General features: G+C 36.2%; 4 protein-coding genes and 1 non-coding gene across 7 annotated transcripts; 2 read left to right on the top strand and 3 right to left on the bottom strand.

Moving 5' to 3' along the window:
- Window positions 1-5,358: 5,358 nt before the first annotated feature.
- Window positions 5,359-27,389, bottom strand: LOC121430195 (centrosomal protein of 295 kDa-like). 2 transcript variants are annotated; one of them, XM_041627473.1, is made up of 17 exons: window positions 27,314-27,389; window positions 25,370-25,528; window positions 24,326-24,526; window positions 23,856-24,019; window positions 22,579-22,744; window positions 21,093-21,317; window positions 19,128-19,227; window positions 17,585-17,830; window positions 16,921-17,052; window positions 16,208-16,473; window positions 11,169-15,383; window positions 10,509-10,640; window positions 9,926-10,150; window positions 8,445-8,817; window positions 7,496-7,699; window positions 6,857-6,950; window positions 5,359-5,687 (listed from the first exon to the last, which is right to left on the bottom strand). In XM_041627473.1, exons 2-17 carry the CDS (start codon window positions 25,490-25,492, stop codon window positions 5,525-5,527), a joined length of 7,029 nt encoding a protein of 2,342 aa, XP_041483407.1. In that variant the 5' UTR covers window positions 25,493-25,528; window positions 27,314-27,389; the 3' UTR covers window positions 5,359-5,524. The 2 variants fall into 2 exon arrangements, with proteins under 2 accessions (XP_041483407.1, XP_041483408.1); XM_041627474.1 differs by having other exon boundaries at window positions 27,310-27,365.
- Window positions 27,390-38,620: 11,231 nt separating this feature from the next.
- LOC121429820 (calcium-binding protein 39-like) lies at window positions 38,621-63,697 on the bottom strand. Of its 2 annotated transcripts, none has more exons than XM_041627060.1 (9): window positions 63,580-63,697; window positions 48,941-49,054; window positions 48,247-48,365; window positions 46,483-46,647; window positions 44,316-44,437; window positions 42,824-42,992; window positions 42,222-42,347; window positions 40,955-41,098; window positions 38,621-39,632 (listed from the first exon to the last, which is right to left on the bottom strand). In XM_041627060.1, exons 3-9 carry the CDS (start codon window positions 48,352-48,354, stop codon window positions 39,441-39,443), a joined length of 1,026 nt encoding a protein of 341 aa, XP_041482994.1. In that variant the 5' UTR covers window positions 48,355-48,365; window positions 48,941-49,054; window positions 63,580-63,697; the 3' UTR covers window positions 38,621-39,440. The 2 variants fall into 2 exon arrangements, with proteins under 2 accessions (XP_041482994.1, XP_041482995.1); XM_041627061.1 differs by having other exon boundaries at window positions 48,247-48,359.
- Window positions 63,698-68,533: 4,836 nt separating this feature from the next.
- On the bottom strand, window positions 68,534-68,653 carry LOC121430422. Its single transcript, XR_005972035.1, has one exon. It is a non-coding gene; the product is annotated as a U5 spliceosomal RNA (small nuclear RNA).
- A 300-nt stretch (window positions 68,654-68,953) lies between these two features.
- LOC121430362 (probable RNA-binding protein 18) lies at window positions 68,954-77,276 on the top strand. Its single transcript, XM_041627647.1, has 5 exons — window positions 68,954-69,146; window positions 70,900-71,026; window positions 72,572-72,658; window positions 75,440-75,573; window positions 76,540-77,276. The coding sequence occupies exons 1-5, from the start codon at window positions 69,088-69,090 to the stop codon at window positions 76,955-76,957; spliced, it is 825 nt and encodes a 274-aa protein (XP_041483581.1). The 5' UTR covers window positions 68,954-69,087; the 3' UTR covers window positions 76,958-77,276.
- Window positions 77,277-85,639: 8,363 nt separating this feature from the next.
- LOC121429631 lies at window positions 85,640-104,555 on the top strand. The gene is made up of 9 exons (XM_041626768.1): window positions 85,640-85,823; window positions 92,503-92,708; window positions 94,450-94,634; window positions 95,061-95,161; window positions 95,667-95,706; window positions 97,609-97,674; window positions 100,076-100,203; window positions 101,099-101,689; window positions 102,358-104,555. Exons 1-9 carry the CDS (start codon window positions 85,709-85,711, stop codon window positions 103,227-103,229), a joined length of 2,304 nt encoding a protein of 767 aa, XP_041482702.1. The 5' UTR covers window positions 85,640-85,708; the 3' UTR covers window positions 103,230-104,555.
- Window positions 104,556-119,078: the final 14,523 nt, after the last annotated feature.

The raw sequence follows: 119,078 nt of genomic DNA, 5'->3' as shown, positions 1-119,078 counted from the left end.
TTGTAAACAGAGGGTTGTGTGTTCGAATCCCACCGCGGTCTGGCGTCCTTTGGCAAGGCGTTAATCCACACTTTGCCACTCTCGACCCAGGTGCTAAATGGGTACCAGGTAGGATGTGAAAGTCATTGTAGCTTGTCCAGTACTGTGCGCGCCTCACCAGCGACTGACTGGAATACTCCCCAGGGAGTGGAGGATGTGCACACATTGTGTGCGGGGAATGACTGATTGAATCCAATGACCGGGGTAATAATATATCTGTAAAGCACTTAGACACATCGTTCAGATGTATTAAGTGCTATATAAAAGCGGATTATTATTAAAGCCAAAGACACAAGAACAGTTTGTGCTTATGGGAATTACATAATTAAAAAAGAACATGTTTATTAAATCCAAGAGCTAAAGGGCTATTCCAGATATTGTAATATCAAGGTGTTGGAACAAATCTTAACAAGCAGACTGACTAATGTTCAACCAAATATGATGAAAATGTGAAATCATGCATCTTTTTCTGTTTGGATTATTTTCCAAATTGGTGATGTCAATTGTTCATCTTATCTTTTGTGTTTTATCATATGAAATAATTATTTCATGAAGATATGCTTATTGAATATCCACCATGCATGAAAATAAGTTCAGGTGATTTTACATATTTTATTCAATGAATGAGCGTAATTTGAAATATGTTATATCACAAATACTAGTATATAAGACACCATCATTTCAACCATACATGCATGAGGAATCATCCCACTTCTTTTTAGAGTCTCTACCTTTTTTCTTTATCGGTACATACTTCAATTGCAACGATTTTCATCGAAATTTTATGTAAAATTTTCACAGTACTTTTCTTCATCTTTTAAAATCAGAATGATTCCATGTTGAAAAGCCCTTGTGATTATCATCGTCACCACCACCATTTCTCACTGTCATCATCATCACCATCATCAATATCATAATCATCATCGCCATCATCACCACCATCACCTATTTTCATCATCCATAAGTGGGCACGCAGTGGTCTAGTGGTTCTGACTCACCTTTCAAACAGAGGGTCCTGGGTTCGAATCCAAGCCATGGCATGTTTTCCTTCAGCAAGAAATTTATAATGGTAGCTCGAGCTAAAGCCAGGGTAATAATAGCGGCGCTTTGTATCCTCGGGCAAAAAGCACCTTAGAAATCCAGCTATCATTATTATCCTTATCATCGTTGACACCATCGTCACATTATCTTTAAAATGAAGATGATATCCCTTTATCACTGATGATATAATTATGTAGAAGCCTATGTACCCCAGACCCATGTTGGGAGTTACTGTTATCTTTCCTTGTTAAAGTAGGTTCATTGCAGATTCCCAGTGTTAAGGTCCATTTGTGCAAGTCCTGTAGGGGCTCTTTAAAGGTCAAGTCCACCTCATAAAAATGTTGGTTTGAATCAATAGAGAAAAATCAGACAAGCACAATGCTGAAAATTTCATCAAAATCGGATGTAAAATAAGAAAGTTATGACATTTCAAAGTTTCGCTTATTTTTTAACAAAATAGTTATGAACGAGCCAGTTACATCCAAATGAGAGAGTCGATGATGTCACTATTTCTTTTGTTTTTTTATTGTTTCAATTATACAATATTTGATGATCAGGACCTACTTGTCGGAAGCACAAATATTAAAATAATGGAATTCCACGTGTTCAGGGAGGAATGAAACTTCATTTCACATGACGACAAGAAAATAAAAATATTTCATATAATAAAATAAAATACAAAAAAATAGTGAGTGATGTCATCAGTTCCTCATTTGCATACCGATCGAGATGTGCATATATCTGTTTTGCGAAATGAAGCGAAACTTTAAAATGCTATAACTTTCTTATTTTACATCCGATTTTGATGAAATTTTCAGTGTTATGCTTGTTGAATTTTTCTCTTTATATTCAAATCAAGTTTTTGGTGGGGTGAACTTGTCCTTTAAACTTGCACATAATTTATACAGATTTCTTGGTGTATGTACACTTGATTTTGCATGTAAAACTAACCAATATATCATTTTGTAGCTATTTATTTTTTATTCATTCTCTAAATAAGATGAGAAAATATTTTGTTCCCCTCCAAGTATAAAATGGATGATAGAAAGGAAACAGTTTGTATTTATCAGTTGGAATGTTACACACCATGGTTTGTTTGAATAATTTCAATAAATCAGGAGTGATTTGAAATCTGCTGTTTTAAACAGTCATCATGAATATTCATTAGGTGGGCTGATGATGTCATATCTCCACTTTCCGTTTTCACATGTTATTAAATAAAATATTTTTTTTCATTATTTCATACTTGTGTGAATAATATGTCTCCCTTATAAGGAAATAAGGTGCAGCAATAAATATCTAATGCACTTAATCAGTTTTCAATCCAATATTTCAAGTTCTTGGAGGAAAAAAATTGAATAAACCTAATTTCATATAATAAAATACAAAAGAACAAGTGGGGATGTGACATCATCAGCCCACCTAATGAATATTCATGACTGTTTTCACAAAATATTGCTAAACTTTAAAATTCAATAACTTTATTTGTTATCCGATTTTGATGAAATTTTCGGCAGTTTGCTCAGTGAATTCTACTCCATTTATTAAGCTATAAATACTTCCAGCCTTGACCATCCCTCTAAGTTGTTTCTACCATGATATCTGCATAAACCATGGTGTGTACTAGAACCCAGCCTTTGTATAAATTCAACCTTTTCTTGTTCACACATTTCCCCCCTCGGTCTTGAATATGGAATTGATTTTCTTTTTCCTGCATTTCAAAAAAACCCTTGTAAGACTAAAAGAAAGTTATTGCTCCACGTGAAATTAATGTTTGCATTCTTTATTTCAAAACAGTAGTGCAACTATGGTCAATTGCATCAAAATTCAAGGTGTTGACTTTTACATTAACTGTACATGTATATTACAGCATATAATAATTCAACAATCCACACAGATATTATTTATACAGATATGTACTGGCAACTTATAGAAACATGAAGCTGGATTACATTCAACTGCAAATGTAATTGTCACTATCGCTGACATTGGTGGTCAAGTAAATTACAGGAGAGATTTCTGATTTGGCAGTGATATGGGAAGCTATTATGAAGAGGCACATGGATGATTTGTATCGACTTTCTGTAATCGAACTTATAGAAGTGTATACAGTGGAAGCTCAATATGTACATGGCTTTTAAAAATTGTTAAATTATCTTATAACTAGTAATATATTATACATATATTGTTCACTCAAAGAAAACTAATTGAAAATATTGCCACAGTGTATATTAGGAAGATCTAAATTTCAGTGGAAAAGGTTTATTTACAGTGGAACTATGTAATTGAAATCATCCTGATTCCTGATAATATGTCCTATATAATATACAGCGCGTCCCAAAAAAAATGTCCCTCTGACATATGGCTGAATTAATTCTAAAATGTGGTAGTATTCTCAAATAAATGTTCATGGGTAGAAAGCTCACTTCATGATCTAACTTCTATGAAAATTTCATTGGTCGCGCTTCAGTGGTTTTGAATACACACTCTGTTATGTAACAGTGGTGCATTTTAGCCCATTCCAAGTTTGCAGCATTGATGCATTTCTGCATTGTCTATGGCATGTTAACCCCCATTTTTACATCCTGGATCTGAGCAGAGACATTTCCCTAATCATATCAAGGCTCATGACAAATCATAAACTTGGGCGTGTTCAGAAGGACAAGAAACATTAAAAAATTAAGTTTGTTGATTGATAAGGGGAATCAGTGCACCAACTTGAAAGAAAATGTGACTGATGGATGAGTAAAATAAGCTGAAAAATAAAGGGGAATCCACAAGTTGATCACCCTTTGCGAAAAGGAACTTTACCAGAGAAAAAAATTGTTTTTTTTTCGTTTAAAAAGTTACATTGAATTAACTTGACCTCAGTAGCTTATTACATGTAACTAACAAAAAAGTAATGAAAACAAAAATGCAGTATTGTTGGAATTAGGCATGTAACAGACATGACCTGTTGTCTCAATCACTGTGCATCCCAATTGTCAAACATGAAATGAACTGCCAAATACTGATTTTGCCCTTCTGAACTTGCTCAAGTGTGTGATTTGATGAGCTCGCATGGTTAGATCATGGAGGTTTCCCTGGTGAGATCAGGGAATTTCCTTGGTCAGAATGGTCAAAGGGGGTTTAAAAGCTAGAAAGTGCAGAACACACAGCAGTGCTGCATGCATGCAAACTTGGAATGGGCTGAAAAGCACCACTGTTACATAATAGACTTTTTATACAAGTTAGAATATGAGATGACCTTTCTAGATTTATACATTTCCTTGAGAATAATTTTCATTTTTGGAAGTACTTTAGCCGCAAATCAGAGGGACATTTTTTTGGGGACGCGCTGTATATGTGTGATTATCATGTTTATCAACAGTTTATCTCATCTATGAGACTTTAAGCTGCAAAGCCCTTTGAAGATCACTGAAGAAGAATAATTAAACTCTCTGAGTTCATTTAAATTTTGACTCTCGCATGTCACATATATGTTTTTCATATGACAATAATGAATTACTGTGAGAGCTTCTTTCCCAATGGGCTATAAATATATATAAGTACTACAGTAGACCAGAGTTGAAACTATTCAGGAGTTTTCAGAATACGGGCCAATAACTCTGACAATGTTGTCTATGAAACCATGGATCCTTGTCCATGATGAAACGTAACAACTAGATACTCGTTGTCAAACCTATAAAGTCAAAGTGCAATAGATTTTGCAAGGTGGACAGCATAAAACTAAATTGAAATCTTCTTGACTTCTGGATATTTCTACATTATTACGTTTATCGTCATCTCATTGCATAGTTTGTAATAAATAAATATAAATATAAACCATATACTTAGTGTCGTTTTTATTTGTGGTGGTAGAAATTGTAACATTGGTGGCACTGGAGTGTAAGTATTGATGATGGTGATTATGATGGTGATGATGATGATGATGGTGATGATGATGATAATGATGGTGATGATAATGATGGTGATGATGATGATGATGATGATGATTATAATAATGGTGATGATGGTGATAATGATGGTGATGATGATGGTGATGATGATGATTATAATAATGGTGATAGTGATGGTGATGATGATGACAATGATGATGGTGATGATGATGATGGTGATGATGATTATAATAATAGTGATGATGGTGATAATGATGATGATGGTGATGATGATGACAATGATGATGGTGATGATTATGATGATGATGATAATGATGATGAGGAGGAGGATGAAGATTATGATGATGATGGTGATGACAATGATGATGGTGATGATGATGATAATGATGCTGGTGATGAGGAGTATGATGATGATTATGATAATGTTGATAAGGATGATGATGACGATATTGATGGTGTTGAATTATAATCCATAATGAATCATAACAATGCATCCACATCTTAACATAGAACACTTTTACAAGACAAGAAATAGCTGTGCCATCTTATTTGTCCTTTTTTGTTTTCTCAAGAGAAGAAGTCCGCTTCAGTCTTTTGGCTTGCAGTTTCTGCTCATATTCTTTCTTCTTCTGTCTATTTGCAGCATACGAATCTTGACGTTCCTTCTCAGCTTTCTGCTTCTTAACCTCTTCAAGTTGGTTGTAAAGCCTACAATCAAAGATCAAATCGTATAGTTAAGCCTCTTAAAATCCATGTTGCTTAGGTCAAATCCAAGTTACAGGGCAGCTCTCAATTACATAAAATGTCAAACAACATGAATTAATTTGACTTGGGGGAAAACATTTTATCCACAATCTTATGAGTCTGCCTATAAACAGTATTTGGACATAAAATTTGGACACGAAATCCTACATTTTGAGCAAATTTGGTTCTGACATGCTCTTACAGGATGTTACATAACTTAAGAATGGCATCCACAGGTGTTGCAAATTCATTCTCTAAAGTTGTGCAAGACTCAAGAAAGTCATGACACACTGTAGCACATGCTTTTCACATTATGGATCTATTGCACAATACATGAAGACGGAACTGTGCCTCCCTTCCCCCTATAGTATTAGGATTAAATGGATTGGGAATCTGATTTAGCATCCAAGAGCAATGAAAAGTGTTCTAAGAGTAACAATATAATGACTACTATTCCAGCGATTTTTAAGGTTCACAAGGTAGTTCAAGTTCACGAACGAGTCTCGCTCGTATCGCAAGTAAGAAAATATGCAATATGATCTTTTACCCAATGATTATTTGTACCAAGTGTAAACACAACTGATGCAAAAATAAAGAAATGAGAGCAATTGAACAAGAACTTGACCTTTTGACCCCTAGATGACCTTTGACCCCATCACCCTCATGGAAGGCCTCCTGGTATCTAAAGGCCACCGCCCATCTTACAACTAGTCTACGATCCAATTTTCAAACAAATCATAATTTACTTATTTTCTGAAAATATGAATGAATACTAGCTATTATTTGAGGTTCAAATGATATAGGAATTAGTCATGGCAAATTTTTTTTTGAGAATTCAAAACCTTTAGATTTAGATTTTAGACTTAGATTTATTCATTTTCCGTTCACAAAGCACAACAAAATCAAACAATACATAGTCAAATTTAAAGTACAACATCAATCAAAATAAGGTATAAACAATGAGAACTAATGCAAACTAAAGTAACTTTGACTATAATAACTATATAAAACAGAACGGAGGGGCTTGCCAAGATGATTTATTTCAGATGATACAACTTTGATTTTAAAATTTGGGTCACACACCAATCGTTGAGGTGTGCGGTGACCTTAGCAGACATAACAGTGGTAATTACCTGAGATTCCTTTCTTTCATTTCTTTCTGAACTGTATTTCTGTCTGTTCTTGTTTTCAATGTTGAGCTCAAGCTACTGGCAGTGGATGACTGGTCTAAATGGGTATAAAATGAATCAGAGGAAAACAAACGTATAACAATTACATTAGATATTAGTAATGTAATCTACCAAGTACGATTAGACCTGTCTACAAAATCCACTCAAAGGAAGCAATAAAGATGGTCTTATGAGCATGATAAAAACATTCTTTCTTACCTAATCACAGAAATTAACCTGACTTTGTTAGGTTTTCACTTGCAAGGCTGCAAGCTTCGTCCGACCTTTGTCGTAGCCGATGCTTTGGATGATGCAGCAAATGACGTCAAGGAGGGTGCGTATTGTCCTAAGTCTCTATTCATAGGGGGATGCCATTCTGCATCAGAATCAGCAATGACAAAAGTCTGATGAAGCTTGCAGCCTAGCAAGCGAAAGCTTACCAAAATCAGGTAAATTTCCACGACTGTGTAACAAAGAACGTTTTATCTCCAAATAACATCAGGAATATCAAAGTACCGATACATTAAAGTATAGAATGCAATTTATAAAATCAAATCAAACGGCTTTCATACATCAATGATTCAATTTCTAAAATGTTCATACCAGTTTTGCTCTTTATTGCTTTCTTCACTGTAGCTTGCTTCCTCTGTTCTTTGACCTTTGACCTCTTCCAGTCCTGGATCGTCTTGGCAAAGGCAGTGGATTCTTGGCTCCTAGTCTGAGCATGATCTTTGATTTCTTTCTTACGGGATTCTGATGATTGGATGAAAGCTTTCTTACGTTGCTGGAAAGCCTCTTGGAGTGAGACTGAAAAAGAGATATTGTCATTTTAATTTCTTATAAACCACTATAAGAGACTGTACACTATCACCATTACTGCCCTCTCCTCCAATACTGATTTGATCATCATCACTATTACTATCACTAGTCTATCAAAATCATTATACTAGTAATCCTCATCATCATCACCACCACCACCACTACTACCACCGCTGCCATCATCATCATCATCACCATCGCCATCATCATCATCATCATCACCATCACCATCATCATCATCACCATCACCATCATCATTGTCATCATCACCATCACCATCATCATTGTCATCATCATTTTCATCATCATCATCATCATCATCATAATCATCATCATCATCATCACCATCACCATCGCCATCATCATTGTCATCATCATTATCGTAGTCATTATCACCAGCATCAGCGACATCCTCATCCATATCGCTGTCACCATTATAACACGTCTTACCACCAACATCAAGTTGCAGCATCACCATCATCATCATCATCATCATCATTGCAATTACAGTGAGTTTTTTTTGTAAATCAATTGCAGGGAATAATTTTGCTTTACAAATTTGAATAGCATTTTGGTCATAAGAGAAAACCTCTCAACTAAGTAATGCACAGTCCTATGTAAAAATATGCTATACAAAAGACTAATATGCATAGCAGTCTTTCAAAAATGGGCAGCAAACTGCTATGCATACCAGGAAAATTATTCCCTGAATTGTGATGTATTTATGAATTACCTGGACCAGACCCAGAGGCTGCTACACTGGTGTGCCTGTCATGACTTCCAGATGGCTCCCCTAATGAAATCGGCCCATCACTGTCAGATTGCCGAGTGACACCAAATTCACCTGCAGATTCTGTCACGCTTGCCTGCTGGCTGGTTGACTGGTGGATGCCCTTCACTTGACCTTCAGAATGGGTCACCCTCACATGAGTGGTGCTGGTCAGACTCTGTGTGACCTTGAGATGACTTTCTGACCTGGTGACCCTGGATGATGCTAGAGGACTGGATTCAAGAAGTTCTTGTTCATGCTGCTGGAAGGACAGTAGAGACCTTGAGACACTCGCTTGTGATGATTGTGACAAGTCCAGTGTCGAAGGTTCCTGATGCTGATCAGTAAAAAGACAATAAGAAAGGATAGATCACTCTTAGGAGGTGTTACAAAAAATACCTGCAATCAATTGCAAATTTTTACAATCGATAGATCAATTTTAGTTGTAAAAATGAAACACTCCATGTTGTAAGAAGCAGACAGGCAATCAATTGCCAATTTGCAATTACAATTGAAATCTATTGTGACAACAGAAATCTGTTTGACCTACATGAGGCTTATTACACATGCTTCACAAAATCTGGTCTTACACAATTTCTTCATCTTGGGTGAATATTTGCCTTTCGGAAGGTTGACACACAAGTTTACTTGTAACTGCATAACAAGGGATTGATTTGGGGGCCACAAATAGATCTACACCTCATCAATGATTCACTTCTACCCACTGAAGCCGCTCTTCCTAAAGATCCTCCTTCTAGTCCTCTTCCTCCTTTTTCATAACCAAGCCCTCCTCCTATTTCTACTCCTAATTATTATCATCCTCATTTTACTCCTCATCTCTTGAGAATCCAAACCCAATGGAGGTAATCATAATAATTCAACAAGAAATATTCAACAAGAAATGCCCTAAATATCCATATTCCACAGTGCAGTACTTCCATCTTCAAAAACAGTATATTTGATCAAGGACCAGTTATTTGGAACTCAATCCCTTCTGACATTCAATCAAGCCCTTTGGTATCTGTTTTTAAAAGGAAATGCAAAACATTTTTATTGTCTGTGTCTTATATTTATTTTGGTTCCCCCATTCACATTTGGTTAAGGTTTAGTAGGTGTTTATGTTTTTTTCTCATTGAATTTGTGATTATATGATCCTGTTAATATTATGAGTACAATTTTTGTAATGGGTTGGCCTCACACAAGGTTTCTTCCTTTTTGGCCATTACCTTCCTCACTTTCTTTAAACTTGATGTTCATTGTATTTACATTGTCTATATTTTTATGTACTTTTATCTTGATCTCTTGAGGAGAAATAAATGAAATTTGAAACTTGAGTAATCATCCACCTCATCCTTTTACTCAACCTCTCCTATTCATCATCAGCATATCAGTTTCCTCTTCTTCTCCTCCTTCTACGCTTCCATTTGTCAAATCCCTCTCCTAACCTCTTGAGGCTCCAAACCAGCTGGAGCTGCTATCCTAGAAGCCTGGAGAATGGAGTCGGCAGTGGTGTTCAGGGATGAAGCAAAGGTAAGCTCCGGCTCCTCCAGGATCCCCGTCTCCATCTGAATGTCATCTAGAGAAGGGAAGGTCTGGTCTTCAGGGTACGATGCTCCAGCTAAGGTTAGCTGCCGGTGGACCTGTTCCTGAGCACTGGTCCCCAGGTTTGGCTAAATGAAAAAAAAAAGAAAAGAAACCTGATGTTTAAAGACAGAGTTTACTTCAGGGAAGTGTTTCATGCAGATTTTTGTCAGTGATTTTCAGACATAAGTGATAAGCTGCTGGAAATCTTTGAATCTGATTGCCTTAGAGCATGCCCCCCCCCCTCTTCTCTCACCCGTCCTTTCAGCACGACATTTTAGGCAGGGCCTCAGCAGAGAAATCTGTTGATAATAAGAGACATTGGAACTAGAGGAGGTAAAGTACATAACACATACTTTGCATAATATGGTCATACATTTTTTTTTGCAAACTCTCAACTTATATGGAATACCGACTTATGCAAGTTTACCTTTATATCATTATTACCTGAAGTGATGTCATATCCCTGCCTTTGACCGGTGACCTCATCTCTGAGACTGAGCCATCTTGAGACATGCTGTAACCACTCAGTGAGACGTCAGAGAAAAGGGGCATTGTTATACCTCTCTGTCTCCCATGCTGGGTTGCAAGGAGTTAAAAACAAGACAGATTTTTTTTTAGGATTTAGCAATCAACAGTATGTTCTGAGAATTAAAAAAAAGATTCTCAGAATAGAATGTTTTGACTTTTGAATCTAATTGATTAATTTATGTATCTAATTCAAATGATTTTCTTAATGGTATGATATTCAATTTGTCATCTAATTAAGCATTAATGTAAGTAATCTATAAAGTAAAACAAAATACCATCAGGTATGGATATTTTGGCCAGGACAAAGATGAAGTTGAAAGAGGGTGTAAAAATTACAAAGATGGCAGTGAAGATTAAGATGATGAGGGTGATGATCAAGATGGTGGAAAAATGATGACAATAATCATGCTGAAGATGATGATGGTGGTGGTGATGATGATGGCGATGGTGACGATGATGAAAATGATGATGATGTTGCTGGGGAAAAAGGAGACATGTTTGATGTATATGCTAGTAGAAGCAGAAAAGTGTTTCTTAAAGGTTCTAACAAACCAGACAAAAATTTATATAACTTACTGGCAAAGAAGCTAGCAAATCCTTAATATACTCCTCCTGTGAAGCAGCTGTTCTTACATCTCGATCTCTAAGAGATCCCTGTCTCCAGCCTATAGCTGAATGATCTTTTGTCTCATATGGTCTCAGGACTTCAGTGGATGGTTCAGATTGCATCTGTCCTGGTGAGGTTGATCTACTAGATTCCACTGAGTCCTGTGAATGTAAAACTCTATCATCATGGGTATCAATGATTACTTGTTCCTTTCTTTCTGTATGAGCACTCCTTTGGGTACCTAGACCATGGAAATGAAACTGCTCGAGGTGCTGAGATGATTTTGGAACAAACAAAGGTGAGTCATTGTCATCACTAGGTGGACCGGATGAATCCTCTCCCATTGCTGCGCCTATGACGGTGCTAAGTTTGGAACTACTGGATGGAGTGAACTCCTCCTGTGATGGCAGCCTTGGAGTGGAACCATTGTTCTGACCATTGGAACTGGAACTGGAAGCTAGATTCAGGCCAGCAGCTAGATGCTTCTGCATCTGAATGTTTCCCAATTCACTTTCAGCATGAGATTGAAAACCAGTGCCATCTTTGGCTTCACTGGAGTGATCATGAATGGAATCTTGAGTTGCCATTGTGGTATTTTCTAATTCCAGCATAGGTAAAAATTCATTAGTGTCTTCACCTACAGGAACTGACTGTTGGAGAGTATCCATTCCACCTCTATCTAATCCATCACTACTACTTGATGCTGCTGATTCATCAGATAACAAGTCCTTCCATCGCATGCTTTGTCCTGCCGGTTCACCTCTATGCACACCCAGGAATCTTACATTTAAATCTGTACCATATGATCCATGCAATTCCCCTGTCAAGGTTCTTCTTTGTCTGTCACTATGGTGATCAACATCACTGGCATCTGCAATACTTTCATCCTCCAGGGTGTGTTCTGAGAGAGTGGTAGCAGTTACACTCACATCTCTTGCTTGCAAATCTGATGTCAAGTGAGGTATCCTTGTTTCAGGAGTAGTAAAGAGTTCATTTTCCATACCTGCCACAAATGGTTGTGAAATCTGAATGACAGAGCTAGCAGCATCACCCCTGCTTTTATCTGGAGTCTGCATCCCTGGTTGTATCTCAATGCCACTTCTGTCCATGACAATCTCCTGACTTGCCTGCGAGCTTTCTCCAACTGTTGCAGGACCACCAAATGTGGGCAACCTCTCTCCCAGGTTACCTTCCGTTCCAGACAGATAATTGGGATGGGGTGCTTTTTCATCTGATCTGGATACCACATTCCGAGGAGTTGCACTTACTCCAAGCATATGCATTCTCTCATCTGCGGATGTCTCCATTTCTATAATAGTGCTCAGTTCATGAGGTCCCATGTTTTCAGGGAGCATGGCAACCTGGTGAAGATTGGCAGGAGGAGGGCGTCTGGACCTTGTTACTTGCAAACCTTGAGCAGGATGCGTTCCCACAGCCATAGGTAAGAACATAGGAACTGGAGGCTGGTCATTTTGGATAGGAACTCTATCATCAAGATCTGGAGAGGCAGCATGAATTGTGTCATCATCATAGGTCAGGCTCAACTGTCCAAAGGTTTGTGGCAGTTGTTCACTGCCACTTCCATCTCCTTCAGGCCGCTGCACATAAGAATATTCATGAGTGTCAGCATGTTGAAGAGTAGATGATAAATGGGGTTCTGGCAGTGATGAACCATCTAGACTTTGTAAAGAAGGGTTCTGTAGATGAGGGAGTAGATCATCTGGTCTAAATACATGACCTTGCAGAAGTTCCTTGTAGACTCCCTTTGGACCTTTTCTAGCACCACTAAACTCACTGGTTTCTTGTGAACCTTCACTGAAGACTCCTGTAGATAGCCGACCTACAGTAGTTTGACCATGGAAGGATCCTGAAAGCTGATACAGTCCAGACCTTGTATCAAACTCTTCTGATGCACTCAATGTACCACTTTGAATTGTTGGTCTCCACTCCCTGGACTTTGACTGTGTGAAGTCAGTAGGGCCTTCAAATGAGTCCTGTCTTCCAACTTGTTGGTTTATGGCTTTTAGTTCTGCCATAAGATCTGCAGGCCTAAACACTTGTCCAAAGAGGTTACCACCCACAGACCCTGTATGCTGTAGGCTGTGTGATGCTGTTGAGTCCATATCAAGAGTACCCTCACTCAAACCTGAAGTTTGCATATATTCAGTGTGGGAATGGCCTCCACTGAATGTTTGAATATTCTGTCCAACAGAATTTGTTCCTCTTAAAGACTGTTCTTGAAGGCCAGAAGAGGATGATGGGCTATTATCTTGTAGTGAACCTTCAGAATCTGTGAAGTGGGTCTGGAGGTGGGGGAGCAATTCATGTGGTTTCAGCACACCCATCATCATGTTACCACGTTCCATGGTGCCTCCCGGTGTTCTTGAAGAAGATTGCTGGCTAACATCAGACTCGTCCTCTGGTTCTGAAACTCCAAAGCTCTGTGATGCTTGAAGGTGATGCAGGAGATCTTGAGGTTTGAAAACCTGACCCTGTAGCATTCTTCTCATATCAATATGTTGACTTTCAGTCCCTTCAAATTCAACTCCAGATGATGATTGGAACTGTCCTGTGCTGGACTCAGGATGAGATCCAACACCACTCTTTCTAAGAATACCCTGTGGAATGGATGGAGAATGCTGCAAAGGTGGTCCTTTTGAAGGAGGACTAACCTTGGCTGCTTTCATTCTTTCCTGGTACCTCCTCTGCTGTTGTTCAATCTGATCTGCAAGTTCTTTCTGCTTCTGTAGCAGCCTCAATTGCTGAGCATGCTGTCTCTCTTCAAGGATTCTCTTCTCCTCCAACAATTGCTGATGACGAATTCTAAGGGCCTTGTCAGCTTCAGTCTCTTTTCTGGTGTCCTTTCTCTCTTCAGACGTATCGTGCACATAAGACACATTAATATCCTCCAAGCCACTTTTCCTCACAATGCCAAGGTTCTCACTTTCTTCAGCAGAAGTCTGAGAAACAGCTTCCTCGGTCATTGGAGCAAACTGAGAGCCTTCTGTATATTGGTCAGGTTCCTGATTAAAGTCTAATCTCCTTTTTGAAGGAGACTCCATTCTGCTTTCCATATGTTGAATAGTTTCTCCATAACCCACTTGATGACCATTAACTCTATGACTTGCACCTTCTTCAGAGCTCATGAATGGAGACTCATGAGCAGATAGTGTCTGTTGGCCTCTACTACTACTTGGTTGAATAGTGAATCCTGTATCATACCTGTTCGCTGCACCGTCTCTATTAAGTGTCCTTGTGTCTTGGTGTTCTCCAACTGAAGGTGTCAAAGTTTCTGTGAAATGGCCAGTAGGTAGCCAGTCTGTTTTGCTAATTTCATTTTGAAAGGTGTAAGGCACATAGTCTGGAAGTTTAACATCAGGGTAATTCTGTATTAGTCTCTCCCTACGCTCATGCAGCTTCATCTGGGCATGAAGCAGCGAGTCTTGGCTTTCTTTCTGCCTTTCTAGTAGTCTCTGTTGGTATTCTCTTGCTCTCTTTAGCCAGTCTATTGCAGAATCTTCTTCAGGGATAGTCCCTGAGACATCATGAACTACTTCATCTAGTAGTTGGCGATCAATGGACTGATCAGAACTGACATGACTCTCAGAAGATGAATTCTGGACTGCCATTCTCTCTTCTGCAACCTTTGGTCTATGTTGCATGAGAAGCATGCCATCAGTATCATCAACAGGAAGCTGGCCTGTCCCAATTTGATCACTAAATGGTTGATGTTCTATAGGTTTGTCCCCCTGTGTTTCGTATTGTAACTCTACTGCTCCATGAGTTTGAACAGAGTCCATTTTCCTCTCTGTCAACAAGTGCCTTGCAGAAGTCTGGGGCAGATTACCTGCAGGTGCACCACGATGCGCGAGTGTGGTTGGTATAGTGTCAGGAGTGGGATGCACAAGTACTCCAGGAACAAAATTTGCCTCCGTAACATGTTGCATTCTGTCACCGACGAAACCCTCTAACTGTGGCCCTTGATCTGTGTTCGCCATCTGATGGTGCCATTGCTCATGTGGGACTGCTGGTTGTTGATTTCGTTCAAGTGGCATCGAAGAAAAGTTAAATGGTCTAGAGTTGTCCCAAGGCATCTGTACAGTGTGCTTCAGATCATCAAGTCTCTTCTGTTGCTCCTCGCCAATGGCTCTGATATCTTCCTGAGTCCTTGCTTGATGAGCAATCTGTAAAAGAGTGAGATAAAATATACATTTAAATGTACAAGATTGGCAAATAAAAAGGTTAAACATTTGATATATTCTACAAAGTAAAATATTAGCTGCACAGAGGAAGCATGTCTTTAATGTGGTTGACTTGCTTGTTAGAAGCTTGTGATGATTAGCTTGCCTTCCTAAATTCAGTCTCCCATATTAACAAATATGATCATATACGCAAGCAAATAGCCAACATTGGATTAACAGTATTAAATCTTAACTATTTCTTTTTTAATACATTGCACATGCAAGTGCTGTTGATACTGTTATTTCATATATTGTAGTTTCCATATAATAGGAAAAGCATGCATCGTTGCTCAGAACTGAGAAGCATCAGTGACTCATGTGCATTTCTGAGATGCTTTGAATTAAAATAAAATTATCACCATGCTACTATTTTCCTTGTCAGCATGAACAAATTCCCTCAAAGAGTTTGACAATTAATCAGCTAACTCCTTCTAATCATCTCTTCATTTGTCTTCCTCTTTGTCTACCCTTTACTTTCCTGATCACAATTTTCTGCTCTAAAAGTCAGCATTACCTGGTGGGTGTTTCATAAAGCTGTTTGTACGATACAAATGACTTTTCGCGAGACTGGTGACCCCTTCTTGTGCAAGCAGATACATCCCTATGTCATTCATTTAGGACATAAGAACATGTTCCGGTCGTTCGAAAGTTGTGCGTAACTTTACGAGCAGCTTTATGAAACACCTACCTGATAAATTTCTCTAACATGACATTTGGTGTACATCCCTCAAGACATGATGGTAGGATCCACCTTCCTACTAACTTACCTGTTCACCCCTCAGCCTAGCGGCACGTTCCATTGGATGGAGGAGGGTAGATCCTGTTTCAGAGGATACTTCAGACAGTGTCCCTGTCTCAAGGGATCTAGGCATGCTAGAGATAGTGCTACCGGTCTCTCCACTCTCAATGGGATGTTCAGATAGCTCAGTGGGTGTGGTCAAGGGCTGGGTAGGTGTGGTCAAGGCCTGGGTGGGTGTGGTCTCAGTGGTCGTCTGACTCTCAGTTTCTCCAGACTCTGGAGAGGTAGTGATTTCTGGATTGAGGAAATCAAATAACACTCATAAGTTTCAAACATATAACCATCCCAACAAAGGGATTGTGAGGAAAGCATTTTCTCAATGAAACATTTGAAATAAACAACAAAAATGGAATGGAGACAGGAAGGTTGGCATCTCTCTATGCCTCATCAATAGATATGGTCTATGAAGAAATTCAACAGTGAGTATAAAAATCCCTTCCTTATTATAATGCAGACCTATGGGGATCAGTAGAAGAGTAGTGTTTCAGAGAGCAGTGATAGAATTATTCTTTTAATAGTTACTTTAAATTTGAAATCCTAAAAGACATCAAAAGGAAAGCAAATAGTCATATTTGGGAGGAGTAGAAAAGAGGATGGTAATAAAATTCTAATTCTAAAAAAATGGATGTTTTTTTTTTTTGCAATTTGAATCTTGTTAAGATAAAATTTTGTGTGAGTTACCTTCATCCTCCTCTTGTGATTCTGGTATGACCCTAGAATGACCTGAGGCCACTGGAGTTTGAAGTTTGGTTTGCTGTTTCTTCCAGTCATCCTGTTGACCTCTGACCCTGCCCATCAGCCTTTTCAGCATCTCTGTGATTTTGAAGAAATATGAAAATAAATCTCACTTACAGGGGCTGTTCAACAAAGCTGCTAGCAAAGAGACTCACATTCATTCTAAAGACTTGAATACTGTAAATGGCATTCTGAACATGTTAAGAGGAATCCCACAAAAGTGAAAAGTTGTTTTAAAAGAAAAAAGAAGAAAAGAAAAATCCTATTCTAATAGGATCCTATCCTAGTCTAACAGGTGAAAGTCTGAACAAAAGTCTGGAAAACAATAAGGAATTTATAAATTTTTTCAAAGTAAAAGAGTTGAATTTACTCTTTTACTGTAAACATTGGTACATGTACATCAACTTGGCCGGACAGCTGATGTCACTCAATGTGATGTACTGTCTTGGCAATTCCTCCAATCAAAGACAACTTTTTTCCACTAAAAACATTTTACGTTTATAAAGACATATGACAATATGATAGCTTTATGACATTTGAAAACTTGTCAATATGGCAAATGAAATATCTCCCTGGTCTACAATAAGCATAAACAATTGGATAGACCAACCTGCTCTTGAGGAAACAGTTTTCTGCTGTAAAGACGACTCATCTGGCCTCTGTCTCAATGTGGCCTTGGCACTTCCAGTCGGGTACTGTGTAAAGACCTGGTCTTCTTGCGCAAGGCTTGGTCTCTCCAAGGTGATCTCTGAGTCCTGGTCCTCCATGTTCCCTGTAGTCTCAGTCGTCAGGTCCAGGTCCGTGTCTTGGCCTGGGACTTTGGGTTCCAGGGCTAGTGTGATATCACCTGCATAGTCTAGGATTGGATTGAAAGGAATGGGAGATTAGGTAAAGGCACTGAAACACAACTTGAAACAAAGGAGCTGATCCAGGATAACACAGGATCAAGGGCACAGAATTTACTGATAAGAATAAAAAAAAGAGAGTCCTCACTCCACATAGGACGAAAATTGCTTGTTGAATAAATATCACAAGCTAACAAGAAAAAAAGGGATAATTGCCAACATTTGGTTCACAGTTCACAAAGAAAACACAGAGATATTCAAGTGCATGTACAACGGTGTTTAACTTTGTACCAATATCTGAAAGAGTATATGTACAGCAAAGAAGAGGACAGAGGCACAGGCACTAATCCATAGTTATTTTATAATAAAATGTCTTCTTCGATTTGTAGCTTTTCCCAAATCACTCCTGTCATGTTTTTTTTCAGATTATCAGCACATTTAGCAAGATTAGCAAATAAGACGTTATACCTGCATACTGAAGAAGCTTGATAGTAGTCTATCAAATCAATATAATATTCATTTTGAATAATCATCATTTGATGGTCCTGAATGGTAAAGCTCTATTGATGCACAACAGTCTACTTGGTAGATGGCCATGACGTTTATGACCTCTAATAACAAAGGTGCCCTATGAATAGCTTTCTATTCACACTACTGGATAGCATAGATGCACCTTTCAGCTACGAGCACCTTAAGACAAGCTATTCTATCCACCTTTTTTTATATAATCAATGGCCTGAATTCAAGGTGGTTTTGAAAACCGACGGTTGAGTCCATGGTTTATGCAGATTTCCTACATAAATTATGCTTAATTAAGCACGTATCGGGCACGTGTATAAAAAGTGTCCAGTGCTGATGCACGTTTTTGTCGCAGTGCGCCAAATTGATGCCTGTTACCATGGATAGATTCGCTATTTTATTCATGAGTCCACTGTTTGAAGATTGGACTCATGAATAAAATAGCGTGGATAACCACAGCAACAGGCGTCAATTTGGCGCACTGTGACAAAAGCGCGCATCAGCATTTGAATTTTTATACACGCGCCCGATACGCGCTAAACTAAGCGTAATTTATACAAGTAATCTACATAAACCATGGACTCAACAGTCGGTTTTCAAAACCACCTTTGTGAATTCCGGCCAATGAGTCCCAATGTCTGGATGACCAGTTTTGTTTTGTTTTTTTGCAAAGCTTTGTTACGCAATCATCCAAGGGTTCATGTCAGTGAAATAAAGATGTTAGTTCAATAACTGTTATGTGGACATGCTAAGATCATATCTTCAACCTGGCTTACGAGACCGACTAACCTGTGTGTTTCATGTACATGTCTTCAAAGGCTTCTTCTAACTGATGCTGTTTCTCAGCCTTATCTTCTAGTCTCCGGTGAGGGGGTTGAAATACCTGGCGCTGTCAAGCAAAAAAAAGTGAAGAGGGAATTCACGTCTTGACAATAAGTAAATGAATAAGGAAGTATGCTTAACTGGAAAGATAACTGAATAAATAAAGACTTCAAGAAAGAAGTCAATAAACAGGGAGATAAACATACCAGTAAATTTAAAGGACAAGTCCACCCCAATAAAAAAAAAGTTGATTTGAATAAAAAGATAAAATCCAACAAGCAAAACATTGAAAATTTCATCAAAATCGGATGTAAAATAAGAAAGTTATGACATTATAAAGTTTCACTTAATTTCACAAAACAGTTATATTCACATCCTGGTCGGTATGCGAATGAGGGGACTGATGACATCACTCACTATTTTTTTTGAATTTTATTATATAAAATATGGAATATTCTAATTTTCTCCTCATTGTCTTGTGAAACAAAGTTTTATTCCTCCCTGAACATGTGGCATTACCATTGTTATAACATTTTGAAATGGCTCAGTTAAGTTGGTCCTTGATGTCATTTTGGTAAAAATTGAGATATTGTACAATTCAAACAAAAAACAAAAGAAATAGTGAGTGATGGACATCATCGACTCTCTCATTTGCATACCACTGAGTTGTGCATATAACTGTTTTGTGAAAAATAAGCGAAACTTTAAAATGTCATAACTTTCTTATTTTACATCCAATTTTGATGAAATTTTCTGCATTATGCTTGCTTGATTTTTCTCTATATAAATCAACATTTTTCTGGGGTGGACTTGACCTTTAATAAAGTGAAATAAAATTCATCGTGGGCCAATATCTAGTTGTCAATGGTAGGCCTTACATTTCAATATTTTTAAAGTACACCCATTTTTCTCTGGGGCAGATTTCTTTATAACAGCACAATGAGAAAAGGGCTTCAAAATGTCCAAGGCTAATAAGAGGAGCACTAAAGCAAGTCAACATGGCATCCAAGACCTTGGTCTTGATGGCCTTTAAAGGTCAAGTCCACCTCACAAAAATGTTGATTTGATTGAATCAATAGAGAAAAATCAGACAAGCACAATGCTGAAAATTTCATCAAAATCGGATGTAAAATAAGAAAGTTATGACATTTCAAAGTTTCGCTTATTTTTAACAAAATAGTTATATGAACGAGCCTGTTACATCCAAATGAGAGAGTTGATGACTTCACTCACTTCTTTTGTTTGTTATTATTTGAATTATACAATATTTCAATTTTTACGAATTTGATGATTAGGACCTCCTTGCCTGAAGTACAAAATGTTAAAATAATGGAATTCCACGTGTTCAGGGAGGAATGAAACTTCATTTCACATGACAATGACGAGAAAATCAAAATATTTCATATTTCATATAATAAAATACAAAAGAAATAGTGAGTGAGTGATGTCATTAGTTCCCTCATTTGCATACCGACCGAGATGTGCATATCACTGTTTTGTGAAATGAAGCGAAACTTTAAAATGTCATAACTTTCTTATTTTACATCCGATTTTGATGAAATTTTCAGTGTTATGCTTGTTGAATTTTTCTCTTTTCATTCAAATCTAATTTTTGTGGGGTGGACTTGTCCTTTAACTTAGCTCCTTCTGTTGATGTACATGTATTTCCTATATGAACTCGGCAGCATAACACAGAACTGGTATAAACAATTACATAGAAAGTATTTTCCGTCTAAGTTAATCAGTCATAATGGCTTACCTTATCGACAACAGAAATGACTCTGGTGTTTTAGGTTAAAGAGGGGGCAATGGTTGTGCAGGGATTCAAACTCACAACCTGACGACCATGAGTCCAATGCACTAACCACTAGACCACACACTACTGAGACTATCAAAATTGAATGTATTGAAAATAAATATGAGATGACTTACAGGAATATCAGCTACCACAGCTTGTCTCCTTCGTCTATCTGCATTCTGGAGATCACTAAGCTCCAGCAGGAGTCTCTCATAATCTTGTTTTAGAAGCTCCTTCTCCTTTGCATGCTTGTGTCTCAAGACAGCTTTCTCCTGCCTCTCTCTAAGCTCCGCCTGGAGTTTCTCTGTCTCTTCTTTTAATCTCTCACCTTCTTCCTTAGCTGCTAATTTGGCATTACCCTAATGAATCAAAAAAATGTTTTGGTTATAAAAATTAGTGGGTTTTAATAATGAAAACAGCAGGATAATTGTATCAATACATTTTACTACATTAAATAATACAAAATTGCAATATCCCATTCACATAGAAAATCAATCCAAGACTTTGAATGTTGTTTGTGGAATAAAGAAACCCAACATCCGAAGTTTACATTATTCACATGGAGGACAAATGCATCCCTTCCTTAAAGACTTAATTTTAACAGGATAGTACTATTGCAATTATTGAGTCTTACAGGCATGACTTTGTGTAGATAAATCTAAACAAGTGGAATGCCTCTGGCCGTCTCACCTGCATCACGCGATTCAACATAGCAGCAGTGCTGACTTTGAAAACTACTATAACTCTCACAAGATGTTCAGTGATACTTGGTTACTCTTATTTCCACGTTTTATGAACTAGACCAATACACTTTAATACAGAGATAGGATGGTAATTCAACAAGTACCCCCAATGTGGCCAAAGTTCATTGACCTCACATGACCTTTGACCTTGATCATGTGACCTGAAACTTGCACAGGATATTCAGTGATACTTGATTACTCTTATGTCCAAGTTTCAAAAGTCAGATCAATAAACTTGCAAAGTTATGATGGTAATTCAACAGATACCCTCATTATTGCCAAAGTTCATTGACCTTTGACCTTGGTCATGTGACCTAAAATGCGCACAGGATGTTCAGTGATACTTGATTACTCTTATGTCCAAGTTTTATGAACTAGACCAACATACTTTTAAAGTTATGATGGTAATTCAACAAATACCCCCAATTCGGCCAAAGTTCATTGACCCTAAATGACCTTTGACCTTGGTCATGTGACATGAAACTCTAATAGGATGTTCAGTAATACTTGATTAACCTTATGGCCAAGTTTCATGAACTAGGTCCATATACTTTCTAAGTTATGATGTCATTTCAAAAACTTAACCTTAGGTTAAGATTTGATGTTGACGCCGCCTTTGGAAGAGCGGCGCCTATAGTCTCACTCTGCTATGCAGGTGAGACAAAAACTGATTGATGAACAGAGCAATAGAGAAACCTTCCAGATATATGACCTAAAGCTCACCTGTTCATTGGGCCCCTTCTATGTATTCTCCTGGGATACAAAAATAAGTGGAAGAGAACCTTCCACATATGACTCAACGCTCACATGTGTATGGATTCTCCGGATCCATTTTAACGAGAGGCAGGGAACCCTTCCACATATGACCAATTCTCACCTGTTCATGAGGTTCAGCTCTTTCTACGTATTCTCCTGGGATATGGTAATGAGTTGTCGAGAATCCTTCCACACGTGTCACCATTACAGGAGGTTTCTGGAGATCAAGATCGGCCAGTGGATCTCTCTTAGGTGGGGGTAGGTTGGCAATGTGGGATGCTCTTACTCTAAAAAGGAATAATAATAACTAAACAACATGCTTATATAGCACATATTACTGCTCAGTGTGTCCCTATGTGCTCAACTGGATATTATTACCCTGGTTTTAGCCCTGCAGCCTTTTACAACGTGGTGGCATTTCAAGGAATATAGGGATGCCAGTTAGAATTGATCAGAGGGCCTGAAAATCACCTAGAATACAATATTTTGTATACAACATGCTAAAACTATGGCCTGAAAATATATTGCCAGAGCCTGAATTCAGGCTTTTGACTGAAAACTGGCATCCCTGGGAATAATTCTTGCTAGGTACCCATCTACCTGACCTGGGTTGAGTGCAGGATAAATTTCTGTATTATTTCTTACCAAAAGAAATAACACCATGGCTGAGATTTGAACCCACAACCCTCTGTTTCAAAGTCAGAAGACTAATCCAATGGGCCACAACGCTTCACAAAAGAAGATAAATACTTTCATGAAAATGGTATTTGACAATCTGTATATGTACACAGAAAGAATTCTAGAATCAATTTTATTGTACATTTTATTATCTGTTACTCTAAAAACCACCCAGGTAAATCATCTTCACTTCCAGCAAAATTGAAATTTAAATCAATTTACTAAAACCTGCATTTGTGAAAGAGCATTACATTTTGTTATTTATTCTTTTTTGCGGTTGCCTTTGGTCAAACAAGATAGTATCTTGATACCTGCAATTGCCAAAATATATTTAGGATTAAAGTTTCAGAATGTAATCGCATTATCATCATAAATGTCCCCATATGCATACTGTACCCCCCCTGGAAAAAAAAAAAATGTCTGTATACTTTGTTTCTTGCTTGCATTTTTACCAATTTCATGATAAACTTTCTACTATAGATATAGTTTCTACATAATGATGTATTTCAATATTGCATAATTTTATGACTTTCTTTACTGATTTGTGTTTGCAAATCAAACATTTTCAGTTTGTGAACTGCAATTTAGATGTGTTTTTCAACAAACCAATTCTTTTCTATTCTACACCTATAGGAAGTTTAAATTTCAATTGTTTCATAAATCCATGACTTCATTGAAGAAGAAAGCACCAACATATTCACCGACAAACAAAGGTCTTACTTTTCAACTTCTAATGCATTCTTTCTTGATATGATATGGGCATTTTCTTTTTGCCACTTCTCATTCTTCTCAGCGCTTTCTTTCAAGATGGCTGCCTGATGTCGTTGTTTAGCTGCCTTCGCATTCTTCAGGGCAGCAGCTGCTCTTTCCTCATCTAAAGGTTTCTGTAATCAACACAAAAAGACAATCTTAACATTCTGTTAATCATTTCACAAAGTGTTCCAAGAGGCCAAAATTTATGAAAAATTATATGAGTATTCGGAATAGACTCAGATGTGTATAATTTTGCAAACTATAAGAGTATTTTTTTTACAGATCTCTCTTGATTCCTTAGAAATTATGATAGCATGGTATAAATTATTGAATTCGATTGCTTCTTTCATAGCTATAAATCAAAAGCTGAAGTTAACACACAGTTGTCACAAAATCTGTTTGTGTGCTAAACCCGTTTCCTATTGATTTGATCCTACCTGGTTTCTTGCCTCTCTGTGGCCATCTCCAACCTTGGACATGCACTGCTGATAGATCTCCTTCAAGGCCTCCTGTTTCTCTGTCTGCACGGCCTTCCATTCCGCTTCTAACTTGAGAGATAAAGCTTTCACCTCTGCCTCCTTCTTTGCTTTGGTCCTAACGAGGAGTTGTTTGGCAAACAGCCTGTCTTGTTCACGTACCTGATCAACAAAACAGTCAAAAGTTAGTGGTTTTGATGGTTTACTGAATGTTTTTCACCTGCTTGGTCTACTTTCCATTTCGACTCAACCAAGAATTCGGTGGATTCATAATATGGTGCGTTTTTGATGAATTCTGGACATATGGTTTTTATTTTTTAAAGGGGAATGAAACCTTTGGAACAAATAGGCTTGTGTCGAAACAAAAAATTCAAAGAATAAGAACAAAGAAAGTTTGAGAAATATCAGACAAATAACGAGAAAGCTATGAGCATTTTAATATTGCAGTCACCGATGCTATGGAGATCCTCACATTGGCAATGTGATAAGGATGTGTGATGTCACAAGTGAAAAACTTTCCCTATGATGGACTATAAAATACCCCCAAAATATTTCTTTTTGCTTTTTCTTAGGGTGATACAAACTCTTTATCCATAATGTGTCCTTTAAAAATCTATATTACATGCCCTCCTATAGAAAGAACACATGATCTACTGATAGATGTGATAAAAGAGGCAGTTTAAGTGAAATATATACTAAAGTAATGGGAAGAGTTGTTCACAAGTGACATCACATATCTTTGTCGCATTGCCAATATGAAGATCTCCATAGCATTAGTGATCGCAATATTCAAATGGTCATAACTTTCTCATTATTTGGCCGATTTTTCTCAAACTTTCATGGATCTGTTTCTTTGATTTTTCTGTTTACACACAAGTTATCTTGATCTTGTTCCAAAGGTTGAATTCTCCTTTAACTTCCAGTTAGGCTATACTACGTGTATATAGCACTTGGTGATTTCAAGTGACTAGCAAAACTGATGTTCTAAAACAGCTTAATCTATACCTGCTTCAGTCTAAGTTTTCTTCTTCTGTCTCTCTCCTCTTTCAAAATCGCTGCTTCTTCATTTGGGCTCAGTCGGAAACTCCCTCTGGTGGTCAAACTTCCTTGGCGGACACTTCCAGACATGGCTCAATTCATGTAGCAGTGACTCTGAACCAAAAGCTAATTCATATGAAATTAGATTAATGAATAACTTATGTCATTTTTGTCCCCTGTATAACACTGTGTTAACTCAAGAACCAAATCCTCTGCATAAGAAAGGAGAAACTCACTCATCACCACGGAAAAAAGAACAGTGACTTTCAATATTGTGTCATTTTGCAATTTTTGAATTTTGACTTTGCCCCCACATTTCAAGGCACTGCACCTCCACGTGAACTATAATCATATCAAGTAGGGTATCATTTTAAAAAGAATTAAATGATCTATTCATTGATATTAATTACACATTGATATTCACTAGCACCGAGGAAGGATTATTGATCAAAATCAGATTCAAAACTTTTTTGAGGAGTTTAGTTATGCCTGAGAGTAATTGAATTGTATGATAGTGGTCCTCAAGTCTGCGCACCTAACGATTTGAGTTAAGGTTTAACATGAATTTCTTTTTATTTCACAGAATCTTTCAGTTATTAATGTTCCTTTATTCTTATGAGGAAGTGTACCAAATATCACATAAAAATTTGAAAGAAATATCTATTATCTCGGAAAAAACCTCAGGCATTCATCTTCGCCAACGTTACAAACGCGTGCGACACGTAACGTTGGCGAAGAACAATAGGAAACAAGATGGAGGCGTAAACATCGGGCAAGTCTCTTCAAGTTCAGTCTGTTCATAATATTTTTCTCATTTTTTTGATGAATTCGTTTAAAAATAAAATCGATGGCGCAGAAATGTCAGAAATTGAAAAGAAGTTGCATCTGCATCCCATGATTTATAGGGCTAGGTCTTTTAGAAGGAAAGTAGAAATCTTGGGCTTGGGGGCTAAAGTTTCAGGTTTTGGCGGCCTATACACACATGAATGGATAGGTATACCTGGCTTCATTGAGAGTAACCTTAAGTTAGTAAATGATTTTTACTCTAGACTCTAAAACTAGGCCTGGCTAGGTTAGTGCTAGACAGCTGGCAGCCGTCTGTTCCGAGGAGTTTTTTAACATTTTTTTTATATTTCTCCTCGTACACAGACGGCTCGCTATCGTGCAGCCACCATTTAGGGGACTTGCAATGCAAAATCCCCCCGTCAGGGCTCTTCAACTTCTGTCTTTAATGAATGAAAATTTTGAAAATTAACACGACCAAAATGCAAATTTATATTCCCTCTTGGCATTAATTGCCCCAAAAAACGGAGAAAGGAACAAAAACAGTGACTTACCTCGGCTGTCGCGCAAATTCACTTCCCCGTTTTATCCGATCTTAAGTACATAAACATATGGCCATTGAGTCCCCTGTACAGATCGCACTAGAACTTCAGTCTCTGTATTTGGTGAGTGAAGACAACGGAGTTCAGCTGAACAACCAACAAAACAGAGACCGAAGCTTTTGGTCTAGCCAGTCTAGATCTAGGTTAGCTTAGTGCGCGTGGTCGTGGAGCTGCATTAGCGCCACAATTTTGAATAAACATCTTTTGTACAATGGCGCTTGAAATTCTGACTACTCTGCTCTGGCTGCTTTATTCTTAAACCTTATTGAGATTCCAATGTCCCCGGCTCAAGTGTAAATTACTAAGTAAGTCCGTGTAACCTCGTCCTCGCAGACATTGAGTATCCTCTAACACAAATCTAGGCATGTGGGACTGCGGTCTGAAATTATAAATTTAAGTGTCGATTTAAATAAAACGACAGGATCCTACTTAAATAGTCGTTTCTTATTCATGCAATCAAGCTATCCTTAACCTTCATCAATAATTTTTTATCTAAAAAATAAGTACTATTCATCGAAATACCTACAAATTGACTTGCTTATGACCCCGAATATTCTTCAAATCTTGCGCTTCAATCGATCTCTTCGCTGCGACCGGCTGCGCTCAACGAATTGTTAACTTGTATTGTATTTCTGTGGCTGCGCTGCCGAGCATATCACTGATCCAGTGACGGATTAGTGCATGAGACGATCGAGTACAATATGAATAGTACGTTAATGTTGTGGTTCAGCGAAAAATCGACCTGTTTCTAATTATAGACTGGCACGATCGGAAGGGGGGGGGGTGTCTGCTGGGCAAACCCTTCGCTCGAGTTGTGGGTCTGAATGTGCAGCCTACTCATGCCTTGCGTGGAGGCACACTTGTTGATCAAAGCAAGGAGTTGGTAACTCCTTGATCAAAGTTCCAATCAGGGTTTGTGCCTGCAGACGGGGGGGGGGGGCATCACTGATTTCAGAGGTGCGCATGAGAGAAAAATTAACACAACTGTCTTTTTCTGGCACACACATTATCATCCTCCTTTTACCCCTCTTTATTCATTTTGCTTCTCTCTATCTCATTGCAATGAAAACTTTGAAAATAAATATTACACAAAAAAGCCAAATGTATGTATATAGGCATAACTTGTTATCATTAAAGCCCGGGGGGCCACTTACATTGGCGAGTGGATACCATGCGCGACCAAAAAGACACGTAAAAAGGATGTCTTTTTCACGATAGGGCACGTTACGTACGTAATGTGATAAGGGTGTCAAAAACACAAAAATAATGAAAAAAAGGGTATCTTTCGCTAGGAAAATTACGTGTTTAGGGTCGAATATGTGGGGATGATAAAAAAAAATTAAAATGTTTCATAAAGGATGTCCTTTTTGCCCCAAAACTTCGTGTTTAGAGTCCGATTTGAGCGAGGTGTAGAAGTTGGGGTCGTACTAAACCAAATAAAGGTAAAGCAGACGACCGAAGGACCCGTAACAATAAAACATTCCTGTACTTGTTTAGGAGTTCCGAATTTCAGGGAATATTTGCCAAGAGTATCGTTTTGTTTCCAATACTTGTAAAGGGTAGGTTTTCACACGCCAATACTTGTTAAGGGGTGCATTTTCAGAAAATGGAAATTACATGTTTAGGGTGCTTTTCGAGACCCAATGGTCGCGCATGGTATCCACTCGTCAATGGAAGTGGCCCCCCCAGGCATTACAGGACAAGTCCACCCCAACAAAAACTTGATTTGAATAAAAAGAGAAAAATTCAACAAGCACAACACTGAAAATGTCATCAAAATCGGATGTAAAATAAGAAAGTTATGGCATTTTAAACAAAATAGTTATATGAACGAGCCAGTTACATCCAAATGAGAAAGTTGAGGACATCACTCACTAACTATTTCTTTTGTATTTTATTATATGAAATATGAAATATTTTGATTTTCTCGTCATTGTCATGTAAAATGAAGCTTCATTCCTCCCTAAACACGTGGCAATGCATTATTTTAACATTTTGTGCTTCCGTCAGTCCTAATTGTCGAATTCGTAAAAATTGAAATATTGTATAATTCAAACAATAAAAAACAAAAGAAATAGTGAGTGACATCATCGACTCTCTCATTTGGATGTAACTGGCTCGTTCATATAACTATTTTGTTGAAAATTAGCGAAACTTTGAAATGTCATAACTTTCTTATTTTACATCAGATTTTGATGAAATTTTCAGCATTGTGCTTGTCTTACTTTTCTCTATTGATTCAAATCAACATTTTTCTGAGGTGGACTTGACCTTTAACAACAATCAGTTTTAAAGGCAGGCAGTCTGGGTCTTGGAATCTCTTGCCCGATGACCTCAAATAAAGCTTAAATTATTAATTCTTTCAGGAGAAAATATATATCTACTGACGTCTGAATAATTTAATTCCTAATGCGTTGCCTAATTTTGTGGTTCAGATTTATTATGTGTAGCTCATGTTATTCTATGATGTTAGCTTTGTTTGTAAATATTTCATTTTGTATATTAATTTTTGAAGTGGGGTAAATCTGGGGATTAGCCTTGACAGGCCAAGGCCTTTTGTTTATCCCCCATACTTCATCTTTACTAATTCTTTAATTAATGTTGTATAATAATGTACAATGTATTTTGTAATTTGTATTTTTATTCATAAACTTGATCATTTTGATGTGTTTTAAAGTTGACATGAATAAAATTGAAATTGAATTTTAAATCCTTTTTCATTTGGAGTCTCAAACAACGGGACTCCTCCCTGTAAAACTATATTGCTCTATTTCTTTCTTCTTTATGCCTGTACAATTTGCGCACTGGTCCACAGGTTTGATTTTGTGCACTTCAGTCATCTAATCTGATCACAAGAGCTTTTTCTTCCAAAATTTGTTAAACTTATAATGGAACCAACCAACATACCTACATTGTGTTGTATTTCCAAAGACAAGGCCTTCAAATTCAGAAATAGGCCTACATGTACTTACCCCCAAATAAACATGTATCTAGCAAAACACAGAGAAGGAAACGGACACGTGTGAACAGACAATGACAGAATGAAAACAAAAGCCCTGGGGGGCCACTTACATTGACGAGTGGATACAATGCGCGACCCAAAAAATACGTGAAAAAGGATGTCTTTTTCAAGATAGGGCACGTTACGTATGTAACGTAATAAGGGTGTCAAAAACTAAAAAATAATGAAAAAAGGGTATCTATTTCGTTAGGAATGCTACATGTACTTACAATACTTGTCAAGAGTATTGTTTTGTTTCCAATACTTGTTAAGGGGTGCATTTTCAGAATATGGAAAATAGGTGTTTAGGGTGCTTTTTGAGACCCCATGGTCGCGCATGGTATCCACTTGCCAATGGAAGTGCCCCCCCCCCCCCCCCCCCGCAAGGGTGCTAGAGACAAGCATGACCAGAGGGAGAGAGAAAGGGGAGGAACTCTAAAGTGACAACACTCTTACAATGGACATTAATTTTAACATCAGTATTAGCAGTTGCTTTTAATTCCTTTCATATGTTCCCATGTTACAAGTTAATTCCTTGTTGTTTTTTATCCATGTACAAACTATACAGCAATTTGATTGTCAACAACAGACAATAATAAAGAAATGATATGCACACATTATTCTTTCTAACTCTCTACAGTACACAGATAATCCTTGACATTCTTGATTTGATTCCTATCTTATATTTCCATGCAAACTCTTTTGGTCTTTTGGCCATTCTTTCTGTCATGTTTAACCCTTGCAAGAAAACATGTACACATCGCACTCTGCACACATCTACATCATTATTGGCTTCCCTCAACCCAGGTTAGGTGAATGGATACCCAGTAGGATCATCGCTATATGGCAACTCAGCTAAACCTAGTACTACTATGATACCAAGTGTTGAGCAGCCAACTGGATTAGTCTCTGGATTTTGAACAGAGGGTCGTGGGTTCAAACCCGACCATGGCATGTTTTCCTTCAGCAAGAAATTGATCCAAATTGTCCTGCGACTCAACCCAGGTGAGGTACAAGGATGCCCAGAAAGAATAATTCCTTAAGTGCACCGAACACTGCTGACAATGTGGTAGCAGGAGCTAAAGCTGGGGTAATACTAGTTGTGCACAGTATTCTCTGGCAAAAAGCGCTATATAATCCAACTTTTATCATTAAAATGGAGCTATTATCATTATTACATTGATGCAGGTGTGTGTAGAGTGTGTTATAATTATAATCAGGCATTTAATTTGAATATGCAAATTAAGTGGCCAATCAGAAGTCTCCAAATATAAACAAGTAGTATTTGGGAGTGGATTGGTTTATTCCACAAATATCAGCTTTACCATGGGAACACAACGATCAGCCAAGAAAAGTTCTTTTCAAGGAAGACAAACCACAATCTATATAACACAAAATCAATAACATAAATCATTATATATGAAACTGCTATATAGAATCAACTTGTTTGATCAACAGGTCTTCTTTCATCAGCGTAACCTCTTGATAATACAATGGACAGCATATACCTAGTAGAAACCATTTATTGATTTCAATTTTCCATTTCATATTAGACTGTTTATCATGGCACATTTTGACATTTGAAAAGTGACTGAGTACTGACTGTTCTGCATAATATTATGTGAAGAGCCATGTAACTTCTGATAAAGTTTGTACACTTGCTATCATACAAAAAGTGTAATTATTATTCTATCACCATTAGAGTCCTAATATACCTTTTCCATTATATACAAATATATGTTGATTTAATGTAAGAAACAAGGTTGTAAAATAGTTAACATATATAGTGAGACCACCACATATCGACCACCTCTTGAAACAGACCACCTTGCACGCATTAAAATTATTGCGTATTACAAACGATACGCGCTGAAGAGTAGGCGCAGTGTCCATAGGAACGGAAATTATCAATTTTACGAGAGAAAAAGGGGAAAAGGGTAAAAATTTCGTAAAATTTATCAAAATTGCTTTGACTAGACACGAACCTGCCCCGTTTCCAATATGAAACGGCTTTAGAACAAATCCGTCGTCAATCGTCGAATCATGTGCCGGAGCTCGCAGTGGAAGTAGTGAGACGATCATTTAGCATGTTAACATCATAGAACTGATTTTGAAGAGTCAAAATATTTTGCTACTACGAAAAGAATCGGCAGTAAACTTAGTGTATCGCGGGCTGTCGGTTTCAAAAGAAGGGTGCAAATGAGCAAATGTATTTGTTGTTCGCCGATATATACGCGAATTGAATCAGAGTCGCCGATCGAATCATGGGAATCTGATCTGCACAAATGAGACAAAAACTAGGTTAAACTGATAAATATTTTTGCAGATACAATGCTTAGAAAATAAGGTGGTCGATAAGGGGTAGTTCCAACCATAACTGCCAGAAGAGTGGTATAAACAAGTGTGAAATAAGTTTAAAGAATAAGTGTTTTTTTTTGGGGGAGGGGGGTAGATGATAATCATTTCATCATATTTACACTCATTAGGCCTATATCAATATGAGTTTTTTTTTAATAATTTTGAACAAAGTATGTATTTGTGAATGTGGATCACTGTTCAATACATATATATATATATATCACCTCTTTGCACATAATATATTTTACTTTAAATGAAAGGTGGGATTTGCCCAAAATAATCATATTCCATAATGATTAAATACCAGGATATTTTACCTCTTCTGCGGATGAAATAAACAAGGTAAAATGAATCTAATGCACACAAATCGCCTTGAAAATGCTCTGAAATTCCAAGACAACTCTTGTATTCAAACTTATAAAAATGGAAATTGCTTCATAAAGCTGTTCACAAGTTATGCATGACTGTACGGACTGGAGTATGAAGTGCTAAAATCTGAAGTAAATGTTTTAATGATTTATTAGCAATCTGTGACTGCATTTCAAATCATTTCATTCATATCACTTCAGCTTTGAATGACATAAAGATAAGATACACACTTGGTTTTAGGTATTCCACTTCTTAAGATTACTTGTAAAGATGTGCATATTTTACCACATGTCTCTATAAAGCAACCTACTGGATAACCAGAATCGGTGCAATGACTCATATTTTAACAATTAGAACAAGTACTTATTTAACTTCTCACTAATTAAGTTTGACACTTGACAGTCAGAACTGACTTCAACTGGTCATAATTTGATATAATTCAACAATAATTCTAAACAAGTAATTAAAAGTAATCAAAAGAAGGGATCAATGAACAAAATCATTTTCAAAACAATTGAAAATTTAAAAGAATATAACCATAGTTCTACACATCAATAATATAATCATCATGCACAAAGATATACAAAACCAAAGTTAAGAATGGATATACAGTATATATCTCTTTCCAAATACAACTGGGTAGTAATGTTCTAAAGTTTCAAATATCACAGATGTAAAATATGTTTAAGTAGCAGATATTGCTCCCATAGATATAACCAAACGAAGGACAACTGAACTGTGACAAAATATTTACTCTGTATAATAGAAGTTCATTACTTTCTGTTTAAAAAAAAACCTTTTTAGCTTCACTAAATGCCTGAAAAGGCTCTAAAGATATATTTTCTTTCATATATGAATAAGCTAATTCTCCATGACACATCAAATGACCTTTCTTCATCAGATATTCAGTTGAGTAATGACACATGAAATATATATATTGTGATACATACAGTATGTCATCGATGTACTGTTTGCTTGATGTATGGGATACAACTAAATGACCAAAGAAATATTGTGGGGGAAAGCCATTTTATGTCCTTCAACTTCCTTGAATGAAACAGCCAAAGGACAAACACATATTCTGAGCTTTCCTACCTATACATATGTTTTAATGCTGGTTATACATCCCATTCCTACGGCATCAAGAATATACATGTACACCCTATGCCATGAATATATCACATACTATTCACTGACCTACAGGGTGATATTACATGTATTGCCCCAACTAAAAGTAGATCAACAATGCAATGTTTCCTGCTAGGGAAATAATTGTGCTATATCCAGTCAATAGCTTTACTATAAACCAAAGCAAACATCTACAGTGAAATCTTTAACATGGTAGGGTTCTTGCCCATTGAAAATCAAGTTCTTCTGTGTTGTGATTTGGTATATCAGGATCTCTGAGCTTGAAAATTGTATTATAGAGTCAATCAATTTCTTTAGCTGTCCACAGCAATTTTAAAAATTGTTAACTGTGTGCAAAATTTCTATCATATGCACATGAATAATTTTCTTTCTCCACATAATCAAATGCCTGAATGTTTCCCATGGACAATACAAGGAATCAATTATGAATTTATATATGACTGGAATATGAAGTGCCAAACGATAAGCCCAAAGTTTTTCATGACTTTTCATGAAATTTCAAAAATTAGGACTGTATTTCAAATAATTGTACAGTATTCAACATGAGGCTGGAAACATACTATGTCCTAAAATTGAGCAACATATTGATAATATTGAGGAACGGCTGCATAATTCAACTTTAGCTTATCATACAATTCAAATTTATCAAAATACCCTTTCAGCTTGTCATACTTTAGTCATTCACACTTTACATCCTTCCTCTTTAGGCTTTATGAAAGATGGTGATGTAATTTTTTTAGATCTTCTCACAGGTCTAAATATGGTCAATTATCAAATATGACAACCTGCAGCAATGCTAGATGTATGACGTATTCTGTTTTCATTCATCTTTTGTAAAATCTAAACAACAAAATATAGTCAAAGAAATAATACAACTCCTGAGTAAATAAAATATCATAATAATCATAATACAATATTTTTTAATCAGAATTAGAACCAACATCTTTGATTCCCTGAACACACATAACTTGGTATTCAAAAAAATCCATACCCATTCATTGTTACTGATTTATAGCAAATACATGTACAGGTATAATACACAAATTCATTCATACATTTTCTATTTTGTGTGTGTATAAGTAAGGAGGAATTGCTTTTAAACTCTGAGGCCCGTATTCTGAACTCAGGTTTAACTTAGACCATGGTCTAACTCTGTGCTAAAAACAATGGGAAGCCAAAAGTATCAATTTTTTTTATTAAGTTGTACGTTTCTTATGTTTACTGTGCTCTTTCCTGATTCATCGATGGTGAAGACAATAATCTATATATACTTCCTAGACAATTATGAATGATTTGAGAGCCAAATGAGCTGAAATATGACATCTCTACCGTTAGTGATTTATGCAACAGATGGCTATCCATACGTAAACCACAACTTTAAACCTGAGTATAAGTTAAACCCGACTTCAGAATACGGGCCTGAGTATCAGTTTGAGAAAATCTTGCATACCAAGTTTGCAAATGGACTGCAGAGTACAAGGATGATGTAATAAAGATGGATAGAAAAGAAGAAATAGAAGGAAATGAGAAGGAGAAGCACACTTAGCAGCAGAAGAAGGAAACAAAAAAAAGAAGAAAGCGACAATGACAAAGAGAAAAGAGGGGGGGGGAGAGAGAATGGAACAAGAGAGTTGTGTGTGACAATATAAAGGCGACTGCGCACCTAAAGATTGGTCTGCGACTAAAATTTGGAATAAATGTTAGATTTTGATGCTATCATTGAGACTTGGAATATCTTACTGTGTAATGTTCAAAATCATCGTACAAATACCTATTTCAAATCTGTGACTATGCTATCATTCTTCCTAGAATAAAAGCAAATTTAATACCTAGTCGTAATGACGTCATAGCAGTCGTACGATTGGCTACGATTTGAAACTAATTTGGACTTTACTCCAAAATAAAGTCTTAGAATCTTACGAAATGGTTATATTAGTATTCTTTTAATTTTAACCTCAAATAAAATAATATGTTCCATTCACATTTTCAGAAAATGAGCAAAATGTGATTTGTTCCAAAATCGGATCGCGAACAGTCGTAAGGTGTGCGGTGGCCTGAAGGGGCATAGTATTGAATTGAGATCATACTGGCATATCTCTGTAAACAGTTTGCTCATGTTCACAATGCAATATCGTAAGGGTACTCAACAGAGAAACCACTGCACGTCAATGAGAAGGAATTCCTTTCAACCACCTGGGTAAGGAGTGGCAATATAATGAAAAAACTCATTATATTGAATATGCACTAACCAGGAATAGAATTGAATTTGGCCTAGAGGCCATATCCTACTGGGTCAAGTAATGTGTACAAAGTCTAAGGGAGAAAGGTTTCTCCAGTGGCCTCACGACTCAGAACTCTCAGTCTTGACTCCATCCAGCAAACTACATACAGTAATCATTCTCTGCAATATCTCATCTGTTATCCAATTCTTAAAAGTATCATTTCCATAATATAAAGACATTCGTGGATTGCACCCAGTATTAAAAAAACCACATGTTCAATCTTAATTTCTGGGAAAGAGATGTTTTTCATTATCTTAATCAAAATCATAATCTATACATGTGATAATACATATGCCAGAAGAATGGAGCGTTGTGGACCAGTGGATTAGTCTCCGGCCTTTGAAACAGAGGATCGTGGGTTCCAATCCCAGCCATGGCGTAATTTCCTTCAGCAAGAAACTGATCCGCAATGTGCTGCACTCAACCCAGGTGAGGTAAATGGGTACCGGTAGAAAGTAATCCCTTAAGAAGCTGTGTGCGCTATGAACGCCTAGCTCAGCCGGGTATTATAGGAGTGCCTTGAGCACCTAACAAGGTGGATATGTGCGCAATATAAATACCCTATATCAAGAATGTTGTTCATCCTGGATTTAATCCAGCTTCTTTCCATCAAGCATAAGCCTGCAATCTTTCATTACTATGACCTGAGGGGTCCATAAAGCGATTTATGGACAATTTGGATATTAAGTGTTTAATGCAAATATTTCCTTATGTTTAGTGTCAAAGTAAAATCATCTATAGTTTGGCAAAAAATTAATTCCAAGGTTTGTTTAATAATAATAATTGGCATTTATATAGCGCTGTATCAATCTACGACTGTTCAAAGCGCTTCACAGTTATTATTACCCGGTCACTGGATTCATAGCATTCCAAGCAGCCTGTTAGGCGCAAACTTGCTAAACCAACCACAATGACAGTTGTTTCCTACCGGTACGCATCATCATCTACAGTTTGGCAAAAAAATTAATTAAGAACAAACTGATGCATAAGGATTATCAATCAGATTTCAGAAATTCATTTGTTCATGTACATAACCAGAAAACGAGTTCAGGATGCATATAGCCAATTGTAAGCGCATATGCAAGTCACATGTTAATGTTTTGGACACCATGGGAATAGAATCCATGATTTGGGCATGGCAAACTTTGGTGCGCCTACCCAGGCACTTGTCGCACTAAATAACTGTACATGAGGTGTCATAATAGATGCTTAGGGGGCTCTTTGTCTGTGCAATCCAAGGAAATTTGGAGGAGATTTTACAATTTGCCTCTACAATCCGTACTGATGGCTTGTTTTCATAAGACAAATAATGCACAGTTTTAAATCTATGATGGTGGTGACTTAACAAGTAACAAGGGTATGTACTGTTATGCTTAAAGGTAAATGCTAGTTTTGGTAACGATATGAAAATGAGTTCGTACAGAATCCAATGAAATGACACCAAAGTGTCTGTTTGTATAAATAAAACGCATGTGCCAAAGGATTCTGGAAGAAATTGTGTAATTGCTGAGAAATCAGCAAATAAGCACAGGATTCGGGTAGGGCGTCGGGCCCGACGCTCTAAGCAATAATTATACATTGTCCCACGTGCGCTTATCTGTGTTGGGGATCTTCGGTGTGAACATTTTTCAGCGTAGATTTCAAGATTTCACAAAGTTCAGTTAATGTAACTGTACCAGATCTAGATCCTCGATGATATACTGACAATTAAGCCTTGTTTTACAGACTTTCTCATGAAATCAGTGTTTACTGCAACTACTGGAATTTCTCTTTAAACACTTGGTTGAAGCACCTTGTAAATACCATTCAGTGTGCTGCATCACCACTATGATTAAACTCCCAAGAATGTTCTGTAATCTGATTGGTCCAAATCGGATCAAATGATATTCAGCGAATTGCGCTATTGCATCCAAAACGCACTATCCTGCACTCTGACGTCAAAGTGTGAGGTCTGGAATTATCTAGAATTATCTAGAATTTAGATGAAATATTGCATTTGGGGAAACTCAGTAACAGGGGGGTTGTATAAAACAAACAATGCACGCATTCTTGTGCATAGAGGACCTAAATAATGAACTCTGTGCTCGACTTGCCAAATGGATATACCGCACTCGGTCCTGCGGACCTTGTTGCGGTATATCCATTGACTCTTCTCGCACATCGTTCATTATTTGGCCCTGCATGCAAGCGCTTACATGCATTATTTGTATATTAATCCACTCATACCTGTGCAATATTTGTATACTAACAGCTTTATAAACCTCTCTGAGATGAAGCGGGGCAAATGAAAAAGAAAATGGACGGGTGGCAAAATAAAGACCAGACTGGGTTTGAAGTTTTCTTCGCTCTGTTCTCATCTCCTTCATTATATCACGCACAAATTATTAATTCATATATACAATAACTATCTACTCTAAACTACTGGCTATGCCATATATATATATATATACTCTAAAGAAGATATTATATGCTCTTGTATGCATCAAATACGATTTTATACATACAAAATCACACTGTTAGTGCTTGAGAAAATCAATTCCTCTCGGCATGACAGCTATGCTGATGATTAAAAGACTTACTTTACCCACAAGCAGATGGGTGGGGGTGTTGAAATGTTATGATCATGTTGTGCCTCATGTATATCTGAAGGAGGCTTGCTAATATATAATTAACCTTTCAAACTATAAATAATATTGTGAATTTAAATAAGCCCAGTAAAAAATAATTCATATGCAATATGCACATTTCCCACTCCTTGGGGTGTATTCTTATAACTTGGTCAGAGTGAGGACGTTCGGTCATTACACATAACATGGGATTTCATCACCATAATACACAGTCCTCACTTCCTTGTATGGAGCGCTGCCTGTGAAGGACATCAATCTTTTGGTTTTGAGTTACTCGTGCTTAAAAAAACGACCAACCAAATTGTTATATTTTTTTATGTCAGTGAGATATGTAATGCAGCTTCACCCAAGGTGAATTCCCAGTTAATCATTTTCTTTATTTGTTATTTGAAGCCAACGTGTCAACACATCAAAGAAGATTGCTGGACACCTATTCACAATTTCAAACTACGATACCAAGCAAAAATCAGCAATAATATATATTGTTTTGATGGTGGGCAAAATTATGCTCAGGGGCACTTGCTTTGTCACTTAGCCGTCTCCTCTGTTCAACTGCTATCACATAGCATGTCTGGCTCAGTCCAAGATGGATGTATATGTAACTCAAGACCACTTTCATGCGTAGCTAATTCAGAGAAAAAAATTAGTTTGTAAAATTGCGATGAGCTTGATGAGCGTAAGTGCAGCTACTTTGTCCTTCGGGAAGGAGTTTGACATTTGACCTTCCGATCACAAAAAGATTACACTTATCATAAAATCATCAGCACAGCTTGCCCAGTATAAAGTTCTACATGTATGATAATTTAGATTATGATACACACGGCCGAGACTTGTCAAAGATTGGATGGTGGGGGACGGGGTTGATCCTTACGATGACGTCTGTGGCACAGGGGGTTGGAGCTCTTTGATCTGCTTTATGAGATAATTCTTCTCGTCGTTGAATTGCTCATCCTCCGTCCTGTCGGTGTGGAAGTTTGTAAGGAACTCAACCAGCTTCTCTTTGTTCTTTAATAGGATGTCAAGGATGGGTTGGGTCTTGTTAGGGTTAGCTACAAATACCTGCAAAATCAAAAGAGAATTTTTTTTATAAAACTCAAATTGATGATGGTAGGGATGATGATGACGACGATGATGATAGTGATGATGATAAAACAAAAAATTATAATGGTGATGATAATATTAGTAATAAAACTAGTGATTGAAATAAAGATGAAAATAACATTGATAATGATATATATACAGTGCGCCCCACAAAAAATGAAACCGAGATTTATCGATGATTTATCATAACTTAATCACAAATACAATAGACAAATGACCTACCATTTTAAAGCTTGGAATCTCCTCTTTCATCTGAAATCATTTAGATCATTTATCATTTACGCATGAGTGAGCAAAAACAATTTGAAAAGGGGATACCAAAAAGTCACTTGGTGGGCCGTATCTGGGTTTTAAAAAGAAAACCACATTTTTAAAAAGTTCAATATCTGCTCTTTAACTTGATACCTCAATTACAGAAAATGGTGGTTAAGAAATAGCAAAGTTCTGGTCATTTCAAATAAGGCTTGAATTTCATAAAATGAAGAGCTTTTACAGGCTAGCGTTCAAACTCACTCGACACTCCATTTTGTTGATGATCGGCCATGCATTAACTCTTTTGTTACCGTGTGATAGCTTCTGTGGGAATCCGGTGAAAACACGTTTGTTTAATGAAATTATGGAAATACAAGAATTGTTTAGAAGGATCATAACTTTTTTAATTCTTGACCATTTTCTGTGATTAAGGTATCAAATAAAAGAGCAGATATTGAACTTTTTAGTCCCTTTCTTCGAATTGCTTTTGCTCACTCATGCATGAATGAGGAATAATTTAAGTAATACCAGATGAAAGAGGAGATTCTAAGCTTTGCATTGGTAGGTCATTTGTCTATTTTATTTATGATTAAGTTATGATAAATCATCGCTAAATCTCAGCTTCATTTTTTCTGGGACGCACTGTATATATACATGTGTGGATTAGGTAAAATGACTTTTCCTTGAAGTTACCAAGCACTTCATGATTAGTGTCACTAATACATGTACATATTGGCCATTCAACAATCAACAGTGAAAACATTTCAAAAGAGACCATGTTTCACAAAGCTGTTCGAAGGTACGAGAGACTAAGTCAACTGGTGATCTTTTCATGTGGTAAATAAAACATACCACCAAGTCTTCATTGGTATTGAAGTGGTTCCCAAGCAAGGATCACCAGCCGTTCATTAAGTCGCTCGTAACTTACAAATAGCTTTATGGAACGCCCACCCATTTAGCAATAGAACAGTCAATGAATTGAAAGAATAAATGAGACCTGAAGAGGTGGTCCAGGGATTGGTCCTTACCTTAAATACATGAAAAGCTTCAAACTGGATATTTCGGCTCTTATCCCTAAGCATGTTCATCATGAGTTTCAGGTTCTCCGGGTTGCTAATATATCTCGTCATTGATGTGAAATTATGTCTGTCAAGCAACAGTTCTCCCAGGAGCTAGTATAAACAAGATCACAACCAATGATGGTCAATATATGGGTTACATAGTACATATTATAAAATGGTGATATGGATTCTAATCTGATGATTGGCTGAAATCTACCACATGATCAGTCATTAATGTTAGCAAACAAGAAAATTTGCTAATGACTAGTTATATTGACTTGTTATGATGACAGTTCAAAAACTTAACCTTAGGTTAAAATTTTGATGTTGATCCCCCAACATGGTCTAAGTTCATTGATCCTAAATGACCTTTGACCTTGGTCATGTGATCTGAAACTCAAGCAGGATGTTCAGTAATACTTGATTAACCTTACACCCAAGTTTCATGATCTAGGTCCATATACTTTTTAAGTTATGATGTTATTTCAAAAACTTAACCTTCGGTTAAGATTTGGTGTTGACGCCGCCGCCGCCGTCGGAAAAGCAGCGCCTATAGTCTCACATTGCTATTCAGGTGAGACAAAAAACTGAACCTTTGGTTAAGATTTGATGTTGACGGCAACGCCGCCATCGTCGAAAAAGCAGTGCCTATAGTCTCGCTCTGCAATGCAGGAGAGACAAAAATCTTATTCTTTATTTCTTTTTATCCAATTTTCAAGCCTTAAAGCCTATCTTTCTTTAAAATTCTGAACAAAGAATAATAAATATTGTCATTTTTACAAGTTTCAAAAATCCTATTTCTAAGGGAAACATCCTACTTAATGTAATTTTCCCCTTATTATTATATTATTTTTAGAATTATATTATATAGGATAAAATCCTACTAATTGGTAGCTCTGCTATCTAAGATAACATATGGTACACATCATTTTACGCTGGTACTTACTTCCACTTGTTACTATGTGCATTAGATTTGTACATGAATTCACACTTTTGAGCAATTTTGGGTCTGTATGCACTTACAAAATGCTGCATAATTTTGTAACCTTGTATCCAGGGGTCACAAATTTGGTCTCAAAAGTTGTGCCAGATTTGAAAGCAAAAAGTCAGCATGCAGAGTGGTGAAAAAATTTTGTGCGGCAGATTTATCGCGAAAAATGTCAAGCCCCCCCCCCCTTAATTGGGTCAATACACCTGTGCATCATTAAATCACTTCCTGAAAAATGTAACTTACTTTGAGTGACTGTCTCTTTGTCACATAGTTATCAGAGTTGAGTAGCACTTTGTATTTATCAAAGACTGTGTCGTAGTTCTTCTCTAGAAATTCAGCAGCTACTAATTTGTGTCTTGTTAATAGTTCCTGCAAGAATAACATTCAAATGCATACAATGACATCAATCCATTTGAAAAAGACAACATATTCATGTTTCCTTATGCACAAATGAACACAAAGCAGTTTTAATTTGACCAAGAGTGTGTAGTATTACTTTATGCCTTCTTCATGAAAAAAAAAATCTCTCTCTGTACACCTCTACTTTTCAACTCCTTTTCCCCTTATCTCACGCTCTCTTCATTTGTGCCGATCATTTCGCAGCCTTTTAATTTCTTACAAGGTGTACATAGCCTTTGCAAATACTACTTCGGAATCATATCAATATATTCTGCAAATTTACAATGTGCATGTAAAATCAAATCAAACTACATTTAATTCATAGTTGAATGATTCAATGGTAAACTCAATGTAAATTCAGCATTTGGGCTACAATGTTTGGTCTACGAGATTTGAATGAATACCTATATGTATTATATCAATGAAAAATGTAATCAAAATTATACCTTAAAGGAAGAGAAGGCATCTGAAGCGACATCAAACGTTGACATCTCAACGTACTCAAAGAAATTGAAGAAGATTGGAGAGTTGAGGATGAGCTTGGCTAGAGCCTCATAACGTATGCATTCTCTCAGTATTAATCCACAGTTCAATGCGCAGTCTTTATTCTCATAGCTGCAGAAGAATAGAAAGTAGGAAACTCCTATAGGCTTTAAGACAGATGCAATTTTAAGGACATTGAAATTAATTCCATGTTTGATCTTAATTTCCTATATTTGCTGAAACTCCACTTTCAAGTGGGAAACCCTGGTGTAGTGGTCCACCTGCACTCCCCCAATCGGTGTTATGGCAGCAGCAGAGTCATAGTGAGCGTGGAGCATTGTGGCCAAGTGGATAAGTCTTCTGACTTTGAAACAGAGGGTCGTGGGTTCGAATCCCAGCCATGGCGTAAATTCCTTCAGCAAGAAATTTATCCACATTGTGCTGCACTCAACCCAGGTGAGGTGAATGGGTACCTGGCAGGATTAATTCCTTGAATGCATGAGCGCTGAAAGGCATCTCGGGCTAATAATAATAATAAGAACGTGTCTCGGAATAGAATATTTCTAGATAGATGGCGCTATTATAAATGCCTATTATTATTATTATAGTAATTAGTTTGCTTTCTGCCTCCCAGGCACAGGTGATGCCAAACAAAACCTTTGCATGGATGATTGTAACTTGTAAAGACATTTTCTTGCCACCCCCTCCCTCTCAATAGCTTGCCCCCCTCCCCATGATAAATTTATTCTGGATCAGGCCCCTGGTCATATTTTGTTAACTACATAAAATGCAAATAAAATTAATATTATTATTATCATTTGTTTGGCATCACCTGTGATTGGGATGCGAAAAGTGAATATATAATAGATTTGGGGGAGGCAGGTGGACAACTACATCAAGGTTTATCCCTGCTCTTACACAAATAGTGCAATGGCTTTTAAGTGTACAAAGGTGGTGACTCTCCTCTACATGGGGCCTCTATTTAACATCCTGTCAGAGGGACAAAGTGTTTTCTACTCTTAACATTGCCTGCATCTATGGAACAGGGGAGAGACGTTGACAAACAACGCAGCTTCAGCCATCCGCCCGGGTGGACTCGAACCCACAACCTTTGGTACGACAGGCAGACGCTTTACTGTCTCAGCATCTTTGCTCTCGAACGCTATCCTCAATAATTACGATATTGCCCACTTTCTTTGAAACCAACTTACAATCAAAATTAAAAATGTATTTGAACGTTCAACATGGTTACCTGCATAAAAACAGGCAATTTTTTTTTTTTGGGGGGGGGTTGCTTTCACAACCTACTTCATGTAATTATCTGCAACATTGGATAAGCTGGAACTCTGCAGTGAATGGGTAATTTCCAGGGCACTTTTGAGCATTTCGGGAGCAAAACTGCCCCAACCCCTGCGTATTTGTATTTTTCCCCCGATGTAAATAAATCTGATTTACCCTTTTATTAACGTCTGAAGTATTTCTGGATCTTGGTTGGTGATAAAATCAACAGTTGGAGTCCTCGAACCAAACTGACGTCGGAGCATGTTGTTGAAGATCTGTACCAAATCTTTCTTTGCCTGTCATCAATGGACATGGATTATGAAATATCAAGTAATACATCTCATAAACAAATATGCAATGCATAAAGGAGAACATAGTAAACATATATACAAAATAACAAAATACATAAAGCAATGATGTGGATGTGAGGGAGTACCAAAAAGTCATTGACCTCTTACCAGCTACTCCCAGATTTAAAGAATTCATAAGATGAAAAGAAGTCCTCCAATCAATATTTGAGATTGCAAATACAAGATGTATAAAAAAATTTAAAAACAAACATGTATAAATCACACTTATTATAACGTGGTATGATTATTTTCTATTAAGCAAATTTAGCAAAGAGCATTTGCCAATGTGTTTATCATTCTGGAGGAAGACGTTCCACATGAGTGACCCAATGGTATCAATTCATATCATTCAAATACAGAATGCATAAATTCATTTGATTATCTGATTATTAAAATAAATGAAGCTTTAATAATCTGTTCATGTTCACTGTCAGTCACAACCAGACATTCCCAATGAAATGTAACGTAGATAGATAGATAAATGGTTTGTTAATAAAAATCAAGACATCGTGGCTAAGGCCGAATTGCGATGTATTCACAAGGTAATAAAGACACAAAAAATATTCGACCAATAACAAAGATAATTACAAAATAAATAATACAGATAAAGTATGGTATTGAAACTACTTGTGTCGTGGAATTCTAGAAAGGAAAGAGAGAGATGGGGAGGAGAGGCAGATAGAGAGAGGGGGGGGGTGGAAAGGGATAGAGAGAAACAGAGGGGGAGTGAAGGGAAGGAGTGGAGCAGAAAGTCATAAGAAAAGAAGGTACAAATATTATGAAAGAGGTAAAAACATGAAGTTGCAAGGCTGCAGAATTTTACGTCAGCCTTTATATACTGAAATTAGATGGAAAGAATTACAAGTGAAAGGGATAGGTGATAAAGTGGGGGGGGGGGTGAGATGGTAAAATAAAAGTCTTATTTACAGCTAAGCAAATAAGAGGAAATTAGATAAGTATGAACTCTTTAATACATTTCCAAACACTGTTTTAAGGTCCCACTGCATAAGTTACAATGTTGGCAATTGTGCTAAGCAATGGTAACTTCCATGTAATACTTACTTCGGAGTCATATATTTTCAGAGTATTTCATTTCATGTCTATTTTGAACAATAAATTATGGATTTTTCTGATTGACTCTCGAGCATTGTTACTTATCTAATTAACATTAAATGGAAAAAAAGTTACTACAATATTAACTCTCATACAACAGAGCCCTGAACAATTATCAAGCATTACCGTGTTAACACTTGATCGGCTTTTGGTTCTTTTGGTTCAGAACCAAGAGCCGATGCAGAATCGGCTTTTGGTTTATCTTGCACTGTGTTTAAACGCTGCTACAGCTTGCGGTTCAGAACCGCGAGCTGATGCAAAAACCTGAAATGATATGCACACCAACAATATACGTCATAATAAAGACAACGCTGGATCTGTGGGCTTACAATTACGTCACAATGGTAAAGTAAATGAAATGTGCACCAATTGCAGGGCTCGAATTAAGAATTTAAAGGGGCAAGGCCATTTTTCAAAAGGGCACTTAAGGGAAAGGGCAGGCAGTTTTCACTTTATGGGACATCCAAGGCCACCAAAAAAAGGGCATCAATAATAAATGCACTTTTCAATGGGGTACATGCACTGGATTACCGCAGGGCACCAAGGCCACAGTGAAAAAGGGCAGTTATTTTGGCCTTAAGTCTACAAATATTTGAAAGGGCATCAAGGCCATTTCTGAGGGCATCTAAGGCCATGGCCTTGGATGGCCTTGGATTAATTCGAGCCCTGCAATTGCCGATGCAGAATCAGCTTTCTGTTTACACGTAGTAATGAAGCCGATTCTGCATCGGCTTGCGGTTCTGAACCTACTACTTTGGTGGTGCAAAATTGCCGATTCTGAGCCAAGAGCCGATGCAAGTTAATCGCGTTTACGCGCTATGAAAAAGCTGATGCAAAAGCCGATTAAGTGTAAACACGGCATATATCAACTTACATACCTCAAATTCTAGTTTTGGCATGGCTTTGACAAGGTCATGAAGTAGCTCTATTTCATATAGACCATTAGCGATCTGACTCACGACCTCTGGCTGGGGGTCTTGACCATCTTGACCAAACAGACTGTTCTTCACTTGGGACAAGGTCTTTCCAATATCCTCAATAGCCTGCAAAGAAAACACATAATTATGAATAATTCATTAGGTAAAAACAAATTTTGAAGAACACGTGATAACCATCCAACATAGAATTTCACAGCATGCACACATAATGGGAAGTAAGTGTAACACTACAGATTTTAAGGAATTGTGTTAGGGTTGAAATATGTCTTCTGGCAGAATAGTTAAGATTTTCTTTGAATGAGAAAAACAGTATCCTCACTATAGTGTTACAATCACTTCTGTCTGTAAAATGGTAAGTAACCAGCCATATATTCCCCCCCCCCCCCGGACATGTATAAGCAACATGGCCCTCTAGAGTGAACAGTGCATGACCATTGCAAGTGAAGATGCATGCTGGCCCACAGTAATAGTAATAATAAAGCAGTATTGACTTGACCTCGGGGTGATACGACATATATCGCCCAAACTAGATTTATATCGCCCGAGTCGTAGACGAGGGTGATATCAATTTAGTGAGGGCGATATATGTCCTTTCACCCCCAGGCCAGTCAATATTGCTATTATTAATCAAATCAGACATCTAGAGCAAAAATCGTTAAAATTTAGATATTTTAAAGTTTAAGAATGAGAATCTAGTTTGTAATGTTGAGCAGACTGGGCCTTTGAACTACCATCGTGACGTAATTGAAATTACGCTCCTTGGCCTAGGGACGCAGTACCCGCGTTGTCTCAACTTGATTACCATTGTGACGTATAACACTGCGCAGTTCAAGGACGCATACAGTAACGTGTAGAACACCCGGATGTTAGCTCTGCTTTATTGCCCGCTACATTTTCCATGCATTTTCTCATTGACTTTCCTGAGCGGACAATAATGGCCCGTGGATAAACAATTGGAAATTTATTGACCAGCCATTCGATCCCAGTTTTAAGCGGGCAACAATGTATCAAAGTTGCCCTGCTCAGATGTCGGATACGGGAATAATAATTGGCATTAATAGAGCGGTTTATCAATCTACTACTGTTCAAAATGCTTCACAATTATTACTACCCGGTCACTGGATTCGTAGTATTTCAAGCAGCCTGTTAGGTGCACACTTGCTAAACCAACCACAATGACGGTTGTTTCCTACTGGTAGTATAACCAGTAGAATACCCTCAATAAAGACTTGATTCATATGTTGTGTGTTTTTCTTCTTTCTGTGTACACTTGTATTGGATTATAATCATTGTACATCAGTACATGTATCTCTTGCAATATTTTTACCCGTTATTGATAATAAATTTCAAACTTCTGAAGGTTTCCATGGCGAAGAAGAATAGTGTAATAGGTTTGACATGTATCTTTCTTGGGCAAATGTTGGTCCTAAAAAGGACCACCCAAACTCATTTGCTCATTCTCCTGAAGACAAGAACACACTTGTTGAAACGTTAAGTTTCTGTGGTCCATTTCAGGACCAACATTTGCCTTTTAATAGAAAGATACATTGAGTTCCGTGAAACCTACTACACTATTATTAATATTCAAACTTTTTGTTGAGTATTTTCGTAAACTGAATTGAATTTGAATTTGAATTAGAATAAAAGCGTACCCATATCACTCATTCAAGCATTTCCAACTTAATCAGTTCTGAATATACATACCTTTTCACATTTTTTGCCAGAAGTGTGATTCTTTAGAGTCGCAGTACTAGATTTGAGAGATCCAATCAATTCTGAAGGACTCTTGGTAGACCGACCAAACAGCGGCATGATTACTGCAGCTTGGAAAAAAAAAAGAAAATTCTATGTCAAAATCTCCCATGAAACTTGAAAGAAGAAAATTACATTCATGATGTGTGGTTGCAGTTTAAGGGAGGATTAGTGCCTAGAGACATCACCTGGGGAGCACTTCATCAAAATTTTTGTTTAACCTATTGTCAGATCTGACAACTTTCCTTGATTTTTTATTGGATGATAAGCACAGTTAATATGTCAACTGGCTGTCTGCCCCCCCCCCTGACAAGCCACAACCCATACAAAAGACATATCCTTCCCCCCCTGACGATCTTGAAAGACCTTTTTGCCCCCCTGACGAGCTTGAAGACCTTTATTACCCCTCCTTGACAAGCTTGAAGACCTTTTTTGCTTGTCATTTTTTTTTCTGGTACGAAAACCTTTATTTTTGATTGAGGACCTTTTTTTTCAAATTTGTTGGCAGATGATTTTGCCCCCCCCCCCCCCGTGGAAAATCCTAGGTACGCCACTGTCTCTGGTAGTTGCGATGTTGCGCAAAAAGCATTTAGCAAACCGTTTTGTGACGTTGTCATCACTGCATCGTCACTAACGCACTGCTTACCTCTTTATCTGGTTCCTGCTATGATGAAGATGTGAAGGTTGTTTAATGATCCGGTACCAACCAAGCCAGCATCAGGCCCCTCAAATAGGGCACAGCAAACAGGCTGGATGGTATCTGAAAGAAAGCAAATAGAGGGGGTTTCTTTAATAGAGGCTGTATTGTAGTGTATGAATAATTGCTCTTCGGGGGCTACTCCCAATAATATGAAGAAAAAATATATTAACCAACAAAATCAAACCGGGAAAGGTGAAAGAAAATTATCTTTGGGGGCTGCTCTCAATAAACCAAAAATATTCACCAGTAGTGTATGCAGAGGGGTGGTTACATTTCACTATTTTCACTATTTCACTTGCCCGAAAAAATCCTTGAAAGTTTTACCTCTTCAAAAGAAATTTTTGCGTTTTTTTAAACCATTGACCCTTTTATATATCTTTTGACATGAACTGATCTACCTTGTAATTGCATTTCTTTTTCCAAAGTGATTTTATCTTGCCTGCCATGACCAAAATTAGGGTCAATATCATCATATCGACCCTAATTTTGGTCATTCTACTGTGAGAATTTTGCTTGTTCAATTCAGGCAAGTAATTTTGGTCTTTACATCAAAGCACTTGCCCGACTCTAACTTTTACTTGCTCCGGGCAATCGGGCAAATGCTTACGTAGCACCCTGCACTGTACATGAACAGTACCAATAATACCTCGGGATCATCTCACACATTAGTTAGGTTAAAATCTGATGTTACCTGAAAGGTTAAACTCAAAGCTGGGATTGAAATTAAACAGTAAATCTGCCAATTTATTTTGAATTTGCGTCGGAATTTTGAGTTCCGACGCCATTTTGATGACGTCATGATAAAATTTCGGGTCAAATGTGACAAGAAATCACATCTCCCATCCATACTCTATTCGAATATAAAAACAAAACTGGGGGTCAACGGACTACTTTAAGAGCTATAATGAAGTTTGTATAGGCATGTTTTTGCACATATATTGTCTATGGTTAGTGCGCGCGCGCGCGCGTGCTGTAAACTTTGATGGAGGCTAATTCCTTTATTACTTGTCGTAGAAGGTTGATCAAGGTATCAAATTGTTCAGAATTATATTATCGGTGCATTGATATGAAAAAAATGGCAATCCTATGTTTTATAGTGCCGTTACGCGCGGGAACGCGCGCGTAACCATGCGCGCGCGCAAATATTTGAAATGCTTAAAATGACCTTATTCGTACTCTGTTTTGGTCAAAAAGTGATTTTGGGCATTTTAAAGTTTTGACGCGCGCATACGCGCACGTTGTGACCTTTACATGACCTTTGATGACATGGGCGATTGACTCTTGACCTGAAGTTAATGTGATGTAAATATTGTTAATTTTCGATCATTGATAATGAAGATATGATTGATAATGTGATTTTACAAAATGGCGTCTAGATGACGTCATGATGACCTTTTGACCTTGAACTTGCTTTATACACATCACATGATAAGTCCCCATATTTGATGATATTTTGAAGATAATTGATAATGTAGATTTTGAGATTTAGTACTAACAAGAAAAGGGCGGAAAAATAAAATTAAATAAATAAAAAAGAAAATTCGTACGAAATTAATAGTTGATCTGTCGATTGACAGATCACCTAATAAATGAAAGAACCTTGTTTGTGCACAGCATTCCATTTTCAAATGTCTCATCCATGCACAGAATAGTGAGAGGAAGTTATGTACAGTTTTGCAAGACAGACACCAAATGTTAATTACCTTAGACTTATGAAGGAAATACAAGGGTGAGACAAAGTTCACACACAACTTGTCTAGAAAGACATGAAACCCATACCCCTTCAGATCACTTCCTAGCACCTTGCTAGCACCATATGGGTTTATAGAAATGCTTCTTGGGCCCAAGGTAAACATACGTAGAAAATGGACTGGGGCCGGCACCGAGGCCAGCCCACTATGATGAGCACGGGCAAACACAATTTAATTATACGATTGATTGACTGAATGCAATGGACTGCACATGTTTAGCTGGTCTAGATTATATTTTTATGGGATCATTTGACATTAGGTGTGCAATCAAGCAAGCTGATTTCTATGAATAGAAATTGTGTGAAATGCTTGGGACTGGTACTACATGTACATTTCAGTTTATAAACTGATTAATTGCTCTGTGTGAATGACTCCTCACATATGGTTTATGAATCACATCAGAGTTGAACATCAAGGCTTAGATCTAGGCCATCCTAAATCTGTGCAGTAAAAATAGTTGTTGCATTAGGAGGGGGATGGCCTCATGATTACAGAACTGCATGATAGCCTGATAACATTGTGTGAGTGATTCACAATCATTGCCAAAATACAATATTTCCTTTTGCAACATATTTAAATGGGCCAAAGGAGAAATCTATTAGCAAAACCACTAGTATGAAATATAGAAGTGTATGTACATGTAATACCGGGGTAGTCAAATAGTAAATTGTAGTAGCAGTAGTAGCAGTAGCAGAAGTACCGGTAGTAGTAGAAGTAGTAGTAACAACAGCAGCACAGCAGTAGTATAATTAATGCACATTTATGAGTGTGTTATGACGATGCAGCACACTCGAGGGTATTTACAATTATGCGAAAGCAAGAGGCGCTTGCGCCGAGTGCTTTTGCATAATATTGTGAATGCCCGAGAGTTGCTCGCATCGTCACTAACATCACGAATCTTAAAATGTGCATTAATTGTTTTATAAAACGGGTCGGCAAAATGAATTTTTCATGGAAATCTTGTTCAAATCCCTCCAACTTGTGTACGATCGCACAGACGAAGAGATCACAAGACTGTCAATTATGACATCACAGGCGTATCTACTATGCGCGCCTAAGTAAGCGCATCAAAATCCTAGCCAGCCTCTTTTACTGAACGCGTATCAGTTTTTACGTGCTATTGGAACTAATGCTGCACAAAAATTGCACAGTGCTGCACAAAAAATGCACAGTGCTGCACGAAAAATGCACGACTGGAAGGTTGCGCGTAATTAAAGCATGAACACGTGACTTGAATACGCACTCTCCATTGGCTACATCCTTAAACCCGTTTTATAATAGTATTTAGTAGTACTACTAGTAATAGTAGTAGTAGTATTAGTAGTAGTAGTAGTAGTAGTAGGAGGAGGAGGAGGAGTAGTAGTAGTAGTAGTAGAAGTAGTACTAGTAGTAGTAGTAGTAGTAGTAGTAGGAGTAGTAGTAGTAGTAGTAGTAGTAATAATAATAGTAGTAGTAGTAGTAGTAGTAGTAGTAGTAGTAGTAGTAGTACAAGTAGTAGTAGTAGTAGTAGTAGTAGTAGTAGTAGTAGTAGTAGTAGTAGTAGTAGTAGTAGTAGTAGTAGTAGTAGTAGTAGTAGTAGTAGAAGTAAGTAGTAGTGGTGTTTGGTAGTAGTAGTAGTTGGTAGTAGTAGTGTAGGTAATTTTAGTGAAGTAGCATGTACATGTAAAGATATTTGGTTTCCAATAACAGTATACACAAAGATGAAAAGTACAATATTAAAATACTTTACATGAACAATGAAGATAAATTATTAATAACTGTCTGCAATTACATGTACTTTAATACCCCTTAAATTCACAATGCATGTGGATGATGATAAAAGGTCTGTATGCTGAAGATTATGACATCCCCCCATCCTAGTATATGCGGAAAATATTCTTCATTAAATTTAAAACACAATAAATGTCTACAGAAGAAATAGTATACACAACAAAAAAAAGTAAGTCCCCCCTAAATCAAATTGATGTACATGTAACGTTTGAACGGAATTATTTTGAGATATATGTCTTAGGTGGTTTTCTACACTCATTAAGCAACTCTTCGGGAAAAATGAGATTGATCGGTGAGTCATGCATGAGTAATTGAAGGATGAATTAAAAATGACCATTTTTGAAAGTCACAAGAGTCGTTTTTCAGATTGTGCAAAGTTGGGAAAAGTTGTTGTTAGGTGAATTTTATGGTGTTAATGCTGTTTTATACTATCCATCATTGACCCACTCCACCCACAATTTTAATATCGTAATATGTTCATGGTTGAGTGAGCACAATATTGCAGGGGCCGCAGAAGCAGGGTGTGGGGGGCTGGGGCCCCCCACTTTTTTCCAAAAGCATGTACAAAACTGTAAAAATGACCATACGATTGTGATTTTTTGCATGGTCAGCCCCCCCCCCTTTTGACTAAACCCCTCCCCCACACTTTGAAAACCGTTCTGCGGCTCATAGATTGCGATATCATCATAGGGGTTTTTGGTAGTATCCTCTACAACTTGTTAAGTCATATTGAAATTTGAAAATGTTGGTGGCTCCCCCGATTATAGGCCCTCCCCCATTTTTAAATTCGGGATCCACCCCTGATTTGTCCATAAATTAAACTGATCATGAGAAATTGTTAGGAAAAGAATACATTTATGCACTACATGTATAAAGAGTATTAATTCTTAAAGGACAAGTCCACCCCAACAAAGACTTGATTTGAATAAAAAGAGAAAAATTCAACAAGCATAACACCGAAAATTTCATCAAAATCGGATGTAAAATAAGAAAGTTATGGCATTTTAAAGTTTCGCTTATTTTCAACAAAATAGTTATGTGAACGAGCCAGTTACATCCAAATGAGAGAGTTGATGACATCACTCACTCACTATTTCTTTTGTATTTTATTATATGAAATATGAAATATTTTTATTTTCTCGTCATTGTCATGTGAAATGAAGTTTCATTCCTCCCTGAACACGTGGAATTCCATTATTTTAACATTTTGTGCTTCAGGCAAGGAGGTCCTAATCATCAAATTCGTAAAAATTGAAATATTGTATAATTCAAACAATAAAAAACAAAAGAAATAGTGAGTGAGTGACGTCATCGACTCTCTCATTTGGATGTAACTGGCTCGTTCATGTAACTATTTTGTTGAAAATAAGCGAAACTTTGAAATGTCATAACTTTCTTATTTTACATCCGATTTTGATGAAATTTTCAGCATTGTGCTTGTCTGATTTTTCTCTATTGATTCAAATCAACATTTTTCTGAGGTGGACTTGACCTTTAAGTTTTCGAATGTGCTCGCTCAACCATGAAAATGTTAAAAGTTTGGAAAGTGTGTGGTGATAGAAATCATGGATGATAAAAACAACAGGTCATTTTCAAACGTGAGTGACACGACAATCGGAGAGGTTTAAGGGCTCATATCTTCAAACTTAAAGGTTATGAATCAATCATGACTACTATATTATATACAATGTAGGACTGGCATGGGCCACTACGAGTTTGATTTGAATTCAACAATTCGTTTAGTAGATATGATTAAAAAACGGTGCGTGAGTGACACGACAAATTTTGGACATGGATTTCTGACCACTAACACATATGGTTGGATTCGTGCCCAAGTAGTTGTCATGGAGTACTGTGAGTACCAGTAAATGGACATAAATAGTGTACCTATCTAACACATATAGTCAAAATCAATCAAACCTTCTCTATGGAAAATGGTACCCTCCTATATACCGTGAGTGACACGACATCCAAAACGTGAGTGACACGACAAGTGCAAAAATACAACATTTATCTCAACATTGAAAGTATTTTTTGCATGATGTAGAAGAGTAAAATACCATTAACCAAAAAACAATCTTAATTACATAATAACTGCTTTCTTTTAAGTTCATAATATGTCATCCTGATGTTTTATTCTTGGTTTATGGTCATATTTGCCCATCAACTCACATTCCCTATACCATACCACATTGTCACACTAGGGCTTCTACCACTCTCCTCTTTAGAGGTGGGGGCACTTGAAGGAGGTGTTATGAGGTCTTGGCACTGACATCAACTCGAACATTCTTTTTGTGGCCTGATATCATTCAAAACTTTAACTCTTTCTCCCTATCTGTATATGAAAGTCTTATACAGGTTTATACAATTCAGCATCCACAACGGATGGAATAATTTTTCCTTGTAAGAAAGGTATTCTCAGTAGTCACATCATCTGGCATGGTCTGGTAGCCAATGATGTCATGTATGACTCCCTTTTCTTGAAATATTGGATTACAATATTATTCTCCTTTAATATTTTTATAGGCATTGTCCAAATAGGACATGGCAGTTTAAATGTCTTTTTTGGTACCAAACCACAATCACGTTGCTGCACACTTCAGATGGACTATCAGCAAATTGCCTTGAGAAAATTGGAAATTCAACTCAACAAGCATAGGTTTTCTCCTAAACACTGCTTGTATGTGGACCCTCCCAAGTCAGTACATGTAGGCACTGTACAAAAATTCAGAGCTATGCTTTTTGCTGGAATCTTGTAAACTTGTGCCTTTTCATTGAGTTTGATCATATACCAAGCCATGGGAATCCAGGGAAAGCCACAAGGTGAAAGACGCAGTCAGTACCTGATTCTTGCAGTCTGCTACTATTACATAACAACTACAAGTCATTAGCCTTTCCTTTTCTAAGCCCTTGGATGTCACACTAAAATCCAATTCAACATCCCAACCAGGCTCCCTTTATACCTCAATAGCTTTTTCCCCTGGAGGTCCAGCTCTGTTCTTATCAGGGTTCCCCCCACCAAAAAAAAAAATTGATCTACTGGTACATGGCAACCCATCCAAAGTTGCTGAAATCAAAATGCGGTCTCGGTTGGGACTTGTTGGGACCTACATGAACATGCATCATTTTGTTGTAATGAATATGTGTAAATGCAAATCTGCTCTGAACACACATCGGCCCACTTACGGTAGTTTGCTGTTCAGACCCTACATGTAGTTAATCACTAGCGGTATGAATGGTGGCCGAACAAATAATGATTTTGAACTTGGCATGTAGCTGCTTCAAGCAATATCCAAAATGTTTGTTTTCTTGCAAATTTGTTTATTTCATGTCCTGGAATACAAGCTTTATGGCAAATGAAAAGGTTGATTTAATCAATCAGATGGAAAAGAAAGGTATTTTCTTTTCCGAATTTGAAAAAATGTTTGGTGTTCATGGTGATCTCTTATATCTCATGTACACTACTTTACCACTAAAATTTCTGCAAATTTCAAAAAAGGATCCGTGACTTTTCTAGCTGAGTATTATAACAAAGAAATAACATTACTCAAAAGAAAGGTGAACTTTCTGCTTATTTCTGTAAATGGAGACAGAGAATGTTTGAGTAATACCTAGGTATGACTTGAACCATCACCATCACCAACCCTTTATGCATTGTAAATATGTCCATTGCTTAAGTATAGTGGTTTTTCTCTTGATACATTCATAATTTTGTGTTATGTTGTTATATTCTTAATCACAGTACATTCACCAAAATATGAATTAGGATCTGAGTCTTCACACCAATGGAAAATTGTCAGGATTTTTTAAACCAAGGCAACCACGGAGAGGAGAGAAAATAGATGAACTCAATGTCAAATTCAATATTTCCATAAAAAGGAGTAAAATTAGGAAAATGGAGGAAATTATTAGCCTAGAATAGGCCTAAATGATGTCAGGAACAACATTTTGACTGTATCCCTGGTAAAACGCTTCAAAAATTACTTGATGTCCTTTTTTATACACAATATAATACCGTGAGTGACACGACATTTCGTGAGTGACACGACATTGTGAGTGACACGACACAACTTTGACAGTTAATTTTAGCTTTACCTTAACACATTGGACCAAGTTACTTTATATACATGTACCATAAGGTACAGATAAACTGTATTTGCTCCAGTACTGGGACAAATTAATTTTCAGAATACACAGCTCTAGAAAACTTTTTGCATTTAAAACGTGAGTGACACGACAACCAGTTTTGAAAACTTCGAAACCCAATTTTTTTCAGAAAAACACTTCACAGAATATTTTTTTGCTTTTTAGGAGTTAGATACAATACACAGCTTGTATCTTGCCAACAAATGTGCTTCTAATAGTAATTTTATATTGTGATAGGACAATATGTGAATTTTAATGCAAAAATAAACATTTTGTAACATTTAATTTCCCTTGCATTAAATTCACTGTATCTCAAGACATAATTAAATAATTTTATGTAAATGAAATGGAAAAATATACTTTAAGATGTCTAGTTTCAAAAAACATTGAAGCCTAATGATTTCTAGCAAGTTTTAATTTTCACCCCCATGTCCACTTTTGTTTGAAAATGACCACCAGCAATTAATGTCACATTCAAAACCGAATATGCCCCCAATATTCACCTTATTACCCTTTAAAATGGGTCTGTGACATTGAAAATACCAATTTTCCCACTTTGATGCGTGCTCACTCATCCATAAATAAACAAATCGATTTCACTTTAGCACAAAATTCTGCCCATTGGTTGATAAACATTACTACCAAATGACACTGCTAAAGACAGCCTTGAAAAAAAGTTCCACCATATTGAATAAGGGGTTACTTATATTCTTAAACATATGCACCCATAATATACACAAGTCTATGAGAGAGGAAGTCCAAATTTTAACAAATATGAAATAAGGGTTTGTTTCATGGACGGTTTTTGTTACTTCTGCCAACAGTTAAAAAATTTCATGAAACTTTGCACATGGCTTCAGAGTAACACTATCCAAAAGGCGCGCACGCCAGAATAACAATTCGATACAGCACAGAGTGGAACAAAGGCTTTGAACTTTCTTCTCATTTGCATATTTTTTTAATACTGTGTGCTCACAGATGCATTGAACATCGGGATTTTCATAAAAATCAAATCAAATGAACCATGCAAGGCGGTTTGTGACATATATCCATAGTTACAAATTGCATTTTTTCCAATTAAAAAAAAAAAATTTAATAAATTTCCACATGTTCATTCAAGCGTGAATATTTAATTAAACGCTGTTGAATCATTGAAGCAAGTTAATTGGTCATGAACATAACAAAAAAGTTGATAACAGATCAGTTTCAGTTACAAAAACGAAACAATACTAGCCTATATTTGAAAATTATATTTTTTTGTTTTCAATAAATGTTCATTGAACCGTGAAACGATGAATATTGTTGACGATACCCTTCCCAAAAATAACTGTCATCATATTCTTTCATTTTTATTTAAAAAATGTGTAACAAGTGGAATGCCTCTGGCCGTCTCACCTGCATCACGCAGTTCAACATAGCAGCAGTGCTGACTTTGAAAACTACTATAACTCACACAAGATGTTCAGTGATACTTGGTTACTCTTATTTCCACGTTTTATGAACTAGACCAACACACTTACAGAGATAGGATGGTAATTCAACAAATACCCCCAATGCGGCCAAAGTTCATTGATCTCACATGACCTTTGACCTTGATCATGTGACCTGAAACTTGCACAGGATATTCAGTGATACTTGATTACTCTTATGTCCAGGTTTCAAAAGTCAGATCAATAAGCTTGCAAAGTTATGATGGTAATTCTATACCCCCATTATGGCCAAAGTTCATTGACCTTTGACCCTGGTCATGTGACCTAAAATGCGCACAGGATGTTCAGTGATACTTGATTACTCTTATGTCCAAGTTTTATGAACTAGACCAACATACTTTCAAAGTTATGATGGTAATTCAACAAATACCCCCAATTCGGCCAAAGTTCATTGACCCTAAATGACCTTTGACCTTGATCATGTGACCTGAAACTTGCACAGGATGTTCAGTGATACTTGATTACTATCATGTCCAAGTTTCATGAATCAGATCCAAAAACTTTCAAAGTTTTGATTGTAATTCAACAGATACCCCCAAATCGGCCAAAGTTCATTGACCCTAAATGACCTTTGACCTTGGTCATGTGATTAAACTTATGTCCAAGTTTAATGAACTAGGTCCATATACTTTCTAAGTTATGATGACATTTCAAAAACTTATCCTCAGGTTAAGATTTTGATGTTGATTCCCCCAACATGGTCTAAGTTCATTGACCCTAAATGACCTTTGACCTTGGTCATGTGACATGAAACTCTAATAGGATGTTCAGTAATACTTGATTAACCTTATGGCCAAGTTTCATGAACTAGGTCCATACATGTATACATGTACTTTGTAAGTTATGATGTCATTTCAAAAACTTAACGTCAGGTTAAGATTTGATGTTGACGCCGCCGCCGTAAAAGCGTCACCTATAGTCTCATTCTGCTATGCAGGTGAGACAAAAATCCAATTATAGCAAATTTGGATTTGTGTTTATTCAACCGTGAAATTTAGCCAAAAAGGTTGTATCGTCTTTTAGAAAGTACCTTTTACAAGCCTTCTGACTTTATTTCCTGATGAGAATGTGTAATCAAAGTCATGATATTTGGCTTGTGACTTTTGAAAAGTGACATTTTTGCCTTCTGACAGTGCTCACTGAAGCATGACGTACAATACGTCCATAACATTTACCGAGATGGTGGCTCATAAAATTACCTACACGCCCATGTAAAAATATATCAAAAACTTGCATTGGTTCGGAAATAATTAATGTTTGTTCAAGGGGGGACTTACTTTTTTTGTTGTGTACATAATATAACATTTTGTACAAGACAATGGTGAAAGTAAGTTAGAGATGCGAGGAGAACAGAAGAGAAATAAAAGGGAGAATATGAAGAAGGGGAAGAAGAAGAAATATAGGAAGAGAAAGAAGGAGGAGAGGAGAGAAGAAGAAGAAAAAGGAGAATGAGAAGGAGATGAGATGAGAAGAAAATCAAAAAAGGAGAGAAAAAATAGGAGAAGAAGAAGTCATCAGTAGGTCAAGAGGTCTCGCATTATCGTGATCTCAAAATTCTATTCCGATCAACGAATACGCGCTGTGCTGGAAAACCGTTCTGACCCTTTAAGTTTCTCTAAAAAGTAAGTCTATCTCCACTCACATAGACCAAACCGCGTTTGGTCCTGGATTTTTATATCGTCGGCAAACATTGCTTCATCACAGAAGTAATATTTGCCAAAACTCGTTCTCGCTACTCACCTGGGCTCTTTCCAGTGAGTAGCCATACAATCTTTTTTTTTAATTTATAAATTAGCCTGGAAAGTGACTTCACATGTATCTTTTATTGAAATAAAAGAAAGCCTGATGATGGCGGTAATAAATTTCACAGCCTTGATTCAGCTCCTCGGTAAATTTTTTACTGAGGGTAAATTCTCTGAATGCACAATTCTTATGATTACTTGATAAATATAGGCACCAATAAATGAAATACCTTCAAATACATAATTTAAAGGTCAAGTCTACCCCAGAAAAATGATGATTTGTATAAATAGAGAAAAATAAAATAAAAAGGGTGAAAATTTCATCAAAATCGGATGTAAAATAAGAAAGATATGACATTTTAATGTTTCGTTTATTTTTCACAGAACAGTTATATGCACATCTCAGTGACATACAAATGAGACAGTCGATGATGTCCATCACTCACTAGTTCTTTTGTTTTTTATTGTTTGAATTATTATACTATATTAAATTTTTTACAGATTTGACAACATGGACCAATTTGACTGAACCATATAGCATTAAAACAATGCTAATTCCACATGTTCAGGGAGGAATTAGTCTTTGTTTCACTTCACAATGAGTAGAAAATTATAATATTTCAAATTGAAAATGAAATACAAAAGAAATAGTGAGTGGATGACGTCATCAGTCTCCTCATTTGCATACCGACCAGGATGTACAATCATGTACTTATAACTTTTTTGTGAACTTAAAGAGAAATTCCAGTAGTTGCAGTAAACACTGATTTCATGAGAAAGTGTGTAAAACCAGGCTTAATTGTCAGTATATCATCGAGGATGAAGATCTGGTACAGTTACATAAACTGAACTTTGTGAAATCTTGAAATCTACGCTGAAAAACGTTCACACTTAAGATCACCAACACAGATACGCACACGTGGGACAGTGTATTATTATTGCTGGAATAAAGACCCGACGGAAGTGACCGAATCCGCGCTTATTTTGCTTATTTCTCAGCAATTACAGTTTCTCCCAGAATCCTTTGGCACATATTTTTTATTCATACAAACAGACACTTGGGTGGTCATTATATTAGATTCTGTAAAAAGTCATTTTGAGATCGTTGCCAAAACTGGAATTTACCTTTAAGCAAAACTTTAAAATGTTATAACTTTCTTATATTACATCCGATTTTGATGAAATTTTCAGTGTTGTGCTTGTTAGATTTTTCTCTTTTCATTCAAATCAACTAATGGTTGGGGTGGATTTGTACTTAAGATTATTATTGGCAATGATGACACTTTTTTCAAATAGTTTAAAACGATGACTAATTAAACGGCGCGATCTTGTTTCCTTTTGTTCTTCGCCAACATTACCCAACGCAAGCGTCTGTAACGTTGGCGAAGAACAATAGGAAACAAGATGGCGGCGTCAACATCGGGCAAGTTTCTTCTGTCTTGTCATGATATTTTTCTCATTTTTGATGAATTCTTCTTTAAAACTTAAATCAATGGTGCAGAAATGTCAGAAATGAAGTTGCATCCCATGTACATGATTTAGGGCTAGATCTTTTAGAAGTAGAAATCTCGGGGGCGAAAGTTTCAGGTTTTGGCTTCCTACATGCACGTGAATGGATAAGGATTCCTGGCTTCGTTGAGAGTAACCTTATGTTAGTAAATGATTTTACTCTCTACTCTAGCCTGAGTCCTGGCTGAGGCTAGATCTCAATTCTCATTCTCAACATGCTGAAAAAAGGCGCAGTCAGAGAACTGGATTAAACTTTGACTGTGAAGTTGCTGTAGCTGACATCAATGAAAATGCAGTGCCAGCAGCAAAGATTGACAATTAAAGACAAGTAGGCCTACAATCAAACTTGGCATTTTAGCCTTACCCGTTAAGTATGGCAGTGAGTCCAAATTTCGCGCGTGTCCATACTTTGCGGACGGTCATTATCTTAAAAACTAGCCAATATCCTTAAAATCTGACATCATCAACGTGAAAGGCGACCTAAAATTACCCTTGGCGAAAGTTTCTTAAGGATGAGTTCGGTATTCATGAAAATATTGGCAAATTTGTCACCGCTAGCGCCCGTTTTGAATAATTCAACAAGCATCACGATATCACCATTTTGCAAGCAGAAATCGTCAAAAATGTGGTAGGCCTACTAACCGATTCCATAGCTCTCTCTCTCTGTTCTCATCCCTCCGCTTGGTTCGGAGATTGTCGGGTCCAACCCGCATGTGACGTATATGTATCTTGACGACTGAATGATAGTGACTCATCAGGCCAGGAGAGCACTGGAACGGCTATTATGGATTTTTGTGATATATATCAAAGTCGCTTTTGATAGCTTGGCATTGATATCCAGGGGGAGCTTTGAGTCAAAGGCAATAAGAACATCTTTGGTGAAATTGAAATTGTAGTTTACAGCTGGTTTGTCAGAAAAATGCTCCAGATACCATCGATGATCCTATAATATCTCCTTGATTTTGAGTATGAAATCATCTCTAATATGCTTTAGAAAGATGCAAGATGCTATGAAATGCTCGGTTGTCTCATCTTCAAGCTTGCAAAGAGGACAGAGGGTATTAGTGCTCTTTCCGATCTTGCATCTTCTAGCCTGTACTAGATATGTCCCAGAAAGAAGTTGTGCTCGATATATTAACGCTTGCCTCAAGCCATCCTGGACAGGACCGGGAGGATAGAGTACCTCTACATTGATTTCTGATTTTCCCATCCAGAACTTCAGGGAGGATTTCTGGGATATACTTCCGACCACTTGCTCTCTCACAGCTGCATGAACTTTACTTTTGACCACCTGCTTCCATTGCTGGTATGAAGGAGTCGATTCAAGAAGCAAGTTCAAGTCAGGCAGTTGGTATTAAGTAGTAAATCCTTCAAAGCTCTTATAGAAGGAGTGAGGAGGGCAAAGGCATGAAGAAAGGTCTTGAGTTCAAAACGTCCAGGGCTCAGGTTGATTACATGTCCTAGTAGAAGGAGTCTGTTTAAGTCTATTTGACGAGAAATAGGGATGAGGCCAGTCAACAAGAAAACTATCTCATCTGGTGCAGTCAATGGGACACCGATGATTCTCTTAAATAAATGAGACTGACATTTATCTAGCTTCTGGAACATTGCCTTTGTCATCAATATAAATTAGCATTTTGTCATCAATTTGATATAAATATTTCACTTTTTGAGCTTGAGTTTTTGTTTAAATCTCCACAAAAGCTTTGGTGCGCGAAGTTAGGTCACAGTTTTTCTGAACGGTTTTCCAGCACAGCCCGTATTCGCCGATCGGAATAGAATTTTGAAATCGTGTCGTGATACCAGCGAAACCCCTTGACCTATAAGTATTATTACATTTTCGTCCATGATTTTACGATCTTGCCGTCAATGTGGTAACTTTTTCTTGAATATTGGTTTTGGGCACTTGGTTTTGTATAAATTATGAATATTTTGTGAACAAAATTAAGCCTGATGAATATTTTTGAAAAGTGCGCGAAGTTTGGACACCCCAATCCCCATCATACCCAAGCCTTTATTACTAGTGTACCACACAAGATATTACGAATGGGACTAGGCCTACGTTATTTTATATGAGTTGGGGAGACGCAGACGAGACAATCCAACAAGATAAATGATCAAAAATACTACAACAAATAATTCTTCAAGGCAGTCTATGGTACACGAAATATACTTACGATGAATTGGAAGTCGTTAAAAGGATTCCCTTTGTTCAAAATAACAACATATCAGGCAAAACATGAGAGCCCTCCAAACATCAGTGAAAACGGTGACACCTAGTTCGGTCGAAGTGACGTCATCAAACGAGGAAGTGAATTTCGGGCCATATGCTTGATTGGGTCTTGTGGGGGACGGGGCGCGCCTGGAATTCCCCAATCACAGTCCATTATTGGTATTTGCCTTTATTTTTTTTTACACCAATCAAGACATTTCAGAAAATACACTTGTAAAAAGGCTAGCTTTAACAAGCATTATTATAGAGAAAATATGCCACAGAGACAAATTTCATTGAAAATAAAGGGCCTATATATAGCTTGTGGTTTAGTTGTAATTTTGTGTAAAATTCACTTTTTGTTTCTTTCTCCCGGGGGGGGGGGCACTTCCATTCACGAGTGGATACCATGCGCGACCATGGGGTCTCGAAAAGCACCCTAAACACGTAATTTCCATATTCTGAAAATGCACCCCTTAACAAGTATTGGCGTGCGAAAACCTACCCTTAACAAGTATTGGAAACAAAACGATACTCTTGGCAAATATTCCCTGAAATGAACCCCTAAACAAGTAAAGGAATGTTTTATTGTTACAGGTCCTTCGGTCGTCGGCTTTACCTTATTTGGTTTAGTATGACCCCACCTTCTACACCTCGCGCAAATCAGACTCTAAACACGAAGTGTTGGCGCAAAAAGGACATCCTTTACAAAACATTTTAATTTTGTTTTATCATCCCGCAAATTTGACCCTAAACACGTAATTTTCCTAGCAAAATAGATACCCTTTTTTCATTATTTTTGTGTTTTTGACACCCTTATCACGTTACGTACGTTACGTGCCCTATCGTGAAAAAGACATCCTTTTTACGTGTTTTTTTGGTCGCGCATGGTATCCACTCCTCAATGTAAGTGGCCCCCCCCCGGGTTCTTTCTTCAGGATTAATTAGGCTAGGCAGCTAAGATGAAGCTCAAGACCTATGCTCAACAAGCTTACCTTAAAGGGATACTCCAGAATGAAAATAATATGGGTTGAAGTTTGAACACAGCAAAATAATAAAAATAATAATAAATACTGAAAATTTCATCGAAATGGGAAAAGGAATAACAAACTAATGAGCTTTGCAGTTTGGTTCTATGTATGTCCTCGTGAATATGTGATAACCTCGCTGATGATGTCATATCCCCACTCAATTATTTTTTTATTGTATTAAATGACTTTGTATTAAATAAAAAAATAAAAAAGTATTCTACTAGCAATGAAAAAAAAGGATCGACAACTGATTTAAATGATGAGATATTAATTTCTGTATCTTATTTTGTGACATGGGAGACAAATCATGTATGAAATTATATTAACAATATGATAATAAGGTATAAGAAAAAGAAAACAGACATCATCAGCCCCACGTATATTTATTCGTGACGGTGGAATTCCTTTCAAGAAATATTGCTCAACCTCATACGCGGCGGAAGCGGGGAGGGGGGGGGTGTATGGTGTATATCCCCTAAATATTACGTTAATAACCTGTTTTTTGCTTGTCAATTTTGTTTCCTACGTCCCCCCTAAAATTGTTGGTTTATAACCTTCTTTTTTTTTTGCTTTTCAAAAAAAATTGGTAGTCCCCCGAAATTTTTGGCTTCCGCCGCCAATGCTTAACCTTACACTGTGAGGTTCCCCTGAAGAAAAGATTGTTGTAAAAAAAATCATCAAAATATTGATGAAACTATTTGATCAAGGAAAATCGATAAAAGATTAAGAAAGTATTATAGAATTTAAAGAACAAGAATTTAAATTGCATCAATTTCAACTGATTTTCTTACGGTTCATGATGACTATATATTTTTTTCTTTTAGGGCGGATGTAAAATAATTTGTCTGTTGATATATACCGAAGGTACAATTAATAAAGACCATATTCAGCTTTTTGAAATAAACAAGACTTCTCATCGATTTTTTTTCCATCCATACTGCACGCATATGACAAACTACTGCTACTACTACTACTACTACTACTACTACTACTACTACTACTACTACTACTACTACTACTACTACTACTACTACTACTACTACTACTACTACTACTACTACTACTACTTCTACTACTACTACTACTACTACTACTACTACTACTACTACTACTACTACTACTACTACTACTACTATACTACTCCTACTACTACTACTACTGCTACTTCTACTACTACTACTACTACTACTACTACTACTACTACTACTACTACTACTACTACTACTACTACTACTACTACTACTACTACAACTACTTCTACTACTATACTACTACTACTACTACTACTACTACTACTACTACTACTACTACTACTACTACTACTACTATTATTACTACTACAAGCATGCCACACTCTGTCTTAAAACGAATCAGTCAATTGACTACACAAGTAGCCAGCTGAGTGCAACTGATAGTCTAGTCAAATATTCTAGTCAGAATTCTGTAGTAGTAAAGTACGACTAGAAAATAGTCAAATATGACTAGAAAAACAGTTGCACCCAGCTGACCCTATTAACTAGTCATGATTTTTGACCACCAGTGTACTCATACTACTACTACTACTACTATACTACTTCTACTACTATACTACTACTACTACTACTACTACTCCTACTACTACTACTACTACTACTACTACTACTACTACTACTACTACTACTACTACTATACTACTACTACTACTACTACTACTACTACTACTAATTCTACTACTGCTACTACTACTACTACTTCTATACTACTACTACTACTACTACTACTACTACTACTACTAATTCTACTACTGCTACTACTACTACTACTACTACTACTACTTCTATACTACTACTACTACTACTACTACTATTTTATTTGCCCCCTTTTTGAAAATCTTGGGTACGCCGCTGAGTGGTAATAATGTTAGAGGGGAAAATGACAGAGGTAAAAATGACCGGGAGAGGAAACGAGAAATCCTATCCCGTCGATTGCAGTCGTTTTTCAGTCCAATTAGCTTGTTTTCAGTCTGATTAATATATTTGTTTTTATTATAATTTTGTTGTCATTGCCGTCATCCATACTTTATCATTTGACATAATTAAATTCACTTTCCTGCCAAATTTACTTTAATTAGGTGAATGATGAAAAGATTTATCGTCTGCAATTTTAACAGTGCTCAGCATGCACACCCGATGATTTTGAGTGACATGGTGGTGGGTATATTGGTTTGTATTCCCTAATGCCATGGTCACATTCAGTGGCGTAACTAGGGGGGGCATGGGGGGGGGCACGTGCCCCCCCAATCGGCTGGCCAAAAAAAAAAAAAAAAACGGGGAAAAGGAGAAAAAAAAAACATAAGAAGCATTTTTTTCACAACTTTATGAAACATTATTTGCTTAATTGTGTCTTCATTGTTCCTGGTGCTCGCATAGACCTTTTAACGAGATATATAAACCTGTTGTACTAAAGCCTCCCGTTTTCAAATCAATATACAACATAATAATATATTAGAGTTATTATTGTTTTAAGTAGTGATATATTCTTCTTTTTCATGACTACTGAAAGTTATTGCCCTATTTCAAGGTCTTAATATAAAACATTTCCTGTCCGTGTAAACGTTCGCATTACTGGATCGGTGAGATTTCTGCTCTTCATGAACTCCTAAAATCAGTCCTTAAAATGTCAATTTTTCTGATCTGAATATAAAAAAAAATTAACTCGCGCTTCGCGCTCGCATCATTTGGTTAGTGAAATACGTGGGGTCTTAGTGAATTCCTACAAACAAGCCTTGGAATGCCCCTCTTCATGTCTGAATTTCCTAGATTTTCAGCTCGCGCTTCGCGCTCGCAGTATTTCAATAGTGAGATGCGTATAATAATCATGATTACAATGACTTCAAAAAGTGCTCCATGTGTTTAGATGTAATTCTAACAAAATCAGCAAGCGCTTGGCACTCGCATTAGATGACTATGGTGAGATATGTATACTCTGACTTAATGGATTCGTAACTATAGTCCTTAAAATATCCATGTTTGTGGTCAATATATACACAAATTTCAGCTCGCTTCGCGCTCGCATCATTTGGTTAGTCAAATACTTAGGGTCTTAGAGAATTCCTACAAACAACCCTTAGAATGCCCCTCTTCAGGTCTATATTTCCTAAATTTTCAGCTCGCGCTTTTGCGCTTGCAGTATTTGATTAGTAAGATGCGTATGATAATCATGATTACATGACTACAAAAGGTGCTTCATGACTGTGCTTAGATGTAATTCTGACAAAATCAGCAAAGGATGGCACTAGCATTAGATGACTATGGTGAGACATTTATACTCTTAATGGATTCTAAAATATAATCCTTAAAATCTCCTTGTTTAGGGTCAGAATATACAAAAAATTTTCCTCGCGCTTCGCGCTCGCATTGTTTGTTTAGCGAGACAGTTAAGTATCATGATTACAAAACAATTTGCTTATAATGTCAATTTTTAGCCCTCAATATCAAAAATTTTCAGCTCGCGCTTCGCGCTCGCATTATTTAATCAGTGAGATACATATCCGTTCAATGGCACTGCATATCCTTAAAATATCTCTATTAGGTCAGTTTACCTGACAACTCAGCGCGCTTCGCACGCTCCCTAAGTGACCCGAAATTTTTGCTGGTGCCCCCCAATGCCGTGACCCACGGTACGCCACTGGTCACATTTGTTCTACGGCGGCCGTACGGCGAGTCGAAAACAGCCGTTTTAACATTTTTTGTCCAACTACATAAAGGTGGTTTGAATCAAAATTGTTAAAACGGCTGCTTTCGACTCGTACGGCCGCCGTAGAAAAAATGTGACCATGGTATTAGAACAGAATGTTGAAGTACATGTTGAGTCAGTGAATTGTTTCTTTCGTTCCATTCTACATTGCAAGGCTTGTCAATGAAGACAAGCCTGAGAAAAATCTTTATAGACTCATCAATGTGTTCCTCTGCACGGAAATCTTTAGTAAAAGGCGAAAGATTTATGCGTATTGCAGAGAAACCAGAGTGCCGATTTTCCGTTCAAGAATTATTAGTTCAAATCTATACACATATTAAAAGTGGTTGAACAAGTTTCAATAAAGAGTAATGCGTCGCTTTCTATTCATATTTTCATAAATCATGACTTAACTAGGCCATTACAATAATTTAAAATGTTTTATTGATTAATGTATATCATATATTACATTTAAGGTGAGAATAGTGAGTAAAAAAAGAGAAAAAAAATGATAAAAACTATGAAAACTTGATTAACTCGATTGCGGAATCGATTACAAGATAGTGTTCGTGATTTGATTGTTCAAGCGTCTGCCGCACAATAACGACCCGTATCATACAGAATAATACCGGTATAGCGGTATCATCTTGTAACAGTTTCAATCGAGCAGGTTTTTTGAAGATTGTATTTCTGATTGATCAAATTATTTGCTTCCATAATTTTGCAGCATGAATGATACTGGAGGCCGGAGATTGTGGATTGGGAACCTAGATGAAAGAATAACCGAGTAAGATTGTGCTGTTACCTATGTCCCACATATAGAAAATCGTGTCAGTGGATATTGTAGCCTTGTCTCTCTCAATCTCTGTTTTTTTTGTCCCCGTGACTGTAGCCTGGAGGCGTCTGGGGAGTAAAAATCATCTACTTTGTGACTCCATACGTACAGTATATAACTTTCACTCCCCAAAACGCCCCAGGCTACGTGACTGTGACTGTGGAAAAATAACATTGGTAATGATTGGCTTATTTTCTCTTGTTCTGGGAACAAATGCTTGATTTTTTTACACTGTCAGTTTCCATTACAACTAGGTTTTACTGCCTACATATTGGCAATTAATCCAATGTCAATGATGTAGGCCAAGTATTTAGTAACACTAACACTAACAAAATTAATTTTTGGTAGTTATGCTCTCATAATCGATTATGACATTGGATTGTAAAGTTACTTCTTGAATTCTTTTAATTATTTTTTTCTAAATTAAAAAAAATAGAGATTGAAAAAATGACAACTTTCTTAGTTGCAATTTTACTTTCCACAATGAATAGGAGATGTAAATTCTGAAGGTTTCCATGGCCATGGACATGCCATGGTGAAGAAGAAAAGTGTACTCACGTTACACAGAGATGCCAAGTTCAAATATCAGCTACACTGTATGCGTAAGATTTTCTGTGAATCTGAGTGAGATCGCAGACATTGTGTACAAATGTATATGGGGATAGGCTGTGATAGTTGCATGACTGAGACAGAGATTTGAGGGGATGAACAGAAGTCCAAAATGCTGGAGTCTCACGCATATAAATGCGTGAGACTTGGTAGCTCCGGTTACACCATGTATCTTTGGGCAATTGTTGGCCCTGGAAAGGACCACCCAAATTGACCCAAACTCGACATCTTGACAAACGCAATTGTCGAAACGTCAAGTTTAGGTGGTCCTTTTCAGAACAAATAATTGCCCAAGAAATATACATGGTGTACCGTGAAACCTACAATACATCGATAAAGGGCCTACACAAAAATATGTCCACAATTCAAGTTTTTGAGCGCTCTGGTGAATACAGATCCCTGATTCCCTATTAAAGTTGCTAATGAAAAATAAATTGCAACTGTATGGAATCGAGTATTTGTGGCTACAAAATGAATTTGTGGAGTAACTTTACAATCCATTGTCATAATCGATTGTGAGAGCTTGGATACTAACTGTAGTGTCTGAATGAAGCATCGCTCACAGGAGACATTATATCACATGACATTGGATTCTAAAGGTAAGCTGAATTTGGAATTTTAAAAATACTGTGCATTGTTACTTGTAAACAGGGGTGTGAGAGTTCAGATTTTTATCTGATTTCAGATTTTTTTGTTTTGATTTTTCAGCTGAATTTCAGCGTATATTTGGCTTTCACCTGTACAAAAAGTATGGGAGCTCTTTCTCTTTCAGACTTTTTCAATACTCTTCAGCTTTTTTTCAGATCTTTTCATTGGTGACCACTCACACCCTTGCTTGTAAATCTACACGGCATAGATCTTCATGTAGATTCCCCACAGGCAGGGCGGTTGCAGTGAACAAGTTCTGGTCATTCATCTCCATAGACTAAAAGCTTCAGTCTCTGTAAATGCATTGTTTGTTTTGATGAACTACCTTGGCTCCACTCACCAATACATATATCAGAAATCGTTGAATAAATCCACAGGGTTATTCCTGTCTATCATCTCCAATGAACTAACCTTTTGATTGATCCATTTTGTTTCTATATTTTTACAGGTTCACCTTGCTGAAAATATTGCAAAAATATGGAAAGATTGAGCAGTTTGATTTCCTTTTTCACAAATCTGGACCAAACCAAGGGAAGCCAAGGGGCTACTGTTTTGCAAGCTTTGAAAATAGAACGGTAATTCATGATCAATCGAGGCAGCAAGTATTGTATAAAAGAAAAATCATTCACAATCTGCACAGTTCATAATGCTAAGTGAAAGTTGATAATTTTAATTTGCATGTGTCAATATATTTCTAGATTATTAAAGAGGAAGCTATCCCTGACAAATGTTTATTGTAAAAATAGCAGAATATTGGTGAAGCCTGAAGGTTTGAAAAAATCCATCAAAGATTTAAAAAATTATTAGAATTGTGGGTTTTTTTTATTTCTAATGACCCATGCGAGCAGCATCACATGTATCGTGAATTTTAGTGAAATCAACGAAATGTGATTTTCGCGAAAAAAAATGAAAATGGGTTTTATTTACCAAGTAACAGACAAAATTTTTTGACCGATCCTGGAATAAGTAAATTTGTAGTCATCATAAACCATTAGAAATTAAAATTTATACTTATTTCATCTATAGGCCTATTATATGGGGCAGCTGCTTGAAAATGATGTCTTAAATAAAAAAAGAAAAAAGAAATCTGATGAATTTCTTCATATTTAATGGATTTCCTCAAACTTTCACCACTACCTTTTATCATGTTTCTGCTGTTATTACAATAAACAATTTTTCCGGGTGAACTCCCCCATTAATGTTAAGAGGTATGAACAAATATAAAATTGTGCTGGTTAAGAGGCAAGTTTTAGCTTCATACAGTGGTTTGATTTATTCAAATTTTATTATGACATTAATAGTGAATAACCAGTTCAGTTCTCTATTTGTGCTTTTACTATAACAATTCAATATCATTTATTGTGGATAGAGTGAAAATGTGTGACTTGATGGAATATAAAGGTATCTTAATTAAAGGTCAAGTCCACCCCAGGAAAATGCTGACTTGAATAAATAGAGAAAAATCAAACTAGCATAGTGCTGAAAATTTTATCAAAAATGGATGTAAAATAAGAAAGTTATGACATTTTAAAGTTTCGCTTATTTTTCACAAAACAGTGACATGCATATGTAGATGACTCAGTCAATAATGTCTATGACTCACTATTTCTTTCGTTTTTTATTGTTGAATTATACAATATTTCATTTTTTTATAGATTTGATGGACCAACTTGACTGAACCATATAGTATTAAACAATGCTAATTCCACATGTTCAGGGAGGAATTAATTGTTGTATCACTTGACAATGAGGAGAAAATTAGAATATATCATATTTCACATAGTAAAATACAAAAGAAATAGTGAGTGGATGACATCATAGTCTCCTCATTTGCATACCAGCCAGGATGTGCATATAATTTTTTTGTGAAATTAAGCGAAAATTTAAAATGTCATATCTTTCTTATTTTACATCCGATTTTGATGAAATTTTCAGTGTTGTGCTTATTGGATTTTTCTCTTTTTTTTTCAAATCAACTTTTTGTTGGGGTGACTTGTCCTTTAAGAAATCTATGTCAGTCACTGCACAGTTAGAAACTCATAAATCTGATTATATAACAACAAATCTGGTATGTTCATGCAAGCTCTAAAATGAATTTCATTTTCTCCCCCTTCTCATAGGATGCAGTACATGCACTCCATGCATTGGATGGTAAACTAGCTCTTGGGAAGAAACTGGCAGTAAAATGGGCTCATTCACATATAAAGGTAATAGACGAGTTCGTAGTTGCTTCTGGACAATTTTGGTCAAATGACCTTTCATTTCTTTTCATTATGATAGGCAGATTTCAAAGCAAGATATTACGTAAGCTTGCCTTACATAGCAGGATGAAGAAATTGAATAGACCAGGTGACTAGAATAGCACACTAATGAACACTTTATAAAGGTATTTGTTGCATTCCTACGTTGAATGCATATCATAGCATGTTGCACAATGTACTTGGCAAACTGAAATACCAGTTGTTCGTGGACGCATTGTTGTTTTTGTGGATGTAAATGAATACCACTATTCAAAGGAATGTATGAATAATTAAGACATTAAAGTTGGTGCTTATCTCATTAGATTTTAAACCACAATGTCACTTTAGTACAAATGACCTTCCTCTGATCATGCATAGAATCTTTTGATCATGCGCAGAAAGGAACTACAAACTGGCTTATGACTCACTGATGAAACCCACTGAAGCAATGCTTTGTTTTAGTACTGCCACAACAAATAAAAAAATCAAAGGAAAATTGTTTCATTTGCCATATGAGAAAGATGCATTTAGCTTCTCTCGACTCCCGCAGATTTTTTTTCCACTTTTTTTTATATTTTGGATGTTTGTATTTACTTGTGGCTTGTTTAAAGTGATAAAATATAATACAAACTTGTATTTTTTCCTAAATACCAAGCCATCTGATTATTTATCATTGTCTTGTGCATGCATATGCAATATGTTTGTCTTGGATTAGATCATTATGGATTCAGCCGGCTTTGACAGACACAGTGGCCCGTATTCTGAACTCAGGTTTTTTTTTAATTTAAACTCCTAGTGACTAGTCTAAAGTTGCTACTAGCTATTTAACTATGGAGAGCTGATAGTGACAGATGTTTACCAGTGAAGGTTCAGTTCTCAGCTCTTCTTTTGGGCCCCCATTTCTTTGAAGGACCTTGGAAAGATCAACATTGGCAAGGTCTTACAGTAGTCTCCAAGATCACTTTGTCATCGCTGTGGAACAGCTCCAAAAGACCCCTCAAAGAATAACTCCAAAAGGCTGAATGATACAGTTTAATACTAGGGATCAAATTCTTTCTTAAACTATTTTTTTTCTTTCATGAATGCTCCATATCAACCTGTGTCCCTTTCAAAACTCGAGATCAATCAATTACATGTACATCCTGACAATATACTCAGATCTGGGCTTCATCTTACAAATAGTTGCGATTGATCCAATCAATCGCAACTATGGACGGCCAGCAACGTCAACATATAAATGCTTTGTTAAAAAAACTTTCTAGATATGAATGTATATCCATAGATTTATTGATTTCTTAAAAATTTGGTGTGTTTTCCTTTGTTTACAAAGGACATTTTGCAAATTCCCTGTAGAAGAAATTATGACACTGATGGATTTCCATAGAGTTACAATTGATTGGATCGATTGTAACTCTTCGTGAGACGGGGCCCTGCAGTCATCTTCCAAACACCTCATCCTCATTCATGGAGCCACAAAAAATCTAGTTACAAGGTTTTTGCATGTCGTGAGCCAACTACATTCCCAGTGTCTCTATAGTCTGCTGTGCAAACCCTTCACTGAACATGCAGCCTATAGTGCCTTGTTTACTGAAAGGGCAAGTCCACCCCAACAAAAAATTGATTTAAAAAGAGAAAAATCCAACAAGCATAACACTGAAAATTTCATCAAAATCGGATGTAAAATAAGAAAGTTATGACATTTTAAAGTTTCGCTTAATTTCACAAAACAGTTGTATGCACATCCTGGTTGGTATGCAAATGAGGAGACTGATGATGTCATTCACTCACTATTTCTTTTGTATTTTATTACATGAAATATGAAATATTCTAATTTTCTCCTCATTGTCAAGTGAAACAGTGATCAATTCCTCCCTGAACATGTAATATTAGCATTGCTTAATACTTTATGATTCAGTCAAGTCGGTCCCTATGGTCATATCTGTAAAAATTGAAATATTGTGTAATTCAAGCAATAAAAAACAAGAGAAATAATGAGTGATGGACATCATTGATTGACTCATTTGCATGTCACTGAGTTGCACATATCACTGTTTTGAGAAAAATAAACTTTCTTATTTTTACATCCGATTTTGATGAAATTGTCAGTATTATGCTAGTTTGATTTTTCTCTATTTATTCAAATCAACATTTTGCTGGGGTGGACTTGACCTTTAAGGCCCTTTCATTTTTTATGTGCTAGTCTTTACATGGAGACCCACTTGTTGATCATGTTCAGTCAGGGTCTGTGCCTGCGGACTAGTGTCACGATGTTCCATGACTCGCCTTGAAGTTTTCTGAAGTGTATGTTGTCAGGAAAAGTGGTTTGAAAGGGTTCCTTTTGATCTGTCTTGAAGTGCACTAGCTGTATAAGAATGAATGGGGACGTTGTGGTATAGTGGCTATAACTTGTTTTCTTCTCCCAACCTGTGCACTTTGAAACACCAGTATAAAGCGCCCTACAAATGTTATTATTATTCATTATTATTATTATTATGGCTCTCATTTTACAATGTGAAGGACATGGGTTTGATTCCCAGCCATGGCATGTTTTCTTTCAGCACTAAATTTACCCATATTGTGCTGCACTCATCCCGGGTGAGGTGAATGGGTACCCGGTAGGAAGAAATTCCTTGAATGCTTGAGCGCCTGTAGGCAGCATGGCTATAGCCAGGGTAATAATAATATACATATAGAAACTGTGCAATATAAATGTTCAATTATTATGATGATTGTTTCTGCTTTTTTTAGGCCCCAAGTGAACCTGTGCCCCTTTCTAAACCAGAGATTAATCTACATCCTGACAAAATCCCAAGCAGCTTTGGAGGCCAGTCTACGAAGGTCCCTGAGGAGCCAACTGCCAAGAAAAAGCTGGTCAATCAAAGGTATTATAACAGTTATTCTGGAAAAATAAAATAGGGCCTTTTATTTATAGCAAATGCAAATTGTCAATACAATGTATCATGGGTTGGGAAATGAAGTGGTGTACCAAGGTGGAAAATGAGCTAAATGCAGAGAAAAAAAACATGTCAATGAAAGACATTAAATTCTTTCTTGAAAAGAAAATGATTGAAGGTAGCAAAGGACACAACTGCTTGGAGGATCATGTCAAAACGCAGTAATCTTACATTCATTTTGACAGATCATGAAGTCAAACAGATTTCTGTGGTCGACTATGGTCCCATGAGATCTGACTTACGCATCGTCACCTGCATTTTTTTCCAATGTCATTTTCGATTTCAACTTAATTTATTTCAACCATTATTACCATTTCTACACAGGATTTTCTAAGCCCCGGACTATCCTTAACCCCGTATTATTTTTTTCTTTTTCACACATGCCATGAGCGTCGATGAAGAAAGTATTAAAACACAAATTCCAACTCGCTGACTTATTGCGCGCACTTTTTCTCATCGCCGTGTTCGCTTTTCATGAATATTTACTATGCCTACCTCTTATTGGACAACAGGGCCGGCTCTGTTGCGGGGCATGAATGGGAGCGCTTAGCCCACTTTCGTTTTACACTAGCGATCTTAACCCTGTACTATCGCTCTTAGCACCGCAATTGCAGGGATAACCCTGCTTTTTTGCAGAGCCAAATAATCCTGTACTAAAGGTGGGTTTAGCCCACTTTGCAAAAATGCTGTGTAAATACAAAGTGGGCTAAGCTTAACCCCGTACTATAGGTGGGGCTAAATGACAATTTAGCCCCACCTATAGTACGGGGTTAAGGAAATTTTAGCGTATGTAAAAAGAGTATTAGAAATCCAAGATTGCATGGCAACACATTCGCAGCACAATGTATACGCTTCCTCCTCTCGCTGATTTATGATTGTTTTTATTTGTTACAGTGTTGAATCACAGATCAGAGCAATCGAAGGAAAATTGCGAGAGATGGACAGATCAACTTCCAAATCCACCTTCAAGCCAGTCCCAGTCTATGCCACAAAGAAAGCTGAAGAACCAAAGGAAATCATCCAGAAATGTTTACCAAGTCTGATGTCACTTCCTGTGGAAGATCCTTCGTCTACCTCCACCGACTCACCAACCACAACAAGCTTGCCATCGTCGACATCAGCGTCAGATTCAAACTCATCCAAAACTGAACTGGTAAAGCCTTCATCGGCGCCATCTTCACAATCAGAGTCACAATTGAACTCATCATCTAAGACACTGCCCAAGATTTCTTCGGCCATAGTTAAATCCCCTGTGACGTCCACCGGTAAGATTAAATCTTCAGGAAGACCAAAGCCTTATGACAAAAGGTGACAAACTAAGGTTTGGATTGACTTTTGAAACCACTGCTACCTGAACTCTTCATGTATTATCTCTTCTGCTCACTTTGTCAGACCACCTACATGTACATGTATGTTGACCTTGAGGATGTATAGATAATAACTCAAATTCAATATTTCTTTCAAAGTAAATTCCAATTTCTTTTTATTTAAAATAACACTTAATTCTGTATTTTAATCCAAAGAAATTTTGCCATGCTTAATAATAATTTTGTTAATGACATCTGAGTTGTGTTTCTAAGGGGTGGATCTGAGCACCTTTTTCAATAGCTTTTTCAATACTTACATAGAAATTAACTCAAAAGACAAGTCCACTCCGACAAAAAAGTTGATTTGAATAAAAAAAGCAAAATCCAGCAAACATAACACTGAAAATTTCATCAAAATCGGATGTAAAATAAGAAACTTATGACATTTTGAAGTTTCGCTAAATTTCACAAAACAGTTATATGCACATCCTGGCCTGTATGCAAATGAGGAGACTGATGACGTCATCCACTCACTATTTATTTTGTATTTTATTATATTGAATATGAAATAATTTAATTTCTCATCATTGCAAAGTGAAACAACAATTAATTCCTCCCTGAACATGTGGAATTAGCATTGTTTAATACTATATGGTTTGATCAAGTTGGTCTTTATTGTCAAATTTGTAAAAAATGAAATATTGTAAATCAAAAAAAAAAAAAAAGAAATAGTGAGTGAGGGACATCATCGACTATCTCATTTGCATGACACTCAGTTGTGCATGTCACTGTTTTGTGAAAAATAATCGAAATTTTAAAATGTCATAACTTTCTTATTTTACATCTGATTATGATGAAATTTTCAGTGTTGTGCTAGTTTGATTTTTCTCTGTTTATTCAGATCAACATTTTTCTGGGGTGGACTTGACCTTTAATGATACACTGTACAATTCAGATGACATGGGCCCTAAAACACAGGTGTCACTTGTCACATTGGTTACCACATACAGTGACAAGTCTGATAGATCACTGTCACTAAAATCATAAGGTCTGGGAATAGTTCATGTATTTGAAAAATTATTTATTTGGTTAGTAAATTTGGTATTCTGTCCCATGCCTTAACATAACATCAGTCCCGTAATGAGCCAAAAATTCATAGGGGGGCTGGACATGATGCATGGGGCAATATTTCTAAAAAGCTGCAGGTGATTTTGTGATAGATCTTGACAAAATTCCTGAAAAATATCACTTTTCATCCCTTTTCCTATCCTGATCTTTTTCTCCCTTTTTCTTGGTCGTGAAAATTTTAGGGGTTCCATGGCCCACCATCCCCCCTATCTGTACGCCAATGTTAAACATCACTATGTGTGGTATACTCGTATCAATATTCAAATAGCCCAAGGTTAACTTAAATAGACCAGACTTAAATGGATTGGAAGTTGTTGTCTCATCCACCAAACAGAAAATATATCAATTACCTGTCAATTCTATGGAGTAAAGAAATTGTCCCCTTTTTTTATCTCATGGGAACAAAAAGATGATTGTGCATGTAAGTATACAATGAATTTCGATGAATAATTTTGTTATTGGTGCATTAGCTTTGTAATAAATATTGAAAAAAAACATGATTAGAAACAGTATTTTTTTTTTAAAAAAGTGTGTACTAAATTATTTTTTTACTGTTGCTGAATCCTGGATTGATTATCAGAATACATCGTTGGTGGTTTAAGAAAGTATGCCTTTTGGCCTAATTAATTATGCTTAATTAATTATGACAAAGCACTAAATTATGATTTAGATATAGCTCCAAAACTGCTAAATTTTGGTCTTGACATTTTGTAAAGGATTCTTATCAAATTAATTTTTTGTCTTACCTGCGAAGCAAAGTGAGACTATAGGCGCCGCTTTTCCGACGGCGATGGCGGCGTCAACATCAACTCTTAACCTGAGGTTAACATAATAGTAATCAAGCATCACTGAAAATTTTGTGCAAGTTTCAGGTCTCATTTAGGGTCAATGAACTTAGACCATGTTGGAGGATTCAACATCGAAATCTTAACCTGAGGTTAAGTTTTTGAAATGTCATCATAACTTAGAAATTATATGGACCTAGTTCATGAAACTTGGACATAAGGTTAATCAAGTATCACTGAACATCCTGCATGAGTTTCACGTCACATGACCAAGGTCAAAGGTCATTTAGGGTCAATGAACTTTGGCCGAATTGGGGATATCTGTTGAATTCCCATCATAACTTTGAAAGTTTATGGATCTGATTCATGAAACTTAGACATAATAGTAATCAAGCATCACTGAAAATTTTGTGCAAGTTTCAGGTCTCATGATTAGGTCAAAGGTCATTTAGGGTCAATGAACTTTGGCCGAATCCGGGGTATCTGTTGAATTACCATCATAACTTTAAAAGTTTATTGGTCTAGTTCATTAAACTTGGACATTAGAGTAATCCAGTATCACTGAACATCCTGTGCGCATTTCAGGTCACATGACCAAGGTCAAAGGTCAATGAACTTTGGCCGAATTGGGTGTATCTGTTGAATTACCATCATAACTTTGAAAGTTTATGGATCTGATTCATGAAACTTGTACATAAGAGTAATCAAGTATCACTGAACATCCTGTTCAGGTCAGTTTCAGGTCACATGATCTAGGTCAAAGGTCATGTAAGGTCAATGAACTTTGGCCATGTTGGGGTTTTTTGTTGAATAACCATCATATCTCTGTAAGTTTATTGGTCTAGTTCATAAAAAGTGGACATAAGAGTAACCATGTATCCCTGAACATCTTGTGCGAGTTAGAGTAGTATTCAAAGTCAGCACTGCTGCTATATTGAACCGCGTGATGCAGGTGAGACGGCCAGAGGCATTCCACTTGTTTAGTAATGCAGGCATGATATTCTCCCAACTAAAATCAGAATTCCAATGGTTAAGATGAATTTGTTGATATTTTTTTCCAAATTTTTTTTTACGTGAAATCCTTTGCCCAAGAACATTCTAATGCTGTTTTCACCACTTTATAAAGTCAAATGATAAAACTATCATGCAGACTCGCCTAGAAAAATCACTTTCGATTTCTTTACTATGCAAGAGGTTGTAACCCACACCCTTCTAGTTATCTTACAGGTGCAATACATGTAATAGGTCTGATGATTATCTTATTTGTTATTATGTACAGGTTGTATGTACTGTCTGTTACCATGCTTGGTAAAACCCACAATAAGTTGCACTGTGTGATTTTCAGTTGGAGTGATTTTGGCCATTGTGGTTAAATTTCAACATTTAATATTTCCTAAAAAAACTATACCAATTTTGCACTTCTAAACATGTAAACTGTAAAGTCCAAAAGGTTGTTATGACAGTTATAATATGACCCACATTTTGTTGTTGTAATGCTGCAATTTGATTTATATGTTTGAAACCAAAGTATTCCCCTTATTTTGAACTCTAATGACTGGATAAGCTCTTTCATTGAAAATTCTTTTTAATCGTAAACAGGATGTGCCTTATTAGAGTGAAAATGCTGGAACTAATTTGGTGACCCCTTCTGGGAAATTTCAAATGAGTTTTAATCCTGTTATGTCACCTTTGCTCTATTCAGTTGAGAGTTAGTATTTTTCAATAGACTTGTCAACTTTTATCTCTCTCTCTTCTCAAAAGTATCCATCTATGGCACTGAATGTTCTCTTTGTATAAGGAGCATACGGTTACACTTCGTAATTCCGAAGGTTCGTAATTCTGAAACACGTAAATTGCCTATACCTCAATGTTCGTTAATCTGAAAACGAAAAAGGGTTTGTTAATCCGAATATTTGTGGCGTAATTCCGAAGGTTCGTTAATCCGAAAAGAAAATGAGAGGCGTAATTCCGAAGGTTCGTTAGCCTGAAAACAAAATGAGGTTTGTAATTCCGAAGGTTCGTTAATGCGAAAACGAAATGAGCTTCGTAATTCTGATGGTTCGTTAGCCTGAAAACAAAATGAGGTTTGTAATTCCGAAGGTTCGTTAATGCGAAAACGAAATGAGCTTCGTAATTCTGATGGTTCGTTAGTCCGAAAACAAAATGAACAACGAACCTCATTTCGTTTTCAGATAAACAAACCTTCAGAACAACGAACCTTATTTCGTTTTCGGATTAACGAACCTTCGGAACAACAAACCTCATTTCATTTTCGGATTGTCGAACCTTCGGAACAACGAATCTTATTTCGCTTTCGGAATTACGAATGTATACGGGAGCATACTACAGTAATGAGTTTGATTGTTATATCATTCTGAAGCTAAGAATGTCCTCTTTCTGTAGAAACATTTACATGTAACTGGAGAACTAGATTTTACCAGTGTCATGGTAATAATTATAATTATACTTGCTTATATAGCGCTTAATACTTACTTTGTCATAAGTCTCTAAGCGCTCTATAGTATATGCAGCATTATTACCCTGGCTTTAGCAGTGCAGCTGTTACGCGTGCTGCGTTTCAAGGAGTAAATTCCTGCCAGGTACCCATTTACCTCACCTGGGTTGAGTGCAGAACATTGTGCATAAATTTCTTGCTGAAGGAAATTACGCCCTGGCTGGGATTGGAACCCATGACCCTCTGTTTCAAAGTCCGGAGACTAATCCACTGGGCCACAACGCTCCATGGTAGTTGAAGTTAATTTTATGAAAATCTATAGCAAGCCAGTCACATAAAATAAAGTGTTTTATATATGTTTGTGAGTCATTTCTTTAAAAAAAGCAAAGGTACAATATTGCAGTGAAACAATACTTTTGTAGAATCAATTACATCTTGCTAATTTCACTTGACTTTCTTTCACTTAGTTACAATAGGACCCACATACATAAAAATCAATTTTTTTTACGGTAGTTGTAATGAGAGTTCATGCGTATGACAAATCATGGACCGAAATTACAATTGAAAGTAGAGTAAAATGTTTTATTTCACAAGGCCTTCAATGTTGTGCTATGAGCTCAGCAACAGTTTTAAAATAATACATGGCAAACCATTAATACATGGCAAAACAAATCATTAAGTTGCAAATAATGACCATAATGATTCCATTATGGTAATAAATCTACATTTTTTTAATAAAGTGTGTTTTCTGACAATGGTTATTTTGGTACTTTGTTCATTGATATCTCAAATGTTAATTGATTATTGGCGGATCCAGAATTTTTAAAAAGAGGGGTGCAGATTATGTTTTTCTCAGATTTTTCTACTATATTACTATGTACCTTTAATAGATAATTCTCAAAATATGAATACCGTCGCACGCACCACGAACCGTCCTCTCTGCGCACTTTGATGCGAAAGTTATTTTTGCAGAAAACGCATTTAAGAAAAGCTTTTTTAAAACCAGCAATAAGTGCACCTACAATGAGAGCAAATTATTTACCTGCGTCTTTGTTCGATAGTTCAGGTCCCAAAGTTTCATTCCATATCTTTATTTTTTCTTGAAGTGAATTATTTACGCCACAATGGGCATCGCCAACAGAGAGGACGGTTCGTGGAATAGATATTGGAATAGATATAGTATGCTATATTCGCATCGAAGTGCGCAGAAAGGACGGCGTGCGACGATACGATATGCACCTCCATCTGGATCCACTACTGTATTAATAAATAATAACATGACACAAAATGTAGAAATGAAGTGAAATAACGTTAAATCACATCATGAGTTGGACCAAGTTTCATGCGCATATGAGACATAAGTACATCAGTGTTTGGGGCATCCTGTTAAAAAAAACAAATAAATTAAAAAAAAAGTAATATTGGTGTAATCAAAGCAGCATTTCTGCAACTTAAAGGTAAATGCTAGTTTTGGTAACGATATCAAAATGAGTTCTTACAGAATCCAATGAAATGACCACCAAAGTGTCTTTTTGTATAAATAAAACACATGTGCCAAAGGATTCTGGAAGAAATTGTGTAATTGCTGAGAAATCAGCAAATAAGCACAGGATTCGGGTAGAGCTTCGGCAGTAATTGTACATTGTCCCACGTGCGCTTATCTGTGTTGGGGATCTTCGATGTGAACATTTTTCAGCATAGATTTCAAGATTTCACAAAGTTCAGTTAATGTAACTGTACCAGATCTAGATCCTCGATGATATACTGACAATTAAGCCTTGTTTTACAGACTTTCTCATGAAATCAGTGTTTACTGCAACTACTGGAATTTCTCTTTAATTTATTTTTCATCATACAAACTTGTTTAGAGGAAGAAACCTTGTTTTATAGTTACATTGTTTAAAGATACAGTTCTAATCTAGGGACTTGTTGCAGAAAGAGTTGCAATTACATGTAAATCTAAAAATCAAGCAGAATTTGACATTCAACCAATGAAAAGCTCATATTGGGGAATTGCGCTTATTTTTTGCATACTTTCGTAATTTCGAAGCTTCGTCATTCCGAAGGCTCGGATTGTCGGAAGGTTCAGATGTTCCGAAGGTACGTTATTCCGAAGGTTCGATAGTCTGAAAGCGAAATGAGGTTCGTAATTCCGAAGGTTCGTTAGTCCAAAAATGTAATGATTAACGAACCTTATTTCGTTTTCGGACAAACAAACCTTCGGAACAATGAACCTTATTTCGTTTTCGAATTAATGAATTTTCCGAACAACGCCACAAATGTTTGGATTAATGAACCCTTTTACATTTTCGGATTAATGAACATCGAGGTATAGGCAATTTACGTGTTTTGGAATTACGAACCTTCGGAATAAAGAACCTTTGGAATTACAAAGTGGAACCTGATTTTTTTTAGCTGCGATTAAACACAGAATCCTCTTGTGATGGTTCACAGATCAGTTTAGGCAATCAATGGCAATCAAAGGTTTGTGATGGATCCAATCAACTATAAGTATGGAAAGCCAGCATCACCAAAATCTACAATGCATTGAAAAAAACATTTTCTAGATATGATGCACTGGTCGATCCAGGGGGGGGTCAAATTTTTCATGGGGAAAATGTGGCCCCCCCCTTTGGAAAATCCTGGATCCACCTATGATGAATATTCATCATACATTCATTTTTTTTATGAAAAGTTGACGTGCTCCTCTCCAACATGTCCAATCCAACAGTCCTTTGTTTAAAAGGAAAATTGTTCAAATTTCCTGTAGAAAATATATGACATTAATGGATTTCCATACATTTAGGTTGATTGGATCAATCGTAACTCTTTATAAGACGGCCTGGTAGCCATTTTCTGACAAGAAAAAAAAAATCTGGCTGATTTTGATAAAATTTTAGAAACTCTACACTGTATTTCATGTATATAGGAAGCTAGTCACTTGATATGCCAACAAGGAGAAAGAAAGAACAGAAAAGGAAAAGATGTGAACTATATTATTTTTATTACCATGTCAAAATCCATCATAAAATCAGATTTTGTATTAAAATGTCAAAATCTGTCCTTGCTCATCGATTTTTTTTTAAATATAAATTTCACCCCATATCCCATGTCTAGCCCCCTCAAAAATTTAGGCTTCTAACACTAGTGATGCTAATCTCTAATATAAATATTGGTCTCTAATTCTTTGGCATTTTCTAATATAGTGCTAGTAAAAAAAAAGCTATTGGTTCTATGTATTTTTACTTCTCAATATACTACTGTGAAATTACATCCTCAAGTACTTTTCATGGACATTTTCACTTCAACATACTGTATTCAGATTTCATGTATTGTTTTGAATGTTTTTATATATTCTACATATTGAAGATACATATTTCTGTATTGAACATATCAAGAGAAGAAGGAAAAAGAGTTACTCCTTCAAAAATGTTGCCCCCCCAAAAAAAACTGTTATACCTTTTTTTTTTTGGGGGGGATGTTCATTGACTGCTACCTCTTTCCCCACTTGATCGGTTCCTGGTATGGAATACATAGCCTAGTTTAACTTGGCCTGTAGGATTGGGGGGGGGGGGGCAAATTTAAATGAAAACGAGAGAGAGAGAGAGAAGCAAAAGATCACTCAATATCAAATTACGTAATAACATTTTCATTTCGAAGCAAATTTTCATGTTCCCTGCTTCCATTTGCCCTCTTGTTTTAATAAATTACTGCCCCCCCCCTCCCCCCCCCCCCCCCCGGATCCAATTTTTTAATTAGGTCGGTGAAAAAGGGATATAGTAGAATAAATCTTCAGGGTTCCATCATCTTGTCTGAACACTTTTCCAGTCGACCTGAGATTAAGAAAAGACATTTGATAATTTATTTACCCCCACCCCTTCAATAAAAATAGCTATTTTCTATTAAATTGTACTTGGTCCTCATCCCAACTACCCCCCCCCCCCACAAAAACGAAAGAGTGAAAAAAAGTAGGTCGAGTCAAATAACTAATGACCCCTTGACCGACATTGGCGAGGCGGCCCGATTTGAACGCGCTCTGTCATTGATTGAAAGTTTCCGGTTGTTGCTATGTAAACGGTTTACTGAAGCAGATTCATACGCGACAACAAAAATAGCACGGAGATTTGTTATCAACGTCGATTATTCCGAATAAATCATTTCACATAAGAAAAATTAGATAACCTCAATGTGCAACCGTAATTTTAATTTAAAAAATAAGAAAGAAATGCAACAATTTTAAACAAATACACTGTCAAAATCTCAGTCTGACAAATACACCGTGCGGATGGATACAATAAGTCAATCAGCTGAGCTAGCTGCATAGCCATAGCCGCGACTTTCGTCGATTTTTACTTTAAAATTAAACATCATGAAGACAGATAGAGAGAATGAAGAAATCTAAGGATAGAGTACCAGGTCGTAATGGAAAAGTATACATGAATCTTGCTCTATTAAATCAATCGAAAGATGTCTATGGAACCCGTCCCTATGGAGGTCGAAAAGGTGAGCATAAATCGCGAACAAATTGGGAGCCCAGTCCCATGTGTGCCCTCCTGCGTATTGTCCTAAGAATAAAGTCGCTACTGAGGCTGGGCCGGGGGATCGGGAAGGGGATGGTTTACATCAGTAGCCCTTTTTTTCTGGGGATTTATTTAACAATCTGAAATTTAATAATATACTGTGGGTGTATGCAACGTTGTTCAGCGGGACAATACAGAGACTGAACTGAAGCTTTTAAGTTTCTCGATCAAGGGGGAGGGGGCTGACCGCGCAGCCTAAAAAAATAAGGCCTAAATAAAAGTCACTCTAGGCGACACCGCAATACTTACCCGTGTTAAGAAACTGGGACTCCACTCACGCGCATTTGGGCCGCCCTAGCTTAGAACTAAGCTTTCTTTCCGTAAAAAAAAATTATTCTTATGATTAAATAAATATTAATTAATACATGAATACTGTTAAATCGGTACTCACCGGTTCTCTTCTTGAATTTTCTGCCAATTTCCCACGCTGCTGGCTGCAATTCCGCGGTAAATTTCGTCGCCATAGAGAGCTGTTCATGCAACGTTATTTATAAATGGAGCGCCCTTTACGAGAGTTGTTAATGCCGCGGAGAAATCGTTAGGCATTTTGGCCTGTGTTCAAGGCGTAGCTGTTCTATTTTTTTTTTATAAAATTATGTGTGAGATCGAAACCTCAGCGAGTAAACACTCTTCCAATATGGAAGAGTGTATACTCGCTGTGATATGATCCCGATAGGGAGGCGCAACACCCCCACCCACATGGGCGCAAACCCCAGGGCCGGGGGACATGTCCCCTCACCCAAAATAGTAGGGGGCACATTATGAAATGTCCCCCTACTATTTTTGGTCATGTCGTTCAAATTCGAAATGTATTTTGGAAGAGACGATCTTACTTTTGGCATGCCCCCTTTTTTTTGCTTGTTTGCTTGTCAAATTTCTTTTGGTCAAGATGACCTTCTTTAGAGGGTGATAAACCTTCTTTTTTTGTTTGTTTTTTGCTTGTCAAATTTTCCAGCCCCTGGTCCCCCTACCTTTGGGGAGAGATTTCCGCCCTTGCAAGTAGACATATACTCTTGATATTGTTTGCGAATCTGCACGGGCGTCGATCGAGGGCTGGGGATGAGGAAAAGCGGTGAGACGAGAAAAAAAAATAGAACTTAGAAGGGGAAAGGCGACAGAAAAAAAGTGAACGAAAGAAAAATTAATGGAAAATAAAAGGGAAGAGTAAATAGGGAGAAATGTGATGGGTAAAATAAATTATGGGAAAAGAGGACAGAAAAAAAGTGAACGAAAGAAAAATTAATGGAAAATAAAAGGGAGGAGAAAATAGGAGAAATGTGATGGGTAAACAAAATTATGGGGAAAGATTCTGGACGCACTATTCATGTTTTATCATGAAAAGGATAAGTTATTTATCCGCGAGCAGACACTTTTTGATATTGTGATCTGAAACTGGATAATGATTTAAATAGAGAACAATCTGCGTATCTGAATTAACGTGTGTTTTAGATTTCGACCTAGAATTTGGGTATTCTAAGTAACTTTCTTATCATGAAAATCAATAAAGAGAGCGCAAAGCGCGAGCTAAAAATATATGATATAACAAAGGGTGAATTTAAGCTCTGTAATGCAAACACTTTGTGGGAAAATTGTGAATTGTGATGGATCACAGTTAAAAAAGAGCTGATGTATTTTATTTTTATTACTTTGAGTTTTTACATAGGACCGGAACATGCTATGAGGGCATTATGTCATCATATGAAATTGATGACCATCTTCCTATTTCTCTCGCATGGGAGCGCGAAATGTGTTAATTTTATGGCCTGAAAACTGGACATTTAAAGCACTTTGTAATTATGCATAAGAGGCATTATATATCTATCAATGCGAGCAGAAATCGCGAGTCGAAGTTTTTGATAAACTGTCATCAAATTAGTTTGATTTAGAATTAATATTGGGATATACATAACCGACTAATCCAAATGCTATAGCGTGCGGCGCTAGCTGATACGTTTTAACAATCTGACCTGAATAGGGAACTTTTTGAGAACTTTATGGAATACAGGAAAATAATACGTACCTGAAAATTCAAATTTTGCGAGCGCGCAGCGCAAGCAGAAAATGATAATGTTCAGATGATATCACAGACATTTTTACAGAGCACTTTTTAAAAATCAATTTGTAAATGAAACAAAGTAATGAAAGTTCAATTTCCCAGCTGAAATATGTTTTGTATAATGACTTCAAAGTTTGATTTTTCAAGCTCCATATTGAGCAAGATATGCAAATACCCTAAAAGACAATAAGGCGCGAAGCGCGAGCGAAAATTTTTTATCCTAACAAATAGATTAAAAAAAAAATTATTTTCAGAGTCTTCCCCTAATGTTATTTCATTTAATCATGTTCCTCCTCTTATGTTTGCCTTTCTTCTTTTTTCCTCTCTTTTCCCTTCCTTTTCTTTTTTCCTTTCTTTTTTTTTCTTTTTTTGCTCCGCCAATAGGGGGGCCCGGGCCCCTCGGCCCCCCTGGATCCGCCTATGTTAGCGGTTGTAGGTATAAATCGCGCTCTAACGCTCTAAAACTGTGTTCTTTATCAAAAAGCTGTCTTTCATATTCATTTTGTTCGCAAAAGAATATAAAGTTAATTTCAATCATTGTATATAGTTATCCTGTTTATGATAAAAATACTTAGAAATTGGGTTAGGTTAGGGTTATCAAATTATCAGGGCAGAAAATATATATTTTTTTCTCATTTTGCGCGTCGAGCTGGCACTATTTGATCTGTGTTATTATGTTTTTGATGACATTCATTGTATTCACAACAATAATTATTAAACATTGCGCACGCGCCGTGCGCCGCATGAATTATGTAGATCAGGTGAATAACTTACCGCTACACACGAGCAGTTGCTCTATATATTCTATGTAATATAATATATAGAGCAACTGCCCATTTTTAATGGTCCATAATATACCCACTTTCTTCTTTTTTTGGAACGAGTATGAATTTATCTACTGATATACTGAATGTACAATAAAAGTCATTATCATGTATTTCTTGGCATTTCATTTACTTTTTTTACCATAATTATATCACACAGCTGTTCGCATAGGCCTACGCCGTCACAAATAACAAAACAAAATCTCACTTTTTTTCTTTTTTGGTGGGGGATAGATTTTCCATACGCATACGTACAATTTTTCAAATTATTTTTTTCTGCTATTTTCATAATAAACTTTAAATGATTTCGCCTTTGCACTATTATTTTTTTAAAGACAAAATTACATCATCATCATATCATCGTCACCAACTTCATTCTCATCTTTATCACCACTACCACCATCATTATTATCATCATCATCATCATCATCACCGCCACCATCACCACCACTATCATCTTCACCAAGATAAATCCTGCTTTTTTTCCTTCCTATTTTCCTCTTTTTAGAGGGCACACCACCACGCCCCCTTACTGGATATCCGCCTCTAACGTTTGTTGTTGTATATAAGTTGGCGGATGCCTCATGAAATGAAATAATATAAAATAAGGAAAGGGAAACTAATTAGAAAAAGGACTGAGGAGAAGAAAAAAGAAAGCCAAACAAACAAGAAAAAACAATATCAAAATTTTGTTGTAAAGTCTTCTACGTCAGTTTAATAATTATGTTTTCAATGAAATGAGAACATAAAAAAATGAAACAAGTAAGATGGGCTATACATCGTAGCAAAGAAATAGAGGGAAGCTCCGAGACAATAAAAAGGGTGAGAAAAAGAAAAGACTTTGAAATACTCACAACACGAGCATAATAAAAAAAATTGGAATAAGCAAGGACAAGTAGCTGAGGGACACCCCCCCCCTCTCTCTCTAGTTATTTATGTATCAAACTCGCATACACAAGAATTTCTTACTAATCAAAATATTGCGAGCAAAAAGCACGAGCTGACATTTTTTTAAATATTCAAAACTGATAGAGAGACACATTTTAAACAATTCATGAATCATAATAATTATACAACTAGCTTACCAATCGAATCATTCGATTGCGACAAATGATCTGAGAATTAATGCTTTTAGGAATTCATTAAATTAAAGCAAAGTATCTCAACATTAAAATAATTAAGGCGGGTGCAAGGTATCAGCTACTACACCGATAATTTTTTTTTTTACATTTGAAGTATTTTCGGTAATCATGAAAAAGATCGGATATTTCATGAAAGCTCAAATCCCGAAGAGCGGAATATTTTTATTAATTGACTTTTTAAAAAAATGTTCTAAGCCCCATTTAATATTTGATTATAAGTCGATGCATTAAAAGCTGAAAAAATAAAGTATTTTGTGTTCCTCTATCATAATTGTCTTTCTCTTTAACCCTGGTTCTTTTTTTCTGGGGGGAAGCATTTTGGTTAAAAAAAGAGAAAAAAGATAATTGCTGGCTTGTGGACGCCCGGTGTGGACGGTGGTAGGGACACCCCCCCCCCCGTAGTTACGCCAATATGGGACCAAATGATCCTAAATGTCCGAGGCGAAACTTGTGCAATCAAACGTTATTTCTGAATAAATTAAAGCTTGCGCTGTTCAACTTCAATCTCTTTCAGCTAAATTTGCGATGAACGCTGCGTTATGAAATATATAATTATCAACATCTGGCGAAAAGAATAACCGACCGATCACCTGACGAGAACGCGTATACGTGATCTGCATATCAGGTCCGATCGAGAGTCAGAAGTGAAGGACAACTGCCAAGAAAATCAGGAAAAAGTCGTCAAAATGTAAGTTCCCCTTCATTTCTTTCAATTTTTTGTTACTTATTGAAGCATTAATGTATCATTAAAGCAAAATTTCAACAAAAGCCTCAAATTTAGCTAGTACTTTTGTTGAAATTACAATAAATTTAGATCCACATAAATCTCTAACCCAATTTTAGCACTGATGTCGCCTATGAGGTCCATACATGTAATGTTTGGACCTCATTGGTACTAGGAGTGAATAAAAGTAGGGTGTCTGGAGAAAAAAATTATTTTTCTTATTTCAAGAAAATATCACATTTTCTTTGTGAATTTGAAGAGAAATGACCTTCAGACTGACAGAAACGTAACATTTTTGAAAAAATTCCAATTATTGGCTGCAAAAAAGAAGAATGAAATTAGGTCAATTTTCAGCGTTTCTCTGCCATAGACTGTGTAGTTAAGAAATGGGACACACACAAATCCAAATTTTCAGCTTCTGAGAGCTGTTATAAATTTAATTTTAATGCCAAAAACTTGTCCATAAAGTGTCCGATAGGATTTTTTATGCTCTTTCTGATGGTATGATTTTTATAAAGATTTTGAAACCAGATCACAATGAAAAATTGCGACAAAGTGAAAAAAATTGTGCAAAACAGAAATTTCATTTTCCCATAGAAAACGCATGGGGAAATAACAATCTCAACACACACACAAATAAGGGTTTGCAATTTATCTCTAAATCCTTATTTCAAATAATCCTATAAACTTGTCCTTACTGTCAAAAGAAACCCCTGAATTTTCTCTTTCCATACATGCCAAACACAAGTTAATAATCAATTCAGATCACATTTTTCTAGCAGCCTGAACTTCCCGAAAAAAATGTGCCATATTTTCCCCTAAATCGCCCTGTTTTATGCTGACACTTTTCAGTGTGGCTTCAGACACCCTAATAAAAGTTGGGCAACTTTTCTCAATCACGTCATTTACTAATATTAGTAATACGTCACCAAATACCTTGCTCGGGGCTGGAATGATCTAACGATTATTAATTAGGCCTATAGTCACAGGCCAATGAGTTAGGTACCGTACCAATACCATATCAACAAAGTCAAAGTTTAATTAAAATGAAAAAGAATTTGTTGATTTTGTTTTTAATTTAAATGTTGAGTTAAAAAAAAATAATGGTATTAGACTATAATGTTACTAGATCTGAAGTTAGACCTGTAGGTATATAACTTAGATCTAGAATACTAGATCAGTGAATATTACTTGATCTATGCCATAGTCAGAGCTGTGGCTCTATAGTCTGCCTACTGTAAGTAAACATGAAAAGTGCTTAGCCTTAGACCCACTCATTCAATGAACAAGGACCTAGTGTTGCATACTAGATTCTGATGGTTGATTGATTGGAACTTAGTTCTTGAAAGAATGTTCCAGAGAGATGGGATCGAAAACATGGTGAACTTGTAGTTTGCGATGTAATTTGATTTCCTCTACACATTTAAGTTTTCCCTTTTATAAAATGAGTTGTAGATAGATCTAGAAACTTTAGGCTTTATAAATTCTTGAAAAAAACCCCCTGAAAACTGAGGGGGTACATGTAATGGAAGTACGGTGGAATGAATGGATTGTAATTTCTTATCCCTCCCCCCTCTTTAAAAAGTAGACAGGTTTAAGATTTAGAAATCATCACTCCATTAATTTGGACATCACAAGAATCACTATTTTGAATTTTAGAAACAATTTTACCTTCAAAATGCTGTAGTTAATTCACTGTTTTTGCAAATGAAATTTCCACTGTATATGCTCCTTCGGTTTAAAACTAAAATCAACCAAATTTCACAGTGAAGTATCTGCTTGAGAAACTAAGTCATAATGACTGCAGTGACGAAATTCATTATCTAAGAGAAAACAAAATTTCAAAATCTTTTCAGGAATATCCAACCATTATCCGCCTTCGAAGGCAGCCTTCATATCTGAGAGGCCAACAGATTTCTTGAACGATGTTAAGAACATGGTCTTTCGGCAGAATGAGGAGGAGCGGAGTGGATCTCCAAGCTGGATTGGAAAATACAACAAAGAGCTGAATCATACAGGAGAGCAGCCGTTAATGGTTCAACGATTTCTCAGCAATAATAAGGTAAGGCATTGGAAACAAAAGCATGTTTAGAGATTTGGTAACATCTCATGAATACTCATGTCAGATAAAATGAAAGATCTCATAATACTTGTGAAAGAGTGGGAGATTTCAAATTTTGGTAATATATTATTCAGAGCACTGATTAGCACAGTAAATTACTAAGTATATTATTTTTCTTAAAGGACAAGTCCACCCCAACAAAAAGCTGTGTTGAATAGAAAGAGAAAAATCAGACAAGCGTAACGCTGAAAGTTCATCAAAATCCGATCTAAAATAAGAAAGTAATGACATTTTTAAGTTTTGCTTGATTTCACAAAACAGTTGTATGCACATCCTGGTCAGTATGCAAATGAGGTGACCGATGTCATCATTCACTCACTATTTTTGTATTTTATTATGTGAAATATGAAATATTTGAATTTTCTCGTCATTGCCATGTGAAAAAAAAATCCTCCCTGAACACGTGGGATTCCATTTTGTGGTTCAAACAAGAGGGTCCTATTTGTCAAATTCATAAAAATTGAAATATTTTATAATTCAAACAATAAAAACAAAAGAAATAGTGACATCATCGACTCATTTGAATATCACTGAATTGTGCATATAACTGTTTTGTGAAAAATTAGCACAACTTTAAAATGTCATAATTTTCTTATTTTACGTCAGATTTTGATGAAGTTTTCCAGCGTAATTCTTGTTGATTTTTATCTAATTATTCAAATAATTTTTTTTCTGGGGTGGGCTTGACCTTTAAAGGTTTACTCATATAATTCATATTCAGATCAGATTTTGGTATTTCACTTGAACTATTGTGTTGTCATGAAGTTTAAAGCCAAATTTACAATGGGTATCATTCACCTGTGCACAGCATGGCATGTAATGTAATTTGCATACAAGTCGGTCTTCAGCCAGGCAAGCGCAAATGGCTGACTGGGATTTAATAAGATTACTTAGCCCATAAAACACAAATTTCAATAACAAACATGGTGTTTAACTAAAGCAAAATACAAAGTGAAAATATATAAATTCAGGCTTCAAGTTTTAAATTTTGTACTGGTCCAAGTTCCCAGTTTGCACACTGATAGATGTATATTTTGTATAGTATATGGAATCACTTCTCAAGTAGAAAATGGGTTATTCACAGTACAGTTGGTGCTTGATCTTACTTTCACAAATAATTGATCTATGAAAATGGTGTTCTGGTCAAAATTCATAGTAAAATTTCTCTCAATTCAAGCAGATTTCTTGGGTCTTGTATTCATTTATTTATTAGAACATACTTAATCAGGTACAAAAGATCAGTATAAAACTGTTTTTCATCAATGACCTGATGAAAACAAAGAACAACATAAATCATGAAATCATACATGAAAATGAAGTCAAAATCTAAATCAAAGATAACAATACTTAGTAACATAAATAAACAAATATTGTTACTTAAATGATAATATGAATCAAACTAAAATATTTTAAATTATTAAAAGGGAACAGTAACTAATTTTAAAACTACTTATTGTATAATTTATTCGCTGTTTAAAACAATGAACAATGAAATAATTCTGGCACAATAGAAAATTGAGTGAAAAAAATGGTAATCAGTTATAAATGTATGTCTAACTATAAGATATCAAAGGGTTAAGATCATTACAAATAAAAGCAATGTAACATCAATGTTAAAGAGGAATAGATATGTCCAAGGTAGAGTTATCTACTTTTCTTATTTCTCTCTCTCTCCTTTCAGCAAGAGCAGCAAGATGGCGTACTTCCCGCCTCTTCGAGACCACAGTCAAGGTTCCGTGTTGACCGCGACGATGAGAGAGAATATCAACAAGGTCTTAGCCTTCATCAATACCTGACTGCTACTGAGATGCCGGGTCAATCTGAGAAGCTAGTGGATGTTAGACATGGTAGACCAACAAGGACCAGGTAGACTCACTAGCATTGTAGTGGAATAATTATCTGCTTTAATATTCACTAGAAATATACAAACAATGCTTAGGTTATTTACTTTTGTACATATTTACTTTTTACTTATATTTACTTGTGTGACAAGTATTAGGAGCTTGTGTAATGTGCTCGTGCATATTATTGCAATTACTCAAAATGCTTGTATTCCCACTTTTAACACAAATTTAAATCTGCCAATTATTATTTTTTTCATGAAGAAATATGACTATTGATAGAAACTTTGAACCCATTCCAAATGTTTTAAAATAGCATAGATGAGGATGAGGGGGGGGGGGGTAATTTATTTTTTGAAATTCCTTGTCAATGATATGAGATTTTTGTTATTGTTCCATACTGCAAATTATAATAATTATAACATATGTGTATTTTCTTTTCCATTTACAGCCTGCTGAGGGCTAGACAGCGGACCAAAAATATTCCTGTCCCAGAGAAAACTAAGCTTGATTTAAGAGACGATATTCATTACCTTCAAGAACAAACTTTGAGTAAGTATACTATTACTGCATTGAGAGGAGACAAATATTTATGATTTATTTGATCTGATTTATTTTACAGTTTTATGAATCAAATTTATTTTATGCCATTTTAATAATAGCCTTACATGATATTATTAAAAAAATATATATTTTGACTAAAAAGTAAGCCATTGTAAAAAAAAAGTTAAGTCCCTTGTAATGGCTTCGGTGTAATCTAGACATGTATTTTTAATTAGCTATTTGACCAGAAAGTAATTTTACCAAGTGATGATTAGCCTAACTGGTCATTAGAGTTTCTGACAATTTGACAAAGGAACATAAAGAGAGTATAACCCATCTCGATAACTTTTAGACCAAATATGTAAAACCTGCCCCTATTACTTACCTCATGCCACCATTGCTTGTACATAATATGTACAAGCAATGGTACAAGCAAATGGTATAGTAGTTTGTTATATAAGTAGTAACATAAATGAATTACCCTAATTTTAATTATTTTATTTCATTTGTACAGAGAGAGAAGACAAATACAAGTCTGTTGATGTTCCTGAAGAGTAAGTTACATGTATATTTTATTAGTAATATATTTTGTGTCCATATGCTCCTGGGCCAATGATGGCATGGGAATGTCATAGTTCTTATTTTGGAAACTGATTTGGACTAATGAGACAGTCTAATTTAACAATACACGCACAAATGGAGCTGTGGATGGCATTGAACAATTTGAGTTATAAGCGAAATCCAAAATGGTGGCTGACAGCCATTCTGGATTTTCTGTTCACTTACTTGAAACATAACTAAAATGTTCAAAACATGGGATAGTATAGTGGTTTAAGGTGATGGAGAACCCAGATGTCATTTGGTGATTGTCTGAAATATACATCTTTCATAGCACCTTGGTCAGCCAGTTACCCTCTATGCAGGGTTGCCATGTCTCCCTGAATGTCAGCAAGACTAGCTGAAAATTGACTGATTTTTTTTTTATTGAAAAATTGCAGATTTTCAACATCTCTCTGGCTTATACATCAATATTATCCCATTGGATTGTGTGTTATTGAGAAAGATCTTTCTTCTCCGTTTGTAAATTCTCCCTGAAAGGAGAATATCAAAATTGGCAGCTCTGCTTCCTGTTTCATCTATAGTAATTCACTCATTATTCAGGGATAAAATATTGAATGTGTCTGTTTCAAAATACCAATTTTTTTTCCTTTAGTAATTTGACAGATTTTAAATCACTTTCAGAAAGGCATTGAACATCCATCTAGCGATCTGTAGCTTTAAGATTACATAATTGTATGCAACTTAATTTATTGTTAAAGGTCAAGTCTGCCTCAGAAAAACGTTGATTATAATATATGATGCACCACGCCGTACACCGGGGTACGGCGTTGTGCAGCGCCATCTCGTGTTGTAATAGTGTACAGTTACATTGTTGTAATGGTGACCACGGTTGTACGATTGGTGCGACAATCATGACAATGAATGGGGACAATGATCACAACGCCTATTCCTTTCTTTGATACAATCTAATGCCAATAATAGTAAACAAATTATGTTTTACTAAATAATTGAATTGAATTGAATTCAAAGACGTAAGATCAATAATGACAACTACAGGTATTATTATTGAACAGTGAAGATTAGAACAGAACATGAAAATTAGAATAAAGTTATCATTTGCATGCATTAATTGTTACATAAGATCACTAAAGAGAAAAAAAATCTGTACAAAACATTAAAATATACTTGTACGCATTTTTGGTAACCCAGGGTACAGCGCAAAAAACAAAATAAATAATTCAACAAAATGGCGGATTATTATTTGGTACCCTGGGGTACCAAATACTGCATCATATAGAGAAAAATCAGACAAGCACAATGCTGAAAATTTCATCAAAATCAGATGTAAAATAAGAAAGTTATGACATTTCAAATTTTCGCTTATTTTTAACAAAATAGTTATATGAACGAGCCAGTTACATGTACATCCAAATGAGAGAGTCGATGATGTCACTCACTATTTCTTTTGTTTTTTTATTGCTTGAACTATACAATATTTCAATTTTACGAATTTGACGATTAGGACCTCCTTGCCTGAAGCATAAAATTATAAAAATAATGGAATTCCACGTATTCAGGGAGGAATGAAACATCATTTCAAATGACAATGACGAGAAAATAAAAATATTTCATATTTCATACAATAAAATGCAAAAGAAATAGTGAGTGATGTCATCAGTTCCTCATTTGCATACCAACCGAGTTGTGCTTATAACTGTTTTGTGAAATGAAGCGAAACTTTAAAATGCCATAACTTTCTTATTTTACTCCAATTTTGATGAAAATTTCAGTGTTATGCTTGTTGAATTTTTCTCTTTTTATTCAAATCAAGTTTTGTTGGGGTGGACTTGTCCTTTAAAGGTATTAACAGTTAATTTTCTTTCATCTTTGTTTAGGTTGCAGCCATTAACAGAGGGTGAAGAGACCGTTCATCAGTTTCTTGTTGGAGCCAGATACAACAGGTAAGGATCCTTCATCTGTTATATCTCAGGCTTCTTAACAATGCTCTGAATCTGTGCCATATCGAAGCAGGAATCCCTCTTTAGATGGCGCTATGCATCTTACACATTATAGCTCCTTCATTTCCATTGTTATGTCGTGTTGGGATCTGTAATTATAATTTAGAAGGGAAGCGTAATGAAGAAACTATGGAGAAAGTTATACAGTTCAAAATCACTGGGTATTTAATCATCAGTTACAGTTTACAGTTCACAATTAGAAGTACATGAAGATTTGGACATAACAAGAGACGATGAATATAAAATAATTTAGAAGAATAAGATTGAGATTGTGAAGTTCAGATAATATTTGATGGACGTCTAAGTCTTGAAGTCAGTCAATCTCGACGAGTGTGGGTCTAGTATTCTATATTGTATATTCTAATAATCAAGAAGTCTTATTTATATCATTAGTTTTAGGGGTGTAACAATTTAAGGTGGGAGTGATCTAAACTCGATCTGATTGGTCTGCAGGTATCTGTCTATCAAACTTTCTCTGGTATAAGGGGTGTGGTGATGCTCTGTGTAAGTGACTGGGGCTGGAAGTATGAGTCATGCTTCTTCCTTGAAGTTCGCTGACGTCACTGATGGTTGGTCTTTTTATGGTCAAGGATTAGGAGTTAAAGGGGAATCCAACCCAAATAAAAATTGTTTTTATAAGGAAAAGAAAAATCAGACAAGATGATAGATGAAAGTTTGAACAATATTGGACAAACAACAAGAAAGTTATGAATTTTTAAAAGTTGTAAATATTGGTATTCACTATACCCATGGAGACTTCAAATTGGCCGCATATGGGATTTCATAGTGATGTAAGGCAAGGACTATTCCTCCATGTACTCCAATACATATTTTGGCTAAAATGTCATTTTTCCCAAAAGTTTTATTTCAAGTTATATTTTTCTTTCATGAGGACATAAAACATTATCACCCGTATCAGACATCTGAGCTGGTCATTTACAAAACCGTATTGCCCTAGATTCATGAATATTGGGAAGGGATAGGTATATTATTTGTATTTTCCTCGGTCTCAATGCGCATATTTACTTTGCATGCAGAGACGACGCAAAATATACCTTTGTATTTTCCCTGGTCTCACATCCGGGCATTTGAGGATGCGTATAAAGAGATACGCTTCATAAGGATCTGCGCGCCAACAATATACGTCATAATAAAGACATCACTGGATCCAAGCGCTTGCAAGTACGTCATAATGGTAAAGTGCAGAGCCTAGACCCTTATATTAACAAGACACAATATAACTATTTTAAAAAGAAATATCACCATTATCACGATTTTTGCTCTAGATATCTGATTTGGATGATAATAAAAATATTGACTGGCTCTTCTTTCGGGGAACATCAAATATATTGCCCTTAAAAGACCCATATTGCCCTCGTCTAAAGACTCGGGCCAATATGATTCTTTTGCTGGCAATATATTTGATGTTCCCCTCAAGGCCAGTCAATATTATATAAATATACTACCTGGGTTATATTTAGATTACTGCCCAAGGGGAATTGGTACTTTGGAGAAAACCACAAATCCCTGATAATAAAGTACATGGCCTATGAGAAAGTTGTCCTTGCCCCTTGTCATAATGTACTTACTGAGTTGCCAATTTGAAATCTACATAGTATTAGTGATCTCAATTTTAAACCAGCTATAACTTTCTTATTTCTCGTCCAATTTCTTTCAAACATTCACCATTCTGTTTAATTTATTTTTCTCCTTCCCGACACAACATTTTATGGCCAAGACTGGATTCCCCTTTAAATGGTAATGGGGATTTTGGAATTCTACGATGACATTGGGGGAGTTTGTAAACAAGTGAAGGTGAATGACTGAAAGGATAACAGGAAATTGAATACATACTACATAACAATTAATTTAATGTAATGTAGAGAATCAAATGTAGCTTGATTTTCAAACCATTTTGAACAATGCATGCTTGACTTTGACTTTGGAACTTTTTTTGTTTGTTTTTTAGATGCAATCCTTTGTGCAATTGTCCACAGTGGCCTGTATTCTGAAGTTGGGTTTAACTTAAACTCAGGTTTAAAGTTGTGGTTTAAGTATGGATACCCAATTGTTACATAAATCACCAATAGTATAGATATACTTCAGCTCATTTGGCCCTCGAATCATTCATACTTGTCTAGGAAGTATAACGAGATGATTGTCTTCACCATCAATGAATCAGGAAAGAGCATGGTAAACATGAGAAACATACAACTTAATAAACATTTTGATACTTTTGGCTTCCTATACTTAAACCACAACTTTAAACCTGAGTTTTAGTTAAACCTGACTTCAGAATACGGGCCAGGGTCTTTAACATTGTTATGTTGATTGTATCTTGCAGAGCTTACTATCGTGATGCCAAGTGTTTCAACAAGGTTGGACTGTATGTCTCCAGGGAGAATCCTCAACATTGCTTTCTAAAGAATGGTACCACACAAGAATCTTTGTTGGCCAACAAATCAGAGAAAGGTTGGTCCCATTTTCATAGATTGAATGTACATGTTATGTTGCGGAAGCGTTGTGGTGTAGCAGCTCTGACTCGCCTTGTAATCAGAGGGTCGTGTGTTCGAATCCCACCATGGCCTAGCGTCCTTTGGCAAGGTGCCAATCCACACTTTGCCACTCTCCACTCAGGTGTTAAATGGGTACCCGGTAGGATGTGAAAGCCTATATGTAGTATGCTTAGCAATTGAGTCTTTGAACTCTTGTTGGAATTGTATATGGGCATGCAAGGATCCGATGATTGGGGTAATAATATGTCTGTATAGTGCTTAGAGATGTCATTTCGATGTATTAAGCGCTATATAAATGCGGAATATTATTATTATTAAACCTGTTGGCTATATGAAGAACAATATTTTCTACATATTTCTTTCAAATCAGGAGGAATCCATTTTTAGTGTAATTTAAATTTTAAAAATGGAACATTTGTGATTAAGTCCATATGCATTAATCACTGTTTTCATTTCCATATGAAATCATATTTTTTTGTTAAGCTAAATAAAAAGAGTGACTTCATACATATCTCTGGTCTAGGTTGTTATTTCAGGCAAAGTCACCGTCACTGATGTATTTAACATCTTACTGTTTTACTTGTGTAAGAATATATGCCCAAAAGACACTTAATTTGAGGATTATCAGAGTTTCGTGGGCTGGGCAGGAGGATGTTTCTAGTCTTGATTTTGCCAAATATCTATTCTTTGCAATACTTTGAAAATACAATAATTTGCAATACAATACAATTCGTTGCAATTATAGGAGAAATAATTGTATTAATACTCACCACTAATGTATCAGTTAATGTATGAATTTCCTCATGGACATAATAAATTGATTTTATTCACTTTTTTCTTTATACCAATAGCAAACCACTCTGCAGTGGGTGCCTTCTCTGAAGTGACTGCCTCTGAGCTGAACAGTCTTTGCCAATCTACATCAAGCCTTCACAGCAAGCACCTTCAGCCGCCCTCAGAAGCTCGTCAGGCATGGGGTACCAGCTCCATTGCAAGTGCTCCTAGTCCTACACCTAATGATAGCCGTGAGTCCTTTGCAATATCCACAAAGGAGGAGCCAGAGTTTGCTTCCGGTAATCGTTTGCGAGGTGGTGAGGCAGATGGGAAGCCCAAAGCAACGGAGAGGAATCAGAATAAGGTCATGCAGTCTAAGCGTGTCCAACTGAAGAATGCCCCTGGACAGCATAGTAGCAGCAGTGTGGCCCGCTCTTCAGTCAGTAGCTGCGACTCTTGTATCCTCTGTCAAGAAGGCTCTGCTGTTAAAAGTGGAATCCCTGTTCACTTTCATGGAAGGAATGTTATGTCGGCACCTAACAGGAGGAAATGGACCCATCATGCGCAGAGGGGACGCAACATGGGTAATGAGAACAATCCTTCAGTTCCTAGGAAGCGCCAGAGTGCAGACCTGATGCTGGTCCAACAGTATCATCTAAGAATCTTAGGTAGGTGATTTGATCTAGCTGTTTTGAGTGTTTTGTTCGACACCTTGTCCGATCAGAAACTTTCCTTATTTTTGATTGGCTGATTAGCACAGTTCCTATGGTCACTGTCGGATAAAACAGGACTTGTTTGATAGATGGTCGACAAGTCCTTTCATGAAACGCTTCCCAGATCTCATGCTCATGGATTGTGATGTTTTGGGTTTTTGTGAAATAAAGAAATACTGGTGTGTTACTTTAACATTGTCAATTTATGATGGAGATAAATTGTGGCATTCTTAAAGAGATTTTGCACAAGCAAAATCATTCAATTTAGTTTTTGGTCCTTTTTTATTTCATGGTAACTACCATGGATGTTTACATGTAGATGTGCTACTGACCTCTGTTTCTATGGTCTCAAAAATAATTGCAGCTAAAGTTATGGTATGTTTTAACGCAACTGGACAAAGCTTCATCCACCAAGGGGATCAGACAGCACAATATGCAATTTTAAGTCAGTAATGCTCCTCAGAGCTTATTGGATTATTATTTATGTCAAATCGAAATAACTAACTTTTCAATAGGTATGTGTATAATGTCAGCCCAATACAGTTGATTGAAGGTAATTGTGTCAATATATTACACAGGAAGAGATCAGTTGATAATATCATTATTTTATCATATGTTACCAGGTACACAGTCTCATATGAACGTGAAGGATGACAGAAGTCAATCTCCTGATAGCAAGGTGCACTACACACCAAGACAAGCATCAGGAGGTGGACTCCGACCAAAGACAGCTGCCCCTTCCAGCAGACGGAACCCCAACAGGAATCGTAACAACAGCAATAAAATGGATGATCTGTCTGAAGAGGACCTTGCCAAACAGAAAGACTCGGATGTTGCAAGTACTGCCAGTAAGATTTCTGTGCATATAAGCACTGGGGAGGATAATGCTGTAGAGGAGGGGTCACCAAGAGCCGGTGCCATCGACCCGGAAGCAACACCTCGCAGTCAGGATGTGACTGTAGGCAGCACTAGGGATGGTGGAGAAAGTGACCAGCCTACACCTCGTATCCATGACTTGACAGAGTCGATGCCAGTGGAGGGAGTGGACGATTCTCATGGCGATCATACAACAAACTCTGCTCAACCTGAACTCAGTAAGTCGTTTGATGAAGAGATATGTGACGGCCAGATCGAGGAGATTGCGAATGAGAATGAACCTGTTCAGGTTACTTCCGATATCCCAAGCAGTGATGTGATCAATGAGGAAGGGAGTGATCCAAAGAAACCTGTAACCGATGAAGAAGTGATGAATCTAAATGAACAAATGGAGCAGGTGAACCTTGTTGGTGAATCAGTTGATGCTGCTGAGGACACTAAGGTTGAAGATAATATAGAAGGTGCCAATGAACAGACTGGAGACGGGACAGATGTGATAATAGCTGAGGAGTTACATGTCAAGGAATCTGATGATGTAACTCAGGAGAAAGGATCTGAAGACGTGAATAACAACACAGACCATATTCGTACTGTAAGCTTTGCTGAGCCAGATAGATGAAGCTAGAATATGGAAGTTCTCTGCTTTTAGCTTTTGTCCTGTTTTGCTTTACGACAATCAATTTTCTTTTTAAGTGAAATGTAATATTTTTACTTGTGTATAATGTTTTGAATACCTATGTTCAAAAAATTCATGATGAATATTGATTGTTGTAGCCTGAACTGTCAAGTTTCTTGTTGCAAGAAGTAAAGATTTTTTTGGTGTAGATTATCTCTTGATAGCTTAAGATGAAACTCCATCCAGTGGTCCAGTTCAAATCATAATACCACTTTTCATACTTAAACTTATGTATGAAAAGAAGACAAGATTTTTAACGTATTAGGGAGAAACACTCACCCAACAGTATATCAATTTCATCATTTTACATGTATCTTCTTTTTTTTGCTGAAAAAAACAAATGTAAATATCTGAGCTAAATTTTCTTTTTGCTGTGTTCTGCCGCAGAGCTATTAACAGACTAAAGTTAATGAGTGTTGACTGTTGAGTAGTACCCATAATTCACACTTCAAAAATGTTCTGTTCAAACAAATATGAAAATGAAAAGCGAGTAACTAAATTTTCATTTTATTTACTTAAAGGAAGTACCCCCTCTGTTGTCTCTGCTGTTGTGTTGGTTTTCAATAAGACAAGATGAAGCAGTCCTTTTACTGAAATTATGTGTATATTTGGAGTGTAGTGATCCAGTGGATTAGTCTCCAGACTTTGAAACAGAGGTTTGTGGGTTCAAATCACTGGCATGAATCCAAACAGTGAACCTATGTTTCAAGGGGGGATGATTTATTGTTTCATCCCCCCCTCCCCACTTGAATAGTATGATGTCACAGATTTACGCCAATGTCTCAAATCCCGGACATGGGTTTATTTATTCCTTCAGCAAGAAATTTGTCTACAATATGGTGCACTCAGTCCGGGTGAGGTAAATGGGTATCAGGCAGGAATTATTTCCTTCTTGTGAGTTGTTTAACGCTTGCCGAGCTTATGCCATGGTAATACTACCCACAGTCCCCTTCCATCACTAAGAGGTGTTAGATGATCAAATATGTATTACAACTGAATATCATAACTATAATTTTTACAAAAAATTAGAATGATGCTTTCCGGATTGATAAACCAAGGTAGGTTTGACTTTACAAGCTCTTCCAAGAACCATTATGATTATGAATCTCTATTGCAATGAAGCAGGAAGTGAAATAGCAAGAAACGTCTGGGGAGATTTTCATGAAGAATTTTGTGGGTGATACATGTATTTACTGACCAACTCTCAGCCAATCAGAATCAAGGATTTCAGTAGCTTATAACAAATTTCAATGAAAAGCACCGACTAGCAGTTTCATGAAAATGCACCCTGGCCTAGGGGAGTGTTTCATGATAGGAGTTGTCAGATATTCTATATACATGTAAAAGTTTATCTGTGGAGAGTGCTTCTCAACCAATCAAATCAAGTAGTCAGATCTAACAATTTCTCAGATAAAATTGTTGATGAAATGCTCTCCATGAAAGTGTTTTTATTCCTGTTTCACACAACTAAGTGGCAAAGCTTCTGCTGATTCTTATTTTTTGTGTTCTTTGTTTTTTTCATTGCTGTTATTTTACCCTCTTGCCATACATATCTACAGCGTGCAGTTGAAATAATATTATTTGTATGTGTTTGTACACAAGTCTTTCCGATTACAACCCCAAATCTTCTATATTCTTTGTTCATTTGGCTTGGAAAAGCCATATCCTTACATTTAAAGGGGATTTCCTCCCTAATAAGTTTTTTTTAAGCTTAGTTTTGGTGGCCTTAACAATTGTCACTGAAAATTATAGACTATTTTGTTATGAGACATTTGCTCCCTTTATCTCTGAAATAGATTATTGAATTTTCAAAATACGGGCTCAAAAGTTGTGTGAGACTTTAAAGTAAAAAGTCAGTGAGAGGTGCAGTCAAAACATTCATGAGGGGGCCATATTAGGGTTAATATTGTACATTTCATGGATTTTCTTACAATATTTTGATTATGCAATTTTTGGTTACTTTGGGGAATTTATTTATTTATTTTCATTATTAATATTATTATTTTGTATACTAACCTGCTAAGTGAATTAAGAACCAAAAGATGACTGCCATATTTTTAGCTACATGTAACTTACAATGAGTATATTTTTTTATACAAATTTTTGATATGCCAGCTTAGCTGCATAAGGTTGAAAGATATGCAAAGAGATTACCTAGTGCAAACTGAATACACAGTTACCTATGCAAGCTTGTATTGTACAAACTTGTCTATTTATATCCCATTTATGGGAGAGTTTTTGTGTGTGTTTTCATGATTTCATTCTAGTAGCTCTTTGCCATTGAAAGTCACTCAATCATAAGGTCACAGGATATTTCATTTTATAAAATGTATTGTATGATAGTTTCAAGGAATTCAGGTTATTATATTTGTTTGGTGTAGTATATTACAGATATGCAATGGATGTCTGCTTTGATAATGTTTGTAAAGCCTTTCTGGAGATTTGGTGAAGTGCCAATAATGAGAATTACATACTCCAATTGTCCAATCTTACAAAAGTGTAGTGGCGTCAAAATAGAATACCTGCACATCTTTGTCTTGTTTATATAAAACACTTTCTCAAGTATGGAACGGGCTAAATATTTCAGGATATTATCTTTGTCTGTAGCTTTCTAATATCCAATTAATGAATATAACGGCAAGATCAAAGCAATATGCACTTTGTAAATGAAATGGCAATTTTTTTTTGAACAAATATAAGTAAAAGTATACTACTAATTCAATCAAAGCGAAGAAAAATTCCAAATAATTTGTTAATGTCTTCCATGAACATTCTGTTTGAATAATGCATGTTTTCATTTTTTGTGTATAAATATCTGGTTTCAAATTAACATTTATCTTTCTTTAAATCCTGTTTTAAAAAAACCCAAATAGAAAGAAATTTCTCCTCAAAAAATGAGCAGAAAGTTTTAGTTCAAGTGAAAAATAAACAAAAGGTAAAGTTTTTGTTTTCTAAAGTGAAAAATATCTTGAGTGTGGACCTTGTTTCTTCAAACTCAGAACCCTACTTCTCAAATTTCTTTTTCTTTTCTCTTTCTTTGTTGTTTTTGTTTCTTTCCAACATGAAATAGACTGTTTAAACTTTGTTTAATACGAGTTTAAAGAATTGCCCTATATGTGTTGTTTTTTATTTTCATTTTTTTTACAAAAATCAAGAATAATATTAACATGTATTATTATGTAAATGAATTATATAGCAGGCCATTTAGCCTATGGATTATTCTCATCCTTCCTGTGTTTTGCACTTGAGGAAAGTTAGGAATTAAGGTTTTTTACATTACTGGCTGGCGGTATGAAAATTTGTTTTTTAAAAGTCCATTATAAATTATTACTAATATATTTAGGCAATTTGTCCTTCATTGAAGCTTGGAACCAGGGGAGCGTTTCATGAAAGGACTTGTCAGACGTTTTATCCGACAAGTACTGTTTTATCCAACAGTTACTATGGTAACATTGCCTCTCAGCCAATCATTATCAAGAAAAGTTGTCAGACCTGACAACTTGTCGGACGAAAATGTTGATGAAATGCTCCCCAGATGTGTGAATAGAGGAAGTGAAATTGTGGAATGATTTTGATTTTTTTTCTTTTAAGGAAAACCAATATGTAGATGTTGTGCTGTGATAGGAATGTAGGAAACTTTTCTTTCATCTCAATAGCCACCTGTATATTTGCTCTTGGTACATTTATCCCGCTGTAGTTTGTATTTCTTCATCAGAGTGTGAAAAAAAAGGCCATTGACTAACAATTAGCACAGAAATGTGTTTTACTCTTAGATTTTGCCTAAAACTGGCCTTTTCAATATAGCCAGTGTTCACGGCTTTCAGAATAGCAACCTCCCAAGATACTACAGACAGTACAGAGCAGTATTCCTTTCTAATTTTCTAACCTTGAACTAAAAACTGCTAGTTTTAACATTGACTGGAAGTTGTTTGTAATTGGTATGTTATAGATGCATTTGATAGTACTACTTCTCTCAACATGCCTTGAAACAAATTGCCAAATTGATACCTATTAAATGAAGTGGATTAATGAAGACCTTGGTGCCAAAAGGTTTTACATCCATATTTATTACTTTGGGGAGAAGTTCTTTTGATGACTATTTTCTTTTTGTATAGGCTTGCAAAGAAGAGGGGTATTACAAAAATAAATTTCTTATTTTTTGTGTGAGACAGGCTGCATAATTTCATGTTGTTTGTACTGATGTTGGTGTTGATGTTGGTGTTGGTGTTGGTAGCCCAATGCATGCTGTTTTCCCTATAGCTCTAACACCTCAGTGAGTTTCGTAAAAATGATTGAATTCGATAGCTTAACTCCGCGTGAGATCCATACATGTATGAAGACCAATTTTGATTCAACTTTAGTGTTGTGCTAATGTTAGAGTTGGTCCTACACGTACACCAACGCCTACACTGGTCAACACTAAACCAGATATCACCTAATGAACTTGAAGATTTTGACATCAGTAGTGGTTCTGACTCTTGCCTTGTAAACAGAGGGCTGTATGTTGGAATCCCACCACGATCTCGCGTCCTTTCGCAAGCCGTTATCCACACTTTGCCTCTCTCGACCCAGGTGCTAAATGGGTACCGGTTAGGATTTGAAAGTCATTGCAACTTTTCCTGTACTTTGTGCGCCCACCGGCGACTGACTGGAATACTCCCCAGGGAGTGGAGGATGTGCACACGTTGTGTGTGGGAATGACTGATTGATTCTGATGACCGGGTTACGGTAATAATATATCTGTAAAGTCATTGGCGGCGGAAGCCAAAAATTTTAGGAGGGGACAACAAACAATTTTTTGACAAGCAAAAAAAAAAAAAGAAAAAGAAAAGGTTCTCAACCCAAAAATTTTAGGGGGTACGTAGGAAAATATATTGACAAGCAAAAAAAAAAAAAAAAAAAAAAAAAAAGGTCATCAACAACTAATTTAGGAGGGGGGGGGGGGGACCGTCCCCCCTCCTCAAATTTAGAGGGGGGGGACACGTCCCCCCGCTTCCGCCGCCTATGTGTAAAGTGCTTACACACGTCCTTCCGATGTATTAAGTGCTGTATGAAAGCAGATTTTTATTATTATTAATAACTACATGTAAAATCAAAAGTGGATTTAATACTGTTCAATTACTTTTTTGAATTTCTGGCTGTTCTTCCTTGGAACCTTGTGTGTGTGACTATTAATCTCTTTAAAGTGCAATTAATGCATGACGATACGGTATTGAATGATAATATAATAACTGTATATCTGTATTCTTGGCATCTAGTATCAATGCTCTCTGAATTTTATTTGACATGTTGCGTCTCTATATGTAAATATAAATGCAATAAACAGTTTTTATTCTAATTGATATCATGCTGGACTAATATTCCGTAATTTTATTTCATGCGTGTTTAAATTGTCAGTTGGCACTTTTTCCAATTTAATTTTATTTTTTTGATAATTATAAATGTGCATTATGTAAAAAATACTTGTCCCTTGAAGGACAAGTCCACCCCAACAAAAACTTGATTTGAATAAAAAGAGAAAATTTCAACAAGCATAACACTGAAAATTTCATCAAAATCGGATGTAAAATAAGAAAGTTACGGCATTTTAAAGTTTCGCTTCATTTCACAAAACAGTTATATGCACATCTCGGTCGGTATGCAAATGAGGAACTGATGACATCACTCACTATTTCTTTTGTATGTTATTATATGAAATATGAAATATTTTTATTTTCTCGTCATTGTCATGTGAAATGAAGTTTCATTCCTCCCTGAACACGTGGAATTCCATTATTTTAACATTTTGTGCTTCAGGCAAGGAGGTCCTAATAGTCAAATTCGTAAAAAATTGAAATATTGTATAATTCAAATAATAAAAAACAAAAGAAATAGTGAGTGAGTGACATCATCGACTCTCTCATTTTGATGGAAGTGGCTCGTTCATATAACTATTTTGTTAAAAATAAGCGAAACTTTGAAATGTCATAACTTTCTTATTTTACATCTGATTTTGATGAGATTTTCAGCATTGTGCTCGTCTGATTTTTCTCTATTGATTCAAATCAACATTTTTCTGAGGTGGACTTGACCTTTAAACAACAATAATATCAAATTCAGTTTAACTTTAAGATTTTTTTACTTTTCAAATATCTGGCCTCATCACATTTCCTGTTAATTACAAGTTTTTATCCACACCCCTTGGTAAATTGCAGGAGTTGTGGGGGGGGGTGTTGTTGCATTATTATGCAAAATACTAGTCATCAGCTGAATATATTATCTATCAAATAAATGCTATTTCTAGTTTCACCTCATTTGCATAATAATTTTGTAGACTGTGCAAAATTTATCATATCCTGACCTTTAATGCAAATGATGAATGAAAAGTATAAATCCTAATACCTAGCTTCATACTGATCAACAAATTAAGGAGATCATTCGGAGTATGAATAATTTTGATTATTGCCCAATTTGGATAAGACGTCCTTATTGTTAAAGTCATTGCATTCAATCAATGCGCATTTCCAGAAAAATGCAGAAGATGCAATTTTCCAAGGAATATGAATAAGTGTGTTGCTAACTGTACTCAATTCCTCCTTGTAACTGAAATCACTAAGATGTTATTCTACACATTATTCACATATATGTAGAAAAAAAAACAAGAAATCTAGGAAGAAAGGGAAGAGAGAATAAAAAAAAACATACAAGAGAAGGAATCATCACCACCTCCATCATCACCACCATCACCTTCACCACCACCACCATCATCACCATCATCATCATCATCACCACCATCACCACCACCATCATCATCATCATCATCATCATCATAACTTCATCACAATCTCCATTATCACCACCACCACCGTCATCATCACCACCTCCATCATCATCACCTCATCACCATCATCATTACCACCAACACCATCATCATCATCACCACCATCATCATCACTACCACCATCATCACCACCATCATCACCATCTTCATCATCATCATCATCACCACCACCACCACCACCACCATCATCATCTTCTTCTTCATCATCATCACTGCAGTTTATCAGAACCTCTTTTAGGAGGAAGTATTGGAGGAAAATAGATAAATGCTAACGAGCATCCAAACACACCCAGTGGGAGGCGAGCAATATATAAAAGACCTGAATGACTAGAGAAGAAACACAAACCAATTATAAAATCATTTTCAGGTTTTCATGATCCAAGCTCACAACACTCCTGAGAAAAGAACTACGGATATAGGAAGAAGAAAAGAGAGAAAGTGGTGATGTACTCTGATCATCATCACCATCATCATCACCTCATCACCATCATCATCTTCATCATCATCACCTCATCACCATCATCATTACCACCACCACCATCATCATCATTACCACCATCATCATCATCATCATCACCACCATTATCACCATCTTCATCATCATCATCATTATCCATCATCATCATCATTACCACCATCATCATCATAATCATCTTCTTCATCATCATCACTGCAGTTTATCAGAACCTCTTTTATGAGGAAGTATTGGAGGAAAATAGATAAATGCTAACGAGCATCCAAACACACCCAGTGGGAGGCGAGCAATATATAAAAGACCTGAATGACTAGAGAAGAAACACAAACCAATTATAAAATAATTTTCAGGTTTTCATGATCCAAGCTCACAACACTCCTGAAAAAAGAACTACGGATATAGGAAGAAGAAAAGAGAGAAAGTGGTGATGTACTCTGATCATCATCACCATCATCATCACCTCATCACCATCATCATCTTCATCATCATCACCTCATCACCATCATCATTACCACCACCACCATCATCATCATTACCACCATCATCATCATCATCATCATCATCACCACCATTATCACCATCTTCATCATCATCATCATCATTATCCATCATCATCATCATTACCACCATCATCATCATAATCATCTTCTTCTTCTTCTTCATCATCATCACTGCAGTTTATCAGAACCTCTTTTATGAGGAAGTATTGGAGGAAAATAGATAAATGCTAACGAGCATCCAAACACACCCAGTGGGAGGCGAGCAATATATAAAAGACCTGAATGACTAGAGAAGAAACACAAACCAATTATAAAATCATTTTCAGGTTTTCATGATCCAAGCTCACAACACTCCTGAGAAAAGAACTACGGATATAGGTAGAAGAAAAGAGAGAAAGTGGTGATGTACTCTGATCGTCTACATTTACGTCATTCCATTTCAGAGAGTAGAATTGATTAATATGCCATTGAATGTAATCGACTCTGCTCAGTTACAAAAAAGACATTGCCTGCGTGGGTTTGCATTCATACCCAGTCTGTGTATGCAGACGTTCTATTCACAAGATTGCAAATATTCTCTTCACAATTATATTTTTTCGTCATGACATTTTGAGATTTCTTCTGGTTTTCTTATGTGAATAAAAAAAATCGATTACTGTTGACATTTAGCTTGCCTTCTGTCACCAAGAAGAGCTAAAACTCTAGCCCATTATGTACAAATGTTGATGATTCGTGTGGGCGCGAAATAATCGTGAAAAAGCACACAAGGTTAAGTATTACAAAAAGTCACGAAAATTTCAAATCAAATCCAATCTGTGATTGATCTAAATCTATGTCGTAGGACTTTTAGACCAATCGCAACTTGAGTTTCATTTCAAAATCTATTGCAATTATTTTTAGACGGCAGCGAAACGATTGGCCAAAAATTATGAGCGAGCCTATACGTGTGGGACAAACTTAATAAAAAGATGCAAGCAAACGAAGCGAGCGAGAAAAAAATGGTCCCATTCATTTTTCGGATACGTTTTGACATCATTTTCAGAAAAAAGTATCAAAATTCACACTATTTCCATACCTTGTTGTTTTCTGTTTTTTTTATTGTTGTTTTCTATTGTTTTTAATGTATTATATTCATTTTTGTGTAGGCGTATGTGAGCGTGACGTTGTGTGCTCGTGTGTGGATGTTTATGCGTGAATGTGATTAATATCCGAAGTATAATACTATTTTGGGGGTTTATTATGATCATGTATTATGTAAGGTTTTACTTTGTATTTTAAATGGTTTTATCTGTATAGACAGGGCCCCTTGGCAGAACAATGTTCGATATTGAAAGGGCTGCCCTGTATAAAGAAGACCTAATAAATAAATAAATGAATAAATACCTGTTTTTTTTCTTAGTTGTGATTTTTTAGGTCCATGACCCCAAGCAACCATATATATACCAGTATACCAGTACCATATATATACCAGTATACCAGTATCAGACGTATCAGACCCTTAGACCAAGTTACACGGATATTATTAATTGTTCTCTACGATTGATTACATTGATTGTGTATGATTAATAATGATAATAATAACAATAATAATAATAATAATAATAATAATAATAATAATGATAATGATAATAATAATAACAATAATAATAATAATAAAATGATAATAGGCATTTATATAGCGCCGTCTATCTAGAAATATTCTATTCCGAGGCGCGTTGTTATTATTATTATTACCCCGGCTTTAGCTCTAACTGCCTTTCAGCGCTCATGCATTCAAGGAGTTAATCCTGCCGGGTCCCATTCACCTCACCTGGGTCGAGTGCAGCACAATGTGGATAAATTTCTTGCTGAAGGAAATTACGCCATGGCTGGGATTCGAACCAGCCATACGATTCTTATAGGGATGGTCCGGGCTGAAAATATTTATATCTAAAAAATGCTGAAAAATTCCTTAAAAATCGGATAACAAATAAAAAAGTTCTTGAATTTTACAGTTAATCAATATTTTGTGAAAAAAATTAAATGCACATCGTCATGAATATTCATGAGGTGGGCTGATGATGTCACGTCCCCCACTTTCTTTTTTTTTATGTTATTACATGAAATCATAAATGTTTCATTACTTCACACATGTGTGAATAATGTGTCTCCATTATGATTAAATAAGTTGCCGCAATGAATAACTAATGCACTTAATCAGTTGTCACTCCAATTGTTTGGGTTCTTGGTAGTTCTAATTTCATATTATGTTTATCTACATTTGCCTCTCTCAACCCAGGTGTAGTAAATGGGTACCCGGTAGGAAGGAATTCCTTGAATGCTCGTGCGCCCGATCAGGGTAGCCGTGCTAAAGCCGGGGTAATAGTATGCAGCGCTTAGAAACATTTGTATTAAGCGCTATATAAATGTTGCATATTATTATTATTATTATTATAAAAAACAAAAGAACAAGTGGGGGATATGATATCATCAGCCCACCTGATGAATATTCATGGAGAAATACCTAGAGCTGTTTCACTGGAATAATGCAAATCTTTAAAATTCAATAACTTCGTTATTCGTTATCCGATTTTGATCAAATTTTCAACATTTTGTTCTAGGAATTTTACTATATTCATTGAAATATAAATATCACCAGCCTTAAGCATCAAAATTAATTTCAACAGGTTAAGCTAATACGGGGCCCCGAAAGCCTCGCGTTCTTATTGTGGATTCAGACTTTGATGATTGAATATCAGGAAGGACACTTGAAATGAAAATGTTGCAAAAAATATTACCATATAGTGCAATTATTTGTTTTAATGATATCAAAAATTAAAAAGGAGAAAAATAGCAGTTGTCGTAGGTTTTTTTTGTTTGCTTGAAATTTATTTCTGCGTTCAACATGTTCAACATAATACAACATAATCAATTATTACATAGATTTTACATATATATACATTTTAGACACACGTATCATTTACAATCTCTTTCTGAATATAAAAAAACTATATGAAAAATATTATTTAACTCAATTTCAGAACGCAGGAGACCGTCGTCATGAGCGACTGCACTGTAGGTAACTGCACTGTACTGCACTGTATGTAACTGTACAGGAGTGGTGTAATTATCTATCATTTTCTGTTACATATCGTAATGAAAATGAATCATTTTAATGACAGCCATCAATGGAAAAAAAACTCAATGTAGTGATTGGAAGTGGGGGAAAGTGCAATAGCCGTCCACACACAAGGTCACCTTCATATGATAATAGTGAAGGAAGGCGACTAATGAGCATGGTAATTACAATAGAAATAGGAATCTCGGGTCAATGAAATTTTACTAGAGTAAAAAGTATGTATAGAACTAAAGGGAACATCATTATGAGTAAACGGATCGAGTAACGTATCTTCGAACAATATTATGTAAATGTTTTACAATCCTTGATTCGGATACCCAATCCTTTTTCATGCAAACAAATAGCGACATTCACCCTTTCGGGGGGGGGGGGGGTGTCTGGTAAGGAGTTTTAACAAAACTAGAAATGGGCTTTTATTTATTCGTGAATACTTATTACTATTTCATTTTTCCTCTATTTGTAGTTTTTCATTTTTTATTGGTTTATTTATTTTGAAGATAATTTTTCAATAACTTTTAGCATTTTCCCCCCAGTAAAAAAATATGTATATATATATTTATATACTACTACTACTACTACTACTACTACTACTACTACTACTACTACTACTACTACTACTACTACTACTACTAACTACTAACTACTAACTACTACTATAATAATAACAATAAATTATAATAATGATAATGATTATCATTATCATTATAAGAATAAAAATAATATAAATGAAAACGGAAGGGAAAATTGTAAAAATATGTCGTTATTAAGTCTGTCACAAAATTGGATTTTCATTTTTTAATAATGACAAAGTTTTGGCTTGCTCCCTCGCTCGCTCGAGATTTTTTTTTTACAATTATTCTCCCATGTTCCATTTTCTGCCCTTCGTGCTTTGGTTCCTTGCTCCGCTGCACATCTGGCCTGTGAAAAGACAATTTATATTGAAATAGAACACAGTAAGGAGACAACCAATCATTTCAGTGAGTAGACAAAATAAACACAACAAAGTGAGATAATTCATGATTTCAAGGACTTTTTTTGTTCTTGTATGTGGGGTGCTTTCTCTAGTTCAAAGTCCGACTGCGTCATACGATTTATGAAAGCGTGACAAATTAAAGGCACAATCATGGATCGCATGGTAATGCTAAACGTTGACGAATTCTTTCACACACTGGCGAAACAGATGGGGCGGCTTGGGGGAGGGTTAAGGGTTCATGCTCCAGAAATTTTCACAAAAGGGGTGAGGGAGAAAAGGGAAAGGAAAAAGGTTGAAATATGAGAATGTATACATGTATGTATACATTCCAAATGTAAATTTCTTGTATTATTATTTTTTTTGGGGGGGGGGGTGGGGGCGTTATACAGCTTAAAATTTATTGTTCCTTTTGTAATTGGGTAATTATGGAATCAATATTATCAAGTCTCAGTCAGTAAGCAATATGTGTTTAATATAACTTATTAAGCTCTTTAATCTCTGTCAAAAACACTTTTCTGGGTGTGGCATGATATAATTTTGAGTCATAATAAAAACTATTCAGGCATTGACGCCACTGCAGTGCTGCCACTTGGTGATTTTTGTCACTAAATTGTACAAATTTGTGATTTCGGATAGCCAAAATTCATCTGATTACGAAGACTAATTTGGTAAGTCTTGGACTTTTTATAATAGATATTAATTTTTAAAGTCTTTTGACAATAAAATGAACTGACTGTCCTGATAAATGACAAACGTACAAAATAACTTTCTTATGACTGTATAAATAGGTCAATGTATTGACCCCCTCGCATTTTAGAATTTACTCCCCATTTACCATGTTTTGGCCTCAAAATTTTGATGTTCATTTAAAAATCATAAAAATGAATTCTTTAAAGTGAAAATTTCGATTAAAAAGAATAACTTTGTTCACTTTCGGTTATTTCATGTTGGTGCTTTTTATTCAGTTTAGATTTGGTATTATTGATGGGATGATATGTGAGGATGTAATCTGGTAATAATGATTAAATAAATTCAAATCAAGGTGAAGTATGTATAGATATTTGATTGAAATATAAAAGAAAAGATACTGAGTGGGTGAAACCCTTCCGATAAGCTTCAAACAGATTTTTCGCACATTTTTTTCACAAAGAGCAAACTTAAAGAACAAAAATTTCCGTTATATTCAGAATTTGTTATTGCCTATATCGTTTCCGATAACCATGGGCTTACATTTTACTCATTGTAAAGACAATGCCCTATAATTTATTATTTGATATATTCATATTCTCCTCCTTCTTCTCGTTCTTGCTTCTCTTTCCTCTTGCTTCTTCTTCTTTTTTCTTCTTCTTCCTCTCCTTCTTCTACTTCTTCTTGCTTCTTATTCATCTACTACTGTTGCTGCTTTACGGTGTTGTTGTTGTTAGAAATGTTCTTCTCCTCCGCCTCCTCCTTCTTCTACGGCTCCTTTTAGTATTTCCTAGCAAGTAAGACAAGATTGATGTGTGATACTCCCTATTTGTCTCATTTTTAAATTGAGTTTTTCTTCATTGTTTATCAGACAATCGTTCTGCCGCCGTATCGCCTGAATATGAATATAAAATGGTGAAATCAATTAAACCTTCCTGACCCCCATTGTCAAGACACCGTTAGAACCAAACACATAGGCCTATTTTCCGTTAAAATGAATCGAATCTTATTTCCATTATTGATTGGTACTGATTTTAATTGATGCATTCCCGTTTAGAGGACTGGAATCAATGGATTTAAAATCTATATAGTTACCATGGAAATCACTACGTCATTGCTTTTACGCTGGGATTCATCATTAAAATCCTTGAATGTATCATGTGAAGCTGAATTGAATCGCCGTGAGAAAATAAATAATTGAGATGAAATGTCATTTTGTATTTTGTAGACGATTTTCAATAGTACTTGAACAAGTTTTGTGTTTTAGTCTAAAAATAAAACCTGTGCCAGGCAGTAACTGCTACGGAGATTCCAAGCTTCGTCCATACGATACGAAAAGATTTCTCGCCGAGAAGTATCTTTAAACATCAAAATAACAAAATATACAAATGACAGTTACACGGAGTGCATTATTTTGAGTATCACACTTAACTCCACAGTTTGTGTTGTCTGTAGGTATGAATTAATTCTTCTCATTGTGTAAAATCTCTTATGTGAACTTTGAAAAATTACTAAACTGAACTACTGGGCCAATTTTATCTTCACGCTGAACATACTGAATGTAGTAATTGAATGTTTGAAAATGGGAGGGGGTTGGCTAAAATATGAACAATTTTTCTCGAATCTTTTTACGAAAACTCGGCCATTCTGAACATTCCTTGACTCTTTTCGTAATTTCCCGAATAAATAAACCAGGTTGTAGTTCCGCTCTGCGCATGATCAGAGGAAGGTCATTGGTCAGTGGTTTAAAATTTGATGAGATAAGCACCAACCTTGATGTCTTGATTATTCTTTTGAATTGTGTTTACATTTGCATCCACAAAAACCAACAATGCGTCTACGAACGCCTGGAATTTCACAGTTTGCCAAGTACATTGTACAACATGCTATAATGCCACATGCTAGGTAAGCACGTGAAAGTCCAAGAGAGCGTTTCCGACAAGTTGTCAGATCTGACATATTTCCTAGATACTGATTGGCTGAGAGGCACTGTTACTATGGTAACTGTCGGATAAAACGGGACTTGTCAACTAAAACGTCCGACAAGTCCTTTCATGAAACGTTCCCCATACATAAAAGCATTGCCTTTATATTTCTTAATGACAATGGTCATATTCACGAGTGATTGATCATTTACAATAATACATTTTTCGAATAGTTTTACACAAACTTTGGAATAAATATTTTCGCAGTTACCATTACTCATAGCGATCGACCGACATGGATGCCATAACACAATTTGTTTATTCAAATGCGTTCCATTTTTTATTGGGTGAGTGATAAAGCAGCACATCGAAGAGGATCACTGACTAGAATGATGTTTCTTGTTTTGCATCACTCTCATCTCAGTTTCATCTTGGTAACAAGATCCACAGCTCCCTCTGATTAGCGGTAGATTCATCTAAGCTTACAACACGCTCAAGTCGTTATTCTTCTAATCTGCGAGAAAGCGAATCGTGCCAGCCACAAGGGTATAGTATAGTATTTATTTTCCGTTAAAAAATATGTAAAACGGATGGATAGCCCATATTCAGTTTAGTCGACATGAGAATACTTTACCTCCATGGGGTTCATATACAATATGGTGACAATGTTTAGCGCATAGTAACAAAAGTCTCTAGAGTTCTTTTTTTGTAATTATTCCATCCAAACAATGAAATAAGCATAATACAGAGATAACCAAACAAGCACAGACGTTCAGGATTTGTCAAAATAGGATGCATGGATGTCCCATTACATTCACATCTCGTATGATATACAGAGCCACTCTTTATTTTGAATTTACTTAAAATGAAATATAGATTTTTCAAATTTTGTTAAATTGGTAATAGAATCAAACACGCTTTAGCGGTAACCTGTTTGTAAAAAAGCAACTGTTTTCTAAAGACCGCACGTTTATTGAAACACGTGTTATGGGAACTTAGACATAAATGTCACGTGTTCGTATTAGACAGTTAGACTTGTCTCCATGCATCGGATTGTTTCTATGTTTCTAGAAATGTTATGGCTCAGTGGATAAGTCTCCGGACTTTGACCCACAAGGTAGGGGGTTCGAATCCCACCACATCACTCGCGTGCCTTGGCAAGGCGTTTATCTACATTTGCCACTATCCACCCAGGTATAGTAAATGGTACCCGGTAGGAAGCAATTCCTTGAATGCTCGAGTACCTGATAAGAGTAGCCGTGCTAAAGCGGGGGGGGGGGGGTGTAATAATATT

This window comes from Lytechinus variegatus, chromosome 16 (genome assembly GCF_018143015.1).
Source record: "Lytechinus variegatus isolate NC3 chromosome 16, Lvar_3.0, whole genome shotgun sequence".
Classification (NCBI taxonomy): domain Eukaryota; kingdom Metazoa; phylum Echinodermata; class Echinoidea; order Temnopleuroida; family Toxopneustidae; genus Lytechinus; species Lytechinus variegatus.
The sequence above is the reverse complement of the archived record's forward strand: the minus strand, read 5'-3'. Positions and strand labels throughout refer to the sequence as shown.

What these genes read in the sequence shown, in the direction of transcription:
- LOC121430195 (XM_041627473.1), bottom strand. Translation starts at nt 25,492, where the DNA reads ATGTCTGGAAGTGTCCGCCAAGGAAGTTTGACCACCAGAGGGAGTTTC. An exon ending in GAGCTGAACCTCATGAACAG is followed by an intron (nt 21,318 to 22,578) that starts GTGAGAATTGGT and finishes TTGATTCATTAG; the next exon opens with GGTAATGCCAAATTAGCAGC. An exon ending in GGGATATGACATCACTTCAG is followed by an intron (nt 10,151 to 10,508) that starts GTAATAATGATA and finishes TTTTTCATTTAG; the next exon opens with CCAAACCTGGGGACCAGTGC.
- LOC121429631 (XM_041626768.1), top strand. Translation starts at nt 85,709, where the DNA reads ATGAAGAAATCTAAGGATAGAGTACCAGGTCGTAATGGAAAAGTATAC. An exon ending in CCTTCAAGAACAAACTTTGA is followed by an intron (nt 95,162 to 95,666) that starts GTAAGTATACTA and finishes TCATTTGTACAG; the next exon opens with AGAGAGAAGACAAATACAAG. An exon ending in GGCCAACAAATCAGAGAAAG is followed by an intron (nt 100,204 to 101,098) that starts GTTGGTCCCATT and finishes TTATACCAATAG; the next exon opens with CAAACCACTCTGCAGTGGGT.
- LOC121429820 (XM_041627060.1), bottom strand. Translation starts at nt 48,354, where the DNA reads ATGCCGCTGTTTGGTCGGTCTACCAAGAGTCCTTCAGAATTGATTGGA. An exon ending in CTTCAGACGTTAATAAAAGG is followed by an intron (nt 42,993 to 44,315) that starts GTAAATCAGATT and finishes ATTCTTCTGCAG; the next exon opens with CTATGAGAATAAAGACTGCG. An exon ending in CAAAGAGACAGTCACTCAAA is followed by an intron (nt 41,099 to 42,221) that starts GTAAGTTACATT and finishes TGTTTATACTAG; the next exon opens with CTCCTGGGAGAACTGTTGCT.
- LOC121430362 (XM_041627647.1), top strand. Translation starts at nt 69,088, where the DNA reads ATGAATGATACTGGAGGCCGGAGATTGTGGATTGGGAACCTAGATGAA. An exon ending in CTAGATGAAAGAATAACCGA is followed by an intron (nt 69,147 to 70,899) that starts GTAAGATTGTGC and finishes ATATTTTTACAG; the next exon opens with GTTCACCTTGCTGAAAATAT. An exon ending in AAAAAGCTGGTCAATCAAAG is followed by an intron (nt 75,574 to 76,539) that starts GTATTATAACAG and finishes TATTTGTTACAG; the next exon opens with TGTTGAATCACAGATCAGAG.